The 144,179-nt window shown below is 37.8% G+C and overlaps 2 protein-coding genes and 1 pseudogene across 5 annotated transcripts; 2 read left to right on the forward strand and 1 right to left on the reverse strand.

The window, feature by feature from the left end:
• The first annotated feature begins 10,067 nt into the window (after positions 1-10,067).
• LOC102415450 lies at positions 10,068-15,451 on the forward strand (annotated as a pseudogene).
• A 23,822-nt stretch (positions 15,452-39,273) lies between these two features.
• FAM133A (family with sequence similarity 133 member A) lies at positions 39,274-106,759 on the reverse strand. Of its 4 annotated transcripts, none has more exons than XM_006078929.4 (4): positions 106,376-106,759; positions 105,526-105,595; positions 61,584-61,670; positions 39,274-42,257 (listed from the first exon to the last, which is right to left on the reverse strand). In XM_006078929.4, exon 4 carries the CDS (start codon positions 42,152-42,154, stop codon positions 41,405-41,407), a length of 750 nt encoding a protein of 249 aa, XP_006078991.3. In that variant the 5' UTR covers positions 42,155-42,257; positions 61,584-61,670; positions 105,526-105,595; positions 106,376-106,759; the 3' UTR covers positions 39,274-41,404. The 4 variants fall into 4 exon arrangements, with proteins under 4 accessions (XP_006078991.3, XP_006078990.3, XP_006078992.3 ...); XM_006078928.4 differs by lacking the exon at positions 106,376-106,759 and adding an exon at positions 106,225-106,369; XM_006078930.4 differs by lacking the exon at positions 106,376-106,759 and adding an exon at positions 105,999-106,207 and having other exon boundaries at positions 39,274-42,189.
• Positions 106,681-108,452, forward strand: NAP1L3 (nucleosome assembly protein 1 like 3). Its single transcript, XM_006080991.1, is given in 4 exon segments — positions 106,681-106,917; positions 107,040-107,434; positions 107,436-107,475; positions 107,478-108,452. Coding segments are annotated over 4 exon segments (1,647 nt in total).
• The last annotated feature ends 35,727 nt before the right edge of the window (positions 108,453-144,179 follow it).

Consider the following 144,179-nt stretch of genomic DNA (forward strand, 5'->3'; position numbering starts at 1 on the left):
GTGTGTCCTTTTGAGTGAGCAATCTCTTATTTTTCCAGATTATAGTGTTAGAATGAAATATTTTATAGTTATATTTGGAGTCAGTGTAAATGTTTATCTTTTGGTCTTTTGCTAGGGTCAAAGCTTGTGTAAGAGTTATCAGTTCAGCCTGTTGTGAGGATGTGTGAGTTGGGAGTGTGGCTGACTTGATGAGTCGTGGGAGGATAACTTTATTGGGCTGTCTCTGAACTATAGCATATCCAGCCCCAATGGGGCTTGTTTGGGGGCATTGTCATCTATGAACCAGAATGGGACTTTGGGGTCAGTAATGGGCTGATCAGTTATATGTTTAAAGGGATTAAGTGTCATATCTAAGGTCTGAACACAGTCATGAAATAGGTGTTCTGTTTCTGGATCTGGTGTAGGGAGTAAGCTAGCAGAATTAAGAGGTTTACAAGGCATAAAAGAAAGGGCTGAGTCGAGGAAGTGTGTGTGGAGGATTTGTAGTTAAACAGGGGTCAGAGAAAAGAAAGCCCGATGAGAGAGTAAATCTTTGAAGGTATAAGGTAAGCATACATTTAGAGGAGCATTTGGGATTAGTTTTTGTGCTTTAGGTATTAAAGAGGGTAGTTGCAGCTATGTAGGAGAGGGTCTGTTGTAGAGGACGTTGGTAATAAGCTGGCGGGTTTAAGGGGAGAGCAGAGGGAGAATGAGAGCCGAGGGTCGAGGAGAAATGCATGTAGGACCTGTACCCTGGAAGGGGGAAGGGAGAGGAAAGCCCGATGTGATAGTAAGTCTTGGAAGGTGTATGGGACATGTCTAGAGAGTTTATTTGCTTCAGGTGTGAGGGCTGCGACAGCAGCCATGGCCTGTATGTAGGGAGGCCACTCCTTGGTGACCATGTCAAGCTGTTTTGTCAGATAGATCCAGGTTTCTCTGGCCTGCCCGCTGACATAGAAGTCCCAGGGCCTGTCCTTGGTTGGAATGGGCAAAGAAAAAGAATGGTCTGGTGTGATCTGGCAGGTGGAGAGTTGGCATTCAGAGGAGGCTCTGGGTGAGCTGGTGAATAGGATTGGCCAGCGAGGAAGAGTTAAAGAGAGGCTCATCCAGACATCTTTTAGTTGCCTCATAGAGCAGTTTTGTAATGAGGGAGAAGTTAGGGATCCAGATATGGAAAAAGTTTAGGAGGCCAAAGATAGACAAGAGTTCTCTTTTTGTTTTTGAAAGTGTACAGTTAATTAAGGCCTGGATTTTATCTAGGGGAATAGTTCTTTGTTGGTGGGATATGGAGACCCCCAGGTAGGTGATGTTTGTCTGTACTATTTGGGCCTTGGATCAGGATACCCGATAATCCCAGGGCCGCAAGGAGTTTGCAATATGTTGGAGGCAGAGTTTGGGGGTTGGGCTACAAAAGAGAAGGTCATCTACATATTGAAGGGGATTACTTGGGGCTAGGTCAAGTGTTTGTAGGTCCTTTTGTAAAGCCTGTCCAAAGAAGTGAGGGCTGTCTCTGAACACCTGGGGGAGAACTGTCCATGTTGGTTGTTGGGAAACATTAGATTTGGGGTCTTGTCAGGTGAAGGCGAAAAGGGGTTGGGAGAGGGGGTGGAGGGGGATGGTGAAAAAGGCATCTTTGAGATCTAATACCGTGAAGTGGGTTACAGTCGAGGGTATGGAGGACAGAAGGGTGTAAGGGTTAGGGACTACTGGGAATGTTGGCGTAATAGCCTCATTGATTTTTCACAGATCTTGGACCAATCTCTAAGAGTTTGATCTCTTTCTTACTGCAGAATAGGGGTGTTGTGTGGTGAATGGGTATGAATTAAGATAGAGGCTTGAAGAAGATGGTCTATGATAGGCTTAAGTCCCTTGTGGGCCTCCAGGATGAGAGAGTACTATTGTTGGGTGATTATAGTCGAGGGGTCTTTCAGGGCAATGTGAGCTGGGGGATGATGTTTGACTATGGATGGGTGATCAGTGTCCCTGACTTGGGGGTCTAAGGCGGGTAGATCCAAGGGAAGGTAGGGGTGAGGTGTAGGTGTCATCTGCATGCAGAATACAGAGACTGTATCGAGGGGAAGTATGGTAATAAAGACCCCCAATTTGGATAACAAATCTCTCTCTAGGAGTGTCACTAGGCACTTAGGCATTATGAAGAATGAATGTATGAGGGTCGATTTTTTTTTTTTTTTTAATTGACAGAGTAATGGAGGGCTGATTTTTGGCCTTAAGGGAACTCCAGAGACCCCCTTGATTGTGAGTTCTGAGTCTTGAGTTGGGCCAGAGTAGGAAGTTAAGAGAGAGAAAGCGGCTCCAGTGTCTACTATAAAATAGGTCTTTTTTCTGACCATTACCCCATCTACCTTAAGTTCCAAGCTCATGTTCGGGACACGGACTGGGGGGCTGGAACCTGGGTCCCATCATTGGAACAACTCTCCTAGTGTTGGGCTGGGGTTTTGGGGAGAAGTGGGGATCTCTCCAGGGGCACCAGGGCTTTCCTGTGGACATTCCACTCTCCAGGTCTGGGAGGTGTGGACCTCCCCAGGGGTGTCAGGGCGTCTCTGGAGATAGTCCACCTTTTAGTGTCTCCACTGACCACAGGGTGGACATGCTTTTGTCGGGGGCCACAAGTTCGGACATGTCTTTGTCCAGTATTCTGACTGGTTGCATCAGAAACAGGGTCCGTGGAGGGGCGGGGGGGGGGTCTTAAGTTTCAGTCTGGGATGACTTGGGCTGGGCTGATCTTAATTGCTGCAGCCCAAAAGGCATATTTAGCTTTTCTCTCACAGCCTTTTTCTCTCTTAGCCTCTTTTTGGTGAATATCAGGGGCTGACTGGCTTATGAACTGGACATGTAGGTACAGAAGTCTGGCGGGGTGGAAATATCTACATTAGTATATTTTTGGACTGCCTCAGTAAGCCATGAAAGAAATAGGGCAGGATTTTTATCTTTTTTTTTTTTTTTTAGTCATTTTCTAATCTTATCATAGTTAACATGAATGTGAGAGCTTTTTAGCATTTCATTTAGTAAACAGGTGATCATATGATGTAGGTACCGGATGTTGGCATTGCCTGCTTGATATGTCCACCGTGACTCAGTTAAAGGGACTGTATCATCTGTCACCAGATATGGAGCTGATCAGCATGAGTCCAGGCTGCCTGTCATATCAATTTTTATTTTTTTTTTCCATCAGGGGTTAAAGTGGCATTTAGGATGTAATAAAGATCATTCTAGGTTAAATGATATGTTTGTGTAGGGCAGAGGAATTTTTTCTATATCTACTAGGATTTTTTGAAAAGGATCTAAATTTTTCTTCAATTTAGCTCATATCAGAAATTGAGAAAGGCACATGAACCCATGTAGGGCCCTCCGGTCTCGCTATCTCTCTGAGAGGAAATGTGTTTGCTTTGGGTCCTAGCCAATGCAGGTAGGGTGGAAATCTCTTTTGGGGTTTTGGAGTCATCACTTTCTGTTTTGGAGGAGGAAGGGCTAGAGGATAGGGTGTCGTCTCTGGAAGCTTTTTGGGGGGGGATGGTAGAGAGAAGGCTCATCTGTCTGGTCAAAATTGGGGGCTAAGGTTTTAGGGGGCCTTTTAGGGGCTTTAGATTTGGATTCTTTTGTAATGGAGGGGGAGAGAGAGCAGAGCAGGATTTGATAGGTAGAACAGTCTTTGTAGGGAGAAAGACAGCTTTAAAGGTCTCAGAAGGCTTGAATATAGGGGACCTTTGACCATTTGCCATTCTGGTTGAGGAAGTTAGTGAAATCTAATAAAATATTGAAATCGAAAGTCCCGAACTCAGACCAGCGGTTTTGGTTTTCTAATTGGTATTGAGGCCAGATCTGCATAGAGTTATTTTAAGCAGTTAGCTTTGAGTTCAGTGAGTAAGAGTAGTTTGAGATTTTTGAGAACACAGTCCAGAGGGGAATCTTTTGGGACAGATTGGCCAGACCCCATAAGTGAAAGGCAAGCAGAGGCTCCTACTGGGAGCTCGAGTCATCACCCATAGTCGCAATACAAGTAATGAGAAGAGAGCACTGTGTTGAGGTGGAGCGTCTCCCACCATCGCCTACAGAGTGGCCCTAGGCCTGGCGTCTCTGGGATCCAGAGAAGACTGGGTTCTAGGGCACCTCTAGAACACTGTCCGGATCTTACCCTAACCTAGGGGCTGGCTCGAGTGGAATATTGCATGTAGAGTGGTCGAATGGCAAAAGGCCTCTGTCCTGGAGTTAGTTGGTCTTGTGGAAAAGAAAGCGTAGAGAAAAAAGAAAGAGAGAGAGAGAGAGAGAGAGGACAATATTTTTCGGGTTATGTGGAAAACCAATAAAGCCCTTACACAGGACTTGTACCTCTCACGAAGGCACAGGGCATCCTCTCGAGGGCGGGAAAGTGAGCTTGGAAGGTTTTCACACCCTGAAGAGCTGGCCGTGGAGAACGAGAAGGAACCTCAACCTCCCAGGTTTTGGCACCAAAAATATAAGGTAAGGGAGTTAGAGAAGGCGAGGTTCAGAAAAAGAATGAGACCAGCACTTTACAGGAACAGGTCACCTTCAATGAGGAGAGAAGGGGCAGAAGTCAGATTAGTGAGCTGCTGCACTAACCTAAGAAATGAGTAAGTATATACAGGCATGTATGTGGAAAGTTACTGTCTTAAGGGGGCCTGTTCTTCTCCAAGGTTGTTTGGAATAGTTCTCTCTTAAACGGCTGGGGCAAGGAATTTTGGAGATCGACCAGAGGCTGGGCCAGCTGGGAGCTGGGCGTAATCAACCTTAATGTCCATTTTTTCCTTCGGGAGAGAGAGTCCTTTGTTTTGCACAGAATGGTGGGGAGGACCTGGAGGGGAGTTTTAACTCCAGGCTATTTTGAGCCCTGTAACTTTCCTTCATAATAAACATTAAAATATGACTGTAAATATATAGAAAATACAGCATGTCAAATACCCATTTAATTAATCTCCACTATTAACCACTAACTATAGAAATACTTCTCAGTTATGAAAGTATGAATTAACTGGATGTTATTAAACTGCAGTCTCTGTTTCAGTCTGGGGTGGGGCCTGGGAATCTGCTTTTCTAACAAGTTCCCAAGTGATGCAGATGCTGCTCATGCCAACTGCTCTTTGATAATGGACTAAAGAGTCTATTGAGTGCTGTGAAAGCAAATATAGGCCATCATAAAAGCATATGAAGAAAATGTGACACAATTATCCGTATACTCACTGCACTGGATTTTGCATCATAGATAACACACAGATGTAGGCTTGATTCCAAGTGGATTGGATGTTTTGGTTTCATGCCTTTCTTCTAGGAGACTAATAAATTGCACTAAAACAGGATGGATGAAACAAGCCCTCCCAAGAGGACACTGAGGTATAGAAAATGGGAGTTTGAGAACCCAAAAGACCTGGTTTACAATTCTGGTTCTGTTTACTAACTAGTGGCTTTGGGCAAGCCACGTGTGTTTTCTGAACTCTGATTTTTATCTCCAAAGTGGAAATGATAATACCAGCTAACTGAGTGCTTCTGGGTTCCAGGCACAGATCTAAGTATTTTAAATGTATTACCTCATTTCATCTAAATAACTGTATGTGGTAGGTACTATTACAATGTCCATTTTATAGATTAAGAAATTTAAGGACAGAGAAGTGAAGTAAAATTTAGCTCAAAATCACAATGCCTAGTATGTGGTATAATTGCCAATTCAATATAAGTCTAGCAGTTTAATTCCATGGCCCACTCCTAACGACTATGCCATGTTGCCCCTACAGGGCTGCTGGCAGCATCAGAATGAATTAATCACTGAGCCACACAAGCTCAGTTCCTTTCCCCAAACTCATCATTCATAAAAATCACTAGTGGAATTTCCTCCACATGGATGAAAGCAAAGGCGGGAAGAGAATAAATGTTCTTCTCCAAAAATAAGATCTACCTTTAATCTCTAGCTAAAATTACGTAAGTAACATTGATTATACAACTATCTTGTTTGAAAATCTCCAAAGGACCTACCATACTACTTTCTGCTACGAATTGCTGCTGCTGCTAAGTCGTTTCAGTCATGTCCGACTCTGTGCGACCCCATAGACGGCAGCCCACCAGGCTCCCCCATCCCTGGGATTCTCCAGGCAAGAATACTGGAGTGGGTTGCCATTTCCTTCTCCAATGCATGAAAGTGAAAAGTGAAAGTGAAGTCGCTCAGTCATGTCTGACTCTTAGCGACCCCATGGACTGCAGCCCACCAGCCTCCTCCATACATGGGATTTTCCAAGCAAGAGTACTGGAGTGGGCTGCCATTGCCTTCTCCGCTGCTACCAATTAGTCAGGCATTAATCATGAACAATCAAGAGATATAACTGATCCTGGCAGGGTACAAAATGCTAGCAGGAAAATAAATTTGTCTACTATTATATATAAAAAAATATATTATATATAAATATATATATATTATATATAAAATTTTAAAATTTAGAAAGGAGCATCTGTTAGTAAAATCTTTTATACTTAGGGACTATTAAAAGTGACATTTAATATTTTTAACATTATTCAGTTCAGTTCACTCAGTTGTGTCCGACTCTTTGCAACCCCATGGACTGCAGCATGCCAGGCTTCCCTGTCCATCACCAACTCCTGAAGCTTGCTCAAACTCATGTCCATCAAGTCAGTGATTCTATCCAACCATCTCATCCTCTGTCATCCCCTTGTCCTCCTGCCTTCTCTTCCAGCATCAGGGTCTTTTCCAATGAGTCAGTTCTTCACATCAGGTGGCCAAAGCACTGGGGCTTCAGCTTCAGCATCAGTCCTTCCAATGAATATTAAGGACTGATTTCCTTTAGGATTGACTGATCTGATCTCCTTGCTCTCCAAAGGACTCTCAGAGTCTTCTTCAACACCACAGTTCAAAACCATCAATTCTTCAGTGCTCAGCTTTCTTTATGGTCCAACACTCACATCCATACATGACTACTGGATAAACCATAGCTCTGTCTATATGGACCTTTGTTGGTAAAGTAATGTCTCTTCATTTTAATATGCTGTCTAGGTTGGTCATAGCTTTTATTCCAAGGAGCAGGCACCTTTTAATTTCATGGCTGCAGTCACCATTTGCAGTGATTTTGGAGCCCAATAAAACATTACTACAAAATGTTTTTTAAGTTTTTATAAATAGCTATGAATTTTTGAAAAACATTCATATTAATAGCATCATATAAATGTTTATCCCAGTATAAAACAGTAAAAAAAATATATGAGTTGGTAAATAAGAGTCTCTAAACAATATAACAGACTGGTTCCAAATAGGAAAAGGAGTACGTCAAGGCTGTATATTGTCACCCTGCTCATTTAACTTATATGCAGAGTACATCATGAGAAACGTTGGACTGGAAGAAACACAAGCTGGAATCAAGATTGCCGGGAGAAATATCAATAACCTCAGATATGCAGATGACACTACCCTTACGGCAGAAAGTGAAGAGGAACTAAAAAGCCTCTTGATGAAAGTGAAAGTGGAGAGTGAAAAAGTTGGCTTAAAGCTCACATTCATAAAACGAAGATCATGGCATCTGGTCCCATCACTTCATGGGAAATAGATGGGGAAACAGTGTCAGACTTTATTTTTTGGGGCTCCAAAATCACTACAGATGGTGACTGCAGCCATGAAATTAAAAGACACTTACTCCTTGGAAGGAAAGTTATGACCAACCTAGATAGCATATTGAAAAGCAGAGACATTACTTTGCCAACAAAGGTTCGTCTAGTCAAGGCTATGGTTTTTCCTGTGGTCATGTATGGATGTGAGAGTTGGACTGTGAAGAAGGCTGAGCAGTGAAGAACTGATGCTTTTGAACTGTGGTGTTGGAGAAGACTCTTGAGAGTCCCTTGGACTGCAAGGAGATCCAACCAGTCCCTTCAGAAGGAGATCAGCCCTGGGATTTCTTTGGAAGGAATGATGCTAAAGCTGAAACTCCAGTACTTTGGCCACCTCATGCGAAGAGTTGACTCATTGGAAAAGACTGTGATGCTGGGAGGGATTGGCGGCAGGAGGAGAAGGGGACGACAGAGGATGAAATGGCAGGATGGCATCACTGACTCGATGGACGTGAGTCTGAGTGAACTCCGGGAGTTGGTGATGGACAGGGAGGCCTGGCGTGCTGCGATTCATGGGGTCGCAAAGAGTCGGACATGACTGAGCAACTGACCTGAACTGAACTGATTGCTTTGCCAGGCAAAGGGGACCACAGTGATCTAATGCCCTCAAAACTGTGTGTCTTGACCCGGAGGGGTTAGTGAGGAGCTTTATACTAATGGTTCAGAGGGGAGGGCATGATCAGCTTATGGATATACTTTTGATTGCTTGGTGGTATGGTAATTAATAGTCAGCATTATCAACCTGGTTCCAACTGGTCTGGGGTCTGTGTTTTTGGGCAGCACACAGTTTCAGTATCTGCAAAATAGCTCAAAGATATTATTATGTGTATCCCTTCAAAGGGATCCAGGACCCTGCCCCAAGGTTGCACTATTGTTTATTTACTGCTCTTCTCTTGCCCATCCCCATCCTCCCATGATTAGCAACTGTTTGAACCCACCCTTTGAGATTGAGGGAAGGTCATATAGGCTGAATGAAGCCTATTTCTTGAAAATAAGAAACGGGGGACACAGAAAGGCTTTTGTGCCCAGGAGCCAACAGCAAAAGAGCTATTATTATCAGACATTAGGCTTTAAGGTTTCTGGGACCTGAAAGAGTTAACTGCTTTCTAAACCCCTTAACACTGATCGCTCCTCTTCCCTCACTTTCAATTGCTTTCTGTAGGGAACTTGAACAAGAAAAGGCTGCTGATCCTCATTCTGCATACAAGGCAGGTTTTGCCTGAAAGAAGACTGCAGCATTCTCTCATTAGGAATTCAAGGCCACATCTCTCTGCAGCCTCACAGTGAGAACTCATCTTTTTGAGCAATCAATTTGTGAGACATCTTGAAAAGCACAAGTCCAGATATAGTTTCTCATTTTGTAGGTATTGGGGTGGGGATTGTTGCAGTTTTTGTTTGTCTATCTGTCTGTCTTTGGGAGAAAGGTAAAGAAGGAACCAAAGTGCCTTTATGTTTAGAGAAAAGTAAAACATCTATATTAATTCAGTGTGCGGGGGTGGTATTGTCTTTATGGGAAACACACACACAACACACCATCTCTCCTTTCCCTAAGCCCACTCTCTGTCCACAGCATGAGTGAATCATCCAGCATCATCGTTACTGCCTGCACAATAAATAGCAATAAACTAGGTCTCCTCTGTCACTGCCAGCAACACTGGACCCAAGTGCTCTCTCTTGGCCTGCCACTTGCTGAGAAGGCAGCACAGTTGAATGACCCTGACATTTGTTTTTTACCATTACTGCATGTTCCATTTCAACATCTTGTCACAGAGCTTCTTGAAAAACAGTGCACTTCAACTTGTGCTGTGCTCACACTTCAGCTTGTACTGATGAAGTAAATTAACCATGCATAGCCCTCCTTTCTCTATTTTTGTTTTTCTTATATGTGTGTCTTGTGTGTGTGGGGGGGTGACTTAAGAATTAAAAGAGCCCTCTTTTCCCTGACGTTTTTAATCAAAAACTACTTCCCTGGCTCTAACTTATTTTTTATATATGATCATTCCCGTTTATCCCTTTCTCCATCTGTCAGCTCATATAAAACAGTTGAAGCAGTTAATTTAAAAAGATTTCTGAACTTGGATGTCATCAAGTGGGGATTAACCCTGAGGGAGCTCTGGGCCTAACAGAAGGCCTAACCAGAAGCCTGACACCACCCGTGTCCACAGGCAAGGAGGTATGACCAGAGAATGCTCCTAGCAACCTCAGTTTTCACAGCACTTGTAGCCATTATGTCTCGACCTCCTCCACCTCTCACTGGGTGAGCCCATCAGATCATGTGACTCCAGTATGTATAACATATAAATAAGGGCAAGGAGGAGTTGGTTCGACATTTCGTGGATGTGGGGTGTGAGAGAGGATCCTGGAGTGCCAGGTGGAAGGGAACAAACTGGGAAAAGTTAGCTTAGGTTGTATGGATTTGTACCTCTGCATTTCTAACCTAAGATCTCTAAATGTACCATGATTCCTATTCATTGGACTGTAAAGTTTATGTAGGTAATCCTGGAAATAAAGGTAACGAGTCTGAATTGGAGCGAGCTTTTGACAATTATGGTCCACTCTGAAGGGTCTGGGTTGCTTGGAACACTCCCAGCTTTGCTTTTGTTGAATTTGAAGATCCCCACGATGTAGCTGATGCTGTCTGAGAACTAGATGGGGGAAAACTGTGTGGCTGCCCAGTGAAGTGTAACTGTCGAATGGTGGAAAGAGGAGTCAAAATCATGCCCTACCTCCTTCTTAGGGTCACCACCTTTGAGATTATTATCAGAGGAGGAGTCCTCCACCTTGGATGCAGATCTCCTAGATGGAGAAGCTTCTCCCACTGCTGGAGCAGATCTTTTTCTAGAGATGGGATAAGAGAGAGATACAGTCATCAAGACAGTATGGTACTGGCACAAAGACAGAAATATAGATCAATGGAACAAAATAGAAAGCCCAGAGAAAAATCCACACACCTGTGGATACCTTATCCTTGACAAAGGAGGCAAGAATATACAACAGAGAAAAGACAATCTCTTTAACAAATGGAGCTGGGAAAACTGGTCAGCCACTTGTAAAAGAATGAAACTAGGACACTTTCTAACACCATACACGAAAATAAACTTAAAATAGATTAAAGATCTAAATGTAAGACCAGAAACCATAAAAATCCTAGAGGAGGACATAGGCAAAACACTTTCTGATATAAATCACAGCAGGGTCCTCTATGATCCTCCTGCCAGAGTAATGGAAATAAAAGCAAAAATTAAAAAATGGGACCTAATTAAACTTAAAAGTCTTTGCACAACAAAGGAAACTATAAGCAATGTGAAAAGACAGCCTTCAGAATAGGAGAAAATAATAGCAAGTGAAGCAACTGACAAAGAATTAATTTCAAAAATATGCAAGCAGCACAAGCAGCTCAATTCCAGAAAAATAAATGACCCAATCAAAAAACGGGCCAAAGAACTAAACAGACCTTTCTCCAAAGAAGACATACAGATGGCTAACAAACACACGAAAAGATGCTCAACACCATGCGTTATCAGAGAAATGCAAATCAAAACCACAATGAAGTACCATCTCACCCCAGTCAGAATAGCTGCTATCAAAAAGTCTACAAGCAATAAATGCTGGAAAGGGTGCAGAGAAAAGGGAACCCTCTTACACTGTTGGTGGGAATGCAAACTAGTACAGCCACTATGGAGAACAGTATAGAGATTCCTTAAAAAACTGCAAATAGAACTGCCATATGACCCAGCAATCCCAGTGCTTGGCACACACACCAAGGCAATGGGAATTGAAAGAGACACGTGTGCGCCAATACTCATTGCAGCACTGTTTACAATAGCTAGGACATGGAAGCAACCTAGATGTCCATCTGCAGACAAATGGATAAGAAAGCTGTGGTACACAAAAAAGAAAACTACACACCAATATCACTGATGAACATAGATGCAAAAATCCTTAATAAAATGCTAACAATCAGAATCCAACAACACATTAAAAAGATCATATACCATGACCAAGTGGGCTTTATTGCAGGGATGCAAGGATTCTTCAATATCCACAAATCAATTAATGTGATACACTACATTAACAAATTGAAAAATAAAAGACATATGATTATTTCAATAGATGCAGAGAAAGTCTTTGACAAAATGCAACATCCATTTATGATAAAAACTCTCCAGAAAGCAGGAATAGAAGGAACATACCTCAACATAATAAAAACTATATATGAAAAACCCACAGCAAACATTATCCTCAATGGTGAAAAAATGAAAGCATTTCCCCTAAAGTCAAGAACAAAACAAGGGTGCCCACTTTCACCACTACTATTCAACATAGTTTTGGAAGTTTTGGCCACAGCAATCAGAGCAGAAAAAGAAATAAAAGGAATCCAAATTGGAAAAGAAGAAGTAAAACTCTCACTCTTTGCAGATTACATGATCCTCTACATAGAAAACCCTAAAGACTCCATCAGAAGAGTACTACAGGTAATCAATGAATATAGTACAGTTGCAGGATATAAAATTAACACGCAAAAAAACCCTTGCATTCCTATACAATAATAATGAAAAGATAGAAAGATAAATTAAGGAAACAATTACATTCACCATTGCAAAGAAAAGAATAAAATACTTAGGAATATATTTACCTAAAGAAACTAAAGACCTATATACAGAAAACTATAAAACACTGGTGAAAGAAATTAAAGAGGACATCAATAGATGGAGAAATATACCATGTTCATGGATCGGAAGAATCAATATAGTGAAAATGAGTATACTACCCAAAGCAATCTACAGATTTAATGTGATCCCTATCAAGATACCAATGGTATTTTTCACAGAGCTAGAACAAATAATTTCAGAATTTGTATGGAAATACAAAAAACCTCGAATAGCCAAAGCAATCTAGAGAAAGGAGAATGGAACTGGAGGAATCAACCTGCCTGACTTCAGGCTCTACTACAAAGACACAGTCATCAAGACACTATGGTACTGGCACAAAGACAGAAATATGGATCAATGGAACAAAATAGAAAGCCCAGAGATAAACCCACACACCTATGGATACTTTATCTTTGACAAAGGAGGCAAAATATACAATGGAGAAAAGACAGTCTCTATAACAAGTGGTGCTGGGGAAACTGGTCAACCGTTTGTAAAAGAATGAAACTAGAACACTTTCTAACACCATACACAAAAATAAACTCAAAATGGATTGAAGATCTAAACGTCAGACCAGAAACTGTAAAACTCCTAGAGGAGAACATAGGCAAAACACTCTGACATAAATCACAGCAGGATCCTCTATGACCCACCTCCCAGAATATTGGAAATAAAAGCAAAAATAAACAAATGGGACCTTGTTAAAATTAAAAGCTTCTACACAACAAAGGAACTATAAGCAAGGTGAAAAGACAGCCTTCAGAATGGGAGAAAATAATAGCAAATGAAGCAACTGACAAACAACTAATATCAAAAATATGCAAGTAACTCCTGCAGCTCAATTCCAGAAAAATAAATGACACAATCAAAAAATGGGCCAAAGAACTAAACAGACCTTTCTCCAAAGAAGACATACAGATGGCTACCAAACACATGGAAAGATGCTCAACATCACTCATTATCAGAGAAATGCAAATCAAAAGCACAATGAGGTACCATTTTACGCCAGTCAGAATGGCTGCTATCCAAAAGTCTACAAGCAATAAATGCTGGAGAGGGTGTGGAGAAAAGGGACCCCTCTTACCCTTTTACACTGTTGGTGGGAATGTAAACTAGTACAGCCACTACGGAGAACAGTGTGGAGATTCCTATCTGGAAATAGAACTGCCTTATGACCCAGAAATCCCACTGCTGGGCATACACACCGAGGAAACCAGAATTGAAAGAGACACGTGTACCTCAATGTTCATCACAGCACTGTTTATAATAGCCAGGGCATGGAAGCAACCTAGATGTCCATCAGCAGACGAATGGTTAAGAAAGCTGTGGTACATATACACAATGTAATATTACTCGGCCATTAAAAAGAATACATTTGAGTCAGTTCTAATGAGGTGGATGAAACTGGAGCATATTATACAGAGTGAAGAAACCCAGAAAGAAAAACACCAACACAGTATACTAACGCATATATATGGAATTTAGACAGCTGGTAATGATAACCCTGTATGCGAGACAGCAAAAGAGACATAGATGTATATAACAGTGTTTTGGCCTCTGTGGGAGAGCAAGAGGGTGGGATGATTTGGGAGAATGGCATTGAAACATGTATAATATCATATAAAAAACGAATCACCAATTCAGGTTCGATGCAGGATCCGGATGCTTGGGGCTGGTGCACTGGGATGACCCAGAGGGATGCTATGGGGAGGGATGTGGGAGGGGGGTTCAGGATGGGGAACACGTGTACACCCGTGGTGGATTCATGTTGATGTATGGCAAAACCAATACAATCAGATCAGATCAGTCGCTCAGTCGTGTCCGACTCTTTGCGAACCCATGAATCGCAGCACCCCAGGCCTCCCTGTCCATCACCAACTCCCGGAGTTCACTCAGACTCACGTCCATCAAGTCAGTGATGCCATCCAGCCATCTCATCCTCTGTCGTCCCTCTCCTCCTTCCCCCAATCCCTCCCAGCATCAGAGTTTTTTCCAGTGAGTCAACTCTTCGCATGAGGTGGCCAAAGTACTGGCGTTTCAGCTTTAGGATACTTCATTCCAAAGAAATCCCAGGGCTGATCTCCTTCAGAATGGACTGGTTGGATCTCCTTGCAGTCCAAGGGACTCTCAAGAGTCTTCTCCAACACCACAGTTCAAAAGCATCAGTTCTTCACTGCTCAGCCTTCTTCACAGTCCAACTCTCACATCCATACATGACCACAGGAAAAACCATAGCCTTGACTAGACGAACCTTTGTTGGCAAAGTAATGTCTCTGCTTTTCAATATGCTATCTAGGTTGGTCATAACTTTCCTTCCAAGGAGTAAGCGTCTTTTAATTCCATGGCTTCAGTCACCATCTGTAGTGATTTTGGAGCCCCAAAAAATAAAGTCTGACACTGTTTGTTGCAAAGTAATTAGCCTCCTAGTAAAATAAATAAATTTAAATGTGAATTTCAGATAAGGAACAAATGATTTTTTTGTTAAATTTAAATTTATTTATTTTAATTAGAGGCTAATTACTTTATTTAAAATAAAAGTAAATAAATAAAATGAAAAGAGAAAAAAGAATGCTGTGGTACATATACACAATGGAATTTTCTCAGCTATTAAAAATAATGTATTTGAATCAGTTCTAATGTGGTCAATGAAACTGTATCCTATTATCCAGAGTGAAGTAAGTCAGAAAGAAAAACACCAATACAGTATATTAATGCATATATATGGAATTTAGAAAGATGGCAACAAATACTCTATATGTGAGACAGCAAAAGAGACATAGATATAAAGAGCAGACTTTTGGACTCTGTGCAAGAAGGCAAGGATGGGATGATTTGAGAGAATAGCATTGCAACATGTAATATTACCAATGTGAAATAGATCACTAGTCTAAGGTCAATGAATGAAATAGGGCACTCAAAGCTGGTGCACTGGGACAACCCCGAGGGATGCAATGGGGAGGCATGTGAGAGGGCATTCAGGATGGGGACACATGTGCACCCATGGCTGATTCATGTCAATGTTTGGCTAAAACCACTACAATATTGTAAAGTAATTAGCCTCTGATTAAAATTAATTAATTAATTAGAAAATAGAGAGATCACTGTCCCAGAAGAGAATTCACAAGCCATCCCAATCTTTCTCTAGGTCTTGTAGCCAATCTAGGGCAAATGAAAAGAGATAGAAGACCAGTTTTCAAGAGGAATGGTGTATAGGAAATAACTTAATTTGACAGGAAATCCAACTTTTGTTTAAGACGTCACAGGTTTGGTGCATTAAAAAAAAATTTAGCTGTTCACATGTGTTTGTCTGTTGGAACAGTGACACATCAAGGTATAATTCTCTATGGTTTGAAATGGATCATATGAGGCATATAATATCAAGAACTGTTACTTTACAACATATCCTTAAGCAAAATTGAATTTTCTTAAAATTTTAGCCTGGCATAAAGTGATAATAAACCTCTATCTCCCGCTCAGCTAAAGTGTGATGCTTAATATTATGGAAACAAAAACTAGCAAAAATCGTGAGACTTTTTGATAGCTGGGATATGGTATGCAGCTTCAGTGAAGCAAGCAGTCTTTAAAAGCTGCTGTGAACACAAAGCCAGCAGGTAAAAATTAAAACTGCACCCTTAAGCTAGGTTAGAGGTTGAAAAATTCTACTAGTCTTTTCACTGGATCAAAGGTTGTTCCGTTGGTGTAGAATCTAAGAAGTTTTTAGAAAGTTAGTTTGCTTTAGGTCTTAAGTTCCTTCTGTGATTGCTGTATATGAATACACGGCTCTTTGTGACATTCTTTATTTAAGCATTTGAGACTACTCAAGTTACCAAACGTCCTGCGAATTTAAACGTATATTATAGAGCTGAACTCTGAGTTACTGTGCAATATTTTTTCATGCTGTCATTTGTAATATGCTTTGTGAGAATTCTTGGGATTAAATTTTTGGTTACAAAAGTAAATAAAAATATTTCCTGTTCCCTTTCACAGTGCCAGACACTGTACTTGGCACTGATAATTCAAAGGAGGCAGAGATCTACTCCTTGCCTTAAAGGAGCTTATACTTCAGGAAAACGGGTTGCCATCTCTTAGCTAGCGTAATACCATGGAATCAGTGAAATTGGTTATCTTGAAGTCATTTAGAGATAGGGACATCGAGAGGAACACATCATAATGCTTACTTTTAACTCAGGAGATAAACACCAACTCTATCCAATAATATACAATTTTCAAAAATTGAATCGGCCTTGTTATAATAAGATAAGCCAGAAACAGCCAAAGTGTTGTTTGTTTGACTAGAATCTCAAACAATTCTTATTCCATGCCAGTAGTGTTTATTTTCATTTATCTCAAATAATAGAGTGAAAGAATGAAGTTATAGAACACATTGGGATGTCATTAGAAAAATTTGACCCAACTCAGTGTTTAATTGTTAGGAAGCTCATTTTCCAACTGTAATGGGAATGTGTTGCTATTCATAGGTAGATAGACAGAGATAGAGATAGAGATAGAGATAGAGATACAGATGTCATAGATGGTTCAGAATATTTCCAGTTGGATGAGTGTGATGGAGGTTGGATAGAGGTACATGGATAATCTACTTGTGCCCAATTCCCCTTGTAATCAAAAACAGATATGTTTGCTTAAAGATAGCTAGTTGGTATGACTATGAGTCACAGAAAAGATCACTTGGTCATCAGGAAAATAAATTGAACAGCTCTCTAGAACTGGATCTGTATAACAAAATAAATTATGTGATAATGAAATTTGATAGAGCCCTTCTTGTGTGTGCTCAGTCTTTTCAGTCATGTCCAACTCTTTGCAACCCTATGGATTGTTGCCCTCCAGGCTCCTCTATCCATAAGATGCTCCAAGCAAGAATACGGAGTGGGTTGCCATGCCCTCCTCCAGGTGATCTTCCTGATCTAGGGATCAAACCTGCATCTCCTGTTTACTGCATTACAGGTGGATTCTTTATGCACTGAGACACCTGGGTAGCCATAGCCCATCTTACCATTTTAAAAATATTTGCCAGACTTTTTATTTGTCTTAGATATCAAGTGCCTTCCTGCTACACTTACTGCTCTTCTATTCCAGAAAAAGAAAGTGTCAAACATACTAATAATTACCAATAAAGTTCTCTTTATCAAATATTCTTAGTAGTCTCCTCAAAAATAATTGCACTTCAAAAGAAGACTTTTGAGGGGGAATAATGTTTAACCTGATGCCTTTCATATCACACCATACAGCTGGTCATAAGTCTTTAGGTTAGTCCTTATAAGCTCATTAACTCTGAGTTTTAACCAGCAGATATTTAGGAAGTGCTGCAAAGTCTGTACTAGTCCCTAGTTATCTAAGCCCAAATAGAATACAAATGAGTTCGTGGATGTAAATTCTCCTTGCCTCATTTAGCGCCTCATAGAAGCACACCATATAGTTTATGGTCATGAAGAATGCAGACCTGGCCATTTCAGAATAATCTGAGACAGTCCTTGAGGAGAACTAAAGGTCCTTAACTTTTTAATGGCTAAAGTATTATTATTTTTTTCTTGCTTGACTGTTTTCCTTTCTTTCTGCATTTTCTCATTTCTCTGATTAAATTTATTCTTTGAAGTTTTTCTACATACAAAAGGCAGGCAGAGGGCATGGATGGAGGTCTATTCTGGGAAGGCCTCATAGGGTCCTGCTTGGTTACATATATATATATATATATATATATATATATATATATTATATATATATGCATACATATGTATAAACACACAAACACATAAGCCAAAAGTTCAAAATAATATTTATTACTTGAGATGTACTCTTACATCTTCAATTCTCCTTTATTCTATTTAAAAATAAAAACAAATTGCCATGATCCACTACATTGATTAATAAGCAGTTAAGCCCATATTTGTTAAAAAAAAAAAAACACACACACACACACACACACACTATTACTGATATAATGTAATTCCACCTCATACCAATTTCCTTGATCTCTTTCTTAATGGGTCTTTCTTGAAATCTACAGCAAAACTACTGCTTACCAAACATCCTAACTGGAAACTGGAGGTGAGTCCTTAATGATTTGACTACCTGACTTATTACTAGGGGATAAGAAGAACAAAAGGCAGCGTTGTTTATTATGAGGTTAATTGTCACAGGTTTACTTCACCCCACATTCTATAGCATTATTAGAGACTACAATCTGATTTTTTACTATCTTAGTAAGAAAATACACAATCCAAAGCTATCGTCTACTTTTTAATCCTTGAGGTATAATTTATTTAAAATATAATTTGCTCCTTAAAAATGCAGATTTCAGTGAGTTTTGACAAATGTATGCAGTCATATAATCAAAATCATAATCAAGCTATAAACTATGTCCATTATCCCAGAAAGTTTCCTTATGCTTCTTTGTAGTAAATTTCCAGGTTCTGGAAGCTACTCATCTATTTTTTTGTTTGTTTGTTTCTATAATTTTGCTTTTTCTAGAATCTCATATATAGAGTCATACATTATGCAGTCATTTGTCTAGCTTGTGTCATAGCATAATTCTTTTAAGATTCATTAATATCATTGCATGTTATTGCTGACAAGTAGTACATTGTATGTATATAACTCAATTCTATTAATCCATTATCCATTACCTATTGATGGACAGCTGAGCTGTTTCTAATTTATGGCTATTATGAATAATACTGCTATGAACATTCATATAAGGTCTTGGAATAGACATATATTTCTTTTTCTCTTGTGTAATTACCTAGGAGTGCAATGGCTAGATCATATGATAGGTGTATGGCTAACAATTTAAGAAACTGCCAAAGTGTTTATCACAGCGGATGTACCATTTTTCACTCCCAGTAGCAGGGAAGAAGGGCTCTAATGGCTACACATTCCTGCCAAAACTTGCCATTTCCAGTCTTTTTAATTTAGTCATTCTAGTTGTGCATAGTTCTATCTCATTGGAATTTTTGTCTTATTTTCATAGTAGTAGCTGAGAAAGAAAATTAATTAACTATTTATACTACAATTGTCATGTTTAAATTATCAGAAATACTTATTCCAGTTCAAGAGATAGCCAGACGACAGAACACACTGCTAAAATGTCCTTCCAAATTGTTCTCTCCTTATGATACAAGGTCCTGAAGCCCTAAAGATACATTGATTTTCAATGCATTTTTTTGAACGCTTCAATATTATATCTTAAATGTATTGTAGGAGTACAACTAAAGCCTTCAACCTGCTATTTTAGGAGGCTTGTTGTTTCTTTTAATATCTGACAAGTTTAAGCATATGAAGAAGGAATAGATCACAAACTTTAGTCTCAAGGAATTAAAACAAAGCTATAACAAAACAGAAAAGCAAAATTAGAACCTAATAATTCTGTTTTATGATTAAAATATTGCCTAAACTGAGAAGGTTTAGGATTGGCAGGATTGTGAAAAATGAGATTGGAAGGGAAGGGAAGCGAAAGGTCAAAATGGTGCTTGATCTTAAATGGCATGCCAAGGAGCCACAATATTAAATGACTTTTGTCTGCATGTGTGTGTATGCATACTACCTCGTGTTGCTCTCCATATATTTCTCCATTACTTCCTTTACCCATCTAATAGATACTAATTTAGTAAAATCTTCTATTGAAAATAAAGAAGATGTGGTATATACATATTACAGAATATTACTCAACATGAAAAAGAATGAGATAATTGGAGAAGGCAATGGCACCCCACTCCAGTACTCTTGCCTGGAAAATCCCATGGACGGAGGAGCCTGGAAGGCTGCAGTCCATGGGGTTGCTGAGGGTTGGACACGACTGAGTGACTTCAGTTTCACTTTTCACTTTCATGCATTGGAGAAGGAAATGGCAACCCACTCCAGTGTTCTTGCCTGGAGAATCCCAGGGACAGGGGAGCCTGGTGGGCTGTCTTCTATGGGGTCGCACATACTACCTCATGTGTTGCTCTCCATATATTTCTCCATTACTTCCTTTACCCATCTAATAGATACTAATTTAGTAAAATCTTCTATTGAAAATAAATAAGATGTGGTATATACATATTACAGAATATTACTCAACATAAAAAAGAATAAAATAATACCATTTGCAGCAAGATGGAAGGACCCGGAAATTATCATAAGTAAGCCAAACAGAGAACGGCAAATATCATACAATATCACTTAAATGATAAATAAAAAAAATCATACAAATGAGCTTATTACAAAACAAAAATAGACCCACAGATATAGTATACAAACTTGTGGTTATCAAAGAGGATAGATTGGGGAGGAGGGATAAATTAGGAGTTTGGGGTTATGTATACACTACTATATATTAAATAAACAACAAAGGCCTACTGTACAGCACAGAGAACTATAGTAAATATTTTGGAATAACCTATAATGGAAGACAATCTGAAAAAGAAGATAGGTATATGTGTATGTATGTATGGAACAACAGAGTGGTTCCAATTAGAAAAAGGAGTACGTCAAGGCTGTATATTATCACCCTGCTTATTTTACTTATATGCAGAGTACATCATGAGAAACACTGGGCTGGAAGAAGCACAAGCTGGAATCAAGATTGCCAGGAGAAATATCAATAACCTCAGATATGCAGATGACACCACCCTTATGGCAGAAAGTGAAGAGGAACTCAAAAGCCTCTTGATGAAAGTGAAAGTGGAGAGTGAAAAAGTTGGCTTAAAGCTCAACATTCAGAAAAGTAAGATCATGGCATCCGGTCCCATCACTTCATGGGAAATAGATGGGGAAACAGTGCCAACAGTGTCAGACTTTATTTGGGGCGCTCCAAAATCACTGCAGATGGTGACTGCAGCCATGAAATTAAAAGATGCTTACTCTTTGGAAGAAAAGTTATGACCAACCTAGATAGCATATTGAAAAGCAGAGACATTTCTTTGCCAACAAAGGTCCGTCTAGTCAAAGCTATGTTTTTTCCAGTGGCAATGTATGGATGTGAGAGTTGGACTGTGAAGAAGGCTGAGCGCCCAAGAATTGATGCTTTTGAACTGTGGTGTTGGAGAAGACTCTTGAGAGTCCCTTGGACTGCAAAGAGATCCAACCAGTCCATTCTGAAGGAGATCAGCCCTGGGATTTCTTTGGAAGGAATGATGCTAAAGCTGAAACTCCAGTACTTTGGCCACCTCATGCGAAGAGTTGACTCACTGGAAAAAAACTCTGATGCTGGGAGGGATTGGGGGAAGGAGGAGAGGGACGACAGAGGATGAGATGGCTGGATGGCATCACTGACTCGATGGACATGAGTCTGAGTGAACTCCGGAAGTTGGTGAGGGACAGGGAGGCCTGGGGTGCTGTGATTCATGGGGTTGCAAAGAGTCAGACACGACTGAGCGACTGAACTGAACTGAAGTGCTATCTAGCTCAAGCATTTTAACAAAACTCTTCAACATCTTTCAAAGATATGGGTAATACTGAAATATTCATCAAGTCATGTTTTCAGCATTTTGGGGTAAGATGTCAGCTGTCTTCATATCAAACAGTGTTTCTGCCTCTATATCCTATCACAGTCCCTCTATTATCTGTAGCCATGTTTTAAGTATCCATGACATATTTCAGTAATATCCTTAACTCAGTCTCAGAAAAAGAGGAGCTTGATCCAATGATTCTGTAAACCTGGCATCAGTCACCATTAGAGGCTGCAAAATACTTTCCTTAACTAAAGTTTTTCTTTATTCTATATTCATGTGTTCCCTATGTGCTATTTTAAGATGCATCTGCCATCCATTCTCTGTTTCTAAATTGATTTTATCTCTGTGTATGTCTTCCCAACTTAGAGTTAGCAGCTTGACATGAATAAATCGAAGGAAGCATCAATGCAAATGTTTTTTTCTTCCTCCTATATCTCCTTATGCCTGCATATGTGGCACACACCATTCCACTGTCTAATTATGTGAACTCTCCTTGACAACTGCTCCTCTCATTTCATCAGAATCTTCCTTCATAGTGTCCTCCTTGTCCAAATGATTTCAAACTGCACAGAAACTCGACACTGAATTTAGATACATGTGCTTTTACAAAGGCAAAACAAATAAGACAGGCAAGCAAATAAAACTCTGAAATTTAGGTAATTAAGGAGAAATTTTAGAATATTTTTTCTTTGAAAATTTTTAAATAGTATTGCTTCCATTCTTTCAGAGAACTGATATAATAAATGGCCAGAAAGAAAAATATGACTGTAAACCTATGTCAATTTCAGGTGGTAATTGATTTTAACAAATACCTTTCATAACTTGCTGCTCTTAAAGCATATTTTTCTTCATGCTCACATGGCTGCAAAAGGAGCAGAACTGATTTACCTCTTTCAAATGATTACAGTTTGAAGCAGGATTTGCTGTTGATGCAGAGTTAAGAAACTCTGCTTGTTATGGGGTCTCAACACTCCAGGTGGTTGCATTCTAATGTATCAATCAGAAAAATATGAAATTAGTTAGTAAGCTAAGCAGAAAACTGATAAATAACTAAAATAGGGAGGTTTGTATTTATATGGCATAGTGAGCAAAATAATTTTCTTTGCAACTGGGTATGTAAAACAAATGAAGTAAAAGCTTGAGTCCAACAGAGCAAAAGATTTACTCTGTGTGTGTGTGTGTGTGTGTGTGTGTGTGTGTGTGTGTGTGTGTAAACAGTGTTAAAAGCAAGAAAAGAAGAAAAGCTAAAGAAAAACCTGGAGATTGATGCTAAGAGGAAATGGTTTGAGGAGAATTATTCCATGAGGGAAGATTCAGGGAACAGAATTTGATAATCCACTAAGTCTCCTATTGTTCATCAAGATGAAAGCAATATTTGAGTAAAGGGATATGGGGGGAAAAATCATTCAGAATGTCCCATTTTTACCTTCTCCAGGTGTAGATCTGAGGTATCCCTACATACAAAAGGTTAGATGCAGAAGCAAAGCACAATACAGTAGGAGGATAAGTAAACACATGGAATATCTTCCCCAAAAGGAAAGGTATGCTTTTAGAGTATGCCTTCTAGTTCTTGATCCTCATTTCAGAAATCAAGAAATAAACTCTTAAAAAACTAAAAATGGAGCTACCATATGATCCAGCAATCCTACTCCTGGGCATACAGCCAGAGAAAAAAATGTAATTCACAAAGGCACATGCACCCCTAATGTTCATTGTGGAGCTGCTTACAATAGCTAAGTCATGGAAGCAACATAAATATTCACTGATAGATAAATGGATAAAGAAGATGTGGTACATACATAAGCAATGGAATTATAATAGTCATAAAAAATGAAATAATTCCATTTGCAGCAACTGGATAGACCTGGAGATTATCATACTAAGGGGAAATAAGTCAGACAAAGAAAGACAATATCATATGATATCATATATATGACATCTAAAAAAAATGATACAAATGAACTTACAGTAAGTCCCCTACATACAAATGAGTTTCATTCCAAGAGCACATTCATAAATCCACTTGTTTGAAAGTCCAAGAAAGGGAGTCTAGGTACCCAACTAATACAATTGGCTATACTGTAGTGTACTGTACTGTAATAGGCTTAAAATACTTTCACACACATAACACATAAAAATGGTCACAAAAATAAAGTTTGAATCTTACAGTACAGTGCCATGAAAATTATAGTAGTACATTACAACAGCTGGCATACAGGGGCTGGCCTCAAGTGAACAGGCTAGAAGAGTTACTGATTGGAGGGGGGAGAGGAGGTAGAACATGATAGAGTTGAAGAGCAATAGGAGACAAATGGCAAGCTGCAATTTCACCCATGCCTGATGTTGATGGAGACTGACGCTGATGGAACCCATGTTTGCATCTTTGAAAGTCTGCAACTTGAAGGTTCGTAAGTAGGAAACTTACTATATTTACAGAACAGAAATGTACTCACAGACTGTGAAAACAAACTTATCATTACCAAAGAGGAAATGTGTGGGGGAGGAATAAATTAGGAGTTTAGGATTAAAGTATGCACACTACTATGTATAAAATAAACAAGGACCTAATGTATGGTACAGGAAACTATATTTATCTTGTAATGACCTAGAACAGGGAGGAATCTGAAAAAGAATATGTACATATATAACTGAATCACTTTGCTGTATATCTGAAACAGCAAACCAACTATTAAAGTGTAAGTTGCTCAGTCATGTCTGCCTCTTTGCAACCCCACGGAATGTAGCCTGCCAGACTCTTCTGTCCTTGGAATTCTCTAGGCAAGGAAGCTTGGGGCTGGTGCACTGGGATGACCCAGAGGGTTGGCATGGGGAGGGAGGTGGGAAGGGGGTTCAGGATTGGGAACACGTGTACACCCGTGGCAGATTCATGTTGATGTACGGCAAAACCAATACAATATTGTAAAGTAAAAAAATAATAATAATAATAATAAAAAGAAAAAAAAAGAATACTGGAGTGGGTTGCCATTTCCTTCTCCAAGGGGCGGGGGGAAATCAACTATATTTCAACTTAAAAAAAAAAAACTTAACGTAAATCATTGGGCCCCCATCTCAGAACAACTGAATCAAAAATGTTGTGATTGAAGGCCAACCATTGCTTTAACATGCCTTCTAGAAGATTCTGATCCATGCTAAAATTTGAAAGAAAAAAAAAAAAAACCTGCATTAGAAAAATGAAGGAAATAATTTAAGGACTGATTGCCTTAATGGGCAGTTATCTGCTTAATGACTTTTATTTTTCCCTTTAATTCACATTTAATTAAAACACCATTGACCTCTGCCTGTTAAAAAATGGCTACATATTAGGAAAAGTGGATACACCTATTGGATTGGCCCAAATGTTCACCCAGGCTTTTCCAATATTTTATGGAAAAATACTAACAAATGTTTTGGCCAACTCAATAGGCTTTTCAATAGCTGGCTTGGGATCCGTAGAAGTCTGGTCATGGCCTATGTGGAATATCAAATGACAAGAAGAAGCTTTTGAATAAAATAGGAGGTGATATGTTTTATGATGATGGGATAAATTTAGTAATTAATTATTTTCACTTATATAAGTTGCCTTTAATGTTTGTTTACCACAAAGTCATATAGATGACTGACACTATGTTGGGGGAGGGAGTGAAACAAAAGAAAATCACTACTTTCATGAAGTTCACTTTCTTGTGAACCTTGGTGAAAATGTATGTTTTTCCTTCTTTTTATCTCCTTCACTATCAGTGATACTTGAATTAGGACTTGACCTCATATCTATGGCATTGAACACACTGTGAATTCAATAAAATATTTTAATGTTATGTTTGCCAAGTGTCTTTGCCTTCAAGTTACCTGCAAAGCTCCAAACGGTCATGATTGAGGTGGAGGATAACTGCTGCTAGTTCGTATCGGCTTCAAAGTGCCAAATATTGTTACTGACTCCACTAACAATCAGTTCAGTTCAGTTCAGTCGCTCAGTCGTGTCTGACTCTTTGCGACCCCATGAATTGCAGCACCCCAGGCCTTCCGGTCTATCACCAACTCCCGGAGTTCACCCAGACTCACGTCCATCGAGTCAGTGATGCCATCCAGCCATCTCATCCTCTGTCATCCCCTTCTCCTCCTGCCCCCAATCCCTCCCAGCATCAGAGTCTTTTCCAGTGAGTCAACTCTTCACATGAGGTGGCCAAAGTACTGGAGTTTCAGCTTTAGCATCATTCCTTCCAAAGAAATCCCAGGGCTGATCTCCTTCAGAATGGACTGGTTGGATCTCCTAGCAGTCCAAGGGACTCTCAAGAGTCTTCTCCAACACCACAATTCAAAAGCATCAATTCTTCGGTGCTCAGCCTTCTTCACAGTCCAACTCTCATATCCATACATGACCACAGGAAAAACAATAGCCTTGACTAGACAGACCTTTGTTGGCAAGTAATGTCTCTGCTTTTCAATATGCTATCTAGGTTGGTCATAATTTTCCTTCAAAGGAGTAAGCGTCTTTTAATTTCATGGCTGCAGTCACCATCTGCAGTGATTTTGGAGCCCCCCAAATAAAGTCTGACACTGTTGGCACTGTTTCCCCATCTATTTCCCATGAAGTGATGGGACCAGATGCCATGATCTTCGTTTTCTGAATGTTGCTCTTTAAGCCAACTTTTTCACTCTCCACTTTCACTTTCATCAAGAGGCTTTTGAGTTCCTCTTCACTTTCTGCCATAAGGGTGGTGTCATCTGCATATCTGAGGTTATTGATATTTCTCCTGGCAATCTTGATTCCAGCTTGTGCTTCTTCCAGTTCAGCATTTCTCATGATGTACTCTGCATATAAGTTAAATAAGCAGGGTGGCAATATACAGCCTTGACCTACAACTTTTCCTATTTGGAACCAGTCTGTTGTTCCATGTCCAGTTCTAACTGTTGCTTCCTGACCTGCATACAAATTTCTCAAGAGGCAGATCAGGTGGTCTAGTATTCCCATCTCTTTCAGACTTTTCCACAGTTTATTGTGATCCACACAGTCAAAGGCTTTGGCATAGTCAATAAAGCAGGAATAGATGTTTTTCTGGAACTCTCTTGCTTTTTCCATGATCCAGCGGATGTTGCCAATTTGATCTCTGGTTCTTCTGTCTTTTCTAAACCAGCTTGAACATCAGGAAGTTCAGGGTTCACATACTGCTGAAGCCTGCCTTAGAGAATTTTCAGCATTACTTCACTAGCGTGTGAGATGAGTGCAATTGTGCGGTAGTTTGAGCATTCTTTGGCATACCCTTCCTTTGGGATTGGAATGAAAACTGACCTTTTCCAGTCCTGTGGCCACTGTTGAGTTTTCCAAATTTGCTGGCATATTGAGTGCAGCACTTTCAGAGCATCATCTTTCAGGATTTGAAATAGCTCAACTGGAATTCCATCACTTCCACTAGCTTTGTTCGTAGTGATGCTTTCTAAGGTCCACTTGACTTCACATTACAGGATGTCTAGCTCTAGGTCAGTGATCACACCATCATGATTATCTGGGTCATGAAGGTCTTTTTTGTACAGTTCTTCTGTGTATTCTTGCCATCTCTTCTTAATATCTTCTGCTTCTCTTAGGTCCATACCATTTCTGTCCTTTATTGAGCCCATCTTTGCATGAAATGTTCCCTTGGTATCTCTAATTTTCTTGAAGAGATCTCTAGTCTTTCCCATTCTGTTGTTGTCCTCTATTTCTTTGCATTGATCACTGAGGAAGGCTTTCTTATCTCTTCTTGCTTTTCTTTGGAACTCTGCATCCTGATACTTATACCTTTCCTTTTATCCTTTGCTTTTTGCTTCTCTTCTTTTCACAGCTATTTGTAAGGCCCCCCCGCAGACAGCCATTTTGCTTTTCTACATTTTATTTTCCGTGGGGATAGTCTTGATCCCTGTCTCCTGTACAATGTCATGAACCTCAGTCCATAGTTCATCAGGCACTCTATATATCAGGTCTAGGCCCTTAAATCTATTTCTCACTTCTACTGTATAATCATAAGGGATTTGATTGAGGTCATACCTGAATGGTCTAGTGGTTTTCCCTACTTTCTTCAATTTCAGTCTGAATTTGGCAATAAGGAGTTCATGATCTGGGCCACAATCAGCTCCTGGTCTTGTTTTTGCTGACTGTATAGAGCTTCTCCATCTTTGGCTGCAAAGAATATAATCAATCTGATTTCAGTGTTGACCATATGGTGATGTCCATGTATAGCAACTAGCAAAGTATTTACTTTGCGCTAGGTACTAGTCTAAGTTTTTGCATTTAAAAATTCATCTGTGTCTCTTATATGTGAAACGAACCACCAGTCCAGGTTTGATGCATGATACAGGATGCTCGGGGCTGGTGCACTGGGATGACCCAGAGGGATGGTATGGGGAGGGAGGTGGAAGGTTCAGGATGGGGAACACGTGTACACCCGTGGTGGATTCATGTTGATGTATGGCAAAACCAATACAATATTGTAAAGTAATTGGCCTGCAATTAAAATAAATAGATGTATATTAAAAAAAAAAAAAAAAAAAAAAAAAAAAAAAAAAAAAAAACACCTCATCTGATTGTCACAATAACCTAATGAGCCAGGTGCGATTATTAATGTTCCCATCCTACAAATTGGGATACAGAGGCACTTGTAACTTTGCCAAAGTATTCACAGACTGCATTGAACAAGGATTCAGTTCTAGACCATCTCTCTTAAGAAACTGGGCTCTTAATCAATGCACTGGTGCTACTTTTTTATGTCAAGGAGATCATTTCCTAAGAACTCTATACCAGAGAAATCTTCCTGAAGTGCTCGTGACAAACAGTAGAAGTTTCTTCTGATGATGTTGAGAATAGAATGGGTAATTCCTTCTGTGAACTGTCAACCAGGTAACTAGCACTGTCTCCTTAACAGCACTGACTTTGCAACTAAAGCCATTACCTCAGCCTTGGAAGAATTCCTCACATGTTCACTCCATTTCTCTATTTTCTTTCCATCTAATAATATATACATGTAAAATCCCTTTTGTATGTGTACATGCTTCTTTTTTAGCTCTCATTCTCTCCCCAAAATTCACCATCAAACTTACCGAAATAACCTTTTGGAAGTGCTGAAATAAGGCTGTTTCTATAGCAGCAGCTTTCAAATAGCTGACTTTTTTTTTTTTTTTCTTTTGCAACTGGCACAGCCTTTTAAGGTCAATCAGAAAATTAAAGCAGCTATTCATGAATATGCTGATATTTCAAGAGCCGCCTTGTTCTTTTTCTGATGAAATTATATTAATGAATTCTAGCTAGAGGAGGACAGAGTCAAAAACTTGAAGAGAAACAGTTCTTTTAACAAGGAATATAGCTTAGACTTCTCGAATATCAGAATTTAATTAGATTTTATTCTTCATTACAAAGACTACCAGCTTCTTAAGATCAGGAACAATAACCTATCTTTTTTTTTTTTTTTTTTTTTTTTTTTTTTTTTTTTTGTCTGGTATCTCACAGTGCTAAGTGTATAGAATTTACTCAGTAAACACTTGCTTTTTAATTAATTAATTAAAAATCAAAGATTAGGAATTCTGCTGCCAGTCAAGATTCAGTGAGTCAACTATAGTCTCTCTTTTCCACTGACTTCAACTAAGACCTCTGGGAAAACTGTAAAAAGCAACTACCAGAGGTAAATATAAAAGTATTTTTCTTCCTGTTAATGTACTTAAAAAATTGAAGTAGTTAGAATGGCCACCAAAGATGCCCATGCACTAATCCCTGGAACCTGTAAATATGGTATGTTACAGGGGAAAAGGCACAGTGCAGATACAATTAAGGTCATGACTGATGTTGAAATTAGAAGAAAGGGAAGTTAGAGAAATTTAAAGTAAGTGAGGTCTCAATGTACCACTGCTAGAGGGAGACACATGGATAGCATGAGAAAGTATGCAAGCAGCTTCTAGAAGAAAAGATCGACCCCAGCTGACAGTCAGAAAGGAAATGGGAACTTGAGAGGTCCAGATTCAAGGAAATGTACTCGGCCAACACCTGAATTTAAAGCAGATTCTCTCCCAGACTCTTCAGTAAGGAATGCAGCTCTGCTGACACCTTGACTTAGGCTTTGTGAGAACTTGCACAGAGGACCCAGCTGAATGATGTTGTGCCTTTATTTCTAACCTACAAAACTGTGGAATAATAAATGAGTGCTGTTTTAAGATTTGTGGTAATTTGTTAAGGCAGTAGTGGGAAAAGAATGCATGTCTAGGTATCAGAAGTGAGGTAGTTATATTAAAAAATACAGGAAAAACAGGCAAACAGGTTTGAAATCTGAGAAATTGAGAGTGGTGGTTTGAAGAATTTGAGACTGGTGGTTTGAAGAATTTTGAAGAATGTGATAGGAAAAAAGTCTATATTGCTCAAACACCCTCTCAGTAGAAATATGGATGCTGCTTGTAAAGACTCAGAAGGAAGGGAGGAAATTTCAAAGAAATCCTAAACAATTTGGAGAAAGTCCACATCACCATGAAATATGGACTTGGAGAATACTACTGGTGAAGGCTAAGGAAAAAAAAAAAAGAAAGAAAGAAACATGTTCTTAGAAACTGGAGGACAATGGACCCATGTCATGCATTGGCTGACAGTTCAGTGGAATTGTCCTGCAGTGATATGGAAAGCAGAATTTGTAAATGAAAGTCTGGAAAATTAGATGTGATTTCCAAGGAAAGTGTTGAAGATGGTTTTCTCTTGATGTTTATGGTAGAATGCAAGAAAAGAGACAAATTAAAGGAAGTACTGTGAAAGAAAAAGGAATCAAGACTTAATGATTCAGGAAATTCTTAGCATATTCAGATGCTAAAATGTCAGGATATTCAGTCAGACAAAATATTCTTTGAAAACTTTGAGGGCATGATTCAGATTCCCTGGAAGAAATTAGGGAGCGTCTAGGAATTTTAAGAGTATTATCTTTTAGACATCTCAGCAGAGGCCAAAAATGGAGAAGGGATCTTCTCATTAAGATGTGTAGGCCTAACTTCTGTCTAATGAGCTGAATTTTTGTGACATCCACAGGAGACCCATAAAGTTTTTAAAATTTTATATCAGCAGAAACACTGCCAACTTAGATTGAAAAGGACAGAGAGAGTACAGAATGGAAGAAGGCTGCTGAACCTTCAAAATGCTACTAGTGGTAACCAGGCTGATAAAACTACTCAGCTGCAAACACGTGTTACTTTTCATGAAAAAGACAAGATGACTCAGAGGGCAGAGCCAAGAGACAAGAGAGAAAAACTTAGAGGGCAAATCTGAGAGCTACAGAAAATTACTTCCAGGTATTGAACAATAAGGGAGCTTGAACAGCTGGATTTCAAAACTCATTTGGACTGGTGATTCTTTTTTACAATCCAATATCCCCTTTTGGAAATGGAATATCTATAATCTGCTATCATATACCGATGCCACAAGTGTATGTTGGGAGCAGAAACTTGTTTTTTCAGTTTCACAGGTCCCATGATGTAACAAAACTATGCCCTAGGAGTTGAACTTAATGGGTTATAGTCACAGCCTCATCCACACCTGGTTTAGATGATGAGACTTGGAATTACTGAGTTGCTGAGATTTGTATGTGATCTTTGGATTTGGAATTGATGCTATAATAGTATGAGAACTTTGAGGACCTTTGGGTGAATATAGTTTTCATTTGGAAGGGACATGGATCTCAGTGGGCCAGAGGTACTATGGTAGACAGAATATCTCCCAAATGGTCCACAAGTCTAATACCAAGAATTTATTAATATGTTACATTATGTGACAAAAAGGAATTTACAGAAGTAATTAATGTCACTACATTAAAATATAGAGATTATCTTTGATTATCTAAGTGCCTGTGTGCTAAGTCACTTCAGTCTTTGCGACCCTATGGACTGTATGTGGGCTGACAGGCTCCTCTATCTGTAGGATTCTTCAGGCAAGAATACTGGGGTGGGTTGCCATGTCCTCCTCCAGGGGATCTTCCCAAGCCAGGATTTAACTTGAGTCCCCTGTGACTCCTGCGTTGCAGGCAGATTCTTTACCGCTGAGCCACCCGAGAAGCTTGATCATGTAAGTAGACCCAATGTCACTACATGAGCCCTTAAATGCAACAATTTTCCATTTTCATTTGAAGTCAGAGATGTGACATAAGGGAATGGCAGATTTAAAGAATGAGAGGGGCTCAACTCCCTGCTGCAGAAGGGGAAAATATGGGAAGCTTGAGAAATAGCACAGGTGTCATTTATAAGCAAAGTCCTGCCCCAGCTGTCAGTCAGCAAGGAAACAAAGATCTTGGTACCACAATAGCAATTGGATATCCTTTGCAAATTAATAAATAAGTAAACAAACTCTGATCTAACCTGGTAATAAAGTACAATAATTATCACGAAGAACGTAAGTGGACAAGATCCATCCATTAAATCATGTAGCACCTCAGAGTGAGTTAAAAATAAAACTCAGTAATATGTTAAGTAGTTAGAAAATACTAGAAACAAAGAGAAATTGAGGGAGACAAAATTGTAGCATGATATGTTCAACTTATCAATCTACAACAGATAATACAAATAAAAATTAAATAACATGGAAGAAATTAAATCAAATAAATAAGAGAATTAGCAAGCATACTTTGAAGCCTGTAACCCACTGAGATTATACCTTTTTTTCAAAATGTTTCTCTTTGTACATAAAAATTGTTACCAATAAAATGTAAATAAAGTCAATTGTGCAGAAATAACACAGGCTAACTTTTGATAACAAAACTTAAAATTAGTAATATCAAAAGAGATCAAATGCATAGAAACAAAATGATGCACTCCTAAATGATTCGGTCACATGCTATATTAAATATATCTTATTATCTTAATATTTAGAAAATATGTATGTATCCCTTACTAGTGGTCTTCCATGGTAGCTTAATTGCTAAAGAATCTGCCTGCAATGTAGGAGATCCAGTTCAATTCCTGGGTTGGAAAGATCCCCTGGAGAAGGGATAGGCTACCCCCTCCAGCATTCTTGGGCTTCTTAGACGATAAAGAATCCGCCTGCAAAGTGGGAGACCTGGGTTGTTTCCCAGGGTTGGGAAGATTCCATGAAAGAGGGCATAACAACCCACTCCATTATTCTTGGCTGGAGAACCCTATGGACAGAGGGGCCTTGTGGGCTACAGTCCATGGGGTCACAAAGAGTTGGACAAGACTGAGAGAATATGCACAGCACATCCCTCACTATACATGACATTGTTTCAAGATCTTTATTAATATGCTAACCTTTTTGTACCTCTCCATGACTCTATGTGATATTTGTGTGTATAATTATTCCTATTATAACAATTCTCACTGTATAGGGAATAATACAGGCAAAAATATTCAAAAGTAAATTATCTTTAGAGGCTTCTTTTATAGTGAGGAAAAGGAAATTACTGACTTTCCAGAAACACTCATAAGGTTGAGAACTCCAAAAATTGTGTAGGGATAAAAAAAGTTCACCTGAGGCATCTCAGGTTAGAAGTGCCTGTGAATATGATAATAAAGTTATCCAACAGAGGTTTTGATATATAGTTTAAGGCTTAGGAGAAGATATTATGGCTAAAATTTTAAAGCTAGGGAACATCAGCCTCTGGTTAACTGTTGAAATACTTTACCTTGCTATGTAAAATCAATCTCTTTACCTATATGTCTATTAAAACTAGACTTTGAGCTCCTTCAGGGTAAAGACGGTCATATTCATAAATAGATGTTATACTCAAGTAGAAGGTAAAGAATCAGTTCAGTTCAGTTGCTCAGTCATGTCCGACTCTTTGCAACGCCATGAACTGCAGCATGCCAGGCCTCCCTGTCCATCACCAACTCCCGGAGTTGACTCAAACTCATGTCCATTAAGTCCGTGATGCCATCCAACCATCTCACGATCTCACCAGTCCAGGTTTGATGCATGATACAGGATGCTTGGGGCTGGTGCACTGGGATGACCCAGTGGGATGGGATGGGGAGGGAAGTGGGTGAGGGGGTTCAGGATGGGGAACACATGTACACCCGTGGTGGATTCATGTCAGTGTATGGCAAAACCAATACAATATTGTAAATTAATTAGCCTCCAATTAAAATAAATAAATTTATATATAAAAAAGAAGTGTAAGTTAGCACTATTCACAATAGTCAGTACATGAAAACAATCTAAATGTCCATCAATAGATGAATGGATAAAGATGTGGTAAGCATATACTAAGGAATATTATTCAGCCATAAAAAAATAAAATATTGCCATTTGCAGCAATATGGATGGACCTAGAGATTCTCATACTAAGTGAAGTAAGTCATAAAGAGAAAGGCACATATCATATGATATTATTTACATGTGTAACCTAAAATATGACACAAATGAACCCATCTCTGAAACAGAAATAGAATCATGGACATAAAGAACAGACTGGTGGTTGCCAAGGAAGAGAGGGTTGGGGGATAGATGGAGTGGGAGATTGGGGTTAGCAGATGTAAACTTTTATGTAAAGAATGGATAAATAACAAGGTGCTACTGTATAGGACAGAGAACTATATTCAATATCTTATGATAAACCATAATGGAAAAGAATAAAAAAAATAAAAAAAATAAGGATGTGCAAGTCTGATTAATTATGCCCCATATATCTATGTATGGAAAGTGGTGTTTCCCTTTGTTCTAGTAAAAAATTGGTAAGATTTTCTTTCATTTTATGAACCTTTAAACTATTATGCTAAGTGATAAAAGCCACCCACAAAAGACCACATATTGTATAATTTCATTTATATGACTTCTATAGAAACAGAAAGTATGTGGAGTCTCGAGGGTAATGGGGAGGATAGGACTTCTTTTTTGAAGTGATTAAAATGTCCTAATGGATTGTGGTTATCTTTGTATATATCTGTGAGTATACTAAACAAAACACTGAATTACACATTTTTAAATATGGATTTTATGACACATGAATTATCACAATAAGCCATTTACAAACTGAGTCGGGGAACAGATACATAGCAATGGTACACTGGATTTATTCAGACTCTCATTTGTCCAAGGGCTTTACCAGCTAATTCGATTTAATGAAAGTTATGAGGCACCTATCATATGCAAAATACTGTGTACCATCATTGCAAGAGATAAAAGATGAAACAGCCTCTACTTTTCAGGAGACTACAATGAAGAAAGGAAAATGATGATATAATAATAAAATAATGGTGATGATGATGATGTTAGGAAGAGGAGGAAAGAAGAAGTAACATTCATTGAGTATTTGCTATGTCCCAAAAACTGTATTAAATGCTTTAAATGTTATTTTATCTAATTCTCATAGCAGTCACAGAGATAGATATTGTTGTTTTTCTGATTTTGTTTCTGAGGAAACACACATAACAGGTGAACTAACTTACTTAGGGTCACATACCAAGAAATGGCAGTACTAGTACTTATCCAAGAGCCAATGCTCTTAACAACCTGAGCCTGCAGATATGCAAAATATGTAATACAACATTTTATAGAACTAACACCAAAAAAAGATTTCCCTTTTATCACAGGGAATTGGAATGAAAAAGTAAGAAGTCAAGAGATACCTGGAAAACAGGCAAGTTTGGTTCTGGAGTACAAAATGAAGCAGAGCAAAGGCTAACAGGGTTTTGTCAAGAGAACACGCTGGTCATAGCAAGCACCTGCTTCCAACAACACAGGAGATGACATCACTCAATATCGAAATCAGCTTGATTATGCTCTTTGTAGTCAAAGATGAAGAAACTCTATATAATCAGTAAAAATAAGACCAGGAGCTTATTGTGGCTCAGATCATGAGCTCCTTATTGCAAAATTCAGGCTTAAATTGAAGAACATAGAGAAAACCATGAGGTCATTCAGGTATGACTTAAATCAAATCCTGCATGATTATAGAGTGGAGATGATGACTAGATTCAGGGGATAAGACCTGGTAGACAGAGTGCCTAAAGAACTATGGACAGAGGTTTGTAACATTGTACAGGAGGCAGTGAACAACAACAAAAACAACAACAAAAAGTCCCAAAGAAAAACAAATGCAAGAAGGCAAAGTGGTTGTCTGAGGAGGCTCTACAACTAGCGAAAGAAAGAAAAAAAGTGAAAGGCAAGGGAGACAGGGAAAGATATACCCAATTGAATGCAGAGTTCCAGAGAACAGCAAGGAGAGACAAGAAGGCCAACTTAAATGAACAATGCAAAGAAACAGAGGAAAACAAAAGATTTGGGAAAGACTAGAGATCTCTTCAAGAAAATTGAAGATATCAAGAGAACATTTCATGCAAGGACCTAAAAGAAGAAGAGATTAAGAGTTGGCAAGAACACACAGAATTACTATACAAAAAAGGTCTTAATGATCTGGATAACCACAATGGTATGATCACTCACCAAGAGCCAGAGATTTGGAGTGTGAAGTCAAGTGGGCCTTAGGAAGCATTACTACAAACAAAGCTAGTGGAAGTGATGGAATTCCAACTGATCTATTTCAAATCATAAAAGATGATGTTAAACTGCTGTACTCTATATGTTTGCAAATTTGGAAAACTCAGCAGGGGTCATAGGACTGGAAAAGATCAGTTTTCATTCCAATCCCAAAGAAGGGTAATGCCAAAAAATGTTCCAACTACCATACAGTTGCACTAATTTAACATTCTAGTAAGGTTATGCTCAAAATCTTTCAACCTAGGCTTCAGCAGTATGTGAAGCCAGAAATTCCAGATGTAGAAGCTGGGTTTTAAAGAGACAGAGGAACCAGACATTAAATTACCAACATTTGTTGCATAATGAAGAAATAAAGGGAAATCCAGAAAAATACTTCCTTCTGCTTCATTGACTATACTAAACCTTTGACTGTGTGGATCACAACAAACTAGAAAATTCTTAAAGAGAGGGCAATACCAGACCACTTTACCTGTCTCCTGAGAAACCTGTATGCAAGTAAAGAAGCAACAGTTAGAACCAGACATGGAACAACTGACTGGTTCAAAATTGGGAAGGGAGTAAGACAAGGCTGTATATTGTCACCCTGCTTATTTAACTTATTTGCAGAGTACATCATGTGAAATGCTGGGCTGGATGAAGCACAAGCTGGAATCAAGATTTCTGAGAGAAGTATTAATAACTTCAGATATGCAGAGGATACCACCCTTATGGCAGAAAACAAAGAGGAACTGAAGAGACTCTTGATGAGAGTGAAAGAGGAGAGTGAAAAAGCTGGCTGGAAACCAACATTCAAAAAACTAAGATCATGATATCTGGTCTCACCACTTCAAAGCAAATAGAAGGGGAAAAATTGGAAGCAATGACAGATTTTATTTTCTTGGGCTCCAAAATCACTGCAGACAGTGACTGCAGCCATGAAATTAAAAGACTTGCTGTTGGGAAGGAAAGCTATGACAAACCTAGATAGTATATTAAAAAGCAGAGACATCACTTCGCTGACAAAGGTCTGTATAATCAAAGTAAAAGTTAAAGTCACTTAATCGTGTCCAACTCTTTGTGACCCCAGGGACTATAAGTGTGAAATACAGGATACTTCACACTTATCAGCAATAACTGTTTAGGAAGTAAAACTACTTCATTATTCCTCTGATTATGGCCAAAACAATCTTCTAGTAAAGGTTTTTGGAAGGCAGTTTTAAAGCACTCATAGGAATCAATGAAGAATAGGGATTCTATTTTTTATGTATAAGTATAGATGGTTAAAAAAAGTGATAAGGAAATATAAAGTGTGAAATAAGTGTGAAATTCAGTCCATGGAATTCTCCAGGCTAGAATACTGGAGTGGGTAGCCTTTCTCTTCTCCAGAGGATCTTCCCAACCCAGGTATAGGACCCAGGTCTCCCACATTGCAGGCGGATTCTTTACCAGCTGAGCCACAGGGAAGCCCAAGGACTGGGTAGCCTATCTATTCTCCAGCTGATCTTCCCAACCCAGGAATCAAACCAGGGTCTTCTGCATTTCAGGTGAATTTTTTGCCAACTAAGTTACCAGGAAAGATTATACATAATCAAAGGTATGTTTTTTCCAGTAGTCATATACAGATGTGAGAGCTGGACCATAAAGAAGGCTGAGTGCTGAAGAATTGATACTTTTGAATTGTGGTGCTGGAGAAGATTCTTGAGAGTCCCTTGGACTGCAAGGAGATCAAATCAACCAACTCTAAAGGAAATCAACCCTGAATATTTATTGGAAAGACTGAGGCTGAAGCTGAAGCTCCAATACTCTGGCCACGTCATGCAAAAAGCTGACTCATTGGAAAAGGCTCCGATATTGGGAATGATTGAAGGTAAAAGGAGAAGGGGGCAGCAGAGGATGAGATGGCTAGATAGCATCATTGACTCAATGTACATAAATTTTAATCAATTCCAGGAGATCGTGGAGGACAGAGGAGCCTGGGATGCTGTAGTCCATAAACTTGCAAAAAGTCAGTCAAGACTTAGTAACTGAACAACAACAAGAAAAAGATAGATTGATGTATGTGTCATAAGAATCAAAAGTGATAGAGTCATGAAGAAAGAACACGTCTTATTTGCAGCTCAAGTAGGATTAAGAAAACTAGTTCAGCTCTGAAATACATAGGTATCCTTGAATGTTTGACTACAATTTTCATGAGTCATGAAATAGCTTCAAACCTACATCACAAATTAAATACTTCTTTTTTTTTTGGTAAAATAAATATGGTCAAACAGAAAATGACCACAGAACTACAATGTCAAAGGTGAATCTTTCTCAAAATAAATTTGTAATAGCCAAAGAAAGTATCACAAGATACAAAACCAGAACCCCCAATTCTATTCATTCTCCTTATCTCCAATATAATCTTTATCTTCAGTCTGAGATCTTTTATTTTTTTCTTTTTCTGCTTGCAATTACATTCTTAATCTAGATTGTATTAATTTCCCCCTATCTCTTGTCTACTTTCTTATTGACTTTCCCACTGCTTCCCATCCCACAAATTTACTTAAATATTTTGTCTAAAGCTATTCTTATGAATCACATAGCATACATTTACTAGTAACAATTGTAGTGCTTTTCACATAAGGGATAACTTATTCAGCTTTTAGTCTGTAGGCAACATATTAAATGTTCACCTTCACTTAAATCTACTTAGTCTATTGTTTTCTACATATTTCCTTATCACTTTTTTTAACCATCGTCTATACTTATACGTAAAAAATAGCATCCCTATTCTTCATTGATTCCTATGAGTGCTTTAAAACTGCCTTCCGAAAACCTTTACTAGAAGATTGTTTTGGCCATGATAAGAGGAATAATGAAGTAGTTTTACTTCCTAGACAGTTATTATTGCTGATAAGTGTGAAATACCTTAGGCCACCCTCTTCTTCAGTCATTACATAAAAACCAATGCAAATAAAATAACATTTCCTTCTGTTATAGGATAACTGATTACTTTTGAATCATTCTGCTGACTACATGAAGATGTGATAGAAATAAGTGAGTTATTTTATGTAAATAATGAAACAGACATTCTAGAGTTGTATGTTACTATTCAGAATACGATAGTTGATTGCTGCAGTAATGAAAAGGAAGACCCAAAATCTCAGTGGCTTAACGCATAACAGTTTATTTCTCACACTCAAAACATTCACCCCAAGTCCATCAGCTCTTCAGGGCAGGTCCCTTACAAACAGAGATACAGGTTGCATCCATCTTGTAGGTACACTATTTGGAGCACACTGCTTTCAGGTCCACATGGCAGGTAAAGAGAGCTGGAGGGTCACACAAGACTTTTTACTGCACCAGTACTGAAACGACACATCACTTTTGTTTACAATCTCTCTGTAATCCTTCTGCTGGAAGTAATAAATGGCATTGCCTAACTATAAGGGCCTGGGAAGTGAATGCGAGCCCATAGATATTTGATAGTTGTTAATGTCTTTGCCACATTCTACAAATAATACATGCTTTTTAATATTTTAATAAAAAATAATTTTGGAAAACTCTATATGGATAAAAATTTCCCTTAAATATAATATTTTATTGGCATATAGATATAGCTATATTTTAGGAAAGAGCTACAGTTATGAAGCTTCAGTGTGACCTAACAAGGCATTACATTTATAATGTTCCAAGAATGTTACTGAGAGAATCTGGTGTATGCACTGCAAAAATTTGGGGAGTCAACATGTTATTTATGTACCAGATGTTTTCTATCTTTATAATAATTTTACTTTTGACTCAAGGGAGCTGACATAAAATCAGCTACTTAAAAAAAAATAGCTATCTATTCTCTCCTCATGCCAAAATACTTTGTACATATGACATTACAATTAGCACATCTTCTGTAATGGGTGTTTTTAGGCATCAATTTATAATTCATATTGCTCTTATATAAAATATGTAAAGCAAAAATAAATTTCAACTTATTTCAGCATAGTGGTAAACATGAATTAGCAACAAACACGAGGCAACAAACTCCAAATCTTAGTAAAATATGAAACAGACTATAATCTCCTAATTTAACTCTTATTTTAATTCAATATTAATGCTTAAGACAACAAATTTTTAAAAAGCATACTAAGATTTTGGCAGTAGTTTTATGTAACAAGACATACAGCGTACTAGAGGTCTGGCACTCAACTTGCTTACAGTAAACCAGCTTCAATATGAAGGCATTAAATATTTTTTATAATCTTCTTTTTACATGCTAAATATTTTGGAAAGTATGCAATCAAACACAGTAATGAAATTAATATAGTAAGATTAATAAATTAAAAACTTGAAACTTGTACCCTAAGTATAAATCATATTAAAAAAAGGATTATTGTTTATATAGAATGTCCCTGGATAATCAAAACTTAATAGTATGAAACATGCAAAACATTTCAGGATAAAGATTTATTAATAAAAAAAAATACCAGGATCTATTTAAAATGATTCTCCTCCAAAGGATATCAAAGTTAATTCAAATCATGTAACACTCTAACACTAAATATTATTCAGTACTGTTGGAAGTGGAGATAAGTTTTATAAAACTAGGGTTTTACATATACTGTAAATTGCTGTCTTTCTTGTTCATGTGAAGCAGCATACATTACTAAGTAAAAAGAATGGCTGCTGCACTAGCAAAAATAGGATGTGTAAGTATCAAAGGCACACTATTCAGCTTGCCAAAGTGATAGCAAACTCTTTTCCCCCCACAGCCCTTTCCCCATGTAAACAAAAGTTTATTAAGGAGAAAAAAAAAACTAAATTTTAATCTTCAAATGTAAATATTTTGAGACATTAATGTTAAGTCCATGCTTCAAAAAGGTCAACTATTGTTGCCTGGATATTTCTGAATATATTTTAAAGATGTATCCAAATTAGATACTTTTGACATTAGATACATTGTTTGGTCAGAATTATTTATCATCTAAAACATTTAATTTAATTCTAAACATTTTAACCACTAGTATGACAACACGATTTTAGCTCTCAGAGAAATTAGCCAGTGGAGGGAAAAACATGTAAACAAAACAAAACCCTACATTTAAGCTGCAGGCAACAATTAAGGCCCTTTCTGGCACAGTGGTATTTGACTGGCAACAAAGTCCAGGAATAATTCTAACACAGGGAAACTCATGCATTTTGGTAAATATGCTCTAACACTCACAGTTGAATTTTCCTATAGACCTTCCTTGATTTTTTCAACAGGTAAATCTTCCTTTTTTTTTTTTTTTTTTTTGATACTATCCTGATTTGTGACTTGAACCTGATTTCTTTTTCTTCTTCTTACTATGTTTTTTGTGCTGTTTCTTCTTCTTCTTTTTTGCTTTTTCTGTTGCTTTTTCTTGCTCTTCACGTCTTCTCTTCTTTTTTGTTTGCATCTCTTTTTCATAATCTGATTCTGATGAGGACTCCAATGATAAAGGTTTATCCTCAGGACAAGTTTTCTTTCTTTTTTTGCTGAGATTTCTAATACACTTTTCTTTCTCTGTTTCATCCTTTGACTTCTTTTTCTTTTTTACAGATTCCTTGCTCTCTGATTCAGAATCACATGGAGAGCTTTCTGATGATTTGTATGAATGGTTCTTCTTTTTTTTTCTCTTTTTTCCTTCTTTCTTTTCCTCATCTTCAGAATCTGGGGAACTGCTTGAAGAATCAGTGCTTAATGAAGAAGAAGATGAAGACCGACAAGATTTCTTCTTTTTCTTTTTCTTTCTGTCTCTCTTTTTGGATAAACTCTCATTTCCACTTAATAATTTCTCTCTGCTTTTTTCTAGTTCCTTCTTCCAGTTCTCATTCATTTTTTCTTCAAATTCAGCTAATGCCTTGGAGCCTTTCTTTTTATTTTCTAATTGTTTCTTCACTTCTTCCCAGGTGGGCCTTGGTCGATTCAGATAATCTTGTATTGTTGGGCCTGCAGATTGAGATAGGCCCCTCCATCTGGCCATTGCTATAGGATTCATATAGGCCACCCGATTGTCCCGCTTCCCCATGGTTCCTGATGGTTCCCAGAGCAGACTCTCAGTTTCTAAAGAGAATAAAGACAGACACCCTCCTTAAATTCTTCATCTGCTGGTATACCAAACAGGTTCCATTCTGTGAGAGAAGCAGATGGAATGATTACAAAACGCCCTTAATATAAGACAAAGTAAGCACATAAGTTTAATTGTTCACTGTTTATCACGTAGTATGGTAGAAAGATTTACAAAATCTTAGACTTTGAGAAAAAATAATATATACACAAAAGTTTTACATGTTTTAGACATTGTGGTATAAATATAACATAAAGTGTTTTTCATATCTCATGTAAGGTTCTGACTGTTATCTAAATTTTAAATAACTATTTCTTTTTATATTGTATGGTACTTACCTTCCTTTTTTCTTTCTTTCATTCTGCCTTATATGGTATAATGAGAGAGAAATTTCTGTAGCCAAATTCTGTACCAGGCACACCGTCCCCATTTTAGTAGAGTGCAGCACAATCCATTCCACTCTTTGACAGAAACCTAGGAGTGATGCCTGAAAAATCCTTCTCCCTCAATTCACATATCCAATTCATTAATAAAACTTGCTGCTTAAACCCCCACAACAAAAGGTTTCATGTTTGTTCACTTCTCTTCAAATATGCTGTCATCAAAATAGTGCAGGTACTGTCACCTGTCATTTGGATTATTAATCTCTATTAGATGCCAGGGACTGCTCAGTGTTGTGCAGTGGATTATCTTATTCAGTCTCTAGACTAGTCTAGAGGTTAGTCATAGATCAACATCCCATGAAGTTGATCCCGTCATTATCCTATTATACAAATGAAGAAACTGAAGCTTAGAGAGTTTGAGTAACTTGCATAAAGTGAAATAATAAATGGCAAATGGTAAAACCAGGATTTAAATCAAGGCAGCATGAAGCCAAACCTTGTACACTTAACACATTATATTGCCTCTTGACATCAACTTCTTGACAGCCCTATTTTTTGCCCTTATTCTCTTCCCTCTCAGTCCCACACTGAAATCAGAAGGATTTTAAAATAGTCTAGTGGCTTTATATTTTAATGAAAATCAATCCAAATTCCTATAAAGATCCAATACAATCTGTCCTGCTTATAGCTCTTACATTTCAACAGTTTTCTCAATTCTATCTTTTCCAGTTTTCTCTTGGTTTCTGGAACATGCTAAGCTTCAAGCTTAGCCACCTTAGCCAGTTTACCTCATCTTCAGATCTAAGTTTAAAGTCAGTTCCTCAGAAAGGCAACTATTAGGTTGAACTATATAAAATCACCAATTATAATGAACAAAAATAGTCAAATACTAGCAATTTCACATGGCTCAAGCTTATACTATGTTGCTTCTGTATCTATCCCTTACACTCATTATTCTGTATAACAGTTTCTTGCCTCTTATATTCATAGCACTTAGAAAACTGATGATTATTTTATCTATTTGAATGTGTATTTGTGTGTGTGTGTGAATGCATGTGTGTGTTCACATGCATATGCATATGTGTATTCATTTCTAAATATAAGGCCAAGAAGGGTAAAAGTCACATTTGGCCTGTCTTCTAGCCATGATGTTCCCAGTACCTTACATGGCATCTGGTCCACACTAAGTACTCAATAAATATTTGCTCAATAATAAACAAACAAATGAGTGGATTGATGGATGGGTAACTCTGTGAGAGAGGTGCATTCAGAGAAGGCTCCTGAAGTTGGTGATGCCAGTACAAGGTTTTGAAGAATAAATAGGAGTTCACTGAAGAAATGAGGAACTGAAAGACATTCTAGGCAGAAGAAACAATACATGGCTTCTGCACAACAAAGGAAACTCTAAGCAAGGTGAAAAGACAGCCTTCAGAATGGGAGAAAATAATAGCAAATGAAGCAAAGGACAAATAATTAATCTCAAAAATATACAAGCAACTCCTGCAGCTCAATTCCAGAAAAATAAATGACCCAATCAAAAAATGGGCCAAAGAACTAAAGAGACATTTCTCCAAAGAAGACATACAGATGGCTAACAAACACATGGAAAGATGCTCAACATCACTCATTATCAGAGACATGCAAATCAAAACCACAATGAGGTACCATTTCATGCCAGTCAGAATGGCTGCTACCCTAAAGTCTACAAGCAATAAATGCTGGAGAGGGTGTGGAGAAAAGGGACCCCTCTTACACTGTTGGTGGGAATGCAAAGTAGTACAGCCACTATGGAGAACATTGTGGAGATTCCTTAAAAAAACTGGAAATAGAACTGCCTTATGACCCAGCAATCCCACTGCTGGGCATACACACCGAGGAAACCAGAATTGAAAGAGACACGTGTACCTCAATGTTCATCGCAGCACTGTTTATAATAGCCAGGACATGGAAGAAACCTAGATGTCCATCAGCAGACGAATGGATAAGAAAACTGTGGGTACATATACACAATGGAGTATTACTTGGCAATTAAAAAGAATACATTTGAATCAGTTCTAATGAGGTGGATGAAACTGGAACCTATTATACAGAGTGAAGTAAGCCAGAAAGAAAAACACCAATACAGTATACTAACGCATATATATGGAATTTAGAAAGCTGGTAATGATAACCCTGTATGCGAGACAGCAAAAGAGACACTGATGTATAGATCAGTCTTTTGGACTCTGTGGGAGAGGGAGAGGGTGGAATGATTTGGGAGAATGGCATTGAAACATGTATAATATCATATAAGAAACGAATCACCAGTTCAGGTTCGATGCAGGATACAGGATGTTTGGGGCTAGTGCACTGGGATGACCCATAGGGATGGTACGGGGAGGGAGGTGGGAGGGGAGTTCAGGATGGGGAACACATGTACACCCGTGGCAGATTCATGTTGATGTATGGCAAAACCAATACAATATTGTAAAGTAATTAGCCCTCAATTAAAATAAATAAATTTATATTAAAAACAAATAAAGTGTAAACTTGGAAAAAAATACAAAATAAAATTTGGATTTACCTGAAAAAAAAATACGTGAAAAAAACAAAGAGACTTGAAAGATCACCGTATTTAGTGTTAATGGAGCCTAAAGCAAAAGAGCGTAGTAGCAGGAGGTGAGGCTGCATAGGAAGTAAATAGCCTGATCGTAGAGGCCTTCTTAGGTCATTTTAACATCTTAAGATTTTGTCCTATACTTGTTAGGAAGCCAACACAAAGTCTGAAGGGAAAGATAAGATATGTTACGGATTTTTATGTAAGTCTCCATCCTGACTTGACCCTTTAAGTCGACCTAATATACTTACCCACCATAAGCTCAATGCCACAGATTTAAACAGTTACTCTTGGTAATAGTTTCTGGATTTGATTTGTTCTGCTAACTTACTCTCCCTCCTCTTCAGTTCTCTTAAGTATTTTTGTCATTTTCCCTCTTACTGGAACCCAAAGGTGTGTCAAATATCATTGTTTCACATACTTGATCATCAATTGCCTTTAAGGATTTTAGTTCACATTCAATTGGTGGTTGTTTCCACTACTGCACACTTGAAATAGCATAATCCATTCTAATTACAGTTCCTTGAAACTTAGTATTAATATCATCTAGAAAGACAGGCAAAGACCAATTCACAAATGCTGGAATGAGATGCTGAGGTTTTAATTTATTCTATGGAACTTATAATGAAGCTAATGGGGAGACAGTGACTATTTTAAGCAGGAGAGTGATATGATCACGTGTGAGTATTTAAAAGACAATTTCTTACAGCATGAAAGATGAGCTGGAGGTAGATAAACCTGAAGACAATGAGGTTAATTCAGGTATTCATACAGATAAGGAAAGAGTCTGAAATAAAAATAGTGGTATTATGAGTGAAAAGGGGGAAATATGAGCCATACTAAGGAGATCCTACTGGAATTAACGAGCAATTAGATACAAAGCATGAGGAAGAGAAAGGAATCTAGGGCAAGGTTCTGCCCTGTTGTTGTAGTTCAGTCACTCAGTGTCCGACCCTTTGCAACCGGATGGACTGCAGGACGGCAAGCTTCCCTATCCTTCAATATCTCCCGGTGTTTGCTCAAACTCACATCCATTGAGTTGGTGATGCTATTTAATCATCGTCCTCTGTCTCTCCCTTCTCCTCCTGCCCTTAATCTTTCCCAGCACCAGTCTTTTCCAATGAGTTGGCTCTTCACATCAGGTGGCCAAAGTATTGGAGCTTCAGCTTCAGCATCAGTCCTTCCCATGAATATTCAGCGTTGATTTCTTTTAGAATTGACTGGTATGATCTCTTTGTAATCCAAGGGACTCTCAGCATTTCAAAAGCATCACTTCCTCGGTGGTCAGCCTTCTTTATGGTCCAATTCTCACATCTGTAACATTACTACAGGAAGAAACATAGCTTTGACTATATGGACTTTTGTCATCAAAGTGATATCTCTGGTTTTTAACATGCTGTTTAGGTTTGTCATAGCTTTCCTTCCAAGGAGCAAAATGTCTTTAATTTCATGGTTGCAGTCACTATCCACAGTGATTTTTGAGTCCAAGAAAATAAAATCTGTCATTATTTACAATTTTTCCACATCTATTTGCCATGAAGTGATGAGACCGGATGCCATGATCTTAGTTTTCTGAATGTTGAGTTTTAAGCCAGCTTTTTCACTCTCCTCTTTCACCCTCATCAAGAGGCTCTTCAGTTCCTCTTAGCTTTCTGCCATTAGAGTGGTATCATCTGAATACTTGAGGTGGTTGATATTTCTCCTGGCAATCATGAATCCAGCTTGTGATTCATCCAGCCTGGCATTTCGCATTATGTACACTGCATAATACTTAAATAAGCAGGTAACAATACACAGTCTTGAAATAATCCTTTCCCAATTTTGAACCATCCTGCTGTTCCATGTCTGGTTCTAGTTGTTGCTTCTTGACCTGCATACAGGTTTCTCAGGAGGCAGGTAGGGTGGTCTAGTATTCCAATCTCTTTAAAAAGTTTTCAGAGTTTGTTGTGATCCACACAGTTAAAGGCTGTAGCATAGTCAATGAAGCAGACTTAGATGTTTTTTTCTGGAATCCCCTTGCTTTTTCCACGATCCAACAGATGTTGCCAATTTGATCTGCCTTTTCTGGCTTGTGAGACAAGATAAAAGGCCAATGACTAGATAATATAGGAAATTACATAGACTTTGAGTAAAGTTCTAGGTTCAATGTTAGATTTATAAAGCTTGAAACATGTGAATGAACCTACATGTAGGAAATTGGATGTATGGGTGATAAAACTCTGGAATGTGACCTGAGTTAGAGATACAGGATTGGCAGTCACTGCATGATGGCTAAAGTCATGAGAGAAAATTAAACTACCTTGAGGGAATATTTTATATGAAAAAAAGGTTTGAGCACTGGTTCCAAATGAAAAACACACAAGGGGCTGGCAGAGAAAGTAAAACTTACAAAGAAGACATCAGAAAAGTAGGGTTACAGAAAGACAGTGGGGAGAGTAACATTTCAAGGTGAGGGCAATCATCCTTAAAGGTTCATAAATTTCACTTGAGGGATTTCTAAACATTAAAATTTGAGGAAAAAACCTAAATGCTCATCAATAACAAACGGGTTGTATGAATTATAGTACACACCATACAGAAAGTTCACCAATGTAACTACTGGTTATCTCTGCATATGAGAAGGCATTATTTCCTTTTGTATGTTTTTCTATACTATTTATACTTTTTACAATGAGCAGGTATTAAGTTTAACTTTAAAAAAATCCAGAAAAAAATGATGTTATGGACAACTATACTAAGTCAAATAGGTCAAATAAGATAAAATCTGAAAATGCCCATTATATTTGACTGTGAAGAAATTATTGGTAACTTTTGCTAACACAATTTCAATTAGTTAGGGCAGAGACCAGTTGACAGAGGGTTAAAGAGTAAATTGGAGGTGAGAAATTACAGACATAGGGTATGTGTTAGTTGGTCTGTCATTTCTGACTCTTTGCAACCCCATGGAGTGCAGCCTGCCAGGCTCCTCTGGCCATGGAATTCTCCAGGCAAGAATACTTGAGTGGGTAGCCATTCCCTTTTCCAGGGGGTCTTCCTGACTCAGAGATTGAACCTGTGTTTCCTGCATTGCAGGCAGATTGTTTACCAGCTGAGCCACCAGTGAAGCCCAAAGAGAGATGAAGAATTTTCAAAAAATGATTTTTTTCTTATATTTGTTTTTATCATAGAAGAAACTTGAACATATTTAGAGGCTGATGATGTTTAAACAGAAAGACTTTAAAGAAGACAGGGAAGAGAGGCAATAATTATTTGTGGCAAAACCATAGAAGAAACAGAGAGGAATCAAAGGCATAGTTGGAGGATCTCCCTTCTTGAAAGAGCAGAGAAAAAGAATAAAGAGTATGGGTATAGTTTTGTTTTGTTTTTTTTTTTTTCTTTTGTTAGTGACAGGGAAGATGGAAGGGGGAAATTTGAAGCATTTCTCACATAAAAGCCTTCATTTTCACTCAATCATACATGCCAAGATCATCTGCTACGATTGACAGGTTGAGATAGCATAGGAGTTTTGAGAACAATAGTTACAATTTGAAATAATACCAGACAAGTGTTGTGGGAGGCCTTCAGACTTGCAGAATCTGTGTGCTCTTTTCTCAGAAGATAATAATACTGAGAAAAAAAAAATAACAGCAACACCTGCTCAAGTACTCTGTCTTAAAAGTACTGTGGCTTACTTTCTGTTTCTATTTTAGAAAAGAAACTTTATTTTCTTTATCTCTATTCATTTGTATGAAGTATACTGATTTTGTATAAATACTAGATACAAACTGTACAGCCTTTCTGGTTATTTAAGTATTATAACAATTATCCGTTCATTCATTTTTATAGCAACTCCCATTTGATCATCTATTATGCACCAGATACTATGCTATATCCCATGGAGATTATGATCTAGTAAAAGTAAAAGTCATTATACAAATATCAAACAAGTGAGTATCAATTATAATCATGATTAGAATGATAAAGGAAAAGCACAGGACACTATGAATAATAGGTGAACTAACTTAGAATAGAAGGTCAACTCTGAGATACTAACATACAATTACCATGTAATCTGAGACCTGATGGATAAATTAGAGCTAGCCAGATGAAGGTGTGGAGAAGGCAATGGCACCCCACTTCAGTACTCTTGCCTGGAAAATCCCATGGACAGAGGAGCCTGGTAGTCTACAGTCCATGGGGTTGCTAAGAGCCGGACACGACTGAGCGACTTCACTTTCACTTTTCACTTTTATGCATTGGAGAAGGAAATGGCAACCCACTCCAGTGTTCTTGCCTGGAGAATCCCAGGGACAGGGGAACCAGGTGGGCTGCCCTCTATGGGGTCACACAGAGTCAGACACGACTGAAGCAACTTAGCAGCAGCAGCAGCAGCAGCAGATGAAGGTGACTAAAGATAAAGGAGTAATAAAAGAGCCAAAGTTGACTGTATGTTCCAATCACAAGGAATATCAGATGCTAAGGCCCTAAGGTGAAAAGGAAAAGCCAAATGCAATGCATATATTCACATTACTACACTGTTGTAAACCAGACATCATATCCACTTCATGTTAAAAGTGATTGTATCAACACCATTTTTCATTGAACATGCTCATGTGAAAGTCAATATGAATTCAAATTAATTAAAAGCATATTTTAATGTTTCACAGTCTTAATTTCAATTGTCACTATCATCAAGGCTAGTTATTTTAAAGAGCTACTCTATTTTACAAATCATTTCATTCAATTTTTAATGATATATCAAACTGTAGGCAATGTACGCTCTCTCTCACAGACATAGGAACTTCAGCTGAAAAATCTTTGCAAATAGTTGGCAATAGCTCTGAGACTTTACCCCATGGCGGCGGCGAAGAGGAGCTACCCCATGTCCGAGGTCAGGGGTGGCAGCTGAGAGGAGCTACCCCACGTCCCAGGTAAGGGGCGGCGGCCGTGAGGAGCTATCCCCTGCCCGAGGCCAGGGGTGGCAGCCGGGAGGGGCTGCCTCATGCCCAAGGCCAGGTGCGGCGGTTGGGAGGAACAGCCCCACATCCAAGGAGCCATGGCTGCATGGGAACAGGAGGGCCTAGAGGAGCTATGCCACATTCAAGGTCAGGAGGGGCAGTGGTGAACTGATACCCCTCATCTAAGGTAAGGAGCAGTAGCTGCGCTTTGCTGGAACAGCCGTGAAGAGATACCCCACGTCCAAAGTAAGAGAAACCCAAGTAGGATGGGAGGTGTTGCAAGAGGGCATCAGAGGGCAGACACACTGAAACCATGCTCATAGAAAACTAGTCAATCTGATCACACTAGCACCACAGACTTGTCTAACTCAATGAAACGAAGCTATGCCCTGTGGGGCAACCCAAGACAGGCAGGTCATGGTGGAGAGGTCTGACAGAATGTGGTCCACTGGAGAAGGGAATGGCAAACCACTTCAGTATCCTTGCCTTGACAACCCCATGAACATTATGAAAAAGCAAAATGATGGGTACTGAAGAGGAACTCCCCAGGTCAGTAGGTGTCCAATATGATACTGGATATCAGTGGAGAAATAACTTCAGAAAGAATGAAGGGATGGAGCCAAAGCAAAAACAATACCCAGTTGTGGATGTGACTGGTGATAGAAGCAAGGTCCGATGCTGTAAAGAGCAATATTGCAGAGGAACCTGGAATGTTAGGTCCATGAATGAAGGCAAATTGGTAGTGGTCAAACAAGAGATGGCAAGAGTGAATGTCGACATTCTAGGAATCATCGAACGAAAATGGTCTGGAATGGGTGAATTTAACTCAGATGACCATTATATCTACTACTGTGGGCAGGAATCCCTCAGAAGAAATGGAGTAGCCATCATGGTCAACAAAAGAATCCAAAATGCAGTACTTGGATGCAATCTCAAAAACGACAGAATGATCTCTGTTCATTTCCAAGGCAAACCATTCAATATCACAATAATCCAAGTCTATGCCCCAACCAGTAATGCTAAAGAAGCTGAAGTGGAACGGTTCTAATGAAGACCTACAAGATCTTTGAGAACTAACACCCCAAAAAGATGTCCTTTTCATTACAGGGTACTGGAATGCAAAAGTAGGAAGTCAAGAAACACCTGGAGTAACAGGCAAATTTGGCCTTGGAATACAGAATGAAGCAGGGCAAAGGCTAATAGAGTTTTGCCAAGGGAATTCACTGGTCATAGCAAACACCCTCTTCCAATGACACAAGAGAAGACTCTACAGATGGACATCACAAGATGGTCAACACTGAAATCAGATTGATTATATTCTTTGCAGCCAAGGATGGGGAAGCTCTATACAGTCAACAAAACAAGACCAGGAGCTGACTGTGGCTCAGATCATGAGCTCCTTATTGCCAAATTCAGACTTAAATTGAAGAATGTAGGGAAAACCACTAGACCATTCAGATATAACCAAAATCAAATCCCGTATGATTTTACAGTGGAAGTGAGAAATGAATGTAAGGGACTAGATCTGATAGAGTGCCTGATGAACTATGGATTGAGGTTCATGACACTGTACAGGAGACAGGGATCAAGACCATCCCCATGGAAAAGAAATGCAAAAAAGCAAAATGGCTGCCTGAAGAGGCCTTACAAATAGCTTTAAAATGAAGACAAGTGAAAAGCAAAGGGGACTAGGAAAGATACAAGCATCTGAATGCAGATTTCCAAAGAATAGCAAGAAGAGATAAGAAAGCTTTCCTCAGCAATCAATGCAAAAAAATAGAGGAAAACAACAGAATGGAAAAGACTAGAGATCACTTCAAGAAAATTAAAGATATCAAGGGAACATTTCATGCAAAGATGGGCTCGATAAAGGACAGACATATGGACCTAAGAGAAGCAGAAGATATTAAGAAGAGGTAGCAAGAATACACAGAAGAACTGTATAAAAAAGATCTTCATGACCAAGATAATCACGATGGTATGATCACTCAAGTAGAGCCAGACATCCTGGAATGTTAAGTCAAGTGGGCCTTAGAAAGCATCAATACTAACAAAGCTCCTGAAAGATGATGCTGTGTAAGTGCTACACTCAATATGCCAGCAAATTTGGAAAACTCAGTAGAGGCCACAGGAATGGAAAAGGTCAGTTTTCATTTCAATCCCAAAGAATGGTAATGCCGAAGAATGATCAAACTACCACACAATTGCACTCATCTCACACACTAGGAAAGTAATGCTCAAATATCTCCAAGCCAGGCTTCAGCAGTACATGAACCGTGAACTTCCAGATCTTCAGCTGGTTTCAGAAAAGGCAGAGGAACCAGAGATCAAATTTCCAACATCCGCTGGATCACTGAAAAAAGCAAGAGAGTTCCAGAAAAAAAACATCTATTTCTGCTTTATTGACCCTGCCAAAGCCTTTGACTGTGTGGATCACAATAAACTGTGGAAATTTCTTCAAGAGATGGGAATACCAGCCCATCTGACCTGCCTTTTGAGAAACCTATATGCAGGTTAGGAAGCAACAGTTAGAACTGGACATGGAACAACAGACTGGTTCCAAATAGGAAAAGGAATACATCAAGGCTGTATATTGTCACCCTGCTTATTTAACTTATATGTAGAGTACTTCATGAGAAACGCTGGACTGGAAAAAGCACAAGCTGGTATCAAGATTGCCGGGAGAAATATTAATAACCTCAGATATGCAGATGACACCACCCTTATGGCAGAAAGTGAAGAGCAACTAAAAAGCCTCTTGATGAAAGTGAAAGAGAGTGAAAAGGTTAGCTTAAAGCTCAACATTCAGAAAACTAAGATCATGGCATCCAGTCCCATCACTTCATGGGAAATAGATGGGGAAACAGTGGAAACAGTGTCAGACTTTATTTCTTGGGGCTCCAAAATCACTGCAGATGGTGACTGCAGCCATGGTACGGGTAGGGAGGAGGGAGGGGGGTTCAGGATGGGTAACGCGTGTATACCTGTGGTGGATTCATGTTGATGTATGGCAAAACCAATACAATATTGTAAACTAATTAACCTCCAATTAAAATAAATAAATTTATATTAAAAAAAATAAAATAAAAGACACTTACTCCTTGGAAGGAACAACCTAGATAGCATATTGAAAAGCAGAGACATTACTTTGCCAACAAAGGTCCGTCTAGTCAAGGCTATGGTTTTTCCAGTGGTCATATATGGATGAGAGTTGGACTGTGAATAAAGCTGAGTGCCGAAGAATTGATGCTTTTGAATTATGGTGTTGGAGAAGAGTCTTGAGAGTCCCTTGGACTGCAAGGAGATCCAACCAGTCCATTCTAAAGGAGATCAGCCCTGGGTGTTCTTTGGAAGGAATGATGCTAAAGCTGAAACTCCAGTACTTTGGCCACCTCATGCGAAGAGTTGACTCATTGGAAAAGACTCTGATGCTGGGAGGGATTGAGGGCAGGAGGAGAAGAGGACGACAGAGCATGAGATGGCTGGATGCCATCACTGACTCAATGGACGTGAGTTTGAGTGAACTCTGGGATTTGGTGTTGGAGAGGGAGGCCTGGTGTGCTGTGATTCATGGGGTCGAAAAGAGTCAGACATGACTGAGCCACTGAACTGAACTGAACTGAGACTTTAAAACACCGAACTCTTCTGCAAAGCTCTGGAAATTTGGATGCAGCCTCTATCAAAAAAAAATTAATGTTCTTTATTACCACTAGTTAATGTAAGTTTAAATATCATGCTACTGAAATAAATGCCTCGTAAACCTACTTAAAGGCTTTAAGATTACAATGAGTCTACTATATTATAAAATAATGATAATCATATGCACATATGCTAGCAAAGTGATGCTCAAATTTATCCAAGCCAGGCTTCAACAGTACCTAAACTGTGAGCTTACAGATATTCAAGATGGATTTAGAAATGGCAGAGGAACCAGAGATCAAGTTGCCAACATCGCTGGATCATCGAAAAAGCAAGAGAGTTCCAGAAAAACATCTACTTATCCTTTATTGACAATGCCAAAGCCTTTGATTTTGTAGATCACAACAAACTGAGGAAAATTCTTTAAGAGATGGGGACACCAGACCACCTGACCTGCCTCCTGAGAAATCTGTATGCAGGTCAAGAAGCAACAGTGAGAACTGGACATGGAACAACAGACTGCTTCCAAATCCTGAAAGGAGATGTCAAGGCTATATATTGTCACTCTGCATATTTAACATATATGAGGAGTACATCATGAGAAATGCTGGACTGGATGAAGCACAAGCTGGAATTAAGATTGGCGGGAGAAATATCAATAACCTCAGACATGCAGATGACACCACACTTATGAAAGAAAGCAAAGAAGAACTAAAGAGCCTCTTGAGGAAAGTGAAAGAGGAGAGTGAAAAAGTTGGCTTAAAGCTCAACATTCAGAAAACTAAGATCATGGCATCTGGTCCCATTACTTCATGGCAAATAGATGGGGAAACAGTGAAAACAGTGGCAGACTTTATTTTTGGGGCCTCCAAAATCACTGCAGATGGTTACTGCAGCCATGAAATTAAAAGACGCTTACTCCTTGGAAGAAAAGTTATGACCAACCTAGATAGCATATTGAAAAGCAGAGACATTACTTTGCCAACAAAGGTCCGTCTAGTCAAGGCTATGGTTTTTCCTGTGGTCATGTATGGATGTGAGAGTTGGACTGTGAAGAAGGCTGAGTGCCGAAGAATTGATGCTTTTGAACTGTGGTGTTGGAGAAGATTCTTGCAAGTCCCTTGGACTGCAAGGAAATCCAATCAGTCCATCCTAAAGGAAATCAGTCCTGAACATTCATTGGAAGGACTTATCTTGAAGCTGAAACTCCAATACTTTGGCCACCTAATGCGAAGAACTGACTCTTTTGAAAAGACCCTGATGCTGGGAAAGATTGAGGACAGCAGGAGAAGGGGATGACAGAGGATGAGATGGTTGGATTGTATCACTGACTCAAAGGACATGTGTTTGAGCAAACTCCAGGTGCTGGTGATGGACAGGGAGGCCTGGTGTGCTGCAGTCCATGGGGTCGCAAAGAATCGGACACAACTGATAACTGAACTGACTGACATGAGATATGCACATATATACATACATATATACTACCAATACCTTTACTTATCATTATATTCTGCTATTTCATACCGACTGATAATATAGTGTATTGTCAGTTTTATGGAATTCACGGGGATGTTTAATGATATTTGACAATTTCCTGAAAATACTAGTTTTAGCAAGTATATATAAAATGATATCTTTCTTCTAAATAAAACTCAAGCAACAACACATTCTATTCTAGTTGGCAACATGACTGTTCTGAGGGAGAAATTATCCCTTATTTTGACTGGAATCAACATGATACAAAGCTGTGCTATGTTAAAAGCCTTCACTTCAGGTGAATTCCCTCTGGCATAGCTGTGTCATGGCACTTTTGTCATTCCAGGGAAAAGGTGTGGAATCTGAAATACTGCCTCTTTTTCTGTCTACAGAATTGTCAAATGGCAAGGGATCAGTCTCTAATATCTTAACGATCATACCAGAAAGTTTAGAGCAGCAATAAAATATTGCAGATACAAGACATAAAATGGAAAAGAAAGGCTATGAGAGGATAAAGTTCTAAGTATAAATTTTAGCTAATTGTTTATTTTAAAGAAATGAGTACTTCACCATCTTATTTATCTTAATATAGTAATATATTTTGGATTTTATATTCAGAAAAACAAATCATTGTTATTATTTAGCTTTTACGATGATGAAGTAAAATGTTTTTTAAAACAAACTTTCTAAACATCAAAACGAATCTGACACAGGTATACATGTGCTCCCCATGATGTTTGGCAAAACTAATACAGTGTTTGAGGTTTAAAAATAAAATAAAATTATTCGAGTTGCCAGTCCAGGTTCGATGCACGATATTGGATGCTTGGGGCTAGTGCACTGGGACGACCCAAAGGGATGGTATGGGGAGGGAGGAGGGAGGAGGGTTCAGGATGGGGAACACATGTATACCTGTGCAGATTCATTTTGATATCTGGCAAACTAATGCAATTATGTAAAGTTTAAAAATAAAATAAAATTTAAAAATAAATAAATAAATAAATAAATTAAATTAAATTAAAAAAAAAACTTTGTTTTAGAATATCTTTAGATTTATAATAAAGTTGCAAGTAAAGAATCTTTTGCATCTAGTTTTCTTATTGATAATATCTTACATTACTATGTACATTTGCCACAACTAATGAACCAATACTGACACATTCATATTAACTAAAGTCTATTCTTTATTCAAATTTCCTTAGTTTTTAAGTTAATATCCTTTTTCTGTTCCAGGAATCCATCCAGTATACCATATAACATTTAGTAATCATGTCTCCCAGGCTCTTTTAGACTGGCAGTTAGTCAGAATTTTCTTCGTTGAGAGGAGTATTGATTCGATGTTGATTTTTCAGGACACTCTTCAATTTGGGTTTGTCTGAAGTTTTTCTCATGTTTAGAATTAGACTGCAAGTTCTTGGAAGAAAGAACACAAGTCAAAAACCATTCTCACTGCATTACATTGAGGGTACATGTGAAGGTGACTTATCATTGATGTTAATGTTGATCACAAGACTGAGGTAGTGAATGTTTGCCAGCTTTTTCCACTGCAAGATCATACTCTGTTTCCATACTGTACTCTTTGAAAGGATGTCACTATGTGCAATCCACACTTAAGTAATGGAGATTTATGCTCTAACTCCTTGATGGGAAATAGCTACATAAAATTTTTGAAGTTCTTTTGTATGGGAGATTTGATCACTGTATCAGTATAAATCATGAGTATTAAGTTTATACTTTGGGCAATATTTCAATACTACTTTACTTATTTTGTTGTTGAAATTATTTCAGTGTTGGCCTTCAGGGGCTCTTTTAGTTGGCTTCTGTATCCTTTTGACACACTCTTATCATTTTGTCTCCTAAATACTTCCTTACTTTCTGATTCTACAAGACACTCTAGGATCATCTTGTATATCCTCTGCATTAGCCCCCATTGGAATATTGCTGCTTCTGGACTCTTTCAGCAGACAGAGCTAGGAAATAGGAAATTATTTTAATTTATTCAATCACATACTAAGCTTGAACTAAGTACCTGGCACTTGGATGACAAATATAAATTATTTGGAGATGGAACACAAAACACTGTGTTTACTATAATGTGGCATCTAGGTGACATGACTGACTCATCATCAATAGAGTCCATATCATGGTTATTTCTCAACTAGTAGGAATGGCACTCTCCTGCATATATTTCTGAAAATGTTTGAAAATTCTGAGTATAGTTAAAGAAAAGAGCAAAGGCCCTCAGAAGAACAACTTTGCCCCTTTAACATTTTGCCCTAGTCAAGAAGCCATGAACAAAATAACAGACACTCTGTAGAAAACCATTATATATATATAATATAATATAATATATAATTATATATTATATATTAATATATAATACATTTTAATACATTATTTATTATAATATATATTATATATTATTATATAGTATTATATAATTATTATATCATATATATTATATAATTATATGTCATTTTATATATATATATATAATGTACATATACACACACACACACACACACCCCAAATTCAACTAAGCATTTGCCAAAAAGGTACTTATTTTGTCAGTGCACTTGATAAGTTTTGGATGCTCACTAATGACTTTCTTGAGTCTTCTTTGACGACCGATTTTGCCCTGTTGTGTGTGTTTAGATGTGGTAACTCATGGTTATACATACACAACCAGAACGTCCTAGGACCACTGAAAATTCAAGTTCCTCTACACAAGGGATCACCTTACGTGAACCAGTGCTAACTGAATACTAGTTCCTTTCCATCTGTGTGATATTACTTCTATTAAAAATACTCCTCAAGTAAGGTTTGCCACATCTTTTCTCCCCATTGTCCCAATTTCTATTTAATAAATAAGTTTTATGTAAACCCTTGACAAGATACTTCAAGTCACAAAGCTTGCCTGTGTTTTTCAGCACTGAACATATATAATCAATTTCACTCACATCTGACCAGTCATACAAATGGAATATAACTCATATATTAGAAGTTCAAAGTGAGATAGACTTCTACCTTCCATTTATTCCTCATAATTTTATTTACATTTTCTGTTAAAAGTGATATATTTTATATAAGAGAATCATGAGATGCTTATTGAGGCAATGCACTGTGAATCCAAACTCAGTTGTAGTTTAAAATCTGTCAACTTTTCCCTGGATCTAGTTGTGTCAGGATATACTTGTCAGCTCTTCCAACAACATATGAAAGATAAGTCCTAAGCATAGGAAGCAAACCAAGGAAGCTATTATTTCACCAGGGAACACAGTTCAAAACACATTTATTTATGCACAGCTTTAAATAGCTTTAGTTGTTTTTTCAGCTATCAATGCTTCAATTACTACCTTCTGTACTCTGCCACTGTTACATGAATTTTTTAAAGTATATTTTTAAAAATAGAATAGATAAATTGATGCAATGTGTACATATGAATATACTGGCTATAAACTAAAAGTAGCACAGCTAGGTGCATTTACATGAGTCAACTCTCATCTCACAAATGACTACATATGCAAATTTCCTAAAAATTCAAAGGCCAGATCATACAGACTTGTTATAATAACTAACTTATAGATACTTATTTGAAACAATAATGAGGAATACTGAAAAGCATCGGAAAGTGTGAAAACTTGTATTAATAATAGTTTAGTATGCTGGACTTGCCTGATTTGTAAAACCATGTGAAAGAAATAACTCGGTATTCATCTTAAGGGGGAGAAAACTTAGTTTTCAATTCCAAGAAAAACACTAAGGAAGAGTTGGCTTGATGAAGGCATATAAAGTATTTTAGGAAAATTCACTAGGCAGGCTGTTTAACTTCACTGATGCAGCAATCATCATTAGAATCCAGTATCATTATAGAGGTGAAGGACCAGTTTCCCTATTAACTTACTGAGTGCTCTCAGACAAATTACATAACCTCTCTGTGTCTCAGTTTTCAATCCTGTCACCTGTTCCCAGGTTCAAATGAAATATTTTTTGGACATAGTCTGAAAAGTATTAAAGTGTATATAAATGTAGACTTGATATTCCTATGACTACTTCCACCAATCATGTAATAATGATTACAATTATTCAGTATTCACCACAAATGGGTACTGTTTCAAGTGGTCTACATGGATTATCTCATTGAATTCTCACTACTTCATGAAGTAGATACTATTATTTTCCCATCTGACAGATGAGCAAAGTCAGTCTCAGGAAGGTTAAATAATTTTTCCAATGTCTGATAGTAGTAGAGCCAATATTGGACTCCTGGCAGCCTGATTTAAAGCCTGCATTATTAAAGAATGTTATATTAATAGCATGAAAAATGGCTGCAAATTCTAGCTGAGGACTCTAATGAAAATATGATGATTATTTGTAGCTGTACATCTATCCCTTAAGTTCAGAAGGTCATAGGACAATTGCTCCCTTGAAAGAGCAGGAAAGTGTCTAATGTTAACAAAATTTAAATTGGTTGATAATATCAGTTTCTACAAATTGGGACAACCTGTAGCAGATGTTCTATTAATTGCCATATTAATCTAGAATTTTCAGATACATGAAGCATAAATCTTTCTTGGGTGTTGGAGAATAGTTTAAACTAGTCAATGTGTTTTTATGCATAACCATGTGGTGGATACAACTAACTTTAATGATAATGAAGATAACTTGGGAAACTAGAAATGTATAGAAAACTCAAAAACACCATTTCACTCACTATTTTCATTTCTTTCTTTACCCAACCTGGTTAACAGAGTTGCTAAAATGGACTGATTCAAGTTTTCCCATCTCTCTTCACATCTGCAAGTATGGGGATGCTTAAGGAACAGTGTTAATTATAATCAGCAAAAAGCAAATGGAAACTATTCAAATCAGCCTGGATAATCTATAAATTACTAAGAGTTTCTTCCCTTTACAATCCAGATTGTGTGTGAAAGTCGCTCAGTCATGTCACTCTTTGAGACCCCATGAACTATACAGTCATAGAATTCTCCAGGCCAGAATATTGGAGTGGGTAGCTGTTCCCTTCTCCAGGGGATCTTCCCAACCCAGGGATCGAAGCCTGGTCTCCCGCATTGCAGGCGGATTCATTACCAGCTGAGTCACCAGAGAAGTGCACAGTCCAGATTACTTATTACCTGTCTCTGTCCCTTTGCATGGCTGTTTATGTTCCTGCCATGTATATGTAGAATGTCACTTGTAATTTCCTTTTCCCTCACTGGATTGCAGATTCCTAAAGAGTAAAGACTGTAGTACAGCCCAGATTATCATGCTCTCTATCCACTACTTTCACAGATATTCTGAGTCAAATAATTTGCTAACCTGATATTTAACATGTCATATCAGTTATTTTTACCTATTTGTCATATCATTGCCAGCAACAGTTATCATGCAGTAGTCAAGAATATAGGAAATTTCCACACTAGGAAGTCAGCTGTTTTTACCTAGACTCCCCTGAATCTTTTTCACCCTTTGACAGACACTGAAATAATCTGCCTATATTATTGTCTGAATCAAGAACTTGAAGATCTCAGTACATTTTCGTGATTTACTTCAGACTCAGTAACTCTAGATAACTGTTTTTCTCTATTGAACAAGTCAATTCTAACCCCAAATTGCTGAACAGCACTGAATGTGAGAACACAGATTACTTATGTAATCCTTTAACTCTTCTGATAAAGCAGGCCTATCAAAATTTTGTAATCTATTTGGCTGATCTATTCCAAATTGTTTTAGCATGAAATTTCTCATCTTGAAAATAAATTTGATATCCTAAAAATTAGAGAAATATCTAAAATGTGTATCTGCCTGAGAGTGCTCAGTCATGTCTGACTCTTTGCGACCCCATGGACTGCAGCCCACTAAGCTCCTCTGTCCATGAGATTTTCCAAGCAGGAATACTGGAGTGGGTTGCCATTGCCTCCTCCCGGGGATCTTCCCAACCCAGGGATCAAACCCGAGTTTCCTGCAGCTCCTGCATTGGCAGGCAGTGGTACCACTGAGCTACCTGGGCATGCTGTATGTGTATAGCATGCTGAAATGGAAGAAAACTTGCCTTTCATCAGCATGAATTACTGGATTATAGGTTCTATAAGGAAAAGATTTGTATGTACTGTGTTCATTACTGAAGCTCTTGAAAAACACATTAGTATAGAAACATGCTATTTTATCACTTAAACCAATGAAAACCAACTTGAGGCTTTTTCACCTCAACCACTCCATGGGAACTTTTGTTGTCCAGGTCATTAATAACTTTCATGCCAGTAAATCTAATGATCAATTTTCATTTTCTATCTTAACTTCATCAATCAGCATTAACTGACACATTGGATTACTCCCTCCCTCCTCCTTGAAACACTTACCTCAAATGGCTTCCAAGACTACAAACATTCAATTTTTCTCTCACTTTCCCAGCTGCCTTTTTCCAATCTCCTTTTCAGGTGCTTCCACTTTGACCAAAGATAAGAAATGAGATAATATTTGTTAAAGTCTTTGCATAATTTGGCAGCAAGTTTTAGGTTATAGAACTAAAACTTAAAGTAACAACAACAACAAAAAGTAACCAAATTTGAAGAGGTGTGCTGACCAGAAGAAAGGGTTCTTTTATTCAGGCAAAGTAATAACTCTCATTAAAAGGTTATGATTAGCACTTTCTCACCATTATAGTTATTTATTCAATTGCAAATATCCACTATAAACAACTCCAGATTATTTGCTGCTTTTATACTTTTCCTACCTATGTATTCCTATGTTCACCTAATGTATTCCTTCCTCATTGCCTATTGATATTCCTCTACCCTGAAGGAAATCTTTGTTCTGAATCCCAATTTCTTTAAACAAAATTCTGCCCAAACACCTGGACTCCTATTTTATATTTCTATAGTGCTTTCAAAATTAAAAAAAAAAGTATAAAGCAAATTAATAAAAGAGAAATATTGGGATAAATCTTAATAAATAATTTAACAACTCCAAACAGTCTAAGGAACAAATTAACTTTTCTACCTTCTTTAGTGTCCCTAAACTTTGATGACTAATACAGACTGAAGAACATAACCATTTCTGATAGCAATAATAGCTATTATTTTAAGACGCTAAGTCAGTGTGATGCCTGTATCCATGGTAGTCTCCAGGATCTTTGCACGTTGTCTGCAAATATGTTGTGTGAGGCTTGAGGTTTTTTTTTTTTTTTTTTTTTTTTTTTTTTTTTCCCATATACTTCAACCAAAACATTGCATCACAAAAAATTGAATGTAGAAATATATATGAGAATTATTAAGTCAGCATAAAAGAGATTTGAAAAATGTTAAACTAATACAACTCTGTTCATTAGATGTTTTTAATTTTGAAGATATAATTATTTTTCACACAATGTTATCTAGTTAAAATTAATGGTCTTATTATTGGCATTTTCAAATGGATTGATATTTTAAAAGTTCTGTTTAGTTTTTAATACCATACATATCAATAGCTATTATTTATCAGATATTCTTTACCACATAAACAAATGCTCCTTGGGGTTCTCAGTAATTTCTAATAGTGTAAAGGGATCATTAAACCAAATGGTTTGAGAACTATTCCTCTAGGAAACTTTTCTCAAAATATGTCCACTGATTATCTGCATCAGAATTATTAATATCTGTGATACTTGATAATAATATAGGTTTCTGGACTCCATATAAGTCCCACTAAATCATAACTTCTGGGGCCACGAACATATTTTTAACATGACCCTCAGGCAATTATTAAGTACGTTAATGTTAGAAAAATTTAATAAAGAGGTATATCGACTTTGGAGTCTGATGGATTCAAATTCTAGTTCTGCTATTTCTTGTTTGTCATCCTAACCTATACCACTTTCTACCAACCAATTTCTTACTCTTACTTTCCCCTCACTCCTATCTCTTGAATCCTCCTCCAATTGCACATCATCAATTAAATACTTCCTCATTTCCAGAGTAAGCTGGAAAATTTGTATGTAAGAGGTATTTAGGGGCAGCAATCTGGCTCTGAGTGAAAGTTGTTGTTGCGTTGTTGTTCAGTCACAAAGTTGTGTCCAACTCTTTGCAACCCCATGAACTGCAGCACACCAGGTTTCCCACCATCTCCTGGAGTTTGCTCAAACTCATGTCCATTGAGGCAGTGATGCCATCCAATCATCTCATCCTCTATCATCCCCTTCTCTTCCTGCCCTCAATCTTTCCCAACATCAAGGTATTTTCCAATGAGTCAGCTCTTCTCATCAGAAAAAGTTACGGACTTAAAAGTTGCATTTTCATAGGAAGCACATTGCTTCTACTTAAGATTGTCTCACTTGGAGATGTGGAGATGATAAGAATTTGGAAGGGGGTTATATTGCCTAGGCTGTGCCTTGGCATCAACACTTACCTATTTGCTTCTGCTCCTGAACAGGGAAGACTTCAAAGGATTCTACTTTCTTTTCCTCACCTTGGGGCACACAGTACAGTGAAGATGGCAGCCATTTTGTCTTCCCTTAGTGCTGCCCCTGTCTGTTATCCTAACAAACCTGCCACCCACTTCCTCAATCCATGCTGTGATTTGAATACACAGTTCTGACTAGAGGTCTGAAACTGATTATGATGTCATTATAACAGAAACCTAACAGAAATCATGAATTTTGTCCAGCTGTGAAAAATCTCTTTAAGACCCCCAGGCTTATTTAAATATAGCAAAATTTTCTGGAAAACAGTGCAATTCAAGATAAAGTCCACTAATGCTCAAGCTCAGAATCATATAGGCTGTTTTTTGTTTTTTTGGGTTTTTTGTTTGTTTGTTTGTTTGTTTTTAAATGCAGAGTCCTAGGCTTCATCCCAGGTTAAGTGTTATCAGAATTTCTAAGTCCCACAAACGTGTAATTTTAATAATTTCCTCAGGTTATTATGGTAAAAAGTCCAAAAACCATTCCATGAGGAAATTTCAACACTAAAAACAAGAGGAAACATAAGTGTATTCTGTATAACAACTTAGTTCCTTTGTTGATTACAAATAGATAAATGATGTTACCCACATGCTTTTCCATACAGACATAATATTTGCTTCAATTTATGTAAAACTTTATACTATTTTATCAGTGTGCCAGTTGTACCTGGATGAGGGAGGCTAATTCACACTAACTAAAGTCCATGATATCAATGTATAAATCAGATGCTCATCCATTAGTTTATAACTGGAAATGTTGTAAACACAGGGTTGTTCAGTTTGATAACCAGCATCCTGAATCCATTAGATAAAACATGTACAAAGTACAAAATTCAAAGTACATATGAACCTGAAAATCATTAAAAAATGACTCAGTAGATATTCTTTTTTTTTCCTTTTATTTTTTTTAATTTTATTTTATTTTTAAACTTTACAAAATTGTATTAGTTTTGCCAAATATGAAAATGAATCCGCCACAGGTATACATGTGTTCCCCATCCTGAACCCTCCTCCCTCAATATACCATCCCTCTGGGTCGTCCCAGTGCACTAGCCCGAAGCATCCATTATTGTGTATTGAATCTGGACTGGCAACTCGTTTCATACATGATATTTTACATTCTACATTACATTGTACATTCAATGCCATTCTCCCAAATCTTCCCACCCTCTCCCTCTCCCACAGAGTCCATAAGACTGTTCTATACATTAGTGTCTCTTTTGCTGTCTCGTACACAGGGTTATGGTTACCATCTTTCTAAATTCCATATATATGTGTTAGTATACTGTATTGGTGTTTTTCTTTCTGGCTTACTGAACTCTGTATAATAGGCTCCAGTTTCATCCACCTCATTAGAACTGATTCAAATGTATTCTTTTTAATGGCTGAGTAATACTCCATTGTGTATATGTACCACTGCTTTCTTATCCATTCATCTGCTGATGGACATCTAGGTTGCTTCCATGTCATGGCTATTATAAACAGTGCTGCGATGAACATTGGGGTACATGTGTCTCTTTCCCTTCTGGTTTCCTCAGTGTGTATGCTGAGCAGTGAGATTGCTGGATCATAAGGCAGGTCTATTTCCAGTTTTTTAAGGAATCGCCACACTGTTCTCCATAGTGGCTGTACTAGTTTGCATTCCCACCAACAGTGTAAGAGGGTTCCCTTTTCTCCACACCCTCTCCAGCATTTATTACTTGTAGACTTTTGGATCGCAGCCATTCTGACTGGTGTGAAATGGTACCTCATAGTGGTTTTGATTTGCATTTCTCTGATAATGAGTGATGTTGAGCATCTTTTCATGTGTTTGTTAGCCATCTGTATGTCTTCTTTGGCGAAATGTCTATTTAGTTCTTTGGCCCATTTTTTGATTGGGTCATTTATTTTTCTGGAGTTGAGCTGTAGGAGTTGCATGTATATTTTTGAGATTAGTTGTTTGTCAGTTGCTTCATTTGCTATTATTTTCTCCCATTCTGAAGGCTGTCTTTTCACCTTGCTAATAGTTTCCATTGATGTGCAGAAGCTTTTAAGTTTAATTAGGTCCCATTTGTTTATTTTTGTTTTTATTTCCAATATTCTGGGAGGTGGGTCATAGAGGATCCTGCTGTGATGTATGTCAGAGAGCTGTTTTGCCTATGTTCTCCTCTAGGAGTTTTATAGTTTTTGGTCTTACGTTTAGATCTTTAATCCATTTTGAGTTTATTTTTGTGTATGGTGTTAGAAAGTGTTCTAGTTTCATTCTTTTACAAGTGGTTGAACAGATTTCCCAGCACCACTTGTTAAAGAGATTGTCTTTAATCCATTGTATATTCTTACCTCCTTTGTCAAAGATAAGGTGTCCATATGTGCATGGATTTATCTCTGGGCTTTCTATTTTGTTCCATTGATCTATATTTCTGTCTTTGTGCCAGTACCATACTGTCTTGATAACTGTGGCTTTGTAGTAGAGCCTGAAGTCAGGTAGGTTGATTCCTCCAGTTCCATTCTTCTTTCTCAAGATCGCTTTGGCTATTCGAGGATTTTTGTATTTCCATACAAATTGTGAAATTATTTGTTCTAGCTCTGTGAAGAATGCTGTTGGTAGCTTGATAGGGATTGCACTGAATCTATAAATTGCTTTGGGTAGTATACTCATTTTCACTATACTGATTCTTTCAATCCATGAACATGGTATATTTCTCCATCTATTAGTGTCCTCTTTGATTTCTTTCACCAGTGTTTTATAGTTTTCTATATATAGGTCTTTAGTTTCTTTAGGTAGATATATTCCTAAGTATTTCATTCTTTCCGTTGCAATGGTGAATGGAATTGTTTCCTTAATTTCTCTTTCTGTTTTCTCATTATTAGTGTATACGAATGCAAGGGATTTCTGTGTGTTGATCTTATATCCTGCAACTTTACTATAGTCATTGATTAGTTCTAGTAATTTTCTGGTGGAGTCTTCAGGGTTTTCTATGTAGAGGATCATGTCTTCTGCAAATAGTGAGAGTTTTACTTCTTCTTTTCCAATTTGGATTCCTTTTATTTCTTTTTCTGCTCTGGTTGCTGTGGCCAAAACTTACAAAACTATGTTGAATAGTAATGGTGAAAGTGGGCACCCTTGTCTTGTTCCTGACTTTAGAGGAAATGCTTTCAATTTTTCAGCATTGAGGATAATGTTTGCTGTGGCTTTGTCATATATAGCTTTTATTATGTTGAGGTATGTTCCTTCTATTCCTGCTTTCTGGAGAGTTTTTATCATAAATGGATGTTGAATTTTGTCAAAGGCTTTCTCTGCATCTATTGAGATAATCATATGGTTTTTATTTTTCAATTTGTTAATGTGGTGTATCACATTGATTGATTTGCAGATATTGAAGAATCCTTGCATCCCTGGGATAAAGCCCACTTGCTCATGGTGTATGATCTTTTTAATGTGTTGTTGGATTCTGATTGCTAGAATTTTGTTAAGGATTTTTGCATCTATGTTCATCAGTGATATTGGCCTGTAGTTTTCTTTTTTTGTGGGATCTTTGTCAGGTTTTGGTATTAGGGTGATGGTGGCCTCATAGAATGAGTTTGGAAGTTTACCTTCCTCTGCAATTTTCTGGAAGAGTTTGAGCAGGATAGGTGTTAGCTCTTCTCTAAATTTTTGGTAGAATTCAGCTGTGAAGCCGTCTGGACCTGGGCTTTTGTTTGCTGGAAGATTTTTGATTACAGTTTCAATTTCCATGCTTGTGATGGGTCTGTTAAGATTTTCTACTCCTTCCTGGTCCAGTTTTGGAAAGTTCTACTTTTCTAAGAATTTGTCCATTTCTTCCATGTTGTCCATTTTATTGGCATATAATTGTGATAGTAGTCTCTTATGATCCTTTGTATTTCTGTGTTGTCTGTTGTGATCTCTCCATTTTCATTTCTAATTTTATTGATTTGATTTTTCTCCCTTTGTTACTTGATGAGTCTGGCTAGTGGTTGTCAATTTTATTTATCCTTTCAAAGAACCAGCTTTTGGCTTTGTTGATTTTTGCTATGGTCTCTTTTGTTTCTTTTGCATTTATTTCTGCTCTAATTTTTAAGATTTCTTTCCTTCTACTAACCCTGGGGTTCTTCATTTCTTCCTTTTCTATTTGCTTTAGGTGTAGAGTTAGGTTATTTATTTGATTTTTTTCTTGTTTCTTGAAGTATGCCTGTATTGCTATGAACTTTCCCCTTAGGACTGCTTTTACAGTGTCCCACAGGTTTTGGGTTGTTTTGTTTTCATTTTCATTCGTTTCTATGCAAATTTTGATTTTTTTTATTTCTTCTGAGATTTGTTGCTTATTCAGCAGCGTGTTGTTCAGCCTCCATATGTTGGAATTTTTAATAGTTTTTCTCCTGTAATTGAGATCTAATCTTACTGCCTTGTGGTCAGAAAAGATGCTTGGAATGATTTCTCTTTTTTTGAATTTAACAAGGCTAGATTTATGGCCCAGGATGTGATCTATCCTGGAGAGGGTTCCATGTGCGCTTGAGAAAAAGGTGAAATTCATTGTTTTGGGATGAAATGTCCTATAGATATCAATTAGGTCTAACTGGTCTATTTTATCGTTTAAAGTTTGTGTTTCCTTGTTAATGATTACTGCCTCAAGATTTAATTTGATCTACCTAGACATGGAAGAACAGACTAGTTCCAAATAGGAAAAGGAGTAAGTCAAGGCGGTATATTGTCACCCTTCTTATTTAACTTATATGCAGAATATATCATGAGAAACACTGGGCTGAAAGAAGCACAAGCTATAATCAAGATTGCCGGGAGAAATATCACTAACCTCAGATATGCAGATGACACCACCCTTATGGCAGAAAGTGAAGAAGAACTAAAGAGCCTCTTGATGAAAGTGAAAGAGGAGAGTAAAAAGTTGGCTTAAAGCTCAACATTCAGAAAACTAAGGTCATGCCATCTAGCCCCATCATTTCATGGCAAATAGATGGGGAAACATTGGAAATAGTGGCTGACTTTATTTTGAGGGGCTCCAAAATCACTACAGAGGGTGACTGCAGCCATGAAATTAAAAGATGCTTACTCCTGGGAAGGAAAGTTATGACCAACCTACAAACCATAAAAAAAAAGCAGAGACATTACTTTGTCAACAAAGGTCTGTCTAGTCAAGGCTAGTTTTTCCAGTAGTCATGTATGGATGTGAGAGCTGGACTATAAAGAAAGCTGAGCACCGAAGAATTGGTGCTTTTGGACTGTGGTGTTGGAGAAGACTCTTGAGAGTCCCTTGGACTGCAAGGAGATCCACCCAGTCCATCCTAAAGGAGATCAGTCCTGGGTGTTTGTTGGAAGGACTGATGTTGAAGCTGAAACTCCAATACTTTGGCCGCCTGATGTGAAGAGCTGACTCATTTGAGAAGACCCTGATGCTGGGAAAGATTGAGGGCAGGAGGAGAAGGGATGACAGAGGATGAGATGGTTGGATGGCATCACTGACTCGATGGACATGGGTTTTGGTGGCCTCCGGGAGTTGGTGATGGACAGGGAGACCTGGCGTGCTGCAGTTCATGGGGTCACAAAGAGTCAGACACGATTGAGCGACTGAACTGAACTGAACTGAACCAATATCCACCATTAGGTGGGCAACTAAAGTATTCCAATCTGATAAGCAGGGCACTCTCTTTCCTAGACATTGCTGGAAACGTGCAGCTAGTTCTCTGATTTTCCCTAATGCGTTTTTTTTTTTTCTTTCTGATAATTCAGTCTTCCATTAATTGATTAGATTTTACCTTTCCAATTTATGTTCACATTCTATTCATGCCTCCCCGGAACTCAACCAAAACTTTTAGGTGTCCAAATTAAATTATCTACTAGAAGCAGTCCTTTGGGTTACTTTTGCAGGTGGCTTATCTTACTGTGGCTTTTAATTTTTCTCAACTTCACCTTGAATTTTTGACACCATTATACTGAAAAAGGCAAAACTATTTAGACAATAAAAAAAAAATCAGTGGTTTCCAGGGATGGGGCTGTGGGAGAAGGAGATGAATAGGCAGAGCACAGAGGATATGTAGAGCAGTGAAAATACTATGTATGATACTATAATGGTGTATACATGTCACCACTGTTGTTCTGTTGTTTAGTCGCTGTCATATCCAACTATTTTGCAATCCCATGGACTATAGCCTGCCAGGTTTCTCTCTCCATGGGATTTCCCAGGCAAGGATACTGGAGTGGGTTGCTGTTTCCTTCTCCAGGGGATCTTCCTGACCCAGGGATTGAACCCACACCTCCTACACTGGCAAGCAGATTCTTTTACCATTGAGCCACTAGGGAAGCCCATATACATCACCATGCATTTGTCCAAACCCATAGTATCTGCAATGCCAAGAGTCTACCCTAAGGTAGACTATCCTAAGGTAGACTGTGGGTGATGACTTTGGGTGATTATAATGCATCAGTGTAGGTTCATTTTTGGTAAAAACAAATGAAGAACATACAACCTGGGTCTGTTCCTGGGCTGGGAAGATTCCCTTGGAGAAGGCAATGGCAACCCACTCCAGTATTCTTGCCTAGAAAATTCCATGGACATAGGAGCCTGGAAGCTACAGCCCTTGGGGTTGCAAAAAGTCAGACACAACTGAGTGACTGAGCACACACACACATGAGCATGTGGAAGGCAGAGTGCAAGGAAATCTCTGTACCTTTCTCTCAATTTTATTGTAAACCTAAAACTTCTCTACAAAATAAAGTCTTAATGTTGATGTATGGCAAAACCAATACAATATTGTAAAGTAATTAACCTCCAATTAAAATAAATAAATTTATGTTAAAAAATAAAAAAACAATGTTCTCTAAAAAAACACATTCCAAATTAAATTACTATAAATGATAAGTATGCCATACCATCTTTCTCAAAAGATTTTCAGTCATACTAGTATTTCCATCTTTTAGCATCTTTAATCTTTTTTTTTTTAATCTTATCTTCACTTTCTAAGGAAATGGGATGATTCCTGTTCTGCCAATACAATGCAGTTCTTCTATGAGTGCTCATTCTTACTCACAGATATTTTTTAATTAAATATTTTTTAAATGTGTATTTTTTACAAGCTAATAATTAACACATATTTTTTTTTGTTAAGATTGTAATCTATAATCATTTATCTATGAAATTCTTTGTTCAGGCCTTATAGATTGTGAAAATGTTTCAAAAGAGCAACTTGAGGGAAGCTAACCTTGTTATTTCAAAGTTATGAAAACTCACTATGAAACTTTTATTTTAAAAATATGAGTTGTAAAAGGCAGAACAGTAAAATTAGTAGTAAAATGAAAGGATGTGTACTAAATTGAGAAGGATCTTGGACTTAGAAAAGGGTTGCAATGCTAAATCTTAGCTTTACTAGTTATATAACTGTAGGCTAGTCTTTTAGCCTCTGTGAATCCAGTCTTCACATTGATAAATAAAAAAAATTGTCTCTATTGTATGGCTTTGGGTGAAAATCAAATATAGTCTTATAAGTGAACATACTTCAAACAGTTAAATGTTACAGGCTGAAATAATTTAATACTTTTAGAGTTGTTAGTATTAAGAATTATCATGATATCATGAGGACATAAATGGAGGCCCCATGACAAATTTTGAAATTAAAGTATATCTGAATGACATCTCTCTCTCTCTTTCTCATGCACATACACAAACTAGCACACAAGGCAAAGTTTTAAGGAGGGTGCTATAAAAAATACAGACTGCTATGCAAATATTGTGCATCACATATACCCCACTTGCATACATATTATTCTTTACTCTTTTTTTTCTGTCCTGTTCCTCTTCCACCCTGCCCAATTCTAGTTACCTTTTTTTAAAGAAAATCTGATGTGGTCACTCCCTATAGTTTATTTAATTGAACTTGAATTCCTTAGTATTCAAGGAATGACATTCAAGGCAGAATGACCCTGATCCTGACCTGCTTCTCCAAACTCATTTCTCCTTAACTCTTCCTCTTATTTTCTCTTTTTCTTCCATGTGTCACTGAAATTCCTATGCTTCAGCAACAGAAAATACCTTACTACTTCTCAAATATATTTCCTAATTCTTTGTACAAACATTTTGTTTCCTTTGCCTAGAATACTTTTGCTTTAACCTCCAACTTTCCAGATCCTCCTAGTGGGAAACAAGTTCTTTATCCCTATGTTACTATGGCATGTTCACTAGTTACTTCAGCCAATATTTATTGAGTGTTTACTATACACCCAGAACTGTGCTAAAAAATGCTGGTGACATTACAATATAACCATGGTCCCTCATAGATTTTAGGAATGTTCATTTTAAATAAATAACCTACAAATAACTATATAATTATATAGTTATATATAACAAGTAGTTATAACAAATTAACTACACACACACACACACACACACACACACACACACCTACGTACAAGGGCTTTCCTGGTGGCTCAACTGGTAAAGAATCCACTTGCAATGCAAGAGACCTGGATTTTATCCCTGGGTTAGAAAGATCCCTAGGAGGAGGGCATGGAAACCCACTCCAGTATTCTTGCCTGGAGAACCACCATGGATAGAGGAGCCTGGCGGGCTGCAGTCCATGAGGTGACAAAGAGTTGGACATGACTGAGTGATGAAGCACAGCAAAACTATATATTTACAACTGTTAGAGTGCTATAAAGAAAATAGAAAGGGTTTTATAACAGCACATAACTAGTACTTAGTCAATGGGATCAGGAAGATCTCTCTCTCTGAAAGTGGGAATTAAAATAAGACCTGAAAGAAGAATAGTCATTAATCAGATAAAGAGGATGAGGATTATTAATTCAAGGCAGAAGGAAAAACATATATGAAGGTACTGAGGCACAAATGAGCTTGGTTCCTTTAAGAAACAATAGGCCAATATGACTGGAAAGTAATGATTAACAGTGATGGTGCCATGGGATGATGCTGAGGAAATGGGCAGGAGCATGATCATAAAGCTAGTGGAGGTGATGGAATACCAGTTGAGCTATTTCAAATCCTGAAAGATGACACTATGAAAGTGCTGCACTCAATATTCTCCCAGCAAATTTGGAAAACTCAGCAGGGGCCACAGGACTGGAAAAGGTCAGTTTTCACTGCAATCCCAAAGAAAGGGAATGCCATAGAATGCTCAAACCACGGCACAATTGCACTCATCTCACACACTAGTAAACTAATGCTTAAAATTCTCCAAGCCAGACTTCAGCAATACATGAACAGTGAACTTCCAGATGTTCAAGCTGGTTTTAGAAAAGGCAGAGGAACCAGTGATCAAATTGCCAACATCTGCTGGATCATCAAAAAAGCAAGAGAGTTCCAGAAAAGCATCTATTTCTGCTTTATTGACTATGCCAAAGCCTTTGACTGTGTGGATCACAATAAACTGGAAAATTCTGAAAGAGATGGGAATACCAGAGCACCTGACCTGCCTCTTGAGAAACCTGTATGAAGGTCAGGAAGCAACAGTTAGAACCGGCCATGGAACAACAGACTGGTTCCAAATAGGAAAAGGAGTACATCAAGGCTGTATATTGTCACCCTGCTTATTTAACTTCTATGCAGTGTGAATCATGAGAAACACTGGGCTAGAGGAAGCACAAGCTGTAATCAAGATTTCTGGGAGAAATATCAATAACCTCAGATATGCAGATGACACCAGCCTTATGGCAGAAAGTGAAGAGGAACTAAAGAGCCTCTTGATGAAAGTGAAAGAGGAGAGTGAAAAAGTTGGCTTAAAGTTCAACATTCAGAAAACTAAGATCATGGCATCCAGTCCCATCACTTCATGGCAAATAGATGGGGAAACAGTGGAAACAGCATCAGACTTTATTTTTCTGGACTCCAAAATCACTGCAGATGGTGATCTCAGCCATGAAATTAAAAGACGCTTACTCCTTGGAAGGAAACTTATGACCAACTTGGACAGCATATTGAAAAGCAGAGACATTACTTTGCCAACAAAGGTCCATCTAGTCAAGGCTATGGTTTTTCCAGTGGTCACGTATGTGAGAGTTGGACTATAAAGAAAGCTGAGCAGCAAAAAATTGATGTTTTTGAACTGTGGTGTTGGAGAAGACTCTTGAGAGTCCCTTGGACTGCATGGAGATCCAACCAGTCCATCCTAAAGGAGATCAGTCTTGGGTGTTCATTGGAAGGACTGATGTTGAAGCTGAAACTCCAATACTTTGGCCACCTGATGTGAAGAGCTGACTCATTTGAAAAAACCCTGATGCTGGGAAAGATTTAATGCAGGAGGTGAAGGAGATGACAGAGGAGATGGTTGGATGGCATCACCGACTCGATGGACATGGGTTTGGGTGAACTCCAGGAGTTGGTGATGAACAGGGAGGCCTGGCGTGCTGTGGTTCATGGGTTCACAAAGAGTCAGATACGACTGATCGACTGAACTGAACTGATCTTGAAGAACCTTATAGGCAATATTAGAGATGAACTTTGTCATAAAACTTATGGGAAGATTTCTGAATAAAGGAGAAAAGAGACCTGCTCATATTTGTATTTTAGAAAAATATGTTTTCTATTTCTCCACTATGTTGAAAATAGAATACCTGTGGCGGATCCATCTCGATATTTGGCAAAACTAATACAATATTGTAAAGTTTAAAAATAAAAAAAAAAAGTAAGACTGTAAACATGTTGAAGGAACCAGTTCTTGAGAAACTAAGAAGCATACTCGGAGAGTTGCAGATCTCAGGATTATTACTCCAGTGGGCCCAGTGGAGTTAACACTCCAAGCTCTGAGCCCCAAATAAAGTAATTACAGAGTTTTTATAGACAGACTGTAGTGGGCAACACTAGCTGGTAATAGGCTGGCTTAAACTAAGGGGTTTCGTGTGCATGGGAACAGTGGTCAAGATGGGGAGAAGGATGCCTGACCTGGAGAGGTATGGTTAAGCAGGTTTGCAGGGGCTGGGTGATTGGAAAGAGCAGGACAAGGGTGAGTGAGATAAACTTCAGTTCCTAGTATTGCAAGTCTCCACTTTCTGAGATTACGTGACCTATGTGATCTAGACCTTGCAAGGGGCAAGCTGAGTTACAGAGGCAGAAGAGAAGGAGGTTATGTAAAATTTTACCTTTTCCTCTTCAAACAGAAGGAATGTTAATCTAGGTGGGAGATCTAGGTTAGTTGGACTAGGTTGGGGCTAAATTGCCATAGCTCTTGAATAATATACTTAACTGGGCACCACATTGTATGTCAATTGAGTAACCACTGAAAATTTTATGCAGGGAAGTGACGTGATCAGATTTCCATTTTTCAAAGATTATTGTTAGGTAGTTAGAATAGGAAACAGGAGTCCAAAATGGCAGTGGCAAAAAGACAAGGAAGGGAAAAGCCTGTGAAAATAGAACAAAGGAAGGTCAAAGGAAGGTCCAAGGATCAGAATGAGGACCTCACGTAGAACAAACAGCACTCCTGGCTAGCTCAATTTACATAGGGCAGGCTGGGCCGGGGGGTGGGGGTGGGGCGGGAGGAGGAAAAAACATAAAAAGAGGAGCCAAGGGGCCAGGGCTCTCTTTTCTCTTCGAGTCTTTGGATCTGCATGCCTTCACGCCTCGAGGATGTATTTTCCTGCTATTTTCTAAATAAAACTGAGCTGTAACATGGAGCTGTAACACTGATCTGCCTAAGAGCTATAACACGGGCTGTTCAAGACCTAAGAGCTACAACACAGTCTGTCCAAGAGCTGTGACACACTGAGGGCTTTAATGTCTGTCACTTCAAATTTTGTTGAGATGAGACAGAACCGAGGAGATTACACTCACCTGACATTACTCTGCCCCACATGTGAAGAATTGATATTTGCTGTCTAGGAAGGAATGCAGGGTGATATACTAGGCAGTAGTCCAGGTATGATAGCTTGGAGGGGGTGGTGGCAGTAAATGAACATGGTTTGGACTAGGATGTTGACATTAGAATAGGAGACAATTGAGCAGATATATATGAGATACTATTTTGGAGGCAGAATCAATAGGACTTGTTGACTGATTGGATAGGGGGTAAGGGAGGACAAAAACAAATCAAGGACAACTATTAAGTATCTGAAACCTGGCAGAGAGAAGTACCACTTATTGAGATTGGGTCACTAAAGAAGATTAGTTTTAAAAGGTGGGCAAGCAAATTCATTTTTGTACATGTTAATTTTGAGATGCCCATTAGACATCCAAATAGAGATTTTGAATAGGCAGTTAATTATATGAGTTTGGGGCTCCAAAGGGATTTACACTTGGCTGTCTACTTATACTTCAGACTCTGAAGACTTGTAGACGTGAAGTATACTTAAAGACTCTGACACAACATGGAAAATTTCTTTAGGGCAACACTAATGATTTATTCATCTATCAAATCCTGTGTATTATGTGTACCAAACACATAAGAAGTGCTTGATATATCTGCTTATTTGAACTAAATTACAGTCAATTTTAGTCACTTTCATCACAACTCTAACACATAGTCAATGCTACACAAAAAGTTACCAGTAAGTTAAATGTTTTGTCTTTACAAGACAGGTGGCAGTTTGATATATTTTTTAAATGAATTAGCATTGCTCAGTAGATATTCTATCACTGGGATTTTGGAGTTAGAAGTAGTTGGAACACAAATTCTCATAAAAACACACACATGTTGGAACTTCCAGGTATGGCTAAATGAGGAGGTCAGGAAATCTTTCCCTAAAGCATTATAAACCTGGACAAAATTAACAAAATAACCATTTCAGCACTCTGAAAACTGACCAAAACTATATACCCATCTGAGGAGTGTTTATTCCAAACATCTCTGACCTTGGGGTACAAAGAATGGGAATCTGTGGCATTAGGACCTGGAGCTGCTCCCATACCTTCCACCCCTCAGTTCATTCAGCACAGAGGTTCTTCCAGGACTTATACACTAAAAACCACAGAACACTGCTGAGAAAAATTAAAGAATATCTAAATAAACAGATATTTCATGCCCTTAGATAGGAAGATTCAATATTACCAAGATAGTAATTCATCCTAAATTGATGGATAGACTAAATACAACCCCTATGAACGTCCCAGCTGGCTTCCTTGCAGAAACTGACATTGACAAGCTGATTGTAAATTTCAACTGGAAATACAAGGGACCAGAATAGCTAAAACAAACCTGAAAATGTGGAACAAAATTGGAGGACTCAGACTTGCTAATTTCAAAACTTAAGATAAAAGCCACAGTTAATCAGACAATATGGTATTGACCCAAAGATAGGTACATGGATAAGTGGAACAGAATTCAAAGTTCAGAAATAAATTCTAAAATTTACAGTCAGTTGATTTCCCACAAAGGTACCAAGACAATTCAATGGGGGACAGTGTAGTCTTTTCAACAAAGGGAGTAGGACAACTGGATATCCATATTTGAATAAAAATACAGGGGCAATTTCCTGATGTTCCAATGGTTAGGTGGAGAAGGCAATGGCACCCCACTCCAGCACTCTTGCCTGGAAAATCCCATGGATGGAAGAGCCTGGAAGGCTGCAGTCCATGGGGTTGCTGAGGGTTGGACACGAGTAAGCGACTTCACTTTCACTTTTCACTTTCATGCATTGGAGAAGGAAATGGCAACCCACTCCAGTATTCTTGCCTGGAGAATCCCAGGGACGGGGGAGCCTGGTGGGCTGCCGTCTATGGGGTCGCACAGAGTCGGACATGACTGAAGCAACTTAGCAGCAGCAGTAGCAGCAGTGGTTAGGACTTAGTGCTTTCTCTGGCTGGGGAACTAAGATCCTGCAAGCACTACCTAATGAATTCAAAGAAAAAAAAAAAATAGGGAAATAAATTAGACCCTTGCTTCATGCCAAGCCACATATAAATATTTAACTCAAAATGGATCACAGACCCAAATTTAAGAGCTAAAATAAGTAACTTATAGAAGAAAAAGAATAAAATTTTTGTGACCTTGAGCAGGGCAGAGATACAATACTGAGGGTGTGACCCATAGAAGACAAACTTGATCAATTTGAATTTATAAACTTTTGCTCCTCAAAAGTCACCAATAAGAAAATAAAATTAAAAGCGACAGACTAGAAGAAAGTATTTGCAAATCACAGATCTAATAAAAAGCTTATAGATCCACAGCCACGGCTGGTCCAGGGGCTACTTTCTGCTGCCTGAGTGTCTTGTCTATAGTGGTAGGGGGTGGGGGGCCTTAGGCTTGGCCTCCTACAGGGCTCATAGAGCTAGTTTCTGGATGCCCACAGGAAGGTGCTCTTTCACAAGACCAACAAACACCACTTTTTACATAGACTAGCCCTGGAAGGGATGCTCCTGTGCAGAAAGTCCCTCTGGTCAGGGTTACTGGTAGCTTTTGGAGCACCTTATTCTGTACCAGCTTTAACTACCAGGCTCTGAATGGAGACCCCAGCACCCAGAACTTTGGCCTCTGTGGGAAGGAGTCCGCTCTTCAGGCTGGGTTGTTTGGTTCTTTGAGCTTCCGTATGTTTAATTTCTGGGTTTTGTTTTTTTTTTTTGAGAATTTGAGGAGGTAGGGGATTAAAAGAGAAAGGCATATTAAAAAAAATAATAAGCGTGTATACAGAGTATTTGAATAACACTTAGGACTCAATAATTATTAGGAAAAAAAACAAATTAAAAATAGGCAAATAATTTGATTCAACATTTTGTGAAAGAAGATATGAATGGATTAAAAGGATATGAAAAGATATGCAACATCATTAATCATTAAGTTAATTTACTCGCCCAGTCGTGTCTGACTCCTTGCATCATCAATCATTAGGGAAATGTAAATCAAAATACCAATTAGAAACTGCTACATATCCACTGCTGCTACTACTGCTGCTGCTAAGTTGCTTCAGTCATATTTGACTCTGTGCAACCCCAGAGATGGCAGCCCACCAGGCTCCCCCATCCCTGGGATTCTCCAGGCAAGAACACTGGAATGGGTTGTCATTTCCTTCTCCAATGCATGAAAGTGAAAAGTTAAAGTGAAGTCGCTCAGTCGTGTCCGACTCTTTGCGACCCCATGGCCTACAGCCTACTAGGCTCCTCCATCCATGGGATTTTCCAGGCAAGAGTACTGGAGTGGGGTGCCATCACCTTCTCCAACATATCCACTAGAATGGCTAAAATAAAAAAGACAAACGGTATCAAGGTTTGAGGATGCAGAGAAAGCAGACCAACTGTGCATTGTTGGTGGGAATATAACATGGTACAGACACTTTGGAAAACATTTTGACAGTTTTCTAATAAGTTAAACAAAATTTTCCCACATAATAGCCATTTTACTTTATGGCCTCTAATGAGAAGAAATAAAAATATATGTCCACACAGAGGCATGTTGTCACTATTCATAGAAGCATTACCCATAAAAAGAAAATAAATGGAAAAAATGTAAATGTCCAGCACCTAGTAAATGAATGGGACAAGGCAATGGCACCCCACTCCAGTACTGTTGCCTGGAAAATCCCATGGATGGAGGAGCCTGGTAGGCTGCAGTCCATGGGGTCGCTAAGAGTCAGACACAACTGAGTGACTTCACTTTCACTTTCCACTTTCATGCATTGCAGAAAGAAATGGCAACCCACTCCAGTGTTCTTGCCTGGAGAATCCCATGGATGGAGAAGCCTGGTAGGCTGCAGTCCATGGGGTCGCACAGAGTCGGACATGACTGAGGCGACTTGGCAGCAGCGGCAGCAGTAAATGAATGAACAAAATGTGCTATATTTACACAATGGAATACTATTAATCAATTAAAAGGAACAAGTTATTGATACATGCTACAACATGAATACACCTTAAAAATATGCTCAGTGTAAGAAGCTAGGCACAATGGACCACGTATTATATTATTCCATTTATATTAAATGTACAGAAAAGGCAAATTTACACAGAAAGAAAACGGAAGAGTATTTGCTTAAGCCTGAGGATGGGAGAAGAGATTTACTGCTAATGGGTTTCACAGAATTTTTGTATGATGGAAAAATTTAAAAACTGAATTGTGATGATTTTTGCACAATTCTATTAATCTACTAAAATCATTGAATTATACACTGAAAAGAATAAATTTTATAGTATGTATTGAAATATAGTATGAAAAAGTGAAAGTATTTTTGCCTAGAGAATTCCATGGACAGAGGAGCCTGGCAGGCTACAGTTCATGGGGTTGCAAAGAGTCAGACATGACTGAATGACTAACATTTCCACTTTTTCACAGTAAATTCAAAAAAATCTGTTTTAAAAAACACAGGGATGTTTTAAATGGAAGAATTTGGTGGACTTCCTTTATGGAACCTACATGACTTTTGTTAGGCTTACTCTATGTACTAATTTTCATAATTTCTCCATTTACACTAACACTATTTACAAAAAAATGAATCACAAGCCTGTATCTCCAGCCCCAATTGCTAATACTTTTCCCAGTTCTGGTTTCATATATCCAGTTATGTTTCTGACTACTTCCTGTTAGGAAGAAAGGCAATGCTGAACAATGTACAAACTAATGCAAAAATGCACTCATTTCGCACACTAGCAAAGTAATGCTCAAAATTCTCAAAGTAAGGCTTCAACAGTACACAAACTGAACTCCAGATGTTCAAGCTGGATCTAGAAAAGGCAGAAGAACAAGAGATAAAATTGCCAACACCCACTGGATCATAGAAAATGCAAGAGAATTCCAGAAACATCTACTTCTGCTTCAGACTACACTAAAGCTTTTGATTGTGTGAATCACAACAAACTGGAAAATTCTTAAAGAGATGGGAATACCAGACCACCATACCTGCCTCCTGAGAAACCTACATGCAGGTCAAGAAGCAACAGTTAGAACTGGACATGGAACAATGGACTGGTTCAAAATTGGGAAAGAGTATGTCAAGGTTGGTATTATCACCCTGCTTATTTAACTTATATGAAGTGTACATCATGCAAAATATTGAGCTGGATGAAGCACAAGCTGGAATCAAGAATGCAGGGAAAAACATCAAAAACCTGTTATGCAGATGACACCATCCTTATGGCAGAAAGCAGAGAGCAACTAAAGAGCCTCTTGATGAAAGTGAAATATGAGAATGAAAAAGCTGGCTTAAAACTCAACATTCAAAAAACTAAGATCATGGTATCTAGTCCCACCACTTCATGGCCAGTATGGGGAAACAATGAAAACAGTGACAGACTTTATTTTCTTGGGCTCCAAAATCACTGTAGATGATGACTACGGCAATGAAATTAAAAGATGTTTGCTCCTTGGAAGAAAAGCTATGGCAAACCTAGACAGCATATGAAAAATCTAATACATCACTTTGCTGACAAAGATCCATATAGTCAAAGCTATGGTTTTTCCAGTAGTCCAGTAGTCATGTATGGATGCTTGAGTTGGACCATAAAGAGGGCTAAGTGCTGAAGAATTGATGCTTTTGAACTGTGGTGCCAGAGAAGACTCTTGAGAGTCCCTTGGACAGCAAGGAGATCCAACCAATGCATCCTAAAGGAAATCAGTCCTGAAAATTCATTGGAAGGACTGATGCTGAGGCTGAAACTCCAATACTTTGGCCTCCTGATGTGAAGAGCCAATCATTGGAAAATACTCTGATCCTGGGAAAGATTGAAGGCAGGAGGAGAAGGGGATGACAGAGGTTGGGATGGTTGGATGGTATCACTGACTCAATGGACAGGAGTCTGAGCAAGCTCCAAGAGATGGTGAAGGACAGGGAAGCCTGGTGTACTACAGCCTATGGAGTCGCAGAGTCGGACATGACTGAGCAACTGAATAACAAAAACTTCCTGCTAACTCCACTTCTCTACCTCAATAAGACTTCCTTCTCAAATTTTCCATAACTATGTTATTCCTGCTTTTTGTATCTTCTCATACCCTTAGTACCAATATATAACATCTCATTATGATATGTTTTACTTATTAATATAACTGCACTTTTGATAAGTCATGCTTTTATTTTTTTGCTAGTAAATTAAACTGTGACCTACAAAGGCAACTTTCAATGTTTTTTTCCCCCCCTACATTCTCAAAACAATCATCACAGTGCTAAGTATACAGAAGGTGATCATTAAATGGATGTTTCAATTTAAATTAATAATTCACATTCTTGCATTCATTTATCATAAGTTTATGAGCACCTACTATGTGTAAGGCACTGGGTTCACTGTCATCAAGGAAGCAAATAAATATATGATACATAATCTCTCTTATGAAGGCATGTATAATCCAGCTGTGCACGTGAAGATTTAGTGATACAAGACTACCATTCAGAAAAGATGTCAAGAAGCAATGCATGATTAAGAGAAATGAGGAAACAAAATCAGTGATTCTGGGACCAGAAAAAGAGCTAAACTGAGTCTTTAAAGAGATAAAATGTTTCTTTTTATTTAAAAGATAGAGAGGTTGAGAATATTTCAGGCAGTAAAAATGGACTAAGTGAGAAGGAAAGAAATGAGAATTCAAGGTTTATGTAGAGGATTGGGGAGAAAATTAAGTTTAAAAAGTTGATTAAGGTCAGAAATTGAAACAGCCATGAAGGTCTGATTTACTTCCAGACATAATTCTTTTAAAATAGCCATTTACTGAGCACTTAATATGTGACTGGTGGTTTACATACATAGCTGGCAATTGTTGCATGTTGGATATTGGGCATCCATTTCCTCATTCTCCTAACACTCTGATTTTCTCTTGAGAAGAATCTAATGGGACTATAACTAGAAGCCTTACCCTATTGTAGTGAAAGGGCAAACAATTAAAATTGAAAGTGACTGAAGTTTCAGTTTATCTCATCCTAAACATCATGACTAGACTACTTTGGTTATGAGGTCCTGTGTTTTTGCCTTCCTAGGTATCCAGAGATACTTCAGTTCCTGCCTGCTTCCAGACCTGACTCACCAGTCTTCAACAGATTCTGTGAGACCTTGTTATTTTCCAATGATTTAAATTTCAAGTCAGCCAGAGTTGTTTTATATTGCTTGTAACTGAAAATTCCTAAGTGATATATTATTATTAGGAATTAGTTGGGCTTTCCTCATGACTCAGATGGTGAAGAATCTGCCTGCCAAACAGGAGACCTGGGTTCGATCCCTGGGTCAGGAAGATTCCCTGGAGAAGGGAATGGATCTCCACTCTAGTATCCTTGCCTGGAACATTCCATGGACAGGGGAGTCTGGCGAGCTACAGTCCATGGGGTTGCAAAGAGTTGAACATGACTGAGCAACTAACACTTTTAATTCACTGTTATGAATTAGTTATGTATTATTTTCCACTTTTCATTGATAAAGAGAATGTGGGTTGGTGAGATTAAGTACCATTCCAAGGCCATACTAGCAACTGGTAAATATGTGTATGATTGACTCTAATCTAATTTCTAAAAAATTATTTACCAAGACTCAAATCCAAGTTTGTCTGACTTCAAAACTGCTGTTTCTTTTTTTCCCTTTACCACTCTGCCTTTCAATGAAGATTCACTGCAGAGTTTCAAGAAGGGTAGACTATGATGAAAATGGCATTTTAGAAAGGTTAGCTTCACAATAGAATATAGGCTAGAAGGGAAGGAAGAGAGCTTGAGGTAGGGAGATAGATGACAAGGATGAGGTAAATGACTCAGATGGAAAATAACAGTGGTCTGAAACAATGAAATCACAGAATGCATGAGAGTACAGAAGGGAATAGTAAATAGAATACTTTATCAGTTGTCATAGCTATATCTCTAAAATGTGCATCCTATCAGTTTATACTATTGTATAATGACTTTGGTTCAGTGATTTTAAATTTCAGTATAGTAAGCATATGTCTTTTTACTGAATTAAACAGAATCTCATAGTAAGCATATTATAAACTTACAAGCAAATTCATATCATTTGTAGTTAAACTATATATACATCACTTGCAGAAAAAAAATGCACTTTGTCTAGTAATTTTATGATCAAGCAATATTTTATGGCTTTAAATTCTTTCAAATCATCAGAAAGCCACAGGAAGGAAAGGATGTCACAAAATCCAAACAGTTATTTGTAAGAGTTGGCCTAAGTTTTCCCCACAAAGTTAAAAATAAATGGCTCAGAAGAATGGTTAGTCTACTCATGGTCTTCACTTTCCAGGCAACCTGAGCCTCTAGAAGCAAGAATCCTTTTCTGCATTAAAAATAGCTGTACATGGGGAGAAGAGAGGAGAGGGTGAAATGTATGAGAAGAGTAACATGGAAACATACATTATGATATGTAAAATAGATAACCAACAGGAATTTGTTCTATAGCTCATGAAACTCAAACAGGGGCTCTGTTTCAACCTAGAGGGGTGGAATGGGTAGGGAGATGGGAGGGAAGTTCAAAAGGGAGGGGATATATGTATACCTATGGCTGAATCATGTTGAAGTTTGACAGAAAACAACAAAATTCTGTAAAGCAATTATCCTTCAATAAAAAAATAAACTAAAAAAACATCTGTACAAGTCAATAGGATATGAGTTTTCAAATAAGTGGAATGGAAACAATTTGAATGAAAGAAATGTATACAGATCAGGCTATATGAGTGTGGCTCAAGCAAAAGCTACTTCCTACTTTGCAAAAGCAATAATTGGGACAGTACTCAAGCTCTTTGTATAAACCTTGTTTGACTAATAAAATACAATGCAAATTTCATTTAAACAATGTTATTCATTGTCACTGCAAATTTTTTTTCTTTTTAGTTATAAAAATAATATGTGCTCATTGTTTAAAATTCAAGAAGGGCTTCAGAATAGAAAATTAAAAGTTAAAGCTTTTCCTTCTAATTAGATCAGTTTGGTGTGTATAGTTTTGGACATTTTTCTATGAACATGAAAATATACATACAGCTACCAAGGAATCCCATACACACATGAACACTCCATATATATACACCTTTTTATATGTATTTTTATATAGATAAAATCATACGGAAGATATTGTTTTGCAACTTGCCTTTTTCATTTGACACTTTACTCTGGGCATATTTGCACCTATTGAGAACCAGCTCTTTTGTTGTTACCAAGGCAGATGTGTTCTCAATTCCTAGTTTCTGGCATTTTCCTAATCATTTAAATACTTCTATAATTGGATTTTGTGTTAAAGAAAAACATGACTTCCCAAAGAAAACCATCTTATAAGTAATACAGGAATTGGGAAATTTGTTTCTAAATATGCTACAAGTAAGGAAAATTCAGTGTAACATGTTACAGGCTTAAATAACATAGAAAGTCTCTAAAAACAAAATCTGGTTCTGAGTAGTCCTTTTTAAAAAAAAAAATTTATTGTGGTAAGAACCCTTAACATGAGATATATCCTCTTAACAAATTTTAGGTATACAATACATTATTGTTGACCATATGTACAATATTATACAACAGATCTTTAGAGCTTATTCATTTTACTTAACTGAAACTTAATGAATAGTTTTTTTTTATGATATCCAGAGTACAATTTATTGAAAAAAGATGTTCTGATACTTCAGTATATATTTTTGTTTTAATGCCTATTATTTGTAAAACAATTTTCAGATAATTACTTTTTATAAATCTTGTCTTATGAAAGAAAATACTAATGAAACAGAAGGTTAAGTACACAGACATTTGAATTTAATACTCTAGATCCTCATTAAATTCCAGAATTTTTCTTCTAAAGACTGCATAGTCTCCTAGCTATAAGTAAAGTGTATGAAGTGCTCCTATTTAGAATTTGGTTGCTAAAACACTAATTCTTTAAATATTGAAAATGTACTAAATTAATGTGATTTGCTGCATGGCAGGTATGCAGCAGTAAATTTGGCACATTAGGGTATGGCACAATTTTTAAAGAAAAATAGGAGCAATAAAACTTCAGCAGCACAGGAAGCCAGTTCATTAGTTTCAGAAGTCGGTTTATTAGTACTAATTGTGTTCTTGTGCAGAGCAAATACTCTGTGTGAAGATGGAGAGTTACATATAAGAAAACATCTCAGGCCCTGTCCTAGGGAAATCTAAAATATACTTGGGAAAAGAACAGGTTTGCAAAAGAAACGATCTATGTGGCTCCATTAAAATGTTTTTCAAAACCTATACAAAACTTTAATATAGCTTTACTAAATAAGCCCTGAAACGACCAAAGAGTTAAAGAACTCCATTCTACTGGGTAAGCATTCTTGGAAAAAAATAAGTTTGGTAAGGAAGTTAGAATTCACTGATGGAGCATTCACCACATTCAAAGTATTTTACTTGTACTATGCTACTTAAAGCTCACCATATTTCTATGAGGAAGATACTGTTATTATCCTCATTTTACAGAGGATGAAACTGAGGCAAAGGGAATTGAAAAATTTGCACAAGGTCACCAGAGAGTAAAAGACACAGCTTAGGCTTACATGCACAGATCTGACTCCAGACAGTAGAGTATCACCAAAACTTTGGGATTAGAACAGGGATAAGTTAAGTATTTTCAGGAATATTCTTCAAAAAACTATGTACTGGAAGCTAAGGAACAGCATGGAGAGTGCTGCAAGCAGATAGGCCATTTAGTCTAATAATTGATGTAATTCTGTTTTTAAGTCATCTTTAGTCTTCCTTCCAGAGAAGGCTAGGTGTAGTCTCATGATGCTAGATAATGAAATTGTGTTAATTAGAACATTTGCTTATCTCTAAACAAACAATGCTTAGTCGTTTAGATAGACAAACACTGGTTATAAAACAAGAGAAACAAAACTGCTTGATTTCATAATTTTGAAATTTTGGTTACAACAATTTTAAGAGTCACTAAAACAAAATTATAAATCTGGAGAATTTATGGTTCCATTTCATTTCTTTCTCTGTATTAAGTAGCTTTTTGATAATTAAAACAATGGCTTAATTAGCTATCTTGTTCATTTACTCACGTGTTGTCAGTCATGATGCAATTTCCCTGCTTCTCTTTCATTGATGAGTTAGAGAACAGTGAAGTGTTAGCTATCTTCACCTTGGAAGTATTAGTACTAACTAGATTTGCTGAAGCATTGGTGGCTCAGATGGTACAGAATCAGCTTGCAATTCAGGAGACCTGGATACAATCCCTGGATCAAGATGATCCCCTGGAGAAGGGAATGGCTACCCACTCCAGTATTCTTGTCTGGGGAATTCTATGGACAGAGGAGTCTGGCAGGCTACAGTCCAAGGAGTTGTAAAGAGTTGGACATTATTTAGCAACTAAACAACAACAAACATGTCATTTAACTGAAAAGCCTGCCCCAGTGGAGAATAACAAACCCAAGGATATTAGTTCTCACCTTAACAAAATGTTACTTTGTGTTATAAGGCAAATTCAACTTATTTTCTAAGTTGAATATATAAAACATATAAAACATAGCATCATAAGTTGATTAAAATCATTAACCTTGGCCCTGGAACATACTTATTTAACTGGGACAGGAACCCTATATGGTCCTGTGAGTGGCATAATAATAGATAGCACTTACTGAGCCTTTATGCATATGAATAAATAATTTACACAGATCAACTCCTTCACTCTTATGTAACCACCCCATAGGGCTGTTCCTATCATCCCGTTTTTATAAGAAAACTAAGAGCTGTCCAAGGTCATATAGACAGTAGGGAAGGATTTAAATGCAGACTCCAGAGTCTGTGCTGCTGCCTAAAACTCACAGGAAAATAGATTAGATTATCATAGTGTATCATCTTGGGTGTTAATTTTATTCAAGGACCAGGAATCTTATATAAAAACTATGTCAATAAATTATAGAACATAAGTCAAATATTGAAAAGAAATGTATAGATAAAATGTATAGATTACAAGGACATTTCCTGATATTCACATCTAATTTTAGGCTTCTTGAAGTACAAGTCAGAGAAGGCAATGGCAACCCACTCCAGTACTCTTGCCTGGAAAATTCATGGACAGAGGAGCCTGGTAGGCTGTAGTCCATGGGGTCGCTAAGAGTCGGACACGACTGAGCGACTTCACTTTCACTTTTTACTTTCATGCATTGGAGAAGGAAATGGCAACCCACTCCAGTGTTCTTGCCTGGAGAATCCCAGGGACAGGGGAGCCTGGTGGGCTGCCGTCTGTGTGGTTGCACAGAGTCGTACATGACTGAAGGACTTAGCAGCAGAAGTACAAGTTCCTCTGCTGCTAGGGATACTAAATACAAAAATTCCTAGGATAATTTTCATTTAATTGTGGACTGAATACTTTGGTATAAACTCTGATCTCCCAGTGTTTGGCTATTAATCAAATAAAGTCATTAGGCATGTTAAATTTAATGAAAACCATATTTTTCATTAAACTAGCCTGTTAACAGTATACCTTGTCAGTTCAAGCTAAATCTCGTGTGCAAGTCAGAGGAACTTGAGTACTGATGCCTTTAAAGGTGCTAATACCAAGAGGACATAACTATTATAGAGGGATGGAAGAATGGCCAGAGCTGTCATTTATCTCCGGTTCTAGGAGTCGAGGACTGAACTCCTCAGAGTTCACTCACTTTTGTTCCTTAAAGATGGTGTAGTAGAGTGGTTAAGAACTCAACTTCTGGAATCAAATAATCTGCTTTCACATCTGAGCTTTACTGATTATAAACTATTTGACCTTCAACAAGTTATTCAGTCTCCTCACTGAGGACACAGTACTAAGGGTGAGATGAGGCTATCAAACAAAGATAGTATGAGGATATTAATGAACCCCAAATGGGTTCATTAAACAGTAAAAGTAGGGCACTTATTTCAGTGTCTGATACATGAAGGTGATAAATATGATTATTTATTATCATTTAGTGACAGCTATGTATACTTACTACACGGTGTTATGCTTAGTGTAATTATCCATTATTAGAGGATGTGAACAATCTTTATTTACTCCTTAAATTGCTCTAAACCAAAGTCATTAACATTTGAGAAAATCACTTTTTTATACATAATACTACATGTAAAAGTGTGTTAACTGCAGAATTGTCTGTAGTGACAAATATATGGAAAGTCCTAGAATGTCCATCCGATAAGGAAGGCCTCAGTTTCCCCAGTCTGTATAAGAAGATTTGACTAGAAGATCTCAAAAATCCCTTTTGTCTCCAATTAGGACTATATTTTCCACCAGCTGTTCATTAGATTTGACACCAATACTCTAATAAATAGAAATGAGATAGGAAATCCAAAGCACTAGGTAATTATTTAAAATTAAGTCATAATGTATGGTATGCTAAAATTAACCAACATGTAAAAATATATGTGTGTGTGTGTGTGTGTGTGTGTGTGTATTTAAATATCAAGAGCAGAAGTCATTATTTAACACATTGAGAGTTATTTTTATTATGTTTTAAGATATATGTAATTAATGGCATGCAAATTTTATACTTTTAACCTTCACAATGGAATAAAAATAAAAGGTATGAAAAATAAATAAAAAATATGAGTCTGAGGTTTAAATAATGAAGATGTATAATTTAGGATTATCAGCAAATCTGAAAGCTCTCAAGAAAGAAAAGGGGCTGCATGTGCTGTAAAATACTAAAATGATACTTGATTTGAATTTTATTTAAAATTGTGACAGTTTATTTTCCTTTGAAATAATAGGAGATATTCTGTAGGCACACAATGCCAAGAAGGATGAGTGACTATTTGACTATTTGACTATCAAGACCTGATATTATTATTATGAAGGAGTTGCCGACATTCATTAAATTTCCACCCTCATGCATGTTAGAGTTGGAAAATCTCTATTTGTGGAGTCCCATGCTGCTTCTAAAGAGTGGGACAGCACTGAAGTGACATAGAACATGCTGCTTCCAAAATACAAGTCACAGCATATTCAGAAAGAAATGCTATGAGTGGCTTAAGACCATATAGTAAGAAATGTTGCTTTACACACAATCTTGATCAACAATAATATTATGAAAAATAGCAAATAATAATTAATTTGAGATCTGTGTGATATTTCAGCCCCATTTTAAAGAGGAAGAATAGAAGTAATAAAAGTGAGGTAGCCTGTCAAATATCTAATACAACTAATAAGAGGAGTAACCAAGATTCAGCAAAGCAGTTCTGACTCCTGAACCTATGCTAAAATCATTTAGGTCATAAAGTCTCACTAAGAAAATCAAATGCTGAAATTGGTTATTATTGAGATTCTACTATTAAATTCTGAGAGGATTTTTTAAATTGTGTGTACGTTGTTTGATACAATCACCTCTGAAGAGCTGTGGAATACGTATTTGTTTCCACCAGCAAGAATATTTACAATTCCTTAAGACTTTTCTTTTTCTCAGAGGATGCATTTATTTGGGTATTCTGGATGAAAAAGTTACAGAAAATATCATTTGGGCTTGTTCTATATTGTCCAAATATAATACAAAATTTAGAAACAGTTTCTGTAGTCCTATATAAATGCATGAACATTGCTCACCAATTAAAACCTTTAAAAATTTTCCTCCCTTTTTCGTAGAATGAAATAAAATGCTTCCAAATTTGCAATTTAAAAGGTTTACTTTACTACAATTTTTGTGTGAGAATTCTTCCCATGAGTACTGGGGCCAAAAGGATTCTTGAGTGGCCTTGTAAAAGTGCTCCTTTGTGATGTGGATTTACATTTTTGAACAACTTATGCTATTTAGAAGTTGAAAAGTAGCTTTAGAATAAATATCCAAATTACTGACCAATTTTCCTTCTCTTCTATTGCTTTAATTGTAACTGTTCTCTTAAATTCCATGCAGGTAAGGCTATAATGCCAGAAACGTAATTTATGAATAGTTCCTTTTAAAAATCAAATGTTACAGGGGCATATTCCATTCGTGTCAGAAAAGATTATATATGTTTACTGGCACAAAGTTTGATATGTTTATTAAATCAAGTTTCTTAAAAGTAGTTATAGCTATATACCATATTCTATTATGTGTATCCCTACCTTAGGAATGAGTATGAAATGATATAATTTTGAATTGAAAAACAATAGTGTGAAATAATAACCAATTTTATTACTATTCCTTTTTAAACCACAGTTTATTAACAGCTTGGAAACACTGTCTATTTAATTTCACCAAACAGGTCTCTCTATCAAAGGAAAGAAATACAGTGGCATTACTTGTGCTCCAGAATAATGGTAGCTCCTGAATAGCTACCATTCCTATGGCTGGACTACAGACAGCTATACACTGGCAACTACAGAAAACAGAAGAATATTTGATGTTTCTTGTGCCGATTGGTTTTCTAGATTATTACTGCTGTTATTTGCCTCTTTTTCACAGATATTTGAGAGCAGAAATGAAAGGCCAAAGATGAAGATCCAGCTTCTGTAACTGTCTCCATTGCAATGAAATTCTTTTATCCTATAATTTAGGTCTATTTTCATCTCAAATATACATAGCAAATATTTGCCAATTAGGTGATTAAAATCAATATATAAGGGAACAGAACAGAGTCAACCATACACCCACACATACATGGAAAACAAATTTTTGATGAAGGTGCAAAAGTAATTCAGTAGAGATTTCCCAACAAATTATGCTGGAACAATTGGTTATCCATTTGCAAAAGTATATATAAATAAATAAAAATAATTTCAATCCATATCTTGTACCATGAACAAAAATAGATCAGATTGAAATATAGTATCTAAAAGTACAAAACTCAAACAAAAAAAGAAAAGAAGAATATCCTTGTGACCTTGGCCTAGGCAAAAAGCATAGACCATAAAAGGAACAAAAAAAGATGATAAATTGAACCATCAAAATTACAAACTTTTGCTCTCTGGAAAAAACTGAAAGACTCTGTTAAGAGTATGTAAAAAAAAATTCATGGATGGGGAGAAAATATTTGCATAGCTTATCCCTGATAAAAGACTTGTATACAGAGTAGAAAAATAATTCCTAAAACTCAAGAGTAACACAACAACCTAATATAAAAATTGGCAAAATATGAATAGACACTTCAACAAAGAAGGTAAGTAGATGGTAAATCAGTACACAGAAAGGGGAACTGCAAAGTAAAATCACAATGAGATGCTCTTACATAATTATTTGAATGGTTACATTAAAAATTCTGACCAGTCTTTTGGACTCTGTGGGAGAGGGAGAGGATGAGATGATTTGGGAGAATGGCACTGAAATATGTATAATATCATATATGAAACGAGTCACCAGTCCAGGTTCGATGCACGATACTGGATGCTTGGGCCTGGTGCACTGGGATGACCCAGAGGGATGGTATGGGGAGGGAGGAGGGAGGAGGGTTCAGGATGGGGAACACATGTATACCTGTGTCAGATTCATTTTGATATATGGCAAAACCAATACAATAATTGTAAAGTTAAATAAAATAAAATAAAATAAAAAAGTCTGACCATACCAAATGTTGGGACTCCTACCGGCAATGCAAAATTGTACAACCTCGTTGGAAAACAGCTAATTAAAAACAACAACAACAACAAAATTAAACATATACTATGTGATGCAGTCATTCCATGTCTGGTATTTTTCTAAATGAAATGAAACTATATGTTCATACAAAGACTTATACATAAATGAACATAACAAGTTCATTCATAATAGTCTAAAGCTCAAAACACAACTGCCCATCAACAAACTGTGATATATCCAAACAATGGGAAACTACTCAGTAACAAAATCGGAAAACGACTTTTGAGAGTGATGAAAACATTCATTATTTTGACCGTGGTGATGATTTCACAACTATAAAGATTTATCAAAAATTAGCAAACTGGAGATGGTCCTAAGATGGCAGAGATGGCAGAGGAAAAGGACGGGGAGACCACTTTTTCCCCACAAATTTATCAAAAGAACATTTGAACGCTGAGCAAATTCCAGAAAACAACTTCTGAATGCTAGCAGAGGACATCAGGCACCCAGAAAGGCAGCCCATTGTCTTCTAAAGGAGGTAGTACAAAATATAAAACATAAAAAGAGAGACAAAAGAGGTAGGGATGGAGATCTGTCCCAGGAAGGGAGTCTTAAAAGAGAAGTTTCCAAACACCAGGAAACCTTCTCACTGGCGGGTTTGTCAGGAGTTTTGGAATCTCAGAGGGCAACATAATGAGGAGGAAAAATAAAAAAAACCCACAGATTACGTCCCTAACGGCAACTCCCAGAGCTTGCGTCTGCCACCAGCAAGCTGGGACTGAACAGGGAGGCACCAGCTACATTGCTTAGGGTAAGGACCCAGCCTTAATGCCCTGAGGGTAATCTGAGGGAACTAACATTAGATAGCCACCCAAACTCTAGGATAGCCAGAGACAGAGAGAGAAAAAAAAGGAGAGAGAGAGAGAGAGAGAGAACTATCCTGCGAAAAGCCTTAACCTAAGGCACTGCCAGGCCCGCTCACAGAACAAAGGACTGAGCGAATACCAGAGGAGAGCTAGGCGGCTGCGGACCGGCCCATCCCCCACCAGACACAGGGAGGCAGGCGAGGTGCAGCCAGAGCCGGTAAGGGTCAATCTTGGCCCCAGAGAGACATCCTCTACCAAACTGCAAGCAGGCTTCCAGTTGCTAACCAAGACTTGCTGGGATTCCGGACAGTTGACATCCACGGGGAGGGTCGCAGCCAGAGATCAGCTCCTGAGAAGAGACATATGGCACTCCTGGGATGGGCGTGCCCGCAGCCACCCAGGAAGCCGAGAAGCTGGGACCAGGGAGGTGATAAGATGCACTCCCCACCAGGGGAGACTGCACTCGCCAAGTACCTGGTCGCCTGAGCTGCTCAGACCTGGGAAGGTCACAAAACGCAGGTCCAACCGAGTCTGTGCCTTTGTTAAGTACCCGAAAACCTGAACCTGAGTGGCTTAGACCTGGGAAGTACAGGCAACCCAGGGCCTGCCTCAGACAGTTCCTCAGCAGAGCAATCTAGAGCCTGAGACATGTAGACTGGGAAAGCACGCAAGCCGTGAACCGGGCAAACCCAGTGGGGGCAAGATGCTGCTAGCTCTCTCCACACATGCCAGTGATATTTCTTTGCAGTGTTCCTCCCTCCCCACAACACGACTGAACAAGTGAGCCTAAATAAGTGATCACCTGTGCCCCCTTGTGACAGGGTGGAAATTGGACACTGAAGAGACCAGCAAACAGAAGAAGCTAAAATAAACAAAGGGAACGGACTTAGAAGTGACAGGTGCAACAGATTAAAACCTTGTAGTCAGCACTGACTACACTGGAAGGGGCCTACAGATCTTGAGAAGTATAAGATGGATCAAGGAACTATCTGAAATTGAACTGACCCTACACTGTCTGCAACAGCTCAAGAGAAATTCCTAGATATAATTTTACTATTAACATTTTTTTAAGTTTTTAATTTTTTTTTATTTTTAAGTCCTCTATTACTCCTTTAATTTTCATTTTTATAACCTACTATTACCTTGAAAAAATAGACCTTATTTTTAAAGCAAACTTCATATATATTTTTAATAATTTTTGTGACTTTGTTTTTTTTAATATTGTATTTTTGAGAGTCTAACCTCTACTCTATATTTTTACTCTTTGATTTTTGGTATTTGTTATCAATTTTGTACATTTAAGAACCCAATCTTCAGTACCCATTTTTAATTGGGAGTGTGATTACTGGCTTGATTGCTCTCTCCCCCTTTTGACTCTCCTTTTTTCTCCACAAGGTCGCCTCTATATTCTCCTCCCCCATTTCTTTTCTACCCAACTCTGTGAATCTCCTTGTGTGTTCTGGGCTGTGCAGAACACTTAGGGAACTGACTACTGGCAGGATCTGACTCTCTACTTTTGATTCCTCTTTTTCTCCTCCTGGTCACCTCTGTCTCATTCCTCCATCTCTAGCCTTTTGATTCCCCATCTTCTCCTCCTGGTAACCTCTATCTCCCTCTTTCCTCTTCTCTTCTCCATGTAACACTGTGAACCTCTCCAGGTGTCCCTGATGGTGGAGAAGCTTTTCATCATTAACCTAGATGTTTTATATCGGTGCTATATAGATGGAGAAGTCTTGAGGCTACTGTAAGAATAAGACTGAAAACCAGAGGCAGGAGGCTCAAGTCCAAACCCTGAGAACACCAGAGAACTCCTGACTCCAGGGAACATTAATCAATATGAGCTCATCAAAAAGCCTCCATAACAACACTGAAACCAAGCACCACCCAAGGGCCAACAAGTTCCAGAGCAAGACATACCATGCAAATTCTCCAGCAATGCAGGAACATATCCCAGAGCTTCAATATATAGGCTGCCAAAATTCACACCAAACCCATAGACATCTCAAAACACTACTGGACACTGCATTGCACACCAGAGGGAAGAAATCCAGCTCCACCGACCAGAACACCTACACAAGCTTCCCTAACCAGGAAACCTTGACAAGCCACCCATCCAACCCCACCCACAGTGAGGAACCTCCACAATGAAGATGAACCACAAACTGGCAGAATACAGAATGGCCACCAAAAACACAGCAATCTAAACAAGAAGAAAAGGCAGAGAAATACTCAGCAGGTAAAGGAAAAGGATAAATGCCCACCAAACCAAACAAAAGAGGAGGAGATAGGGAGTCTACCTGAAAAAGAATTCCAAATAATGATAGTAAAAATGATCCAAAATCTTGAAAACAAAATGGAGTTACAGATAAATAGCCTGGAGACAAGGATTGAGAAGATGCAAGAAATACTTAACAAGGACCTAGAAGAAACAAAAAAGAGTCAATATATAATGAATAATGCAATAAATGAGATCAAAAACACTCTGGAGGGAACCAACAGTAGAATAACGTAGGCAGAAGATAGGCCAAGTGAGGTGGAAGATAGAATGGTGGAAATAAATGAAGCAGAGAGGAAAAAAGAAAAAATAATTAAAAGAAATGAGGACAACCTCAGAGACCTCTGGGACAATTTTAAATGGTCCAACATTCAAATCATAGGAGACCCAGAAAAAGAAGACAAAAAAAAAAAAAAAAAAAAGCCATGAGAAAATACTTGAGGAGATAATAGTTGAAAACTTCCCTAAAATGGCGAAGGAAATAGTCACTCAAGTCCAAGAAAACCAGAGAGTCCCAAACAGGATAAACCCAAGGTGAAACACCCCAGACACATATTAATGAAATTAACAAAGATCAAACACAAAGAACAAATATTAAAAGCAGCAAGGGAAAAAACAACAAATAACACACAAGGGGATTCCCACAAGGATAACAGCTGATCTTTCAACAGAAACTCTTCAGGCCAGGAGGGAATTGCAGGACATATTTAAAGTGATGAAAGAGAAAAACCTACAACCAAGATTACTGTACCCAGCAAAGATCTCATTCAAATATGAAGGAGAAATCTAAAGCTTTACAGACAAGCAAAAGCTGAGACAATTCAGCACCACCAAACCAACAAATGCTAAAGGATCTTCTCTAGACAGGAAACACAGGAAGGGTGTATAAACTCGAACCCAAAACAACAAAGTTAATAGCAATGGGAACTCACTTATCAATAATTACCTTAAATGTAAATGGGTTGAATGCCCCAACCAAAAGACAAAGACTGGCTGAATAGATAGAAAAAAAAAGACCCCTATATATGTTGCCTACAAGAGAACCACCTCAAAAGAAGGGACACATACAGACTGAAAGTGAAGGGCTGGAAAAAGATATTCCTCACAAATAGAGACCAAAGGAAAGCAGGAACAGCAATACTCATATCAGATAAAATAGACATTAAAATAAAGGCAGTGAAAGAGACAAAGAAGGACGCTAGGTAAGGATCAAAGGATCAATCCAAGAAGAAGATATAACAATCATAAATATATATGCACCCAACATAGGAGCCCCACAATATGTAAGTCAAAAGCTAACAAGCATGAAAGGGGAAATTAACAATAACACAGTAATAGTGGTAGACTTTAATACCACACTCACACCTATGGATAGATCAACTGAACAGAAAATTAAAAAGGAAAAACAAACTTTAAATGATACAATAAACCAGTTAGACCTAATTGATACCTATATAACATTTCACCCCAAAACAATGAATTTCAACTTGTTCTCAAGTGCACATGGAATCTTCTCCAGGATAGATCACATCCTGGGCCATAAATCTAGCCTTGCTGCTGCTAAGTCACTTCAGTCGTGTCCGACTCTGTGCAACCCCATAGACAGAAGCCCACCAGGCTCCCCTGTCCCTGGGATTCTCCAGGCAAGAACACTGGAGTGGATTGCCATTTCCTTCTCCAATGCATGAAAGTGAAAAGGCAAAGTGAAGTCGCTCAGTCATGTCTGACTCTTAGCGACCTCATGGACTGCAGCCTACCAGGCTCCTCTGTCCATGGGATTTTCCAGGCAAGAGTACTGGAGTGGGGTGCCATTGCCTTCTCCGATATATAGGTCTTTTGTTTCTTTAGGTAGATATATTCCTAAGTATTTTATTCTTTTCATTGCAATGGTGAATGGAATTGTTTCCTTAATTTCTCTTTCTGTTTTCTCATTTTTAGTGTATAGGAATGCAAAGGATTTCTGTGTGTTAATTTTATATCCTGAAACTTTACTATATTCATTGATTAGCTCTAGTAATTTTCTGGTGAAGTCTTTAGGGTTTTATATGTAGAGGATCATGTCATCTGCAAACAGTGAGGGTTATACTTCTTTTCTTTTTTTTTAAAATTTTTTTAAATTTTATTTTATTTTTAAACTTTACACAATTGTATTAGTTTTGCCAAATATCAAAATGAATCCACCACAGGTATACATGTGTTCCCCATCCTGAACCCTCCTCCCTCCTCCCTCCCCATACCATCCCTCTGGGTCGTCCCAGTGCACTAGCGCCAAGCATCCACTATCGTGCATCGAACCTGGACTGGCAACTCGTTTCATACATGATATTTTACATGTTTCAATGCCATTCTCCCAAATCTTCCCACCCTCTCCGTCTCCCACAGAGTCCATAAGAATGTATTCCTTTTATTTCTTTTTCTGCTCTGATTGCTATGGCCACAACTTCCAAAACTATGTTGAATAGTAATGGTGAGAGTGAGAACCCTTGTCTTGTTCCTGACTTTAGGGGAAATGCTTTCAATTTTTCACCATTGAGGATAATGTTTGCTGTGGGATTGTCATATATAGCTTTTATTATGTTGAGGTATGTTCCTTCTATGCCTGCTTTCTGGAGAGTTTTTGTCATAAATGGATGTTGAATTTTGTCAACAGCTTTCTCTGCATCTATTGAGATAACCATATGGTTTTTGTTTTTCAATTTGTTAATGTGGTGTATTACATTGATTGATTTTTGGATATTGAAGAATCCTTGCATCTCTGGGATAAAGCCCCTTGGTCATGCTGTATCATATTTTTAATATGTTGTTGGATTCTGTTTGCTAGAATTTTGTTAAGGATTTTTGCATCTATGTTCACCAATGATATTGGCCTGTAGTTTTCTTTTTTTGTGGCATCTTTGTCTGGTTTTGCTATTAGGGTCCTGGTGACCTCATAGAATGAGTTTGGAAGTTTATCTTCCTCTGCAATTTTCTGGAAGAGTTTGAGTAAGATAGGAGTTAAAAAAATAAAAAAAATGAAATCATTCCAAGCATCTTTTCTGACCACAATGCAGTAAGATTAGATGTCAATTACAGGATAGAAACTATTAAAAACTCCAACATATGGAGGCTGAACAACATGCTTCTGAATAATCAACAAATTACAGAAGAAATCAAAAAAGAAATCAAAATATGCATAGAAATGAATGAAAATGAAAACACAACAACCCAAAACCTATAGGACACTGTAAAAGTAGTGCTAAGGGAAAGGTTCATAACAATACATGCTTACCTCTAGAAACAAGAAAAAAGTCAAATAAATAACCTAACTCTACACCAAAGCAACTAGAAAAGGAAGAAATGAAGAACCCCAGGGTTAGTAGAAGGAAATAAATGTTAAAAATTAGGGCAGAAATAAATGTAAAAGAAACAAAAGAGACCAGAGTAAAAACCAAAAAAGCTAAAAGCTGGTTCTTTAAGAAGATAAATAAAATTGACAAACCATTAGCCATAGTAATCAAGAAACAAAGGGAGAAGAATCATATCAACAAAATTAGAAATGAAAATGGAGAAATCACAACAGACAACACAGAAATTCGAAGGATCATAAGATACTACTATCAGCAACTATATGCCACTAAAATGGACAATTTCAAAGAAATGGACAAATTCTTGGAAAAGTATAACTTTCCAAAACTAAACCAGGAGGAAATAGAAAATCTTAACAGACCATTTACAAGCATGGAAATCAAAACTGTAATCAGAAATATTCCAGCAAACAAAAGCCCAGGACCAAATGGCTTCACAGCTGAATTCCACCAAAAATTTAGAGAAAAGCTAACTCCTATCTTACTCAAACTCTTCCAGAAAATTGCAGAGGAAAATAAACTTCCAAACTCATTCTATGAGGTCACCAGGACCCTAATAGCAAAACCAGACAAAGATGCCACAAAAAAAGAAAACTACAGGCCAATATCATTGGTGAACATAGATGCAAAAATCCTTAACAAAATTCTAGCAAACAGAATCCAACAACATATTAAAAATATGATACAGCATGACCAAGGGGCTTTATCCCAGAGATGCAAGGATTCTTCAATATCCAAAAATCAATCAATGTAATACACCACATTAACAAATTGAAAAACAAAAACCATATGGTTATCTCAATAGATGCAGAGAAAGCCGTTGACAAAATTCAACATCCATTTATGACAAAAACTCTCCAGAAAGCAGGCATAGAAGGAACATACCTCAACATAATAAAAGCTATATATGACAATCCCACAGCAAACATTATCCTCAATGGTGAAAAATTGAAAGCATTTCCCCTAAAGTCAGGAACAAGACAAGGGTTCTCACTCTCACCATTACTATTCAACATAGTTTTGGAAGTTGTGGCCACAGCAATCAGAGCAGAAAAAGAAATAAAAGGAATACAGATTTGAAAAGAAGTATAACCCTTACTGTTTGCAGACGACATGATCCTCTACATATAAAACCCTAAAGACTTCACCAGAAAATTACTAGAGCTAATCAATGAATATAGTAAAGTTTCAGGATATAAAATTAACACACAGAAATCCTTTGCATTCCTATACACTAAAAATGAGAAAACAGAAAGAGAAATTAAGGAAACAATTCCATTCACCATTGCAATGAAAAGAATAAAATACTTAGGAATATATCTACCTAAAGAAACAAAAGACCTATATATAAAAAACTATAAAACACTGATGAAAGAAACCAAAGATGACACAAATAGATGGAGAAATATATCATGTTCAAAATGGAGAAAAGACAATGTCATAACAAGTGGTGCTGGGAAAACTGGTCAACCACTTGTGAAAGAATGAAACTAGAACATTCTCTAATACCATACACAAAAACAAAGTCAAAATCGATTAAAGATCTAAATGTAAGATCAGAGTCCATAAAACTCCTAGAGGAAAACACAGGCAAAACACTCTCTGACATAAATCAGAGCAGGATCCTCTATGACCCACCTTCCAGAGTAGTGGAAATAAAAGCAAAAATAAACACATGGGACCTAATAAAACTTAAAAACTTTTTCACAACGAGGGAAAGTATAAGCAAGGTGAAAAAACAGCCTTCAGAATGGGAAAAAATAATAGCAAATGAAGCAACTCACAAAGAATTAATCTCAAAAATATACAAGCAACACCTGCATCTCAATTCCAGAAAAATAACCGACCCAATTAAAAAATGGGCCAAAGAAATAAACAGACATTCCTCCAAAGAAGACATACAGATGGCTAGTAAACACATGAAAAGATGCTCAACATCACTCATTATCAGAGAAATAGCAATCAAAACCACAATGAGGTACCATTTTACCCCAGTCACAATGGCTGTTATCAAAAAGTTGACAAAAAATAAATGCTGGAGAGGGTGTGGAGAAAAGGGAACCCTCTTACACTGTTGGTGGGAATGCAAACTAGTACAGCCACTATGGAGAACAGTGTGGAGAATCCTTAAAAAACTGGAAATAGAACTGCCATATGACCCAGCAAACCCACTGCTGGGCATACACACCGAGCAAACCAGAATTGAAAGAGACACATGTACCCCAATGTTCATCGCAGCACTGTTTATAATAGCCAGGACATGGAAGCAACCTAGATATCCATCAGCATAAGAATGGATAAAAAAGCTGTGGTACATATACACAATGGAATATTACTCAGCCATTAAAAATAATACATTTGAATCAGTTCTAATGAGGTGCATGAAACTGGAGCCTATTATACAGAGTGAAGTAAGCCAGAAAGAAAAACACCAATACAGTATACTAACACATATATATGGAATTTAGAAAAATGGCAACAATAACCCTAGATGTGAAACAGCAAAAGAGACACAGATGTATAGAACAGTGTTTTGGACTCTGTAGGAGAAGGTGAGGGTGGGATGATTTAAGAGAATAGCACTGAAACATGTATATTATCATATATGAAACAGATCGCCAGTCCAGGTTTGATGCAGGAGACATGTGCTCAGGGCTGGTGCACTGGGACGACCCAGAGGGATGGGATGGGGAGGGATATGGGAGGGGGATACATGATGGGAAATACATGTACACCCATGGTTGATTCATGTCAATGTATGACAAAACAACTACAATATAGTAAAGTAATTAGCCTCCAATTAAAATAAATAAATTTTAAAAATTAGCAAACTGAACATTTTACATATGATTGTATCTCTTTTATAGTCCCTTGAACAACTCTGAGGATAGGGGTGCTGATCCTCTGTGCAGTCAAAAATCTTGTGTATAGCTTTAGAGTGTGCCATAGTATCCACAGCTTTGCATCCTGGGATTCAACTAACTGTGGCTTGTATAGTACTGTGATATTTATTGAAAAATATGCATGGGTCCATGCAGCTCAAAACTGTTGTTGCAGGGTCAACTGTACTTCAGTAAAATTGTTTTAAAAAGAACTAATTTTTTTACTCAGAAAAAATCTGTCTAGAAGAACTAAAAAAAAAAACAGTAAGTCCAAAAACAAATGAATTTGCAATGCTTCGCTTCTTAAACATCTACAACAGAAGATAATGCTAGAGCAGTTTTCATTGTGTATTGTGTATTGTGTTTGTGTGGCAGGGGTGGTGGGTAGGATTGTGTATATTATCATAACAGGGAAGGTATAAACAGATGTCCAAGAGTCATGTTCAACCTGAAATAGATTCTGTGTTAACCATCTCATGTAGAACTATGAACATTTAACCCAGCAAAAGAATATCATATAACAATGGAACAGAGATCATATTACTATACAAGTAACAACTATTTCTGTTTTATTGACTATGCCAAAGCCTTTGACTCTGTGGATCACAATAAACTGGAAAATTCTTCAAGAGATGGGAATACCAGACCACCTGACCTGCCTCTTGAGAAACCCATATGCAGGTCAGGAAGCAACAGTTAGAACTGGACATGGAACAACAGACTAGTTCCAAAAAGGAAAAGGAGTATGTCAAGGCTGTATATTGTCACTTATATTTAACACTGCTTATTTAACTTATATGCAGAGTACATCATGAGAAATGCTAGGCTGGAAGAAGCACAAGCTGGAATCAAGATTGCCGGGAGAAATATCAAAAACCTCATATATGAAGATGACAACACCCTTATGGCAGAAAGTGAAGAGGAACTAAAAAAGCCTCTTGATGAAACTTAAAGAGGAGAGTGAAAAAGTTGGCTTTAAGCTCAACATTCAGAAAACAAAGATCATGGCATCTGGTCCCATCACTTCATGGGAAATAGATGGGGAAACAGTGTCAGACTTTATTTTTTGGGGCTCCAAAATCACTGCAGATGGTGACTGCTGCCACGAAATTAAAAGACACTTGCTCCTTCAAAGGAAAGTTATGACCAACCTAGATAGCATATTGAAAAGCAGAGATATTACTTTGGCAACAAAGGTCCGTCTAGTCAAGGCTACGGTTTATCCAGTGGTCTTGTATGGATGTGAGAGTTGGACTGTGAAGAAAGCTGAGTGCCAAAGAATTGATGCTTTTGAACTGTGGTGTTGGAGAAGACTCTTGAGAGTCCTTTGGACTGCAAGGAGATCCAATCAGTCCATCCTAAAAGAGATCAGTCCTGGGTTTTCTTTGGAAGGACTGATGCTAAAGCTGAAACTCCAGTACTTTGGACACCTCATGTGAAGAGTTGACTCATTGGAAAAGACTCTGATGCTGGCAGGGATTGGGGCCAGGAGGAGAAGGGGACGACAGAGGATTAGATGGCTGGATGGCTTCACCAACTCAATGGACATGAGTTTGAGTGAACACCAGGAGTTGGTGATGGACAGGGAGGCCTGGCGTGCTTCAATTCATGGGGTCACAAAGAGTTGGACATGACTGAGTGACTGAACTGAACTGAACTGAATTTACAGATAGCCTTACGAAGAAAAATAGCATACTATATACTAGCACTAATACTTAAAATAGAAAAAAAATATGGTATTATACATAAATTAAATTCATTATATGAATACAATATTTATTTTCTTTTAAGGACCTGCCATTATAAAATTAACTAGTAGACAAAAAAAGCTACAGAAATGTGTGTCTTGAGATACCTAAAGTAGTGCATGCACATCAAAAATAGACCATTGTTAGAAAAAGGCACCTAAAATCTATGGCTTGGTGTGTGGGGGGGTACTTCCAATCATAAACCAGCATAGCTCATTAATATATTATCTTTGTATGAGGTTTTTTCACAAGCATTTTTTCTCTTTTTACTCTCCCTGTTCCATTCCAAATTTTTCTGTATCGGCATGAGTGATTAAGAAACTAATGCTTGAAAAGCATGTAAACAATGCTCTAAGTAGGTAATTTTAGAATGAAAGCTGTGGTTGAGCCATATTTGTCCAATATCATAAATTAGAAGAGAGGTATTTTCTAAAAGAGTCACAGTTGTCTTAAATCAAGGCCAAAATTATTTCACCATTAGGATTTCAACCACTGATTAGTTTTTTCTCAATTCAGCATAAAAACAAAGGAAATGAATAAGCAATTCCCAAGTGGACGATAAACATATGAAAAGACATTCAATTTTACCACTAATCAAAGAAATACAAATGCATAATAATAAGAAATTAACTTAGAGATGTTTATTAAAATGTGAATGGTGACTATCAGCATGTTTTGAGTTATTTTAAATTTATTTTTTGGAATTCAACATACTGACTTTCTTCAATCCATATTATTTCTAGAAAATATAAAGTTATTTTAAAACCTGCCTCCTTAGTTATTTACAGATAAATTATGGAGATTGGATCAGGCTTTCCTGGTGGCTCAGATAGTAAAGAATCTGCCCACAGTACAGGAGACCTAGGTTTGATCCCTGGGTGGGGAAGATCCTCTGGAGAAGGTAATGGCTACCCACTCCAGTATTCTTGCCTGGAGAATTCCATGGACAGGAGACCCTGGCACACTACAGTCCATGGGGTCACAAAGAGTCAGACATGACTGAGCACCTAACACTTTAACTAACTTTATGGAGAATGGATCAGAAAACAGAATTCAGAAATAGAACCAAATGATTTAGTTAATACAGTAAAGGTGGCACTTCAAATAAGTGTGAGATAGAAAGATTATCAAATAATAAAAAATTAACTAGCTAATAAAAATACATTAAAAAGTCTGAATCCCAAACTCATTGCTCACTTCAAAATAATAATTCTTGTTGGTACAAAACTTAACATGTATATTAAACCATTAAAGTACTATAAAATATAAGTTCCTTCATTAACAAAATATGTCCATCATTTTAATGGAAAATAATAATTTGTAGAACAATATTTACAGCATAGCTTCATTGATTTACATCATTGTTTCCATAGTATATATTTTAATTAAAATTATAAAAATGAAAGGATATGCACACAGTAAGTTTTAGTCAGCATTATATCATCATCCTCTACCACATGTGCCTAGCAAATGGCAGGCACAAAAATATAATAGTTGCATGACTAAATAAATGAACTGATGCATTGTTGGTGTAATTGCAAATTGTGATAATTTTTTCTGGAGAGAAGTTTTGCACTGTGTATCAAAGAGTAAAATGAAGAGGCAGTTTATTTCAGGACTCTCATTTCTAGGAATTCATCATATGGCTAATTTTTAAAAGTGCATAGAGTAGGTATCCGAGATAACTATTTTGTAACAGGAAAAATATGTGTACTAGTAGAGAGGTAGTATAAGTAGCTGCAGTACAATAGGAATCTGGTTAAATTAAGGGAAATATTTCCATGGAATATGCATCTATTTAAAAATGAGATGTTCAACCATTTACTGTGAAAGTATGGTCACAATTAATTGATAAATGAGCAGATTACAAAACACAATATGATGTCACATAGATAAAACATCATATGTAAATGCATTTGTATATATTTACAAAGAAAATTCTGGAAGAAAATGCATCAAAAGTCTAACAATGGTAATCATTTGATTAAGATTGTGTTTGTATTATCATTGAAATTCTCTATGCTGTATTTTTCCTTACAATGCTTACATACTTTGACAATCAGGAATAAATAATAACAGTAAATTCATTTACAAAATAGAAATAAAAGTGTTTCCTAACTTTTAAAAAATACAACTAAATAAGCACAAATTTTGTAATAAAAAGGAAAGATAAGGATTAATCTAACTTTAATACTTTTCCTCATTTGAAATGAATAATTCATTCATATTTTATATTTTAATTTGTTACTTGTAGCCTATGAGCAAGTATAGAAAAGTGAATGTGATTATTTAGGTTATTTTCTACATTAGTATTCCAAATCACCTCTGTGGATTTTTCTGCTTCCATGGAACTAACAATATATCTTCCAATTAAAAGACTACATCTTGTGAATTTTTATTCAAATATAGATAGGTAATTCTTGTCATTCATAAAAATGGGCTAAATATGTTCCTTACCTTTCAATGAAAAGTAAACACTGGTCTTTTTGGTTATACCAAGGGAGTCGTTCTGTTGCAGAAAAGAATCCTGTAAATAAAAATAACATATACCTGTTTTTAAACTTCATTTTGCAAAAATTTATTCATCTATTACTGGACCTGTAAATCATACTTCAGTATGGCTAGAATTTTACAATGTTAGAAGGAAACTGGTGGCAGATGACATTGTAAAGTACACCCAGACAGAGGATGCAGTTTCATCAGCACAGATTCCCCCTCCCATCCTGCTATTCGTGAAATTAAAAGCTGCTGCACTTAAGTATAGAACAAATCATCTGCTTTTAAATAATACTACCTAACATTTGAATGCCCGACTACAAGGTTGTTAAAAGCATGGAGAAGGACTACGTGGCAAATCACCAGCAAGGATGGGGTCTATTATATGTCAGCTTAAAAAGAGAAATACAGTAAAAATTGTGTAACTGACTCACGGTAACATGGGTTCGCAAACATTGTAGACGGATATAAACCAGGCTTGCCAAACATCACAGACAGCACTTATTAAAGCTGCTACGTGGAATTCAATATGCCTGCTTTCTAGCCCCTCCCCACTTCGCCAATAAACGACTCCCCCTTTTTCCCCAGTGTAAAACTACATGCTCTTAAGACATTCAGATAAAAGAAAGAGAATTAAAAAAAAAAAATCCATAATCATACTATCCAATGACGCCATTTGGAGCATTTTCTTCCAATTTTTTAAAAACAGCTTTTTGTCACGAGGCCCCTGACAAACCAAACGGAAATTAAGGATAAGCGGATGAGAGGATACTCCTCTTCCTTTGTTAGGAACCATGACTAGCATTTTTACCTCATATCTAAGCTTTTTTTTTTTTTTTTTTAATTATAAATCGATAGAACTTTAAGGGGAAAAAAACGTCTTCAGTGGTGTCTGCCTCAGCAACCAAGGAGCGACTGGAAAGGGAGGCGGAGCCTAGAGGCGGTGATGTGCTTGCGCACTTATTGGGCTGAGGCATTGTCAATCAAGGTCAATCAAGTTTGTCCAGCAAATGAGGTGCAAGCTAAAGGCACACTGGGAACTAAATGAACTGGAGGTCTGACTGCGAGGGGAGGGGGCTCAAGAGGTAAGCAGTGAAGAGATCTCCGGCTCTCGCAATGCGACATTCAGCTGCGTCACACCTCAGTCCGTCGCAGCTGCAGCTCAGAGAGGCCTTCATTGCTTCCACCACTTTCGCCCAGGCCTCCGCTGCCGCTGCCACCTCTGGTGTAATCACCTCGGCCCAGCCACGCCCCGCCCAGCGCTCCTGCTGCCTTCACCGCTGCCACCTCCTCAGCCCCGGCTTCCACCGCCACCACCCAAGCATCCGTGAGTCATTTTCTACCCATCTCTGGGCACGCGGTAGTGACCACCCTAAGAGGTTTGCAGACTTGCAGAATGGCAGAAGCGGATCCTAACAGGGTCTCGGAACCTGCCGCCCAGGGGTGGATGGAGAGATGGTAGCTATCTCGTCTAGCGATCTGGGGACGAATCTGACAGCAGCAGTTCTAGCAGCAGCAGTAGTTGCAGAAGCAGCAGTGGCCGCAGCCCCTTCTATAGAAGTATAAGTGTACCTGGGCCCTCCAGAAGTGTGCGGTGGGCTCCGTCAGGTAGAAGTTTCTTGGATCAGCTGCCTCGGGCAGTTAGAAATCGTGTGCAGGCTCTCAGAAATATTCAAGACAAATGTGACAAGGTAGACGCCCTATTCTTAAAGGCAATTCACGATCTCGAACGAAAATATGCCGAACTCAATAGGCCTATGTACAACCGGCGATTTCAAATCATCAACGCAGAATATGAGCCCACGGAAGAAGAATGTGAATGGAATTTGGAGGATGAGGTGTTCAGCAGCGATGAAGAGATGCAGGAAGACTAGTGAGATGCCTGCTTTAGAGGGTGAGGAAGAAGAGGATGACCTGGAAGCAAAACTGAGGTCAAGGGTGAAGAATATGTAACACCAAAAGAAAATTCCGAAGCGAATACTGAAGAAAAAGCAGAATCCAAAGATGCTCTTGAGGCCAGGCCTGAAGTAAAAGATCCAAAAGAAGCCCTCCAGACAAAGGCAGAAGATAAAGGGCAGATTAAAGCAGCAGAGGCTAAGGCGAGGACTCCAGGAAAAGAGGCACCAAAAAGAGTTCCTGAGGTCACGCCTAAAGAAAGAGCTCTTAAAAGAGCTCGCAAAGGAGAGCCTAAAAGAGAAGATCCTAAAGGCATTCCCGACTATTGACTGGCTGTGTTCAAGAATGTTGACAAGCTGGGGCCCATGATTCAGAAGTATGATGAGCCCATTCTGAACTTCCTGTCTGATGTTAGCCTGACGTTTTCAAAACCCATTAGGCCTGTAAGTTACACATTTGAATTTTGCTTTCTACCCAATCCATACTTCAAGAATGAGGTGCTAACCAAGAGATATATAATAAAGTCAAAGCCAGATAGCAATGATCCCTTCTTCTCTTGGGGCTGGGAAATCCAAGATTGCAAAGGCTGTACGATAGATTGGAGAAGAGGAAAGGATGTCACAGTGACAACCACCCAAAGTCACACAGCAGCTACTGGACAAGTTGAAACCCAGCCAAGAGTGGTTCCTAATGCAGAATTCTTCAATATCTTTAGCCCTCCTGAGATTCCTACTATCGGAAAGCTTGAACCACAAGAAGATGCAATCCTTGATGAAGATTTTGAAATTGGTCAAACTTTACATGATAACGTCATCCTGAAATCAATCTATTACTATACAGGAGAAGTCAACGGTACCTATGATTTTGGTAAAGATTATGGAAACAGGAAATAACAAAAATATAAGAGGCTGCATGAAAGAATTTTCAGGAATCTCAAATTTCAAGCAGAAGTGAAACAGGTTTATATAGCCTTGAAAAAACCTGCCCTGTAATCTCAACACTAGTATTCCTCATAGTCTTGAGTTTTTGTACTTTCTTGGTAGCCTAAAATATTGTCTTAAATTGTCTTAAATCTCAGTTTATTCTATCTAGCCTGTTGTTGTGTAATATTCTTCAAAACATGTAACTTGCTGTCAGTTATCTAAAGCATGTTGTTTGGTGCTACAAAGTTTTAATTTTTGTGAATTTTTTTGTTGTGTTCCTATTACAATATAGCTGTGAAAACTGTCAGAATTGTTAACTAAGACAATATTTTCTTGAAATAAAGCAAAGTTCCTGAAATATCAATGCAAGTGTTTTTTTCCCAGACCGGAAGACTAAGGCTTTAAACCTGCTTTGTACTAGCTGTTCCTTCATTTGCTACAGAAATACAATATTATACTATCTTGAACAGCACATTGTGGAATTTGACTGCTTGAAAAAAAGATTAGCATACATTTAATAATGTCCATTAAATCATGTATGATATGACTGAGCATGTTAATGTGACATAGTGATTTATAAATTTAAGTATAATGAAGTTACTGTTTACTGCTGCTGCTAAGTCGCTTTAGTCGTGTCCAACTCTGTGTGACCCCATAGAGGGCAGCCCACCAGGCTCCCCCGTCCCTGGGATTCTCCAGGCAAGAACACTGGAGTGGGTTGCCATTTCCTTCTCCAATGCATGAAAGTGAAAAGTGAAAGTGAAGTTGCTCCGTCATGTGCAACTCTTAGCGACCCCATGGACTGCAGCCTACCAGGCTCCTCCATCCATGGGATTTTCCAGGCAAGAGTACTGGAGAGGGGTGCCATTGCCTTCTCCTACTGTTTACTACTGAGGTGTTAATATAACATAGTATTTTTTTAAATTTGCTCATCTTATCCTGTATAACTGTGAACTAAAGGTACTAACCACATTTTCTTTGTAATATGTTCTACTTTGCCTTTCATTGAAAATGATCACTTTATATCATTTGGTATTTATTTTTCATGTTCTACTGCAACCTAAAATAAAGAAATGTCAAAGTGTATCATGCTATAAAAATCTACAATATTTGCATTATAAAAAACATGTTGCTTACTATAGAAAAAGTAGGGAATCCTTAGGAAAAGGGATATTTTAAAGTATATGATTATAATTAATGTTCTGATGCATTTGCTAAATCTTAGGTCTTTTTTGGAGGATATACATTCAAGTGATTGTAGACAAATGGGACAGGGGAGGAGGACTAAGATAAGGGGGAGAGGAAGAGAAGGGGAAGAGGGTTGAAGTAGAGAAAGTGGGGAGGGAGAGGGAGGGTGAGGAGAGGGTGGAAGGAGAACAGTGGAAGAGAGAAGGATGGGAAATGAGAGGGGAAAAGGGAAGGGAGGAGGGTAGGGAGTGGAAAGAATGGGAAGAAGTGGGGATGGGGAAGGGGGGAGATTGACAGGAGTGCCTCACCCAGAAAGGACATCAATGAAAGTTTTCACTTCCCAGAGTAGGATCTGAAATGACCCAAGCCCATCTTCCACTGTGACTTGGGAGGAGGTCTCCCTCCCTTGTGTGGTTTATTTTTCCTTCTAAGTAATATTATGCATGATCCTAAGATTTTGGTTTGAATTTATTTTAAGGAGGAGACCTCTTAAACTCAGTTTACCAGAGTGCTTTGTACTAGGCACAAAGTCACAAGCACAGCAAATAATGCTTTATTTCACATCTGCCATTTCCCCAACTGCATATATTTTCTTCAAGACCTTACAGGAAAGATATTGCAGCAGGAGGAACACAGGATTTGCAAATTTCAGGGTCTCTTGCCATAAAATTACCCAATAGTCTTCCCAGATCCCACCATATATAGTTTAGTTTCTTGCATTTATCCCTGCTTAACAGTAGCCCATCATGTCTATGTGTTTGTTGTGTGCTCAGCTGCTTCAGTTGTGTCCGACTCTTTCTGACCCCATGGAGCATAGCCTGCCAGGCTCCTCAGTCCACGGGATTTCCCAGGCAAGAATACTGGAGTGGTTTGCCATGCCCTCCAAGCAATTTTCGCAACCCAGGGATTGAACTGGTGTCTTCTGCATTGCAGGCAGATTCTTTACCCCTGAGCCACTGGGAAGCCCCTTCGTGTCTATAAATGTAAAAATGTTCTAACCCAGGAAATATATGTTTAACCAGTCATGCATGTTTGGATATTTAGGTTATGATGTATACAAAATCAGGAAGCAAATGATTGCTTTTAGCAATAGCTGTGCTATTCTAAGAGTGCCTGTATTTTAGTTCTGAGACTTTTGCATCCATCGAGAAAATGGTGTGACAGAAGATTTACTTATAAGCCACTGCCAAATAGAAGACTAGTAAATAGCATGGACCTGGCTCACTATGTGCTACCCAGGTGGTGCAGTGATAAAGAATCTGCCTGTCAATGTAAGAGACTCAAGAGATGTGGGTTTGATCCCTGGTACAGAAAGGTCCTCTGGAGGAGGAAATAGCAACCCACTCCAGTATTCTTGCCTGGAAAATTCCATGGACAGAGGAGCCTGGTAGTCCATGGGGTCTCGTAAAGAGTTGCACATGACTGAACACGCACACAGACATACACACACACAACACCTGGGTCACTGCTGCAGAGGTTCTCAAATGGGATCATATACCGTGCTTGCCAGTCATCACAGATAGTAGAGCCCTTAAAATTTCTACATGGAATGCAACATCCTTATTGCAGCTTAGCACATTTACTGAAGTATTTAGCCCTTTCCTGCTCTGTATTTTCCAGTATAAAAGGAACACATGCCATTATGGAATATTTGCAGAATAAAAGGAGAAATGCAGATAATCATTCAGAAGCACACTACAGGAAGATTGGTGTACGGAGATTGGTGTATTTTCTCCCAATTCATCTCTTTAATTTGGTTTTACCAAAAGTTCTTTTCTCAAATCAAGTTGGGTGGGCATAAGAAGCTAATTGGAAAGACAACTTACTGGTCTTTTCAGGTTAAGTCTGGTGGGGGTTGGGGTGGGAAGCTGACAAGTGTCCTAGATTTTTTTAATCAGTATAGCTAGGATCCTGGGAATGCAAAATGTGGGAGGTGGGTGCTTCAACCACCTAGGCTTAGTCAAAGGTAAAAAGAGCCAGGAAAGCCGATGAGCTTGCACGTTCGTTGGGCTGCAGGTTTGTCCATCACACTCTCAGCCAATGAATGATGCCAGGGGAAAAAAAAAAAAAAAAAAAGCCGGCTGGGAATGCAGTTCACCGGCAGGGGGCAGAGGCGTGAGAAGGGTTTTATGGGGTCTTCTTCAGTGCTTTCTACTAGCGTGCTGTTTCCTTTGGCAGTAATTAAGGATGAGGCCAGCCGTTTCCTTTCTTCCCCCAGCCCGACCTAAGAGATCTTCACCTCCTCCGCTGCTGCAGTCGTCCCCGCCTTCTCTTTTGAGAGTTTTTAGCAACCTGAATTTGGCCCTGAGCGTCCAGGTCGTCACTCTAAAAGTTTGTTGTTTCCCTTTAACATGGCAAATGTAGATAATGGAAGGGCTTTCCTAAGCAGCAGCAGGGGCTTCTCAAGAGATCAGGGAAGAAGAGTTAATTAAGAAAGAGGCCACACAGATAATCAAATGATGCAAATGCTCCCATTCTGACTGGGTCTAATAGTACAAGTGTCCTAGACCTCAAAGAGCTTCAGGGGTTAAGTGATTACGATAGAAGCTGAGTTTGAAAAGGAATTGGCCGCTTTGGAAAAAATGATAAATCCTCACTTGATTAGGTGTTTGCGAAGATTAGGACTACCTGCAGTATAATAACTCCAACACACATGCATTCAAATTTTATGTTTTGTGTTTTTTTGTGAGTGTCTTTTAAATTTAAATATGAAAAATGTAAGTATTGTAACACACAGCATTTAGAAATACACTTCTTTACAAGAGATGTAGAACACAACACATTCTGTAAAGCCTCTGTGTAGTTTAGTCCTTATGATGCCCTTTTAGAGTGTAACTGGGAAAATTATCAGAACTCCACTGAAGCGAATCTCTACCTGAGGAAAAAAAAGTACTTTACAGAGCCAGTTTACATGTGTGATGTCTGCTCCTCAGAGATACAAAGAGTTTAAATCAACTTGGACCAGATGTATCTTATAATTGTGCTATAAATTATGAATTATTTATTATGCTATAGTACTTTACATATAGTACATTATTATCACTGACTTAAAGTAACATAGCTATGAATTTTTAATAACACATTAATACCACTTCTAAATTATTTACATTTTTAAATTTTGTATGACAGAGGTATTTCCAAAGAAAAAATAAACATAATGGAGCTATTATTTCCTTCTGTGTTGCTAGTAAAAGTGTTTGCAAGTGGTTTTCTCATCTTTTACTCATAAGTTATGTAAACTAAGGGTATTAAGTATATCTTTGCAGTATGCTTCACTGAAAGTTACCACTTTATTATTATTTTATTATATCTTGATTATAAAATACATTCATTACAGAAAATATGGAAAATATACTGAAAAGTATAAAAATTATTTTAAACAATCATATCTTCAAAGATAACCACATTTCACATGAAAATATTTATATCTATCTTTATTAATGTACTGCTATCCGTTTAACTTTTCATTTGATGTATTTTGGAACCCTTTCTCAATCAGAGCATGTAAACTTTATTCTGCTTAACATAATATATCATAATGTATTTCATCAGTTTCTTATGGGCATTTAGGTTAGGCGAATCTTTTTTCCTTTTTTTTCAGGAAACTTTTAGCTTTATATACAAATTGTTAAGATAGCACACAGTTTACAAATATCCCACATTTAGTTTCATTTGCTATTTAAATCTTATGGTAGTATGGTATGTTTTTCACAATTAATAAAGAGAACATGATACATAATTATTAACTATATATTAATATTTTATTCAGATTGCCTTCATTTTTACCTAATGTCTTTTTACAAGCATATAAAATTTCATTGTATGTATTTAATGCACCAGCTATGTCTTACTTTTCCACAATAATTCTATTTTGTCTCATCTTTTCATATAAAATTGTATACCTTGGGTATGTTGTTGAATATAACATAATTCCACTTTGACCATTGGGAACTCTTTCAGTTGGCTCCAGTGTTGCTTTAATAGATCCATCTTTATTTTTTTTTTTATCACTTTCTTATTTTCTGGGACTATAAGATGCTCCAGGTTTTTTTTTTTTTTTTTCCTGCCCTGGTCCTAAAAACCATTTCTGCAAAGATTATGGTTCCTTTTATTGGAGACAATATTGGAAGCTGGGTATGCTTCTTCCATAGGTTTTCTTGTTTCTAACCCATTTCAACTGAGAGCACAAGGTAATATATGTATATGTATTAACCTAGGCCTATGATGCTGTGAAAGTGCTGCATTCAATATGCCAGCAAATTTGGAAAACTCAGCAGTGGTCACAGGACTAGAAAAGGTCAGTTTTCATTCCAGTCCCAAAGAAAGGCAATGCCAAAGAATGTTTAAACTACCGCACAATTGCACTCATCTCACACGCTAGTAAAGTAATGCTCAAAATTCTCCGAGCCAGGCTTCAGCAATATGTGAACCATGAACTTCCTGATGTTCAAGCTGGTTTAGAAAAGGCAGAGGAACCAGAGATCAAATTGGCAACATCCGCTGAATCATGGAAAAAGCAAGAGAGTTCCAGAAAAACATCTATTTCTGCTTTATTGACTATGCCAAAGCCTTTGACTGTGTGGATCACAATAAACTGTGGAAAATTCTGAAAGAGATGGGAATACCAGACCACCTGATCTGCCTCTTGAGAAATTTGTATGCAGGTCAGGAAGCAACAGTTAGAACTGGACATGGAAAAACAGACTGGATCCAAATAGGAAAAGGAGTACGTCAAGGCTGTATATTGTCACCCTGCTTATTTAACTTATATGCAGATTACATCATGAGAAATGCTGGACTGGAAGAAACACAAGCTGGAATCAAGATTGCCAGGAGAAATATCAATAAGCTCAGATATGCAGATGACACCACCCTTATGGCAGAAAGAGAAGAGGAACTAAAAAGCCTCTTGATGAAAGTGAAAGTGGAGAGTGAAAAAGTTGGCTTAAAGCTCAACATTCAGAAAATGAAGGTCATGGCATCCGGTCCCATCACTTCATGGAAAATAGATGGGGAGACAGTGGAAACAGTGTCAGACTTTATTTTTTTGTGCTCCAAATCACTGCAGATGGTGACTGCAGCCATGAAATTAAAAGACGCTTACTCCTTGGAAGGAAAGTTATGACCAACCTAGATAGCATATTCAAAAGCAGAGAGATTACTTTGCCAACAAAGGTCGTCCAGTCAAGGCTATGGTTTTTCCGGTGGTCATGTATGGATGTAAGAGGTGGACTCTGAAGAAGGCTGAGTGCTGAAGAATTGATGCTTTTGAACTGTGGTGTTGGAGAAGACTCTTGAGTGTCCCTTGGACTGCAAGGAGATCCAACCAGTCCATTCTGAAGGAGATCAGCCCTGGGATTTCTTTGGAGGGAATGATGCTAAAGCTGAAACTCCAGTACTTTGGCCACCTTATGAGAAGAGTTGACTCATTGGAAAAGACTCTGATGCTGGGAAGGATTGGGGGCAAATGGAGAAGGGGATGACAGAGGATGAGATGGCTGGATGGCATCACTGACTCGATGGACTTGAGTCTCAGTGATCTCAGGGAGTTGGTGATGGACAGGGAGACCTGGTGTGCTGTGATTCATGGGGTCACAAAGAGTCGGACATGACTGAGCGACTGATCTGATCTGATACTCATATTTCTATATTTAACTACTTATTTCTATATTTAGGTATTCATGAATTTATACTGATGTCTCCAACTCTAATCTGTTAACACATGGATTAACATGTGTTAATCTAGCCTTCCCCTCTTGTTTCTAACATACCACTCCAACAGTAAGAAGCATGGATTCGACTGTCTGCTATCCTTTTACATAATTGTTCATCCCACTATATATTTGAAGTGAGTGGTTTCAAAATTGTTAACCAGTTCTCCATGAAAAATACTTTACCCAAAAGAGGACTGTGCTATGCATGGTTCCTTTTTGCTTTATTATTTTTATTTTTTGTCTGAATTTCCAAGGTCACCTACATTAGAACATTTTTCCACCACCACCTTCATTGAAATTATTTCATATATTTCTAATACAGTTAGATTCTTGTTACAGTTATCATTTCATCTTGGGATCCAACAACTTCTTAAATGTTTTACTTTATTTACCTATATAAAGATTTGTATACATTATTCTTTGTGTCATTAAGTTCTATTGGTTTTAACAAATGTATAGGTGTTATATATGCCATATAGTATTATACTGAATAATTTCTCTAACCTAAGAAAATCCAGATTCTTTGCCTATTTAACTACACCCTCCAGCCCATGGCAACCACTGTGCTTTTAACTATCTTTATAGTTTTGCCTTTTCCAGAGTGTCATATTAATGGAATTATAGTGTATGTAACCCTTTCAGATGAGCTTCTTTGATTTATCAGTATGCATCTATCATTCATTTATGTCTTTTCATGGATCATTTCTATTTGTTGATGAAGAATATTCCATTTTATGGACGTACCATAGGTTTTGGCTCCAGATCTAATATTTTTGACCACCATATTCCATATCTCTTCCCCAAAACTATAAAAACTTGGGCTATCATTATTTGGGGAATTTTTTTTGGGGGGGGGATTCTTAAATCTACTCTTAGTCATTTTTCCTCCCTCTCTATCCCTGTGCTTTTGTAGATAATTGTAGTGCACTGAGTCTGACTTGAAGAATCTTGGTTTGTTTGGTTTGTTTTGTTTTGTTTTTTGCTCTGATAACAAACAGTGACATGCCAGGAGCAGACAAAGTGGAATCCAAAACTCTGTTACAAGGGTATAGTTTTAAGAGCAACTTTTTCAAATTGATTGGTAATTTTAAGAACTGTCTTTGAATTAAGGGAAAATGTTGCAGTTGCAAAGACTTGGACACAACTGAATGAGTAAGCACAAGCCCAAGCCCAAGCAAGGATTTAGGTAGCTATATGACTTTTTATCTTTCTACACAACTAATCAGTTGTTTTGACACCATTTATTGAATATTGAATATCCAGTGTAATTAATTACTGCCTTTATTATGTAATCCATTCCTTTATTTGTTTGTACCTATTTCTGGACTGTTTTGTTTAGTAGTGTTATTCTTGTGCCAGTATAAATCTTTTAAAACAAATTTCTCATATACATTTTATTATTTGGTAAGAAAGGTCCTTATAAAACTTGTTTTTAAGATTTTGGAGGGATATGTTCATCTATTTATTTTCTGAGATGACCTGTAGTATCAGTTTTTTTCAGGCTCCCTCCCTAAGGCCTATTGATATTTTGATTATTATTTTATGATTTCATTTACATAAAATCAGGAGTATCATATTATTGTCTTCTTATCCAAGGACAAGCTGTGCTTAATGTCCTTCAGTAGAATTGTAGAGTTTACCTGTTAAAAGAGGCTTTTAAAGACTATTCAGAGCCTGTTCTTCAGTTTCTTCTTCCTTCATCTGCTTTTTGCTTATGCTGTTCTGCTTCTTATTTTTAAATCATCTGTGCTTAGGCATTGTCCCTTTTATTTCCAGCTTTGAATGGGAGCAACTGTTTGCTGATGTGTGAAGTGGTAGGAGGAATGAGCCTGTGCATCACAGAAACTTCAGTTCAGGTTTGTCTCATTCTCTTTCTGAATTGCCATATTTATTTTCTGCTGGAGGCCATTTCTATCTTCAGTTTATAGTATTCTCTACTTTCTCAGCCCTCAATAGTGCCAGCTTTTCATTGAATAGGTCACCATGACTCAGTGAAATGCCTGCTTTAGAGGTATTCTGTGGCAATCTTCTCGTTAATTTCTGCTCAACGGACTGGCCGGCATCTTTAGTTACCTGTTGCTTATCTGTCTCCTCGTATTGAAGCAGTCTCTAGCTGCCTTCTGAAAATGAAGATGATGTGTTAGTATAATTTCTCCTTAACTCCAGCTCCCTTTTTGTTCTATATTATGAAGCTATTTTCCTAATGGGTCATTTCTTGCTGCTTTCAATGTCTGTCACAGGCCTAAATCAGATATTCACAGCTTGAACACTTAAGGGAAAAGCAAGCATTAGCTCAGAGTGCTACAATATTTTTGTTTAAATTTCATTGTAAGTGGAAGATATTCTTTACAGTGTGTGGCTAAGGATTGTGATGATTTCTTTGATTCAAAGATCATTTCTGCCTTAATTTTTATTTGGATAATTCTGGTGCACAGGAAGGATTGAAAACAACAGAGCAATGTAGAAGGGAATCTCCAAGAGGGGATGGGGTATGTCATGTTCCCTAAATGTATTGACCTCAGAAAGCTTTTCTGCAGCACAGCTATTAACAATTCTCCTAACTTATAGTGTTCTGAAATACCAGTCTGGTGAATTTGGCCTTGGACAAATAAGGAAATTAGCCCAGCTTTATCTACTAGTAAAAGCATCCTTCGAAGAAGGCAGTGGCACCCCACTCCAGCACTCTTGCCTGGAAAATCCCATGGATGGAGAGCCTGGTAGGCTGCAGTCCATGGGGTCACTAAGAGTCGGACACGACTGAGCGACTTCACTTTCAGTTTTCACTTTGATGCATTGGAAAAGGAAATGGCAACCCACTCCAGTGTTCTTGCCTGGAGAATCCCAGGGACAGGGGAGCCTGGTGGGCTGCTGTCTATGGGGTCACACACAGTCGGACACAACCGAAGTGACTTAGCTGCAGCAGTAGCAGCAAAAGCATCCTTAATCAGCATTTAAAAATTTTATTTTGAGATAATTAATGACTCACAGAAAGTTGCAAAAATAGTACAGAAAATTCCTGTATACCCTTCACCCAGCTGCAACTAATGGTAATATCTTACATGACTAAATACCCAAGCCAGGAAATTAACATTGGATAGTCTACAGATGTCATTCAGATTTTGATAGATTTTACATGCATTCCTCTCTCTGTGTGTGTATGAGTGTGAGTGTGTGTTTGTGTGTAGTTCCATGTCATTTTATCACATGTATAGATTCATGGAACTACTACTAAAAATCAAAATTCAAAACTGTTCCTCTTATCCCTAAATTCTGACAACTATTATTTTGTTCTCAATTTTGAAATGAAAAAATTATACAGATTGTTACATGAATGGACTTATATAGCATGTAAACTTTTGAGGATGACATATTTTCACTAAGCTAAATAACCTAACAATCCATAGAATTTGTACCTGTAACAATAGGCTATTCTTTTTATTGCTGAGTAGTATTCCAGCATGTTAATCACTGATTTATGACTCTTTTATAGGAGAATAATGGTTTCTCTGGTGGCTCAGTCTGTAAAGAATCTGCCTGCAATGCAGGAGATGCAAATTTGATCCCTGGGTGGGGAAGATCCCCTGGAGAAGGAAATAGCAACCCACTCCAGTATTCTTGCCTGGGGAACCCCATGGAGAAGGAGCCTGGCAGGCTACAGCCCATGGGGTCACAAAAAGTCAGACACAACCTGGCAACTAAACCACCACAACCACCATAGGAGAATAAAAACAAGTGGGAAGGAAACAGGACTGCCAGTGGCCAGAACCTCCCATAGGGACAAAAGGAAGAATTAAAAGGTCCTTCTTCCGAAAATCTGAAAGTTAACTTCTTGTTCAGTAGCTCAGTTGTGTCTGACTCTGTGACTCCATGGACTGCAGCACGCCAGTCTTCTCTGTCCTTCACCATCTCCTGACACTTGCTCAAATTCATGTCCATTGAGACGGTGATGCCATCCAACCATCTCATTCTCTGTCATCCCCTTCTCCTCCTGCCTTCAATCTTTCTGAGCATTGTGGTCTTTTCTAATGAGTCAGCTCTTTGAATCAAGTGGCCAAAGTATTGGAGATTCAGCATCAGTCCTTCCAGTGAATAGTCAGTGTTGATCTCCTTTAGGATTGATTGGTTTGATCTCCTTACAAAAAATGCTTATGCAGTGCTTACTGTATGCTAGGAGTATACATGTTATTATTTGTGTAATCTTTATTAATCTTTATTACACATCCATTGGATCATCAAAAAAGCAAGAGAGTTCCAGATAAACATCTACTTCTGCTTTATTCACTATGTCAAAGCCTTTGACTGTGTGGATCACAGCACTGTGGAAAATTCTTAAAGAGATGGGAATACCAGACCACTTTACCTGCCTTCTGAGAAATCTGTATGGAGGTCAAGAAGCAGTAGTTAGAACTGGACATGGAACAACAGACTGGTTCCAAATAGGAAAAGGAGTACATCAAGGCTGTATATTGCCACCTTGCTTATTTAACTTATATGCAGAGTACATCATGAGTAACACTGGGCTGGAGGAAGCACAAGCTGGAATCAAGATTGCCGGCAGAAATATCAATAACCTCAGATATTCAGATGACACCACCCTTATGGCACAAAGTGAAGACGAACTAAAAAAAGCCTCCTGATGAAAGTGAAAGAGGAGAGTGAAAATGTTGGCTTAAAGTTCAACATTCAGAAAGCTAAGATCATGGCATCCAGTCCTATCACTTCATGGGACATAGATGGGGAAACAGTGTCAGACTTTATTTTTGGGGGCTCCAAAATCACTGCAGATGATGATTGAAGCCATGAAATTAAAAGATGCTTAATCCTTGGAAGGAAAGTTATGACCAGCCTAGATAGAATATTGAAAAGCAGAGATATTACTTTGCCAACAAAGGTCTGTCTAGTCAAGGCTATGGTTTTTCCAGTGGTCTTGTATGGATGTGAGAGTTGGACTGTGAAGAAAGCTGAGTGCCAAAGAATTGATGCTTTTGAACTGTGGTGTTGGAGAAGACCTTTGAGAGTCCCTTGGACTGCAAGGAGATACAACCAGTCCATTCTGAAGGAGATCAGTCCTGGGTGTTCTTTGGAAGGAATGATGCTAAAGCTGAAACTCCAATACTTTGGCCACCTCATGTGAAGAGTTGACTCATTGGAAGCAGGGATTGGAGGCAGGAGGAAAAGGGGACGACAGAGGATAAGATGGCTGGATGGTATCACCAACTCGATGGATGTAAGTTTGAGTGAACTCCGTGAGTTGGTGATGGACAGGGAGGCCTGGCATAATGCAATTCATGGGGTCCCAAAGAGTCAGACACGAGTGTGTGACTGAACTGAACTGAACTGAAAGAGTCTAACAATCAATAGGTGTAAGAAGGGGAAAAAAAAAAGCTGAAAACGTGGTTTACTCCTAAGCATCCTTGAGCAGAACCCAAGGGACATTTACAGGAATTGGGCAATATAGATGATGAAAGCTCATATTTAAAGTCTAATAGTCTTGGTATTGACTCCCACTTTTGTCACTTATTGCTGTGTGACCTTTTGCAAGTTACTAAGCCCCTCTAATCCTTGTTTTTCCTATCTCTAAAATGGGCCTATTTATCTGAATGTATGTATATGTGTGTGTGTGTGCTCAGTCAGTCATTGTGTCTGACTCTTTGCGACCCCATGGACTGTAGCCTGCCAGACTCCTCTGTCCATGGAATTCCCGAGGCAAAAATACTGAAGTGAGTTGCCATTTCCTTCTCCAGGGGATCTTCCTGACCCAGGGACCAACTCACATCTGCTGCGCCTTGTGCATTGGCAGGCTTTATCACTGAGTCACCTGGGAAGCTTGTTATCTGACTACTCATAGAATTATTCTAAGTTTTACATGAGATATTGTTTATCAAGTTATTTTAGAGTGTTTGACATGCAGTGACCATTCAAATAAGAATTTATTGCTATATTTAGGATAATTGAGTTTTACTTGATAACTCCAGGTAATATATCATGATACTAAAGATGTTAGAGTTGATATTAACTTATTCAGGTTTGTCTGTCTTCAAGGAAGAAAATCCTCTCTCTTTCATGGATTTCATGTAACTGCTACTGTTCTTCCTTGAATTTTTCCTCCCTAAATCACTATCCAGGAACTAATTCCTGGTAAACACCCACCTGCCTGCATACTTCCTTACTCCCTATGTCTGCAGTCCTTGAAGGTGAATTTGAAATTTTATACATTCCTCCAAGGAGTCAGAACACTACCCAGTTTGTTTTCTAAAAAAAGTCTATGACAAATGCTTTTCTTTGGTAATGTTGAATACATCTGGACCATTCCCAGACCCCAGACATGCATTTCTATGCAAGATAGTGGTTTACAAGCCATCGCCACTGTGAACCTCCTCTTAGTTTTGACCAGGATATTAACTGGGGACATAAAAGTCAGGTCAGTGATTTTTATTTATTTATTTATTTTTGCCATGGTTTCTAAAAATTTTCTTTTAGTCAGGAAATTCTTTTATAAGAACTGCTTGCAGAAGTTTAAGAGAACACAAGAGGTAGCATAGCAGATGGCATCACTTAGAACATTTGCACTGCACTGTATAAAAAACAAAATGTGAGGAAAGTAAAAATTTTTCTTGTAATGATTTCCTTAAACTGCCACGACTATTTACAGCTTCACATAAAATATCAGCTGTAAAGCTGTTAAAATTGGTATTAACTCTCACCAGCCTGTCTTGCTTTACGGGAAAACATTCCTTTTAATCCAGTAAAAATATGATGCATTACTTATAATTATTTAGGTGTAATTCAAGTTTTAATAGAGTTCATCAGTCTGTGGATTGAAAAACAAATTTAAAAATTCACCAAAACAAATATATAACTTAAACATTTTTTTCATTATTTTTGACTAGGTTCAGGGTGCGAGGAAAACATTTCAACCAGTGTAATATACTTTTGAATATTGGAAAAGTTGAATTTTCACAGCATAATTACTGTCAGCTGGTTGCCAATTAATTGTTAGGACTTCTTTTACATGAAGCTGCATTTAATTATGCTGAAGGGCTAGTGAAAGAGCATAGGTATTTTTTTAAAAATCTGTATAGATGATGAGGCTTTAGGGAAATGGATCGACTCTTTGCAATTACAACTTTACTAAATGATCAGTCTCTAAGCAGCACATGGGAAAGTATCAGAAAATTTCTCTAGCTTAGGGAAATCCCCAGTTGATTTTCTGAACAACTGTTTTGGAAATAAGTTAGATCTTTTGAAATGTTGTATTTAGGTTTGTTTAGCTCATGTTATTCAATACTCCCATTAGTATAATTATTAGTGATTTCACAAGGAAGTAAGAGCTCACAAATGGCTTACCTAAATTACTATAATGTTTATATGTGAAAAATAATATTTATGGCAGAAACATTTATTTCATATTAAATATGGCTTAAATCTCTGTACTAATGTTATCATTTTTTTAGTACACAAAAAGTATTTGTGTATTCTAAAGTGCACTTGAGTCAAAGTTTTGTTACTCAGGGCAGATTAACACATTTTCATCTACTAAAAATGTTTTAAATGATTTTTTTTAATACCAAAATTTGTGGATGTTTAAGAGCTTTTATTTGATTTAGGTCATACCTAAATGGTCTAGTGGTTTTCCCTACTTTCTTCAATTTCAGTCTGAATTTGGCAATAAGGAGTTCATGATCTGAGCCACAGTCAGCTCTTGGTCTTATCTTTGTTGAGTGTATAGAGCTTCTCCATCTTTGGCTGCAAAGAATATAATCAATCTGATTTTGGTGTTGACCATCTGGTAATGTCCATGTGTAGAGTCTTCTCTTGTGTTGTTGGAAGAGGGTGTTTGCTATGACCAGTGCATTTTCTTGGCAAAACTCTATCAGTCTTTGCCCTGATTCATTCTGTATTCCAAAGCCAAATTTGCCTGTTACTCCAGGTGTTTCTTGACTTCTTACTTTTGCATTCCAGGCCCTATAATGAAAAGGACATCTTTTTTGGGTGTTAGTTCTAAAAGGTCTTGTAGGTCTTCATAGAACCATTCAACTTCAGCTTCTTCAGCGTTACTGGTTGGGGCATAGACTTGGATTACTGTGATATTGAATGGTTTGCCTTGGAAACGAACAGAGATCATTCTGTAATTTTTGAGATTGCATCCAAGTACTGCATTTCGAAATCTTTTGTTGACCATGATGGCTACTCCATTTCTTCTGAGGGATTCCTGCCCACAGTAGTAGATATAATGGTCATCTGAGTTAAATTCACCCATTCCAGACCATTTTCATTCGCTGATTCCTAGAATGTCAACGTTCACTCTTGCCATCTCTTCTTTGACCACTTCCAATTTGCCTTGATTCATGGACCTAACATTCCAGGTTCCTATTCAATATTGCTCTTTACAGCATCGGACCTTGCTTCTCTCACCAGTCACATCCACAACTGGGTATTGTTTTTGCTTTGGCTCCATCCCTTCATTCTTTCTGGAGTTATTTCTCCACTGATCTCCAGTAGCATATTGGGCACCTACTGACCTGGGGAGTTCCTCTTTCAGTATCCTATCATTTTGCCTTTTCATACTGTTCATTATACTTATGATTATACAGTGGAAGTGAGAAATAGATTTAAGGGACTAGATCTGATCAATAGAGTAATTGATGAACTATGGACTGAGGTTCATGACACTGTACAGGAGACAGTGATCAGGACCATCCCCATGGATAATACATGCAAAAAAGCAAAATGGCTGTCTGGGGAGGCCTTACAAATAGCTGTGAAAAGAAGAGAAGCGAAAAGCAAAGGAGAAAAGGAAAGATATAAGCATCTGAATGCAGTGTTCCAAAGAATAGCAAGAAGAGATAAGAAAGCCTTCCTCAGCAATCAATGCAAAGAAATAGAGGAAAACAACAGAATGGGAAAGACTAGGGATCTCTTCAAGAAAATTAGAGATACCAAGGGAAAATTTCATGTAAAGATGGTCTCAATAAAGGACAGAAATTGTATGGACCTAACAGAAGCAGAAGATATTAAGAAGAGGTGGCAAGAATACACAGAAGAATTGTACAAAAAAGATCTTCATGACCCATAATCACGATGGTGTGAACACTGACCTAGAGCCAGACATCCTGGAATGTGAAGTCAAGTGGGCCTTAGAAAGCATCACTACGAACAAAGCTAGTGGAGGTGATGGAATTCCAGTTGAGTTATTTCAAATCCTGAAAGATGATGCTGTGAAAGTGCTGCACTCAATATGCCAGTAAATTGGAAAACTCAGCAGTGGCCACAGGACTGGAAAAGGTCAGTTTTCATTCCAATCCCAAAGAAAGGCAATGCCAGATAATACTCAAACTACCGCACAATTGCACTCATCTCACATGCTAGTAAAGTAATGCTCAAAATTCTCCAAGCCAGGCTTCAGCAATACGTGAACCACAAACTTCCAAATATTCAAGCTGGTTTTAGAAAAGGCAGAGGAACCAGATATCAAATTTCCAACATCCACTGGATCATCGAAAAACCAAGAGAGTTCCAGAAAAACATCTATTTCTGCTTTATTGACTATGCCAAAGCCTTTGACTGTGTGGATCACAGTAAACTGTGGAAAATTCTGAAAGAAAAGGGAATACCAGACCACCTGACCTGTCTTTTGAGAAATTTGTATGCAGGTCAGGAAGCAACAGTTAGAAATGGACATGGAACAACAGACTGGTTCCAAATAGGAAAACGAGTATGTCAAGGCTGTATATTGTCACCCTGTTTATTTAACTTATATGCAGAGTGCATCCTGAGACATGCTGGGCTGGAAGAAGCACACGCTGGAATCAAGACTGCCGGGAGAAATATCAATAACCTCAGATATGCAGATGACACCACCCTTATGGCAGAAGGTAAAAAGGAACTAAAAAGCCTCTTGAAGAAGGTGAAAGAGGAGAGTGAAAAAGTTGACTTAAAACTCAACATTTAGAAAACGAAGATCTTGGCATCTGGTCCCATCACTTCATGGGAAATAGATGGGGAAACAATGGAAACAGCGTAAGACTTTATTTTGGTGGGCTCCTAAATCACTGCAGATGGTGACTGCAGCCATGAAATTAAAGGTGCTTACTCCTTGGAAGAAAAGTTATGACCAACCTAGATAGCGTATTGAAAAGCAGAGACATTACTTTTCCAAGAAACGTCTGTCTAGTCAAGGTATGGCTTTTCCAGTGGTCTTGTATGGATGTGAGAGTTGGACTGTGAAGAAAGCTCAGTGCTGAAGAATTGATGCTTTTGAACTGTGGTGTTGGAGAAGACTCTTGAGAGTCCCTTGGACTGCAAGGAGATCCAACCAATCCATTCTGAAGGAGATCAGCCCTGGGATTTCTTTGGAAGGAATGATGCTAAAGCTGAAACTCCAGTACTTTGGCCACTTCATGCGAAGAGTTGACTCATTGGAAAAGGCTGTGATGCTGGGAGGGATTTGGGGGCAGGAGGAGAAGGGGAGGACAGAGGATGAGATGGCTGGATGGCATCACTGACTCGATGGACGTGAGTCTGAGTGAACTCCGGGAGTTGGTGATGGACAGGGAATCCTGGTGTGCTGCGATTCATGGGGTCTCAAAGAGTCGGAGACGACTGAGTGACCAAACTGAACTGAAGAGCTTTTATTTAGCCTTTCTTCTTTATCTAGCAACTTGATTTGTAATAACATTCCTAACGGTACCTTGTACTTAAAGGAAAATAGGAGAGATAATACAGGCTGACATTTCTCATCCAATTTTAGAGTCTGTCTTGATAATTCCTATATAAAACCATACTAACACTATTTATAAGCTAATGTGTAAGAGGAATGACAAGCTTAGGAGAAAACTATTTGGAAAGGCAATGAAAAAGTAATTCAGAAGAGTATTTTTATAGGTTAGTCTTTTGGCTAATATATATGAAAAATGGTCTCCTATACTACTAATAAAAAAGATGAACATTAAAATAAGATACTGTATTTACCTGTTTTGTTGGCAAAATAAAATTTAAAATTTTCCATCATCATTCCAAAATGTGAAGAAAATACCTGACCACATGCTGCAAGTGGGAAGGTATAATGGTACAGATTTTCAGGAGTATGATTTGGCAATACTTAATACAAACCTTTAAAATGTGCATATTCTTTCACCTGGCAAATCTTCAAGGAATTTGTCTTAAGGAAATAATAGTGAGCAAAAACAGTTATAGGAGTATTCATTTTGGTGATGCTTAAAGATGGTTACTTCAGCCATGAATTTAAAAGACGCTTACTCCTTGGAAGGAAAGTTATGACCAACCTAGATAGCATATTCAAAAGCAGAGACATTACTTTGCCAACAAAGGTTTGTCTATTCAAGGCTATGGTTTTTCCTGTGGTCATGTATGGATGTGAGAGTTGGACTGTGAAGAAAGCTCAGTGCTGAAGAATTGATGCTTTTGAACTGTGGTGTTGGAGAAGACTCTTGAGAGTCCCTTGAACTGCAAGGAGATCCAACCAGTCCATTCTGAAGGAGATCAGCCCTGGGATTTCTTTGGAAGAAATGGTGCTAAAGCTGAAACTCCAGTACTTTGTCCACCTCATGCGAAGAGTTGAATCATTGGAAAAGACTCTGATGCTGAGAGGGATTGGGGGCAGGAGGAGAAGGAGACGACAAAGGATGAGATGGGTGGATGGCATTACCGACTCGATGGAAGTAAGTTTGATTGAACTCGGGGAGTTGGTGATGGACAGGGAGGCCTGGCCTGCTGTGCTTCATAGGGTTGCAAAGAGTCGGACATGACTGAGCGACTGAACTGAACTGAACTGAACTGACAATACTGAGATTTCTGAAACAATTTAAATGTCCAAAAAGAGGGGATTCGATGTATAAGCTATTGTTTATTCATAGAGTTGAATAATGTAAAGGCATTTAAAATAATAATATATGCTGATATTGAAAGGTATCTAAGATAAATTGTTTAATGAAAAACATCTTAAAATATGGAAATGTATGCATATATATGTAAATAACATGTAGTATCCAAAAATGTTGATGCTAGTTATCCATGTGTAATGGAGTTTTAGGCAATTTATATTCATGATTTTTGGTATTCTAAATTTTATATAATGATCAGAACTTACTGTTGTGATCAGAAAAGAGAACATGAGGAATAGGAACATTTTAGAATTATAAACAAATGTGTGGATGTGTAGAGTCAGAAAACAAATGATAAATTGTGAAAGTGCCATAAGGCACATATTTGAGCTATGTAATATTGGAAAGTAACTTTTATTTATTCATTTTTTATATAAATAAGTACATAGTTTTATACACTTCCCCCTTTTATTTTTTTAATTAAATTTATTTATTTTAATTAGAGGCTAATTAATTTACAATATTGTATTGGTTTTGCAGTACATCAACATGAATCTGCCACGGGTGTACACGTGTTCCCTATCCTGAACCCCCCTCCCACCTGCCTCCCCATACCATCCCTCTGAATCATCCCAGTGCACCAGCCCCAAGCTTCCTGTATCCTGCATCGAACCTGGACTGATGATTTGTTTCTTATATGATATTATACATGTTTCAATGCCATTCTCCCAAATCATCCCCCCCTTCCTCTCCCACAGAGTCCAAAAGACTGTTCTATATATCTGTGTCTCTTTTGCTGTCTCACATACAGGGTTATCATTACCATCTTTCTACATTCCATATGTATGTATTAGTATACTGTATTGGTGTTTTTCTTTCTGGCTTACTTCACTCTGTATAATAGGCTCCAGTTTCATCCACCTCATTTGAACTGATTCAAATGTATTATTTTTAATGGCTGAGTAATATTCTGTTGTGTATATGTACCACAGCTTTCTTATCCATTCATCTGCTGATGGACATCTAGGTTGCTTCCATAATAAATGGGATCTAATTAAAATTAAAAGCTTCTGCACAATAAAAGAAACTATAAGCAAGGTGAAAAGACAGCCTTCAGAATGGGAGAAAATAATAGCAAATGAAGCAACTGACAAACAACTAATCTCAAAAATATACAAGCAACTCCTGCAGCTCAATTCCAGAAAAATAAACGACCCAATCAAAAAATGGGCCAAAGAACTAAATAGACATTTCTCCAAAGAAGACATATAGATGGCTAACAAACACACGAAAAGATGCTCAACACCATGCGTTATCAGAGGCATGCAAATCAAAACCACAATGAGGTACCATTTCACACCAGTCAGAATGGCTGTGATCCAAAAGTCTACAAGCAATAAATGCTGAAGAGGATGTGGAGAAAAGGGAACCCTCTTACACTATTGGTGGGAATGCAAACTAGTACAGGCACCATGGAGAACAGTGTGGAGATTCCTTAAAAAACTGGAAATAGAACTGCCATATGACCCAGCAATCCCACTGCTGGGCATACACACCGAGGAAACCAGAATTGAAAGAGACATGTGTACCCCAATGTTCAGCACAGTATTCTTATTATTTCCCTGTTTAACATTTCTTTCAATCTTATTGACCCTTGGATCTGCATATGCAATTTTTAGAGAACCTATGGATAACGTTTAATAAGATGTAGCTTCTAAATATCAGGAACAAATAGAGAGCACCTACTGTGATCCACCCTGATGCTGGGAAAGATTGAGGGCAGGAGAAGAAGGGGATGACAGAGGATGAGATGGTTGGATGGCATCACCAACTCAATTGACATGGGTTTGGGTGGACTCCGGGAGTTGGTGATGGACAGGGAGGCCTGGTGTGCTGCGGTTCATGTGGTCGCAAAGAGTTGGACAGGACTGAGCAACTGAACTGAACTGAACTGAACTGTGATCCAGAAAGTATATTGGTACAAGAAAATTGTTCTCCATACTCCTGCTGCAGTTTTCTGCCTTTTTTTTTTCTTTAAATCTACACTAGCAGTAAACGTGGAATTGAATGCCCAGAAACTTCAGGAAAGAATACTTGACTGACAGATAATTGATCCTGCCATGATTATGTCAACTTAGTAAGATTTTAACCTCTGAGCCAGGGAAGCATCATTTATTAATCTGCTCCATGTGAGTGTGCTAAGAAGCTGAAATTTAACCGAGAATATTCTAGTTACCTATATTATTATTATGTGAAAAATCCTAGTATACTTGTATGAGTAGTAGAATGATACAGGGAAAATAAAGTGATGTTATTTAGTAAGTGATAATTATATTTTATAACTTTAAAATTAAATCATCACTAAGGAAGCTTGATTTCTTATTTGCAAGAAAGGATATACAATGTTGATGGGTGTTTTGGAATACTCATCTGGAAGGTGTCTCAAATTATTTCCTGAGAAATGCAGGCTTGAAACCTCACAATCATTTTGCCTGCTTCTCTTTTACAACCCCTTCCCAATGAATGGATTGCTAAGCATGTTCTAATGTTTCCTTTATACCAACTCTCAAGTAAATTCCTTTCCTTCAAGGACATACACTTTAGAACCTGACTGCCTCAATTTTAATTCCAACTTTGGCATCTACTAATTGCATAAATCTTGAATAAATACTTCACCTTTCTATATCTCAGTTTCTTTGTCTATAAAATGAACTTAATAATGATGCTTGCTTCATGAGATGGTTGTGCTTCTGTATATCCCACAGTATAGAGCCAGGTTTGATTCTGCATGAATTTACTCAACAAATGAGTGGCTGTCTATCAAAATTTTTAAAAATGAGCCATCTGAATTTAATACTGTGACCCAGGGGTTATTTAACAAAGATTTTTACTACTTGGCCTTAGAATGTTGCCCTGATTTCATATAATATGCGTGATTTGAATTTCTCCCCCTTTTTAAGAGAGTCAGTGGAACCATCACAGCTGCAGTTATTTTTATTGCATGCTTATAAGGTGTCCAGCACAGAGTTAGACAGTATGTGGAATATGGAAGAAATATATGCTGCAATCCCTGTACTTAATGAGCTCAGCCTCTAATTAGGAAGGCAGGAAACAAATCCTGTATACATGAAAAGTTAAATAGCAAAACAAAAATGTCTGAAGGACACACAAGAAACTATTAGTATTAATTACTGGAATGAGGAAAAGGGGGGGGGTTTACTGCTTGTTGATACACTTTCATACATTGTTGTTATTACTGTTTCTCTACTGTTTGTTACTTTAATGTGTTCATATAAAATCATCAAATTCTGTATTAAAATATAGCATATAAAATATAGTTTATAGTTATATTCCACGTTTTAACACAGAGTGTAAGTGCATTTCCAAGGAAGGAGTGAGCTGCTTTCACAATTTACATGGAAAACATTTGCGGAGCACTTCAATACTGTCATAGCTCAGTTGGTAAAGAATATGCCTGCAATGCAGGAGACCCCGGTTCAATTTCTGGGTCAGGAAGATCCGCTGGAGAAGGGAAAGGCTACCCACTCCAGTATTCTTGGGCTTCTCTGTGGCTCAGCTGGTAAATAATGTGCCTGCAATGAGGGAGACCTGGCTTTGACACCTGGGTTGGGAAGATCCCCTAGAGAAGGGAAAGGCTACCCACTCCAGTATTCTGGCCTGGAGAATTCCATAGACTGTATGTATAGTCCATGGAGCTGCAAAGAGTTGGACACAACTGAGCGACTTTCACATTACTTCACTTCACTTCTCCAATACTATAAATGGGACTGAAATAATTTGGACTCAGCTTAACAGCACACACATACATCATTGCTTGTAATTATTTTTATATTACTAGAACACAAATCTGATAAATACTATATTACATTGAACCGTTTGATTTCTTTACATTTTCCTTATATATATCTCCATACATGCATTTTAGGTTGGCCAAGTTGAATTTAGCATGTTTAAATTGTGTGCATATATATAAACATACACACTTATATCCAAATTCCACTGCTAAGAGAGTAAGATATTAATGATATTTATAATAGGAAGTAATGTATTTAGACTAGATGTGACATCAATTTGAATTTAGGGGAAAAAAAGCTATTTTGAAATCAGATTTAAAGGTTCATTGCTTTAAAGTTTGTTTTTAAAAATGTATATAAGATTTTAATATTATACAGAAATAACTGAATTTGAGAGATATAATAAATAACTAGTAGGACCCATAGATTTAGTTCTACTCAAAAGGTATTTATTATTATCTAGTACGTGCTTATTTCAATAGTCATGGAGCACTTCCTATATGCCAAGTTCTGTACTAAGTACTTAGCAATTCAGCACTTAGTACTTCACGTACTCTGTTAGTTAAATGGGAAATATTGTAACACTGCAGGTAGAAATAAGTATAGGAGGCATGGATGGACTCTGTGCCAGAGACATGATGTCATTTTCTCTAATAACATGATCTCTGCTTCATAGTCTCCATTCCATAGGGATAGTGGACATGTAAACTCATGTTTAAGGCTCTGTATTCTGTAGAGTTTGTGTCACACATTTAGGGTCTTAAGTTGTCCCAGTATTTTAGCTGAGATTCTGGTCTTCAGATACTTGTCCATACAGATACCACTGAGATGCCCATTATCCTAGCCTAAGCAACTGTCAGGTATGGGGGAAAACAGCTAATTTTGTGCCAAACCTGGACACAAGAATCTCTGTTGAAGCTTGATTTTTCTGTGCCAAGGAGCTCACCTAACCCACAGCCATTACTCTGCAGGATTTGTTGTCATCCCTCTCTGGGATTTGTTAACTCTTCAACAGTGCTGATAAAAAGCAGAAGTCAGGGAACCTCAAGCATGTTTCTCCTCCTCCAGACATTGAGGTTTTCTTCCTGCCAGCTTTGTATGTATTTGGCCAAACTTCAGAGGTACCTGGGAATCTAATTTTTTTCAGTACAATATAGTAGCCAGAGGCTCAGTCCCCAGAATCAGATAAAATTGAAGTTCAAATTCCCATCTCCACCATCTACTGTCTATAAGACTGGGGGAGAGTTGTCTTACTTCTCTGGATCCTCATCTTTAAATTGTACATTTAAAAAATACCTATTTTGTAGGGATATTGTAGGATATAAGATAATGAACACACATGAAAGGCTTATTAAAGGTGGTATTCAAGAAATAGTAGCTATTCCAAGAAATATAAAGTAACCTCACCTCAAAAAATTGAAGACCACAAAATAGACCATGTCTTATTTTACTAAAGACTTTGAAGGATTATAACAAGCTAGAGGTACTATTGAAAATAAGTTAAAGTCCCTGATCGTTTTATACACTGCTTTAAATTACTGCTTAAATTACTTGATCTTCTTATGCAGTGTTCAATTTGCCTTTTCTTTGATCGAGGCCCACATGGTTGATGATAAAATTTTCAAGTTTGAAACTCTTCCAGTCTTTAAGAAGAATGGTAATAGATTGACTAGGCTGCTAGAAATTATCCCCTATTAACATGCTTGAAAAAAAAATGTGCTTGTTAATAGGGTGATATGACTATATTGTGAATATCTATAATAAAATCAATAAGGGAGGAGTAGGTATATTGTATATCTTTCTGGTGTGTTTTTAGAAAGCTAGAAAGAGGCTATATTTATTAAGTCATTAAAGAAAGATGTACTTGTATAAAAAGGTTAAGGGCTAGAGATGGAGTGGAGGCAGGAGTGGCGCATGCTTCTCTGAGTACTAAAAACAAAAGAACAGGCCAGGAATTACTTTATTTTTTTATAGTTATATATAAGATTTTGTTTCCTCCCTTCTTTAAATATACATGTTTCTTAATGGCATATGCTTAGAGACATGCCAATAAGGCATGTTAGCTCAACTGCACATTCTAAATCTAAACCAAATATCATTAACTCAATAAAGCTGTGGTACATATACACAATGGAGTATTACTCAGCCATTAAAAAGAATACATTTGAATCAGTTCTAATGAGGTGGATGAAACTGGAGCCTATTATACAGAGTGAAGTAAGCCAGAAAGAAAAACACCGATACAGTATACTAACGCATATATATGGAATTTAGAAAGATGGTAACAATAACCCTGTGTACGACACAGCAAAAGAGACACTGATGTATAGAACAGTCTTATGGACTCTGTGGGAGAGGGAGAGGGTGGGAAGATTTGGGAGAATGGCAATGAAACATGTATAATATCATGTATGAAACGAGTTGCCAGTCCAGGTTCGATGCACGATACTGGATGCTTGGGGCTGGTGCACTGGGACGACCCAGAGGGATGGAATGGGGAGGGAGGAGGGAGGAGGGTTCAGGATGGGGAACACATGTATACCTGTGGCGGATTCATTTTGATATTTGGCAAAACTAATACAATTATGTAAAGTTTAAAAATAAAATAAAATAAAAAATAAAACATTCTGAAAGATGTTCAAAAAAATATTCACATATAAAAGAACACTATTGTAGTGAGGTCAGTTATTACTGAGTACCTTGTTCAGAGTTTATTTCAAAGATAATAATTTTGTCATTAGAAATACTAATGTTAAGTATGTTAATGTGCTGATTGATGACTTAACTGGTTAAAAAAAGTATCAGTTGTTGAAGTCAATTTACATTGACAAAAAACTGTTAAATATTGAGGTAGATTGAGATATAATCATATTTTACAATTTTCCATTCTAACATATAGTCTTGAGTTTTGGCTGTTGAAAGTAAGGGAAGGGAGAAAAAGAAGAATAAACTGCTGTTAATAAACGGGTCTTTAGATGATAAGTCCTATCCTTTGTCATTGACATGCTTTCAGATTGCTTTTTACTAACCATTCAAAATATCAACACTTCTGTAACAGATTATTTTGGGGAAAGGCATGACTTAGAGAAGAGGGATGATGGAATGAAGATGGAAAGAAATGATAAATGCATTTTATAAATAATTAAAGCCCTTTGTTCTCCTTGGGGTGCTATTCTAAACAAAACTATGCCTATAAGAGACTTGAACATTAGGTCACCAAATATATGCTTTCCAGAGTGCCCTCAGAACAACTTTTATTACTTTCCCTCATTTGTAAGTATTTGTGCCCTATTATTCCTATTAAGATCCATAAGGGCTGAGGTGGTGTCTTTCGTTACTCGTAATTTCCCCAGATCGTACAAAGAGCCTGGGATATAGGTGGTGGTGACAAATGAAAGTGAACTTTAGATAAACTAATTAAGAAAGCTCAGAGGTTAATCACAGAGCAGTTCCTTGATTACTGTATATATGTTCTCCTAAATTTTCAGTTTATAACCAATCACAGATCAAGCTAGTTCACTAACATAGCATTAAAGAAGTCCCTCTCTTGTATCTTTTTTTTTTTTTTTTGGATGTATTGCAGTTATCCATTTATTGAAGAACATCTTTGTTACTTTCAATTTTTTTTTTAATTTTATTTTATTTTTAAACTTTACATAACTGTATTAGATTTGCCAAATATCAAAATGAATCCGCCACAGGTATACATGTGTTCCCCATCCTGAACCCTCCTCCCTCCTCCCTCCCCATTCCATCCCTCTGGGTCGTCCCAGTGCACCAGCCCCAAGCATCCAGTATCGTGCATCGAACCTGGACTGGCAACTCATTGTATCTTTTAAGATAAACATGGCTAATTTAATGAATATAATAACAATAATGGGTGAAGCACATTACATGCATTATCTCATTTGATGCTAACAATAATCCTGGAAGGAGAGTAATACTATCATAACTTGACAGATGAGAAAATTGAGATTTAGAGAAGGCACGTTCTCACAATTAAGTTGTAGGATGGCAGACACTGAGCACTGAATCAGCACATCAGCCTGATACACTTTTCTTACTATGACAGCTCATCCTGTGTTTGAAAAACACTGTCCCAGATTTCTTACCCCTCAAAGTTTTTTTTCTCTCTTTTGTGTAGTTTTTGGCAGGGAATTGTGGAATTATGGAATAGTACAGTTATGGTTTGTACATTTCATGTAAATTTTATTTTATTTTTTTTAATTTTATTTTATTTTAAAAGTTTACATAATTGTATTAGTTTTGCCAAATATCAAAATGAATCCGCCACAGGTATACATGTGTTCCCCATTCTGAACCCTCCTCCCTCCTCCCTCCCCATACCATCCCTCTGGGTCATCCCAGTGCACCAGCCCCAAGCATCCAGTATCGTGCATCGAACCTGGACTGGCAACTCGTTTCATACATGATATTATACATGTTTCAATGCCATTCTCCCAAATCTTCCCACCCTCTCCCTCTCCCACAGAATCCATAAGACTGTTCTATACATCAGTGTCTCTTTTGCTGTGTCATACACAGGGTTATTGTTACCATCTTTCTAAATTCCATATATATGTGTTAGTATACTGTATTGGTGTTTTTCTTTCTGGCTTACTTCACTCTGTATAATAGGCTCCAGTTTCATCCACCTCATTAGAACTGATTCAAATGTATTCTTTTTAATGGCTGAGTAGGGAAAGAGACACGTGTACCCCAATGTTCATCGCAGCACTGTTTATAATAGCCAGGTCATGTAAATTTTAAATCAACAGAAAATCTATAAACAAACTCCAGTTAATGAACTACATGCTGGAGTATTCGGGGAAAGTATACTGATAGCTGCAACTTTGAAATACATATCGATAAGATGGGATGATGGATGGATAGAAGGATAGGTTGATGGACAGATATAGCCTAAAGCAATGATAGTAAAGTGTTAATTGCAGAACCTAGATGGTGGCTGTGTTGGTATTCACTAGAAAATTAAACTTTTCTTTGTTTGATAATTTCAGTTAAAACATAGAAGAAAATGCTTTTAATATAGAACTTAAAAACAAAATAAAATTCTTCAAAGCCATTACACAACCTCAAACCATAAGCAGTAGTTAAATACATGAATTCAAGAGTCAGCGAGACCTGATTTTAATTCTTGATCTGTCACTTTCAAACTGTATGACTTAGGAAATAAGTTGATCTCCTTGAACCTCCACTTCCTTATTTATAAAATAATGATAATAAGATCAAGGATCTAATTAATGTACATAAATCACCTAGTATTCTATTATTCTGTTAAGTATAAATCTGACTATAAAGTAAACATATATATATATATATATAATGTCTAAATGTGAAATGTGTAAGTAGTGGAGAGAGGATACAGGGAACTGGGGGTAAATCTAGAATAAACAGATCTATCTGTAGACATACACAGCAATATCCAATAAAAGAGGGTTAAACTGAGTGATTTAAGATTTAATACCTAGACTTGACCCACAACGTCTTGGAGACCCTACTAGTCTTCCATGAGATGGTAATGAGGAAAAATGAAGTTAATATCAAACTGAGGTAGGACATTTTGTGACCAGAATTTAATGCACACAGGTGATGAGCTAGAAGTGAAGGTTAAAAAAATAAAGACTAGCTATCTTATGTAGTTAAGCCTGACTTCCAGGTTTGAGTCCATTTTCTGATAGGTAAAAAAGTGAAAGAAGTTCCTGTAGCTCTGCTTCATTTCCCCAAATGACTGGCTTTGTGTGAAACAAGTGAGAATAAATCCTTTGGGAATTTTAAAGGGGAAGAAATGTCTTCCTGTCCTCTGCACCTGAATTCAGAAACAAGTGAGTGAGATGGAGAACAAAGTGGCTATTAACAACAAATGCTGAAAGACAAGCCATGGCTTATATATGAAGTCACAATGGACATCTTAATATTTTACTCTTGAGGAACATAAACTTACTGAGCACTAGCACACAGTGACATTTCAGGGTGTTCATAATGTGTACCACTGTGCACCTCCACAGAAAACCTCCAAGCATGCTCAGTTATCTTTACCTCATGAGTTAGGGAAACTGCTGCACATCTTCTGGGCAGAGTTAGTAAGGGAGTGAAGAGTGTGCTTTCTATATGTTTCCCTCCTGCCACCTATGGACCCAGGAGGCATTGGGAATAAGGGTTCCTTTCCAGCTCTTTCTGATGGGTCTTGATTTAATTGTGCACTCCTCCACGTCAGTTCACTGGCCAGGGTTTGGTTCACTCCAAGCATGGAGTAAATGATTCTCAAATGGTTAGTTTATTCTTAAAACCATCTTGAGAGGTATGGAAAATATTAATATTTTTCCCATTTCACAAATGAGGTACTAGAGGCTGAAAGAGACTGAATGATGCTTTGAGTGGCAGGATTGGAACAGAATAATGTGGAATACTTTTATGCAAATTCATGAATTATGTCATTCCTTCAATGTCACACCACATATTTTTTCACATGTTCATTTATCTATTAATCACATTTTATGTATCAGGCATGTATATAAATATATGCATATATATATATTCTAATGCAGAAGTCTGTTGTAGTAGTGTCTATACCTTGGACTTAGGTTATCAGTATCCAGTGTTTGGTGAGTTATATTGTACTTTAATTTCACAGATAATGATTTCACACTGGAAACTGAGATTTCACTCTCTGGTGATTTTTCAAGTCAACTTTCTTAGGAGTGGAAACATCAAAATATAAAATTAAGAAACTATAGTTTAGAAAAATCAGATGCTACAGAAAAGAATAACACCTTCCTATTATTTTTCTAATATGACCACTGTTACTATTATTTTTTTTTTTGATGCAGTTCTTTCAGAAAACTAACATTGGTTAAGTTCTCCTATATACCAGCCTTGAGTGAGGCCCTTTCATGTTTTATTTGATTCATCATTGTAATCCTTTTAATAATCTCCATGCTAAGAAAAATTTCTGAAAAGTAATTGTTCCCCTGGTAGCTCAGCTGGCAAAGAATCTGCCTACAATGCAGGAGACCCCAGTTTGATTCCTGGGTTGGGAAGATCTGCTGGAGAAGGGATAGGCTACCCACTCCAGTATTCTTGGGCTTCCCTGGTGGCTCAGCTGGTAAAAAATCTGCAATGCTGGCGACCTGGGTTCTATCCCTAGGTTGGGAAGATCCCCTGGAGAAGGGAAAAGCTACCCACTCCAGTATTCTGGCCAGGAGAATTCCATGGACCGTATAGTCCATGGGGTCACAAAGAGTTGGACATGACTGAGCAACTTTCACTTTAAAAAATTAATCATATTTTTAAAGTAGAAGGAAGGAGATTTATACTGGTAGTGTTGCAGAAACCAGTACTCAAGAACCAAGCAACACACTCAGAGAGTTGGAGACTCAGGTTTATTATGCCCGTGGGCCCAGAGGACTTAACACTCTAAGCTCTAAGCCCCAAACAAAGGGGTTACAGAGTTTTTATACATGTAGGCATGATTAAGCAGGTTTGCAAAGAGCAGGACAAGGGTGAGTGAGATAAGCTCCAGTTCCTAGTATTGTGAGTCCCCACTTTCTGAGACTACATGGCCTATGTGATCCAGACTTTGCAAGGAGCAAGCTGAGTTACAGAGGCAGAAAGAGCAGGAGGTTATGTAAAATTTTAACTTTTCCTCTTCATTCTCCTCTCTTGATGCTTCTGTCACTCATTGTAGAAAGCATCATCTCATGTTTTGGTAGGACATTCAGAGCTCCCCATCATTTAGGGGCTATATTGAGCTATTACCATTTGTAACTTTATGGATTCAATTTGAGAGGTTTTGAACTGGGTAATAGCATTGAGAATACAAGAGCCAAACAAGAGCGCCACAAAAAAAACAAGAAGAGAGGACGGGGTAAAGGGAGAAGCCACAATGCCCAGTTCCAGATATTGTTCCAATTACCCCAGGAATTTGCAGGTTCCTCTCTCCTTTTCATGATTCATTTCCTTAGCTGTTGGGCCATGTCCCTGACTATTCCTGATTGGTTTACATAAAAGCAGCATTCTTCATTCAAGAGGAGGCAGAGTCCTCTCTTTTCAGCTGTCAGTAGATCTAGCCCTCTCCTACTCTGTAAAACCACCTCAGCCAAGGACTCTAGTTGGTCCTGTAATGAAAAGCACAGCAGTAATACTGATTAAGGATAGAGGCCATGGTTGACAATGAAAATCCATTGATAATTTGAAAGCTGGATCCTCAAGCTTCTGCCATGCGTTGACTAGTCAGCTTCTGGAGTGACTAGAGCAGGGCTTAGCGTCCTTCATGGGTGAAGGGTGTTGTTTTTGGAACCGGACTTTGAGGGGATTTTCGGGGTCCTGCACTGCTTTCCAGGTGTCCTCACCACAGGAAGCCACTACCTTTTTGACTCTGGTGTGGTGCATCCAAGAGATGATGGCTGTAACTTTAACAGCAGTAGGAGTTGCCAGGACAACCGTGTGAGGTCCTATCCAAACTGGCTGAAGTGGTTCTTTTTTCCAGTCTTTAACCCATACCTCATCTCCTGGCTGATAGGGATGAACCCAATTGCCCAAAGGAATGGATGTCCTTTCTAAGATTTTCTCAGGCGATATGGTGGAAGACTTTTCCCAGGGCCTGGAGGTGTCAGGACATCTCCAGGTCAGCTAGTTGTTGGGGGTTTCCCTTGAGTTTTCCTATCACTGGGGGTGTTCTCCCATATAAAATCTCAAAGGGAAAATAGCCTAAGGACCTTGGAGTGTGTTTACAGAGGGAGGTGAATGTCCACAGAATGATAAGGCAGCTTGTTTCAGCATTGTCAGCATTGGCTGGGGGATATTCTTGTCATACTACTACTTGGAGAAACAAACTTAAGAAGAAAGTTAAAGATATATGGCCCAAAGATTAACAAGTAGGAAAGCTGCTGAGGGGCTAGCCAGGAGAACCAGGTCCAGACATTGGTTCCTGACATTAGTGTTTCTCTAGGTATGAGAAGATGCAAGAATTTGGACTCATAAAAATCTTTACCAGAAAACATCTGACTATCTGAAGGCCTGTTTTTCCAGGTTTCTCCCAGAGCAGAGAGTGCTTATTTTTTGTCTCCACCCTGAACTCCTTTCAAGGGGATGTTGAAGGTTAGCATCTTGTAGTAGTCATGATTTACTCTTTGTAGAGGCAGCTGGCAAAGGCCAACTTCCAGTCAGCAGGGCCCCTTCTTAGCCACATATTTGGCCATGTTTTAGGGGCATTTCATGGTCATTGTGTCCCACAGGGCTGGGAAGGCTCATTCCCAGGTTTAACAAAGATTCCATTGACAGGCCACTCAATGTATTGTCACTAGACCAGGCCTTGTAAGTAGCAAAAGTCTCTGGACCATACCTGACTTACTAGCCTCTTGGTCCAGGAAAATATTTCCTCTTGTTGCTTCTTCCCAAATCTAGAGTTACATTTTTACAATTATTGATCTCATATGGAACTGCATATCAGCATTTTATCAAAGGCTCAGTCACATATTTGGTAACATAAATAATCTTTTGAAAAGCTACATAGAAAATAATATAGCTAGCAGTTATTAGTAAGGTCACAAGCAAGAATTTAAGTCAAGAGCTTTCACTGGGTATAGCCCGGTATACCCCAGGTCATCTGAATAAGTTAAATGATTATAGCCAAATGTTAATCTCTTGGTTGTACATCATGGAGCATCCGACCTTTATCCAAACATTGGTTACCAAGATAAGCTTTAGAAACATTCTTAGAGCATCCTTTTTAATAACTTAATTAAACTTTTTAGCAATATAAAAAGGAGCTATCTCAGAAGTGAGTCTTAGTAAGCACAGACCTTAATTACAAAACTGGAATTTAATATTGAGTGAAACATATTTTTTTTGAGAACTCATTGTGAGGGTATTAACACTGTAGCCAGGGAAGGCTTTAACCCATCAAATAAAATGAGGTCTGTCAGGGATCTGGGAAAAGCCAAGCAGCTGTCCTGGACTTCCCATAGCCCTGGCTTTGATTTTCATCTGTTTTTTTTTATCCATTTTTAATTTCCTGATTTAGGAGCAGACTATCACCATGTTTTAAGGACATCAGGATAGCAAAATCTTACTGTGAGGGATTATTTTTTGTAGAAGCATTATGAGCTTTGTCTACATGTACCATAATCTTAAATAATGCTTATTTACTTTACCAAAGTAACAAAAAGATTTTAAAAATACATATAAATTGCTTAAAGGCAAAGAAATCCATAATCTGTTATCAAAATCTACATTCTAAGAAAACTTTGTTCTCTAAACAGAGAGAAGACCAAATTCTAATCTGGTGCCAGCTTACTGTTAAAAACAAAATTTGTTTATCTATTTAATCTTAGAAAATCTTTTCTCATAAATCTTGAAGGACTAGCAGTATTCTCCTAAAGGCATGAGAGTAAAACCATAGAAAGCATGTTTAAAATCTGATTCTATTGCAATTCACAAAGAAACCTGGCCATTGTTGTGATGTATAGAACAGTCTTTTGGACTCTGTGGGAGAGGGAGAGGATGGGATGATTTGGGAAAATGGCATTGAAATACGTATAATATCATATATGGAACAAGTCGCCAGTCCAGGTTTGATGCATGATACTGGATGCTTGGTGCTGGTGCACTGAGACAACCCAGAGGGATGGTATGGGGAGGGAGGAGGGAGGAGGGTTCAGGATGGGGAACACATGTATACCTGTGGCGGATTCATTTCGATATTTGGCAAAACCAATACAATATTGTAAAGTTTAAAAATAAAATTAAAAAAAAAGGAAAGTTTTAAAAGTGAAGATGGGAAAAATAAAATATTTAAACTGTTAAAAAAAAAGATAACTAGAATTACAATTGACCATATTTTATCAGGGCATATCAGATCTATAAATTTCACACCATTTTAGGTTATCTATTAGTAACATCAACCATACAGTATAATCTGAAAAGATTTATCACCACTTTAACAGTACTTCCCATGTAATTTAACAAGTCTAATGAACCCAGGTGGTTTAATAGCTCTTTGGGATGTCTCAGGGGCTCTCTGAAGCATCCCAAATTTAGCTAGAAGTCAAGTTATTTAGGAAGTTTTGTCAATAAATATCAAAAGGGTTTATAACACTCAGTCAGGTAGGCTCATATAAGTTACTGTGAAATAACAGTTAGTTACTTAGCCAAAGTTAAAAAAAAAGTTTTCAAAGTAAATATAGAATAGATCAATTAAGAGGTAAAGAAACTTAAATCTATTATTAAAAGCAGTTCAACATCTGAACTCTCTTAACAGAAAGAAAGGCTGAATTCAAGTTTTGCACCAGCTTACTTTAAACTCATTTAGGTAAGCTTAATTACATATAAGAAATGAATCACCAGTCCAGGTTCGATGCAGGATACAGGATGCTCGGGGCTGGTGCACTGGGATGACCCAGAAGGATGGTATGGGGAGGGAGGTGGGAGGGGGGTTCAGGATGGGGAACACATGTACACCCGTGGTGGATGCATGTTGATGTATGGCAAAACCAATACAATATTGTAAAGTAAAAAAATAATAATAATAAATAAAAATAAAAAAATACATTAGAGCTGTAAAAAAATAAAACTAAAAAATAAAATAAATAAATTTAAATTAAAAAAATATAAAATAAAATTATTTTAAACTTCATCAGTCCTAACCATGCACAAAACTTTTTTTTTTTTTCCAGAGTCACTTTCCACACTTTCTAATCACTTTTTGTAACAGCTACCTGTAAGTCAGACCTACTTTCTTTTCCCTTCATAATTTGTAATTTTATTTTTTATACCTTTTTTTATTAAAAACATACATCCTACTTCCTTGTTAGATTAGCAAACAAACATTAATACTAGATATTTAATATTGAATATTTCCCAGTTTATGTTAATCTGAAATTTATTTAGGTTAATTTTTCTTGTATTTAGAATTGTTTGATTTGTAAGTGCTTACTTTTCTTTAGGCCAATTAAATTACAGCTCATTTACAACTTCAACAATATTATTAGGAAAAAAAAAAAAAAAAGACTTACACTGAGACATATATAAATCCAAACAGACAGACTGACAGAGATCTTATAATTTTCTGTTTGAGATTTAAAATATCTCTTTGACCCCCTTTTTTTTTCTTTGTTTGAAGTTCTAATTTGCCGAAGGCTAAGGTCTCAAGCAAAGTTGGCTGTGTATTTCAAGGACATGGAAAGGGTTAACTTCAAGCTTTTTCCTAGGCAGGGCTTTTAACAATCTAGTTGTTTTTAACTGTATATGCAAAAATAATTGGTTTTGCAGTTTCCAAAAAGAAAAATTTCTCTCACTCCATTCAGTCAGCAATCACACACTCAGAGTCATTCAGAGGCTATCACAATGCTTCACTGCTCCCGAGTGCCCAGGTTTCCTTAACTGTTGCTCCCTTCCCGGGAGGTTATCAGTCACAATGCCTCCCTTCTCCTGAGTCCCCAGTTCTCCCTATCTGATGCCCCCTTCCTGGGAGCTCCAAGGAGGTGATCAGTCTCCTCTTCTACTCGTTGGGGTAGGACCTGACTGGGGACTGGCCCTGGGGCCTTACCTGATCCTGTGGCCATTCCTGGTGAGTTGGTCCCTCCCTCCAATGAGTCTGGTCGGGGCTCAGCTATCTGGAGAGTCAGAACACTGGTCTGAAAGAGAACCCGGATTACCATCAGGTGGTGTACCTCCTCGTTCATCTCAGACCCCTCTGCTCCAACACAACAGAGCCACCCGTCAGGCGGCTCAAGGGGCTGGCATGATTGGAATCTCGCTGGGGCCTCCAGAAATGTTGCAGAAACCAGTACTGGAGAAACCAAGCCCTACACTCAGAGAGTTGGAGAACTCAGGTTTATTATGCCGGTGGGCCCAGAGGAGTTAACACTCCAAGCTCTGAGCCCCAGACAAAGGGGTTACAGAGTTTTTATATATGCAGGCATGATTAAGCAGGTTTGCCAAGAGCAGGGGGTGAGTGAGATAAGCTCCAGTTCCTAGTATTGTGAGTCCCCACTTTCTGAGACTACATGACCTATGTGATCCAGACTTTGCAAGGAGCAAGCTGAGTTGCAGAGGCAGAAGGAGCAGGAGGTTATGTAAAATTTTAACTTTTCCTCTTCAATAGTTTTCCATGGAGGTAGCTGTTAATTGACAGCCTCTTTCTAGTGAAAACATAGACGCATTTCCTGAAAAAGGAACCTTCTACTATTTTGACCTTGATTCTTATTAACTTTTCAA

Source organism: Bubalus bubalis, chromosome X (assembly GCF_019923935.1).
Source record: "Bubalus bubalis isolate 160015118507 breed Murrah chromosome X, NDDB_SH_1, whole genome shotgun sequence".
NCBI lineage: Eukaryota > Metazoa > Chordata > Mammalia > Artiodactyla > Bovidae > Bubalus > Bubalus bubalis.

Coding starts and splice junctions, on each gene's coding strand:
- FAM133A (XM_006078929.4), bottom strand. CDS start 42,154: ATGGGGAAGCGGGACAATCGGGTGGCCTATATGAATCCTATAGCAATG.